Below are 143,585 nucleotides of genomic sequence, written 5' to 3'. Positions count from 1 at the left end.
TGTGTGTGCGTGTGTGCGTGTGTGTGTGTGTGTGTGTGTGTGTGTGTGAGTGCGTGCGCGTGCGCGTGTGCCTGCGTGTGTTTGTGTGTGTGAATGCCTCCCCTTTGGTTCGGAGTTTGGAGTTTGCTTCACAAACTGCATGCTTCACACAGGCCAAACACACTATTTTCCCCCAGAGGTTTACTTTGGATAGTTACATAGCTCCAAGTGCAAACGCTATTTGCTACTGGACCACATCTGTTCACTCCATAATAACACCACCATCTCTACCACCCTACTATCCAACAACATATATCCTCAGCTACGGACTATCGCCCACTGTTTTCCGCAACCCAGCTTCTCTACTCTCCCATCTCCGACAACATACATACATCGTCAGTTCTGGACTGCTGTCCTCTCTTTTCCACAACCCCCTGTTCTACGCTCCCTACAACCCCGAGCAACACACTGTACCACATAAGATACAGACTGTTGCCCACTCTTTTCCACAACCCACCTTCTCTACTCTCCCAACAATCCCCAGTAACAAACTATACATCGACACATACAGACTGTCACCCACTCTTTTCCACAACCCTTCTCTGCTTTAGTACTATCTTCAGCAACACACCTGTATCTACATCGTCACACTATTGCCCACTCTTTTCGACAATACACGTCCTCTCCTCTCCCTACGACCCCTGGCAACAGTGTACAACGAAAGATCCTGACTGTTGTGCACACTTTTCCTCAACCTACCTTCCCTACTCTCCAAATATCACCAGGAACATACAGTACATCGTCACTTCCAGACACTCACCCACTCTTTTTCACAACCCACCTACCCCACCATCCAAATGCAGAGCACACATCATTGACACTCATATTCAAACCTTTGGGCAATTCAGAGTCTTCAATGAACTGAACATGCATATTTTTGGAATGCGGAGTGATGGAAGCCGGAGTGGACCTCCAAAGCTGGAGTACTCAGAGAAAACCAGGGCAAGCACAGGGAAAACAGTGAAACTACGCAGAAAGAGGAGTCTGAGGCGGGTCCACTCTGCTGTGTAGAAAAAATATAAATTTCATCTAATTTATGTTTTGAGCTGGCCCATCTGTTTGATGCTGATGATGTCATGGCATGTGTGTTCAGGTTCTGGGTTATGCCGACTATGCCTTCACCTCCATCTTCACCGTCGAAATCCTGTTCAAGGTAAAGAAAGAGTGATGCCGTGTGCAGGTTTGTTTGTCCTGCACGCTCACTGCCTGTCTTTCCGCCAGATGACGGTCCACGGAGCGTTCCTGCACCAGGGCTCTTTCTGCAGGAACTGGTTCAACTTGTTAGATCTCCTCGTAGTCAGCGTGTCACTCGTCTCCTTCTTCCTACAGTCAGTACCTACTCTTGTTTGTCGATGAGATGTACAGTGAACCCTCGGTGATTTGCAAATTTCCACTTGCAAACTCATCTTCTCATGAATTTGCATGTAGGAATAACAAAATATATTTGCTGAAAAATACACCAGTTGGCACCTATCTGTGTATTTCTATGCTCTTTTTGTTATGCCCTAAAATGGTACCCAAATGCCCTGCTGCTTCTAAGGCACCATGTTATTGGAGGAATATCTAGCATTGCCCACCAGCATATAGTTGGCCAATCACACAGCGAATAGCAGCGGGATGGAAGATTCTAGTAGAGGTCGGACAGGTGGGCGAGGCTGCACCGGAGAAAGCCAGGTGGTAAACTTCTCAAGATGATGCAAAGAAAGGTCCAGATGGCTATTGGCTGATGTGGATGTTAACAATTGATCAACTGCCAACGACCAGATGTTTAACATAAGGTACAGTAAGTGCCCAACTAAAGATAAAGAGTCCTTTGTGATACAGTGTTAAGGACCAAGTCCTGCTGTGAATAGCGAAAATTCACAAGCTTGACTAAATGAAGCTCCTCCCCACACTTCAACATAGTTCCTTGGCACCAAGATGCCACAAGATGGCACCAAATGCATATTTTTAAATGACACGGGGCTTTGGCCTGAACACTGGAACACTGAACGTGAGTTTTCAGCAAATAACGGAGGGTAGGTTCCCAAAACAATCAGTGAATAGGCGAATCTGTGAATGTTGAATATGCGGGGGAAACAATGTATATTACAAGGTACTTTTATTGTAAATTCTTCAATATGCGTAACACATACAGAGGATTGAAATTACGGTACTCAAGGGCCTGCCGTGCTACAAAAGACAGAACAAATAATATCAATATAAAAGCTAAATAAACTTTTGTATATACAGTATAAATAGTATTAATTGAATGTGCAAATATCAAAGGTCAGGTGACGTGTGCAACATAGACAAGGTCAGAGAACCAAGGCAAAAAAGACATTTATAAATTAGATGACAAAACCTCAATGCTGCTAAAGTGACTGGTGCGACCCTGAGTCTGGTGTGAGAGTGTGTGTGTGCGTGTGTGCGTGTGTGTGTGTGTGTGCATCTACATGTTTGCGGGGCATCAGAGCTCAGGTAGGCAGAGGACAGAAGAGGTAGAGGTCGCAGAGCGGCCAGAGAGTTCAGATTCCTGACAGCATGATGAACAAAACTGTCTTTGAGTCGGCTAGTCCTGGACCGCAGACTCCGCAGTCTCCTGCCTGATGGCAGCAGACTGAAGAGGCTGTATGACGGATGGGTGGCGTCCCCCGCGATGCGGAGGGCTTTGCGGGTGAGGCAGGTGCTGTAAATGTCCTGCAGGGAGGGAAGAGAGGTTGCGATGATCTTCTCAGCTGCCCTCACTATGTGATGGAGAGTCTTGCGGCAGGATGCGTTGCAGGGTCCGCACCACACAGTGATGCCATTGGTCAAGATGCTCTCTATGGTCCCTCTGATGGGGGTCGGGGATCTGGCTCTTCACAGCTTGCATAGGAAGCTTGTTTGCAACAAACAGCAGTTCAGATTAACCACGCTTTTTGGAGTCCTTGGAAGGGGTGCTGGAGAGTGCTCCCGCTGGGGACTCCATCGTTCTGCTCGGGGACCTGGAAGGGCGCGATTGGGAGGAACGGCCCCCCCCTGATCAGAACCCGAGTGGTGTTTTGTTATTGGACTTCTGTGCTCACTATTGATTGTCCATAACGAACACCATGTTCAAGCATAAAGGTGTCCACACGTGCACTTGGCACCAGGACACCTGAGGTTGCCGTTCGATAATCGACCCAAACGTATTGTGAGGGTCCGCCGGGAATGTCTGGCAGAATCCCCTGTCAGAAGGAGTTTCAACTCCCATCTCCGGCAGGGGACATTGAGTCCGAGTGGACCATGCTCCGCGCCTCTATTGCCGAGGCGGCCGACAGGAGCTGTGGCCGTAAGGTCGTCGGTGCCTGTCGTGGCGGCAATCCCCGAACCCGTTGGTGGACACCAGCGGTGAGGCATGCCGTCAAGCTGAAGAAGGAGTTCAATCGAGCCTTTTTGGCCTGTGGAACTCCTGAGGCAGCTGATGGGTACCGGATGGCCAAGCGGAATGCAGCTTTGGTGTTTGCTGAGGCAAAAACTCGGGCGTCTCCTATGTCTCTCAGCTTGCCTGGGAATGCCTCAGGATCCCCTCGGAAGAGCTGGAGGAAGTTGCTGTGGAGAGGGAAGTCCAGGCTTCCCTGCTAAAGCTACTGCCCCCACGACCCGACCACGGATAAGCGGAAGAAGATGGATGGATGGATGGATGGATGAAAAACAACATCAGAAGTAGCAGATATACCTATCTGAGGAGATGTTAGTTCCAACTACAGGGGGATCACACTCCTCAGCTTCCCTGGTAAGGTCTATTCAGGGGTGCTGGAGAGGAGGGTCCGTCGGGAAGTCAAATCTCAGATTCAGGAGGAGCAGTGTGGTTTTTGTCCTGGCCGTGGAATAGTGGACCAGCTGTACAAAGGTTCATAACCTTTATGGACAGAATTTCTAGGCACAGCCGAGGCGTAGAGGGGATCCGGTTTGGTGGCCTCAGTATTGCATTTCTGCTTTTTACAGATGATGAGGTTCTGTTGGCTTCATCAAGCCGTGATCTCCAACTCTCACTGGAGCAGTTCGCACCCGAGTGTGAATCGGCTGGGATGAGAATCAGCACCTTCAAATCTGAGACCATGGTCCTCATTCGGAAAAGGGGGGCGTGCCCTCTCCAGGTCGGGGATGAGATCCTGCCCCAAGTGGAGGCGTTCAAGTATCTTGGGGTCTTGTTCACGAGTGAGGGAAGAATGGAACGGGAGAACGACATGCGGATCGGTGCAGCGTCTGCAGTGATGCGTACTTTGTATCGGTCCGTTGTGGTAAAGAAGGGGCGAAGCCGAAAGGCGAAGCTCTCAATTTACCAGTCGATCTATGTCCCTACCCTCATCTATGGTCACGAACTGTGGGTCGTAACTGAAAGAACAAGATCCCGGATACAAGCGGCCGAAATGAGTTTCCTCCGCAGGGTGTCCGGGCTCTCCCTTAGAGATAGGGTGAGAAACTCGGTCAACCGGGATCTCAGAGTAGAGCCGCTGCTCCTCCACATTGAGAGGAGCCAGATGAGTTTGCTGGGGCATCTGATTCTGATGCCTCCCGGACACCTCCCTGGTGAGGTGTTCCGGGCACATCCAACTAGGACCCGTGGACGACCCAGGACACGCTGGAGAGACTACGTCTTTCGGCTGGCCTGGGAACGCCTCGGGATCCCCCCGGAAGAGCTGGATGAGGTACTGCCCCCGCGAGCCGACCTCGGATAAGCGGTAGAAAATGGATGGATGGATGGATGATTTCCTTACAAGAAACAACAGGAATCTAGGAAATTTCACCTCCACTGTCCAGTATACAGGTATTTATTTCACAGTCACTACTGAATACATTTCAAGCTACTAAATCATTTCAGATGGGGTCGTTCCAAATGAACAAATATCGCCCATAAATAGAATCGGTAACTACGGATCGTGATACCGTTCGAATCTTTGTTAAACCCCTACGATACGTGTATTAAACAAAGGATTGTATCGATGTATCACTGAGTAAAAAAAATAAAATAAATAGCAATGAAGAAATTGTACTTACACGCCGGTGTCCTCCATTTTTGCAAAATCAAATGATCACTAATTTAGCAACACAACCAAATATATGCCTACCTAGGCTAACATTAGAAGTCTATGTGGGTCAGCAAGATTTTTGTCAGTTGAGTCAGCAATTTGGCCAAATTGTTGTGTGTGTATGTCTGTTTGTGTTTGTGTGTGTGTGTGTTTACAGTTCCAGTGCCATCTCGGTGGTAAAGATCCTTAGGGTCCTCCGTGTGCTCAGACCTCTGAGGGCCATAAACAGAGCCAAAGGCCTCAAGGTAAGCAAATGGGTATGTGGGTCAAAATGGCTGCCAGGCACCACCAGATACACCGCGGGAGGTTTGATGATAAATCTTTGTGTGTATGAATTTGTGTGTGTCTCACAGCACGTGGTCCAATGTGTGTTTGTGGCCATCAGGACCATCGGCAACATTATGATCGTCACAACATTGCTCCAGTTCATGTTTGCGTGTATCGGGGTGCAACTCTTCAAGGTGAGGGAAATCTGAGCACATATAAATCTACTCTTAAATGTAATTTCTAATCCAACTCTAACTCCAAATGTGACCCTAACCCCCAACATTAGCGCTAATCCCTAACCAAACCCTAATTTTACTGCGAACCATAATCCCTAATCCAAAAAGAATCCCAAACTCTGGAACCTTCTCTACTACCTTAACCCCTGAACTCTAATCCATGACCCAAATAGTAACCCTAATCCCTAATCAAACCAAACCCCTAACTCTGCTCTAAGCATCAACAACCCTAATTGTAACGCCCAAACACAACCCAAAACCCCAACAGTTAATCTAATCTAAAACCAAAATCAAAAACCTAACTCTACTCCTAACCGTAACCCATGAAAATAACCCTAAACCCAATATTAACCCTAATCCTGATCAAACCCTTACCCCAACCACAACTCCTAACCGTAACACCTCATCTGAATTTAACCCCAAATATTCTGCTAACCACCTACATTTACCCTAGTCCCTGACCTGTCACACTACTCCTATCCGTAATCCCTATTCCAACCCTATTTTTTACCCATACCCTAACACTAAAACCAACCTTTAACCCATAATCCAAGATCCCCAACAATAATCCGAAAACCCAACCAAACCCTTGCCCCCTAAAGGTATCCCTGGCCCCTAAACCAATAATAGAACTCTCACCATAACCCCCAAACATAACTGTACTCCACAATAGTGCAGCTAATCCCTAATCAAATTCTAGACCCTAACCCTACTCCTAACTACAACCGCAAATCCAATTTTAACTGTCACCCCCAAGCATATGTCTGCATGCGTGCGTGCATATGTACTGTATTTATGCACGTTTGTGTTGGTGTTTGTGTATGTATATACAGAACATATATGTAAGTGATAAAAAATAATTTGTTGTGTCATCAGGGTAAATTCTATCGTTGTACCGATGAGGCCAAACACACACCTGAACAGTGCAAGTATGTCAAACATTCACATTTAAAAAAAAAAAATCAAGATGACATCATGTTTATGTATGTGTGTGTGTCCAGAGGGACATTTGTGGTGTACAAAGATGGAGACGTAAACCATCCGATGGTGCGAGAAAGAATTTGGCACAACAGTGACTTCAATTTTGACAATGTGCTCATGGGAATGATGGCACTCTTCACCGTGTCTACTTTTGAGGGCTGGCCCGCGTGAGTACTCTGTCCGTGTGTGTGTGTGTGTTGTAGTAGTGTTTTGATGGCACATTGAAGCTCTGCTGGCCACCCACCAGCCTGCTATACAAGGCCATCGACGCCAACGGGGAGAACTCGGGTCCCATCTACAACTACCGTGTGGAGATCTCCATCTTCTTCATCGTCTACATCATCATCATCGCCTTCTTCATGATGAACATCTTCGTGGGTTTCGTCATCATCACGTTCAGGGAGCAGGGAGAGCAGGAGTATAAGAATTGTGAACTGGACAAGAACCAGGTAAACCATCCCCCAGCCCGTCCCCTAACCGCAACAAAAAGATCACACACTTTTCTACATGTGAGCTTGAGTCCTCCGCTAATGTTGGATGTCGTTCCACAGCGTCAATGCGTCGAGTACGCTCTAAAGGCTCAGCCCCTAAAGCTCTACATCCCCAAGAACCCAGTTCAGTACAAATTCTGGTCCATCATCAACTCCACAGCCTTTGAGTACGTCATGTTTGTGCTCATCCTGCTCAACACCGTCACACTCGCCATCCAGGTAAACACCTGTGGGTGGGAGCTAAGGGAAGGTTGGGCAAAAGGGGGCGGTCGAGGTAAACACCCATGGTTGGAGCTGAGGGAAAGTGCTGCCGAAACGGGGCGGACTAGAGGCGGACTTTTTCTGGATTCCTGCCAGGTCCCGCAGGAGTCCCGCAGGATGGGAGTGAATTTCACCATCAATGATGGGATTGGGCAGGAGGGGTAGAGAACGTCATCGGTAGTGGGCGGGAGCGGGATCTATGACAACAAAGTCAACAGGAATAGACAGGAGTACAAAGCATGATGGCGGGAGTTGACGTGAGTGGAATCCATGATGGGAGTGAAACCATAATGCAGTTATATTTTATTTTATTTTAACTTTAATCAAATCAATATTTGAACATTTCCCTTCAGCATCAAGCTAAACATTACTAAACTAAGGGATGAATATGGCTTTTGTTATTAAACTCATGTTTTATTTCTTGATCATTCCGGTAATTCAATGTATTTATTACTTTGAGTAGGCAGACGTACAGGAAGTCCTCGAGTTACAACGTACTCGACCTACGACGTTTCGACTTTACGGCGCCCATGCCTTGTCCGCCATTTTGTCCCCAGCATCATAGTGTTTCTGCTTAGCTGGTGGATAGTGTTTGTCTGTGTTTGTGTGCCGGGAGTATCGTTGCCTTTTTTCACACTCTTAGCAATAATGGTAAGTACAGCATCTTATTTGTTTATTTTAATGTATTTTAGTTTGTTTATACGAAGTGTTAACCTTTTCTGCTATGGTCACCTGACCGTGGTCGGGAGACGCAGGGGTTAACTCCCTTCTCTCGTTGCACAGCTGAGCTGGGTGACAATAAAGGCACAAAGCACCGATTTGCTGCTTTAATGGCTTTATTAGCTCCTGCACATAGTCTGCACATTCAACGTCAACGGGTCCTCCGCTATTCGCTACTCTTCCCCGGTCGTCGTCACTACACTTGATACTGTACACACTCGCACCGGCGTGCACTCCTTCACAGTCCCGTCTCACTTACACATTGACGCACATGCTCACACACACTGAGCTTGCTGTCACAATCACGTGGGACAATACCCGTAACAGAAGTATTTCGACGTAAATCTCAACTTTAACAGTGAAATCCGACTTACGCGGAAATTCGGGTCACGTCGCCAGCGTAGGAACGGAACTCGTTCGTAAATCAAGGACCTCCTGTACTGCATATTTTATACAGAGGAAGAAAAACGAAGCAGGATTTACTGGGATTAAAGAAGGGGGGGAAAAGGGATGGGAGTAGGAGTCTGTCAAATTTTGGCTCAGGATTGGGATGAATCGCTATGGGAGTGGGATTTTTTTAAAACACTGGGCGGGATTTGGCAGGAATTTTATTTAAGCACTTGGCATTGAGAGGGAGTGGGCTCGATCTCTGTGGGAGTGGTAGGGAGCAGGATTATTATTTTTTTTTTAAACACTCACTCAGGATTGGGAGTCAACATCCACTCCCCATGTCAGCCTCTAGGGTGTACCAGGGAAAATGAGGAAAGGTGGAGCTGAAGTGGGGCAGTCCCGGTACAGTGGGAGGAAAAAGTATGAGAACCTGTATGAGAATTTCTTAAATTTCTGCATGAATTGGTCATTAAATGTCGTGTGATCTTCATCTGAATCACAAGAATAAAGAAACAGAGTCTGGTTAAACTATTGCCAGCCCAAAAAATATGTTTTCGTATTTTTATGAACAACAACGTAAGGATTCATAGGACATGGAGGAAAAAGTAAGCGAACCCTTGGATTTATTAAAGGTCAGATGACAAAGATGTTATGGGGTCAGTTAAAATTCATAGTTGCATTGTTTATATGTTATGTAATACATGTATGTAACTTTCAGCAAATTTTCAACGATAGTTTAGCTAAAAATAAAGTTTTGATGTTGCATATTGAGTCCTCCCCGAACATAACTGAAGCTCAAGACACCGGGGTGTGGTTACTCTATCCACCGCAAGGGCGACCAGAAGTGACGGTGCAATTGACAAACACAGCGCACTACACACTATACGCAATGGCGAGCAACGTGTTGGAATATGTGGAGGAGGGGGATTTCGACATTCAGGAGCACCCAACTGAACTTGGCGTTGTCAAAGCGTACGTTTGAGCCAATCAGACAGTGACGACGATGAGCAGCTAAGTAGCAGCTGTAAAACAGAAAAAGAGAGTGGCCACTGGCTCGATGTGACGGTATGTCAAAAGCATGTCTTCTTATAAACTCATGGCTTTGACAAATTTCAATCAGGGTTCCGAAGTCATCACAGTACAGAATCTGCTCTTATCAAAGAGCAAAATGATATAAGGTTGAATACTGACTCGGGAAAGGTGTCAATTCTGGTCTTGTTGGACCTCAGTGCGGCTTTTGATAAGGTAGATCATAATATACTGCGGAACAGGTTGGAAACGTGGGTCGGACTAAATGGAACAGCCCTTATATGGTTCAGGTCCTACCTGGAGGAAATTAGTTATTTTCTAACCATTGGAAGTGCTCAATCTCATCGAATGGCAATGACCTATGGGGTCCCTCAAGGGTCAGTTCAGCCTGTATATGCTACCCTTGGGTCAAATTCTTCAGAACTTGAATCTTGACTATCATAGCTATGCAAATGACACACACTTATATCTAGCAGTGTCTCCATATGACTACAGTTCAATTGAGGTGTTGTGTCACTGTCTAAAACAGATAAATATCTGGATGAGCCTAAATTGTCTTCAATTAAACCACAACAAAAATGAGATAATTGTTTTTGGCAATAAAGAAAAGAGAATTGCTGTTCGTAAATACCTGGAGTCACTCTCTTTAAAAACGAAAGCCCAAGTCTGAAACCTTGGTGTTCTGATAGATTCCGACCTGACTTTCAACAGTCATATCAAATCAATTACTAAAACTGCCTTCTATCATCTGAAGAACATATCCAGAGTGAAGGCTTGTATGTGTCAAGCATGGTAGGCTTGACATATGCAAGCCTTCACTCTGGAAGCTCATCCATGCTTTTATCTCAAGTAGACTTGACTATTGTAATGGTCTTCTGACTGGACTACATAAAAATGAATGCGAGTTCTGACCAGAACAAAGAGGTCAGAGCATATTACTCCAATTTAAAGTCTTTACACTGGCTTCCAGTCAGCTTTAGAATAGATTTTAAAGTTCTGCTACTGGTCTATAAATCATTAAACGGTTTAAGTCCTGAATACATGAATGAAATGCTCATGGAATATAAACCCAGTAGGGCTCTGAGATCGACACACGCAGGTCAAATAGTGGAGCAGAGAGTCCAAAGCAAACATGGTGACGCAGCATTTAGCTATTATGCTGCTGGAATAAGTTGCCAACAGAAGTGACGTCAGCCCCAAGTGTGCATGTTTTTAAGTCCAGGTTAAAAACTCTTCTTTTTTCCCATGCTTTTTAAAGCATTTCCACTTTTAAATTATATTTCTTGCACTGTTTGCTGTTTTAATTGTATTTTTATTTTATTTATTTATTTGTTTTCCTCTTTATTTTAAATGTTCATAAGCTGTTTTTTCCCCTCTGTTTTTAAATGCTTTTAATCATGTAAAGCACATTGAGTTACCTTGTGTATGAAGTGCGCTATATAAATAAATTTGCTTTGCTTTGAAATAATACCCCCCCAGGGGTGCCCTTATGCGTTATAACACGCCGCACACTAAGTCTTTGCCGTGTGTCTGTTGGCTTGTCATATCGGCAAAAGTACAGACGACGGTACTGAAAAGTACTGTGTGGGTCTTTTTTTCCTACTCCCCAGTGCATAGTAACCATAATAGAGTCCTAGGTATATACACGGAAATGCTCACCTCTTGTCTGCGCCTACGTGGCGGCTACGAGATTTAGTTCTCTTGCTTGCGGTGGAGGTGCCGATGGAAAAATAGTTGGCACCGCAACTGGTTTCAGCCTCTGCCTCTGTATCCAACGCTTTCTGCTAAGTCTTACTCAAAACACGGGACAGTTTGGACTGTTTGCTAGGCACCCATAGCTGAGGACGTTTCTTCGTCTGTCAACTGACTTTGCCTATCCACCGGTCACGTATTCCTTTTTCACTTGGAAAGCCCAAAAAAAAAAACTCTTGCCGCTGCCTGAACCATTTGTACAACCAAATGCCACACAATAATCCATCGCGACATCGTTACATTATACGACAAATATACAACGACGGGAACAACAGCATGGAACAATAGCACACAACGCCGAATGAACCGGATGTTTGGCGTGTGTGACGTCACAGCGCCGGAAGGAGACAAAGACTGGAAGGCGCGGGATGCAAAAAGCAGAAGGCGCATTCTGTATCATATCGATTTAACTGCGGTATATCTGCCATATAACCACTTCCAAATAGCAGATGTGATTTGTAAAGGGGTTCTAGAGTTATCAAGACATTTTTTTTTAATCTTTGTCCTCTGACCATTAACTGGTTGACCCTCCTTTGGCAGCAATAACATCAAACAAACATTTCCGATAGTTGCTGATCAGACATGCGCAACCAGTAGGATCAATTTTGGAGCATTCCTTTTTACTTAAGAATCAGGATCATCTTTATTTGCCAAGTATGTAAAAAACACAAGGAATTTGTCTCCGATAGATGGAGCTGCTCTAGTACGACAACAGACAGTCAATTGACAGAATACTTTTGAGACATAAAGACATTGAAAAAAACAGTCACTCAGCAATAAAAGGTTGCTAGTAATCTGGTCATGCCGGTACAATTTTTTTTTGCAATTGTGCAAAAAAATGCATAGTCCTCTAGCAATTAGAGCAGTTTGAAATGACTAATAGAACAAGAGTCCAACGCAATGACCATTGTGCAAAGGGCGCCGAGACTTCAAGAAATGTATGCAGTTTAAAGTGACTAGTAGTTCATAATCTGGGACAATGTCGATTGTGCAAATGTTGCAGATGCTACTCAGGCACATGGGTGGCCAGTATTCGTCAACAACAGGTATGCAAATAGTGGAGCATGGCGAGACTACGACAGTGAGTGCATGAGTAATGTATAATTGGCCAGCCAGAAAAGTGACAACAAACTCAAGACAAAAAAATGTTGCGTATGTAAATGCAGCATGTTGTGCGTAAATGTAAAGTGTTGTAGTTCAGCGACATTCCTGGGATGTCTGGTGTGAGTAGCTCTCTTGAGGTCTTGAGGGTTGAGGTCAGGACTTTATTTATAATCTCGTATAAAGCTGGAAAAGGTTACAAAAGTATCTCTAAAGGTTTTGAGGTTCATCAGTCTACGATTAGAGAAATTGTCTATACAGTGGGGCCAAAAAGTATTTAGTCAGCCAGCAATTGTGCAAGTTCTCCCGGTTAAAAAGATGAGAGAGGCATGTAATTTTCATCCCAAATATACCTCACCTATGAGAAAAAAAATGAGGGGGGGAAAATCACATTGTCTGATTTTTAAAGAATTTATAAGCAAATTATGGTGGAAAATAAATATTTGGTCAATAACAAAAGTTCATCTCAATACTTTGTTATATACCTTTTGTTGGCAATGACGTCAGAGGTCAAATGTTTTCTGTAAGTCTTCACAAGGTTTTCACACACTGTTGCTGGTATTTTGGCCCATTCCTCCATGCAGATCTCCTCTAGAGCAGTGGTGTTTTGGGGCTGTCACTGGGCAACACAGACTTTCAATTCCCTCAAAAGATTTTCTATGGGGTTGAGATCTGGAGACTGGCTAGGCCACTCCTTCTTTGCCCTGGCGGTGTGTTTGGGATCATTGCCATGCTGAAAGACCCAGCCAAGTTTCATCTTTAATGCCCTTGCTGATGGAAGGAGGTTTTCACTCAAAATCTCACAATACATGGCCCCATTCATTCTTTCCTTTACACGGATCAGTCGTCCTAGTCCCTTTGCAGAAAAACAGCCCCAAGGCATGATGTTTGCACCCCCATGCTTTACAGGAGGTATAGCGTTCCTTGGATGCAACTCAACATTCTTTCTTCTCCAAACACGACAAGTTGAGTTTTTACCAGAAAGTTCTATTTTGGTTTTATCTGACCATATGACATTCTCCCAATCCTCTTCTGGATCATCCAAATGCTCTACAGCAAACTTCAGACAGGCCTGCACATGTACTGGCTTAAGCAGGGGGACACGTCTGGCACTGCAGGATTTGAGTCCCTGGCTACGTAGTGTGTTACTGATGGTAGCCTTTGTTACTTTGGTCCCAGCTCTCTGCAGGTCATTCAGTAGGTTCCCCCGTGTGGTTCTAGGATTTTTCTCACCATTCTTGTGATAATTTTGATCCCACGGGAGTCAAAATGCGTGGAGCCCCAGATCGAGGGAGATTATCAGTGGTCTTTTATGTCTTCCATTTTCTAATAATTTCTCCCACAGTTGATTTCTTCACACCAAGCTGCTTACCTATTGCAGATTCAGTCTTCCCAGCCTGGTGCAGGTCTGCGATTTTGTTTCTGGTCTCCTTTGACAGCTCTTTGGTCTTGGCCATAGTGGAGTTTGGAGTGTGACTGGTTGAGGTTGTGAAAGGGTCTCTTTTATACTGATAACGAGTTCAAACAGGTGCCATTCATACAGGTAACGAGTGGAGGACAGTGGAGGCTCTTAAAGAAGTTACAGGTCTGTGAGAGCCAGAAATCTTGCTTGTTTGTGGGTGACCAAATACTTATGTTCCACCATAATTTGCTAATAAATGCTTTAAAAATCATCCATCCAGTTTCTGAGCTGCTTATCCTATCACAGCTATCGTCGGGCAGGAGGCGGGGTACACCCTGAACTGGTTGCCAGCCAATCGCAGGGCACACGTAAACAATCAACCATTTTTGTGATGTCGGAGGAAACCGGTGTGCCCGGAGAAAACCCACGCAGGCACGGGGAGAACATGCAAACTCCACACAGGCGGGGCCGGGGATTGAACCCCGGGCCTCAGAACTGTGAGGCAGACGCTTTAACCAGTCGTGCACCGTTCCGCCCGCTTTAAAAATCAGACAATGTGGTTTTCTGGATTATTTTTTTTTTGTTCTCATTTTGTCTCTCATAGGTGAGGTATACCTATGATGAAAATTACAGGCCTTTCTCACCTTTTTAAGTGGGAGCATTTGCACAATTGGTGGCTGACTAAATACCTTTTAGCCCCACTGTGACATGGAATAAGTTCACCACTGTTGCTTCTCTTACAAGGAGTGGCCGTCCTGTAAAGATGACTGCAAGAGCCCACCGGTAGCTAAAACCTAGAGTGTCAGCTGAAGACTTACAGAAATTACTGGCACATGCCAACATCTCTGTTGACAAATCTACATAAGTAAAACATTAAACAAGATTGGGGTTCATGGGAGAACACCAGAGAGGAAGCGGGTGCTGTCTAGAAAAAAACCATGCTGCACGTTTGAAGTTTGCTAAAGAGCACTTGGCTGTTCCATCGCACTACTGGCACAATACAATCAATACACAATACGCACAGATGAAACCAAAATTGAATTGTTTGGGAAGAACTCATAACACCATGTGTGGAGGAAAAATGGCACAGCACACTAACATTCACACCAGATATCCCAGGAATCTTGCTGAACTGCAACAGTTTTTGAAGAGGAACGGTCCAAAATTCATCTTGATCGTCTAATCTGCAACTATAGGAAATGTTTGGTTGAGGTTATTGCTGCCAAAGGAGGGCCAACCAATTATTAAATCCAAGAGTTCAGTTGCTTTTTCCCTCCTGTCGTGTGAATGTTATTTTTCAAGGAAATATAAAAACATATTTTTTGTGTGGGATTAGTTTCAGCAGTTAGGCTCCAGCACGCCCGCGACCCTAGTGAGGAGAAGCGGCTCAGAAAATGGATGGATGGATGGATAGTTTCAGCAGACTCTGTTTGTTTGTTTGTTTGATTATTCTTGTGATTTAGATGAAGCTCAGAACACAATTTATGACCATTTTATGCAGAAATGTAAGAAATTATACTATTATACATACTTTTTCTTCCCACTATAAGCTAGAGGAAGGTTGGACCAAAGGGGGGTTGGTCAGGGGAATCTGAGGAAAGTTCGGGTGAAGGCTGGGACGTTTTGTTAAACTGAGGGAAGGTGGAGTTAAAGGGAATGATCCAAGTACGCTGAACGAAGTTTGGGGTGGGAAGATGGGGCTAAAAGGGGGTTGTCCAGATAAACACCTGTGGGTGGAGCTTATGGGCAGTCAAGGTAAGATGAAGGAAGCTGGGGCCGAAGGGAGGCTATCCAGGTAAACTCGAGAACATCGGAGCAAAGAAGGGCGGTCCATGTTCGCTAAGGGACAGTGGGGCGAGAAGGTAGGACCGAAGGCAAGCGGTCCAGGTGTGCTGAGGAAAGATGGAGCCGAACTGGGGAGATCCAGATAAACACTCGCAGGTAGAGCTGAGGGAAGGAAGAGCCGAATGGGGGCGGTCCAGGTAAAGTGAGGGAAGGTGGGGTAAAATAGGGGCGATCCAGTTAAAATGAGGAAAGTTGGGGCTGAAGGATGTTGGTCCAGGTAAACTGAGGGAAGGTGGAGCCTAAGTGGGCGGTCCAGGTATGCTAAGGGAAGGTGCGGCGAGAAGTTGTGCCCGAATGGGGACGGTCCAGGTAAGCTGAGGAAAGATGAGGTCGAAGGGGGGTGGTTTATGTAAACAACCGTGAGTGGACCTGAGGGAAGGTGTGGCCAAAGGGAGGCGGTCTAAGTAAGACAAAGAAAGGTGGGCCCGAAGGGGGGTGGTTCAGAGGAGCTGAGGACACGTGGGGCTGAAGTTGGTTGATGCAGGTAAACACCTGTAGGTGGAACTGAGGGAAGGCAGGGCCAGGGGGATACAAAGGGATGGGGCTTTGTGTGAGAGGTATGTTTGGTGTGTACAGCACTACGAGCAGTCCAAGACCTTCAGCCACATCATGGACATCCTCAATATGGTCTTCACTGGACTCTTCACTGTGGAGATGCTGCTCAAACTGTTAGCCCTCAGACTCAGGGTAAGTCTTCTTCACAGGAAGTGTTTCTATGTTAACCACACTCAGCTGTGCGGGAATCTCGTTAGATGTGCGTCCTGCATCTGAGACGCACAATGGGGGGTGTGGTGGTTGGGCGTGGGGGGCAGTGGTCCGGTACCCTTGCTCCTCCCCTTGGGCCTGGTTGGGGCGCTTCGGTTGGGCTCCGAACCTACCTGGGTCCTGGGTGGTCGGTGGCGTCCCCCTGGTTGGGTCCCCTGCTGGGCGGGCTTGCTGACTCGATTGGGGGGTAGCAGGCTCACCTTTCCTCGATGTGCTGGCTCAGCAACTCCGTACATGTGATATAGTGTTCATTTACTAATAAGTTCGATAGAAACACTATAGACTTTAATTACTTGTGCTAGGATCCCTAACAACACAGGTTAATTTTTAAAAATTAAGCACAGGGAGTATTTCAAACTCGCCAGTTGCAGAGTAAAACTGTTCCAGCGCAAAGGCATACAGAGCCACCATTCTGCAAGGCCATGCAGCTGAACAGGACAGGTTTAGAAAAAAAAAAAAAAAAAAAGATGCGCACAACTAGGACACTTTAGGGAAATTTAACTACCGTATTTTCACGACCATAGGGCGCACCGTATTAAAAGGCGCAGTCTCAGTCACGGCGTCTATTTCTGTATTTAACACATACATAAGGCACACCGTATTATTGGGCGCAGGCATGGTAAAACATACCCGAGCTTAGCATGCATGCACGCGAAAACAATGTTTTTTAAAAGGCAGCGAGAGCAAAACTGAGTTCGATTGTACTTTATTGAAGTATTTAACAAAGTACTCGTTTTTTTTAATCAATCCTCATCCACAAATCCATCAAAGTCCTCATCTTCTGTATCCGAAATGAACAGCTGGGCAAGTTCTCAATCAAACACGCCAGGTTCCCTCTCGTCATTGTCGGAGTCAGTCTCTTTGCCTGTGCGGCTTCTCAGAAATGATGCCGGCTTTTACGAAAGCTCGAACAACAGTGCAAGCAGACAAGTTAACCCAAGCATCCACAATCCATTCACATATTGTGACTTAACTCGCCCGGCGCTGCCTCCTAGTTTTAGTCCAACTGTGTTCGCCGTCATCCATTATCCATCGCTTCCACGCCGCTCGCAACTTCACTTTGAACGCCCTGTTTACACGGCTGTCCAGCGGTTGGAGTTCCTTAGTGTTAAGGACGTAATATAATGTCAATGTTCAATAGATCATGGAACCTTCAATCGTCCTTGCGTGTTGGTTTTCTTTGTCCAAAAAGAGAGGAAAAAATAAGACACCAGAGTGCTGAGTCTCAGGGTGCATTCAATCAACTGTACACCAGAGTGCAGGTTCACTGAATGACACACCTCGTTTATTTGAGCTAACTCCTTTTATACACATCAGAAGGTTTCGTTATGACTGTTCAGCAGGAGGTTTTGATATATCTGTTTAGCAGAAGGTACCTCTGGCCTTGGGTGTTATCAGAAAAGGGGGAGTCATCCTAAAACCATCATTCCTCAGTAATCTAAACTCCTACATATTCTAATGGATAACAAAACTTAATCATGTATTACCCTAGTGTTTTGGAAACGGAACTTAATTGTTAATGGAACATAACTTCATGAGTACAAAATAGAACAATCCAACATTAGTCAAGCCTCCCGGAATGATGGCAAGCTTCCTCACTTGCTGCACATGGCAGAGTTATTGCACTCAGTCGAATGGTGACTTGAGACGCTTCTCCCGGCTGTTCTTTGCTCATTAATCCATTGCTCGAGTACTCGGGCCACCTCGCCTTGTTTCCGCGTTTTGTTTTTTTTCCGCGGAAACTCAGCTTCGTCTTCTTGACTTGGCGAAGCTCGTTTTCCTGCTTCCTCCACTTGCAAACCATGGATTCGTTGATCTTGAATTCTCTCGCGGCTGCAGCTGCAGCTGCTCGATTCCCATGTTCCTCCGCGTAACTAATAGCTTGCAGTTTAAAATGTTCTTCGTAAACATGTCTCTTCGTAGGTGCCATTTTCGGGGGTCCTTAGTCCAACACGGGCCACCTCGCCTTGTTTCCGCGTTCTGTTTTTCTTTTTTTCCGCGGAAACTCAGCTTCGTCTTCTTGACTTGGCGAAGCTCGTTTTCCTGCTTCCTCCACTTGCGAACCATGGATTTGTTGATCTTGAATTGTCTCGCGGTTGCTCGTTTCCCATGTTCCTCCGCATAACTGATAGCTTCCATGATATGTGCATCCCGGGACACACATAGTCTCAAGTATAAAATGATCTATGCCTGTGAAGTATAAAATGATCTATGCCTATGTGTGTGTGTGTGTGTGCGTGCGTGCGCAGCATTACTTTGTGGATGCGTGGAATTCCTTTGATGCTCTCATCGTGGTTGGCAGTGTGGTAGACATCGTAGTGACGGAGTTCAGCGTACGTAAACAAACTAAAATAACAAATGTGAATGTTTGCATATAAGTTGACTGTCACTCACCTGTGTGTGTGTGTGTGTGTGTGTGTGTGTGTGTGTGTGTGTATGTGTGTGTATCAGAGCGGAGAGGACAGCTCTCGAGTGTCCATTACGTTCTTCCGCCTCTTCCGAGTGATGCGATTGGTCAAACTGCTGAGCAAAGGGGAGGGCATCCGAACCCTCCTATGGACCTTCATCAAGTCGCTGCAGGTCCTATTATTATTACAGGCATAGTACTGTGTTCTTACACCAGTAGATACGATTTCTTTTTTCTTTTTTTTTGTTACACAATCAAACACTACTTTGTTAAACAGGTGTTTACTCTGTTATTACACCAATAGATGCTACTTTTTAAACACAAGCACCCCTACTTTGTTTACCGTCTTATTACTATGTTATTACTTAACTTTACAGCAATCTGATCATCTTAATTGAATCGGCCAATAATTTTCATTTCATGCAAATTTTGTGACAGGCTGCAAAGTCTAAATTTGCCGATCCTATCAATAACGTCATTGATCGGCTCCGCGAATTAAGACATTATTTTTCATAGTCTCGTTTACTCCAGGGACGTTCAACGCTGTCATCTTGTATGTTTAAATCCGAAAGCTAGTTTGTTTTTAGAACTGTAATGTGTTTTGTGACTACGTGGCGCAGGAACCTCTGGCTTTGGCTAGCTCACTACCGTGGCTAAACACGGTGCTAATAATCGCCTCCATGGCAACTTTGTTGTCAGGTTATGTCCAATAATGCATAGAAGACAGCAGCGCGGAATGTCCATGGAATAAACAAGATTGTGTCTTCAGCTCCACCAGCGCCGAGGCTCTACATTGTATTTAGCTCCGCTGAAAAGCTAGCCACAGTCGCAGGAATGCCCGAGCGGAACAGCCCACGCGACGAAATCACAGTCAATGATGATGGCATCATTATGTGACTAATCATTGCCTCCATGGCAGCTTTGTCGCAAGATTATTATGTCCAATAATGCGTGGACAACTACTGTGTGTTAATGAGCACTATATTCATCGTTGAAGTTGGGTTAGGAGGACACAAAGCGCACTAAAACACCATGACACTTTACAGCACTGTGTCGTTACTGTCGTAACACCTGTCGGAATATGGCATAGGGACATTGAGACCTGCCATCATGAGTAGGTAACTTCATCCATCCATCCATTTTCTGAGCCGCTTCTCCTCACGAGGGTCGCGGGCGTGCTGGAGCCTATCCCAGCTGTCATCGGGCAGGAGGCGGGGTACACCCTGAACTGGTTGCCAGCCAATCGCAGGGCACATACAAACAAACAACCATTCGCACTCACAGTCATGCCTACGGGCAATTTAGAGTCTCCAATTAATGCATGTTTTTGGGATGTGGGAGGAAACCGGAGTGCCCGGAGAAAACCCACGCAGGCACGGGGAGAACATGCAAACTCCACACAGGCGGGGCCGGGGATTGAACCCGGGAACCCAGAACTGTGAGGCTGACGCTCTAACCAGTCGCCCACCGTGCCGCCTAGGTAACTTCAAATACTATAAATAAAAGTAGTGAATAATTGTTTGTAGATAGATAGGCCTCTTACAACACGCTGTGCTGTGGAGATATAATAAGACTGCTAGTTGAAGCGTAATGCTGAGTGATATTTTTCATCATTTGTTTTTGTTTCTATGCCGCACCTTCAAAATATGTCTTCACATGAAAACCGTCAGTGGCACTAAAAGTTTGGGGATCGCTGCCTTTTTTAATTATTTTATTTTATTTTGTGCATTGTTGAAATTTCAGTGCAATCTAAATATGTTTAACTTGCAATTGGTTTATTATTTGAAGCATTAATATTATTTTGTGCAATTGTAATGTCTTGATTTTAGTGAGGTTAGTACACAGTAATAGCCATGAATTGTACTAATAATTTAGCTATCACCGATCAATGAGTAGTGAGTTAAAATAACCGATCATCAGTAGATAAAGCTCTTTTTACCCAAGTCACCACTAAGTTAAACAGGTTATTACTATATTATTATATGCTATTTTTATCAAACACAAGGCTGTTACATGCTTATTACTATGTTCACCACTGCTTAATTAAAGGGGCTATTTCAACAGTCGATGTGCTTGACTTTCTTTACACAAGATTTCACTAGCTAGTTACACGCATATATGCAGGTCTGTAACTGGTCCCATTTGTCCTCGTAGGCACTCCCGTATGTCGCCCTGCTCATCGCCATGATCTTTTTCATCTACGCAGTCATCGGCATGCAGGTGAGAGTACACTGAGGACATCGCTTCCAGGTTTAGTCTTTCTCATCATCTTGAGAAGTTGACCGCCCTGCTTTCTCTGGTGACATGTCACCCCATTGTCGGACCTATACTGGAATCTTCCATGACGCTGTTGTTTGCTGTCAAGCTGTGCGGCTTTCAGCTGGTGGTGGACGCTCGCTACTCCTACGCTCATGTGGCGCTTTACTACATTAGAAAAAGAACACAAATATATGCAGAGATAGGCACTAATAATTATTTATCAAATAATACAGTACTTTTTGGTAAGCTCTACAGAAAGAAAATTCCAAATGCCATTTTGCAAATGGGTGAGGGCTTTCTGTACAACCTAATGGAGGAATTGAGACATCATGTGACATGTTTGCCTGTGTCTCCATCAGACGTTTGGGAAGGTCGCCATGCAGGATCACACGCAGATCAACAGGAACAACAACTTCCAGACTTTTCCTCAGGCCGTCCTCCTCCTCTTCAGGTCGGGTGTTTATCATCACTTTACTCGGCCTCTTGATTGTGTGTGACTGTGTGTGTGTGTGTGTGTGTGTGTGTGTGTGTGTGTTGCAGGTGTGCGACAGGCGAGGCATGGCAGGAGATCATGCTGGCCAGTCTTCCCGGGAAACGCTGCGATCCTGAGTCCGACTACGAGCCAGGAGAAGAGTTCAGCTGCGGGAGCAACTTTGCCATCGTTTACTTCATCAGCTTTTTCATGTTGTGTGCCTTCCTGGTGCGTATACTATACATCAAATCACCTCTTATTTATTACACAGAATATTAATATGTAATTAGACACGTAATGTGTGTTTTTTTTCCACAACTCACTAATACATAGGTAATCACAGGTGTAATAACTATGTTGTTACTATGTTGTTAGACCTATAGATACTATTTTACCCAAGTTACCACTTTTTATAACGGGTTATTAATATTATGAATATGTTACTGCACCAGTGGATACAACTTTTTTTAATCAAGTCACCACAACTTATGTGTTATACAGCAGATGATACTTTATTACGGTAGTCACCAGTACTTTGTTTAACAGGTTATTACTATATTATTATTACACATGTAGTTGCTATTATACAACACAAAACACCACTACTACCTCGAACTAACTAACAGTTTATTACTATATCATTACACCAGTAGATACTTTTTTTAAACAAAGTGACCACTACATTATTACATGACAATCTTATTACACCAGTAGATGCTACTTTATTACACATCTGCATATATGGATGAATGTGTATGTGTCCACAGATCATAAACTTGTTTGTGGCAGTCATCATGGACAACTTTGACTACCTAACCCGGGACTGGTCGATCCTAGGTCCACATCACCTCGATGAGTTCAAGAGGATCTGGTCAGAATATGATCCAGAGGCCAAGTACGACCACTTAGAGATGCAGACGTATTCATGACAGCATTGAAGTAGAAATAACATGCAACCATATATGTAGCATGTAGTAGGGCTGGGCGATTAATCAAAATTGAATAGTGATTTTGATTTTGGCTTCTCACGATCATAAAAATGTTATAATCAAAGACAAACAATGTGCAGCGGCGCGGGATGTGTATGCAAGTTCCTGCTTTGTAAAAGTACCCTGAACGCACCGTGTTTCGCTTGCAGCAAGCGTGTGACGTATGTTATTCTGCCCTCCCTGAGCGTGCTTTAAGATGTTTATTGAGCCCCCAGTTGGAGTTTACTCTAAAACTAGATGCACAACAAAAACAACAAAATACAACAAAAACAAAACGAAACAACATCAAAAATAATTACACATATTGCATATTTGAATACGAGACACACATCGTTTTAGAAATTGCCAGCTTAATGCTAATAGTCAATGGAAAACCCTATTGACGGGCTAGCTAGAAGTAGCATTAGATCACGGTAGGGATTTACCTTCAAATAACGATATTCACACACAAACACTGTATTAACACATGCAGACAGGTGATATAACAATACTCATGGGCATATATTCTTCCTAATCTGTGAAAAACGACATATATTAAAGTTCTATCGTTACTTTCTTCTTCTATTCTTTTTAGATTAATGTAAGAATGTAGCTCTATGCATGCACTGCACCACACTGCCCGTAAGAGGCCAAGTAAGAGCAGCATATATATATATATATATATATATATATAAATATATATATATAACATGCTCTTTTTTTCCCAACTGTTTGACTTGAACTCAGAATAAACTTTCCCTATTTTAGGTCAATTAGCAATACCAAAATTGTTTCTATTTGCTAAATGCCAGAACAATGAGTGAAGAATTTTTTTAGACAAATATATATTTTATAGTCGGCACGGTGGCCGACTGATCAGATGGTTCATATATTTTAATGGCTAAAAACATTGGCACATTTTTAACCGTGTCTATATTTTTTTTATTCATTATTATTATCATTATTGTTGTTGTTATTTTACCTACCGACTGGTTACCACATCTGCCTCACAGTTCTGGGGACCGGGATTCAAATCCCGGGCCCCGCCTGTGTGGAGTTAGCATGTTCTCCCCGTGCCTGGGTGGGTTTTCTCCGGGCACTCCGGTTTCCTCCCACATCCCAAAAACATGCGTGGTAGGTTGATTGAAGACTCTAAATTGCTCGTGGGTAACCCCGGTCCTCAGAACTGTGAGGCAGACGCTCCAACCAGTCTCCATCGTGCCAAGTTGTATTTAAAGTTTCGAATTCAATGAATAATCGTGTTTTTTAGACAAATATATATTTTATAGACAATACAGTCATGGCTAAAAACATTGGCACATTTTTAAGCATGTCTGTATTTGTTTTATTTTTTTTTTATTATTACTATTATTATTATTATTATTATTATTACTTTACCTTTTGCAAATGTATTTTCTGGTTGTTCATTTAAGTTATGCTTAAAGTTGACTAAATACTAAGTTTCGAAATCAGTGAATAACCGTGTTTACTAATCGTGATGTCAATAATGAAAATAATCGTGATTATTATTTTTTTTCATAATTGGTAGGAGTAGGAGGAGTCATCCATTTCTGTGTTATTGTTGCACAGGGGTCGCATTAAACATTTGGATGTTGTGGCTCTACTTCGAAGGATACAACCTCCTCTTGGCTTTGGAAAACTGTGTCCTCACAGAGTAGCGTGTAAGGTAATTAAAGCTAACATATGTAAAACATAAAGTATTCGGTGGAACACATGAGGCTGAAGCCAAAAGTCACTTCCTGCGTGCATTAAACTTTCCTGCCTCGGTGTTGATGTTGCTGTTGGTAGCGTCTGGTGGCTATGAACATGCCTCTGAATGCAGACGGCATGGTGACATTCAACGCCACCCTCTTTGCGCTGGTCCGCACGGCACTGAAGATCAAGACCGAAGGTATGTCCTCGGGAAACAAATGTTTCAGTCAACATGGCTGTCTTTTGACATGCGGTGCTGTCGCCAGGCAACCCAGATCAGGAGAACGAGGAGCTAAGGGGGATCATCAAGAAGATCTGGAAGAGAATGAAACCAAAACTTCTGGATGAAGTCATTCCACCACATGAAGGTACAAACGTTAGAATTAGCGTTAGCACTACTCTTAGCGGGCTAGTTAGCCTAGATGTTTAAGGTCAACTTTCTAAAAGTCAGATTAGAAATGCTAAACCATGGACCAGTAGTACAGACAAGTATCACGGATCAGTAACATGGTTTAGTACCACAGATTAGTACCATGGACCAGTACCTTGAATCAGACCACGTACCATGCTGAGAACCACAGACCAGTACCATGGATCAGTAACACAGGCCAATAGCACAGACCAGTACCATGGCCCAGTCCCATGGACCAGTAGGCCTACTATGGACAGTACCATGGACCAGTACCATGGATCCCAGCCATGTTTCAGTAACACGGGTGTTGTGGAAAAAATGTCTTGTTCTGATAGAGAATACCGACGCAAATACTTGAAGACAAAGTTACATGTGCAGTTTTTTTATCTTTACAAAGAGGTCAGACAATTAGACATGGAGACATGCAGCATCTTCAAGGTCTGGCCAAAATGGGTTCTCAAAGCTGGAGTTTCATACCTTCCTACATGTAAATAAGATGATCAATACACAAACTACAGACAGACACAGCCAGGTGGTCAAAGAAAGAAAGAAAGCTCTCAAGGGCTGGGGGTTCCTTTCTCTCATGGAAATTCATCCAGTCGGCTTCATGCCTCCACCTTTCGCTGTTGTTCTTGAGCAGATAGACTGGGGTCACTTCTTGTAATTAAACCAACTGTTGCGATTCACTATTAAAGGTAAAAAAAATACTGAAACTAATTCTACAATATCAAATACCAATACTACAGTCAAGTACCGTTAATCAGTACCATGCAACACAGGTCAATACCACAGACCAGTACCACGGACCTGTACCAGTCTCTGTCTCTCTGGTGTTTCCTGCTGCAGAGGAGGAAGTGACAGTTGGGAAGTTCTATGCCACTTTCCTGATCCAAGATTACTTCCGCAAGTTCCGGAAGAGGAAGGAGAGAGGGGGTCTGAGTGTGGAGACTGACGCCACCAACCCGTCAGCCGTACAGGTCTGTCAGCCATACGGTCACTAATCCTACAACGGGTGTGTATTGACGTGCATGTGTTTACAGTTATGTAAAGCAGGTCTCAAGACTCTGCAGGATCTCGGTCCAGAGATGCGTCTGGCCCTCAATGAAGACCTGGAGGAGGAAGAGGAGGAGGAAGAAGAAGAAGAAGAGGAGGACTCCATGAGGGAAGAGGAAGAGGTGGACCTTCTTGTTTTACCACACGCACACACACATATGCACACACTCACTTTCTTCCCACCTCTGCAGATGGACACAGTAGGACCACACAATGACCGGCGGGAATCTATTGTGCCCGTCGGTCCAGGGGGAGTCATGGGTGACAGCGGTGTGGTAAATGGTGGTTTGATCCATCGGGTCGGTTCTCTCTGCAAAATGTCTAATGGCGGCGATTACGATGCTCACATTTCACGGCGAGACAATCTGAGGTCATCTGTTAATCATCATCACCGCCGACCCTCAGTCAGGAATGGGCTTCTAGACAACACCCACAAGAGGCCGTCGCATTACAAATATGGAAGGTAAGAAACTACTAATAACTGTGAAAACTATAAATATGCAATATGGAAAATACATTTAGGGTAAGACAAAAAATATAATAAACATGGGGAAGGATCACAGATGAAGGAATCCCCCTCTCTGACCAGGAGAGGAAGGGGTTAGGAGAGAACAGCAATGGCAGTAAAACAGGCCAAAACCTGGCTAACAGAGAGTAATTGCATACTAGGTGTGGTTTAACCAAATGCGAGAGTGTAAAAATAAGTCTTATGTTGAGATTTAAAAGTTACTACAGAGGTAGCCGCTCAAATTTTCTCATGTAGGACATTTCAGAGTACTGGAGCCCTAATAGAGAATACTCTAGATCATGCCGACTTCTTTTTTTCCTCGGAGTCACCAAATGACCAATATGTTGCGAACGTATGGCACCGATGGAACATAAGGTACCACTAAATCACCAAGATAGGAAGGTGTTAATTAGGGCTTGGGCTCGCTCTCGAAATCCCAATTTGTTATTCGTATGGACAGTAACGAATTACTTTTGAATCAGAATTAAATCCATACTCCTTGTACTATTCCAAAATTGAGATATGTCATACGTACGTTTGTAGCGCAATAAATGAAAAATCCTGTTGAACTGGAAACTGGAAAGAGAGTACACTGGTGCATCCTCACTGGCTGGGAACAGCTACCCCAAGTTAACTAGCTGGCTAACTAGTTAACTATGCTATCTTAGATAAACTTTCTACCATTCATTCTGCCGCAGTCGCCCCCTCCAGCAATTGCTCTTTTCCGGCTTTGGTTGTGGCGCTGTCATGAATATCCGTTCAGCTCCTCGGGCTCAGCTATCAGACACCTAATTTCATAAAGATCATGGTCTCGGTGGAGGGCAATAGACTTCATCGCCGTCCCCACTGCAGCCACTGAGGCCAAATGCGCACATGCGCAGAAACTATGCGCAGTATTTCAAAATGACGTCAGCCTTAAGCACAGGATAAAAATCATGAAATATTTTGTATTGTGGGGACAGCATGGCTCAGGTGGTACCGTGGTCATTCGTCAACCCGAAGGTTGTGAGTTCGATGCTCAGCCATGTCCAAATATCCTTGAGTAAGATACTGAAACCCCAGTTGCTTCTGATGCTGTGACATCAGGCCATCAGGAGGTGAATGAGAAGACAGTGTTAAAACGCTCAGAGTACCTTGAAGGGAGGAAAGCGCTATATAAGTGAAGTCATGATAGCATTTTTTAAGACAATATATTTTCCCGAAAACTATCCCGATAAATGATAATATTTTTGTTTTTTAATGCCTCTGAAATAATGAAAAATAAGGCCTGCCGTTGTTATTTTTTTCCTCATTTATTTTATTGTATTAATTTGCTTATAAATCAGTATTGTTATTATTATTGTTGTTGCTATTATTATGATTTCCTTTCTTATTTCTCTATTAAATCGTAGAATGAAGAGGTGTTAGACAATCCTGGTGTGTATGGAGCCTTCTATTCCGATTATAATCAGTTTAGAATGCCCAAACCGAATGAAAACGCTCCACCTCAATCGGAATAAATAAGCCAAATCCGAATTTCATTCGGTTGCACAGGGGTGGAATATTCCTTTTGTCAAATCGATCAGAACAAAACTTTTGCCATGTGAACCGTCATCCGGAGTAGCAAAAGCCGGGAAAAGCTGTCTGTGCATGCTTCATCTCGACGTAAATGCGCAGTGACTTAATCATTTACGAACATGTAAATATGGCGGCTCCTGATGAAGCAAGCATGCGATGAAGATCTTGATTTTAAACTACTTATGAGTTGTTTTTATCAAGTGTTTTTTTTAACGTATAAAAAAAGTATAGACGACGGACCTCCATCTTGATAAATGATGTGACATTCACGAAGAAGTGATATCACACGGATTGGATCATGTCACATGTAAACAGTTGATCCAGAGAACTTCAATCAGAAAGATTTCAATCGGAATGATGAAAAAGTCTCCATGTAAACCCAGCTACCGTGTGATTGGTCCACTGAACACGAGCCCTTCACCTGTAAATCAAATATACGTTGACGTTTGCGGTAGTCAACTACTGGCTGAATAACGTGTACCACTGAGGTTATACTTAATAAACAGTTAACATTCCAGTGTTTGTGTTAATTGGGGACTAACACACACAACAAGGAGGAGCAAAGCGCTGATTTTTTTAAATGACATAGCAGTGGTGAAGCCAGCTGTTTAGCTCCTTAACTCCCTACCTCATTAGCTTGCAGGCTAGCTTGTTGGCTCGTGAGCTAGCTGGTTGGCTCGCAGCCGGGCTAGCGGCCACAACAAACAGTTAACTTTCCCTTAAGCGTCTCTGTTGTGTGGATCTATGCGCTGCACATATTTGGAGCTAGGCTGTGTAGTATTGGACGGAGCCAACACCGGCAAGAGTATTCCACCAGCATTCCATGAGGCCACTAGTGGCTAATGACACAGCCATCCAACTCTGTCGGCTCACTGTGTGATCCGCACGCCGGCTCACCACAACGACACTTTATCGAAAAACTATAGTGTCCATTTTATTTATCGAATGATAAGTTGATATAGTAATTATCGTGACAGGCCTGACCATATTATTTTTTTAACTAAATGCGGTCTGGCAGGAGCTGCAGCTCTTTTCAGAGTAAAGTGGTATGATATTCTAAGATTAATTCCAAAAAGCCCAAAATTCACTGATCGCTTTTCCATGCCCACTGGAATCCAAATTCCAGTCACCACCGATTCGCGTATAGCCATAATGCTAACATTAATATCGATCTATCCAATTTCCGTAATTATCCTGACTAGGGTCTTGGTCGTGCTGGAGCCTATCCCAGCTGACTGGGCGAGAGGCGGGGTACACCCAGAAAGGGTCGCCAGCCAATTGCAGGGTCACATAGAAACAAACAAACATTTGTGCTCACATTCACACTTACGGGCAATTTAGAGTCTTCAATGCTTCAATGTTTTGGGATGTGGGAGGAAGCCAGAGTACTCAGAGAAAACCCACCAATGGGAAGAACAAGCAAACTCCACACATGCGTAATATTTTATGTGAAAATAACAATTAACAAAATCTTAAACTCACATCTCAGGTGGACTGGGGGCCAGTGCAAATAGGTGTTAATCGACAAACACTGAGCTTATGCTAAAGAACTAAACGTGGAAGGTAAGCTATGAATACTACAAATATGAAAAGTACTTTGATTGACAGGAGGGACTTGAGGTACAGGCACTGGCGGAATGGCGACATGGACATATCTAGAGAGACACGTTACTACACAAGAGAAGACGACACAGCCAGCATCACTTCCACAGAAAGGTACACGCACATTCACACACACACGTACATACACTTTTACATCTGCATGTGTGTGTTTCCAGATATTACCCTGATGATCCTCTGCACGATGATGACCACGCCCCCTACAGTCACTATGGTAACGGCTACAGCGAGGGTAGAAGAGCAACACGGAGGCGTATTCTCCCGGCCACGCCCACAGGTGAGCTACAACCAATTACAACGTGTGTGACATCGTCAAAGACGGCTGATGGTGGATTTGGCCACCAGGTCGAAAGCCCTCGTTCAACATTCAGTGTCTGAGACGTCAGGGCAGCAGTGACGACTTACCCATGCCGGGAACGTACCACCCCAATTCTCCTCCGCGCCGCACCTGCACTCAGGTACACACACACACAAACACACAGACACACTAACATGTACTTGCACAAACACACATGAAAACACACACACACATTTACACACTAACACCCACACATAGGAAAACACAAACCCACATTCGCACATGAACACAAACACGGACACACACTCACTAACAAACTCACACAAATGCACACACATGAAAAAACATATTCGCATACACGAACACTGTAACACATGCATACACAAAAAAAACATACGCACTCACATGTATCTACACACGCAAACACTAATACAAACACACACACTTATACACACGAATACATGCACACAAAAACACACTCACAGTCACACACATAGATAATCATATGGTGGAACCTCGGGTTACAAACTTAATTCGTTCCGTGACCCTGTTCGTAACCCGAAACGTTCTTAAACCGAGGTAAGGTTTCTCATTGAAATTAATGGAAATGCAATCGATCCGTTCTGGCCTCAAAATTAAGGTACACTTACCTTTTTTTTTAGTGTGTGGTTAAAAATAAATGTAGTGTAATACATAAATAAGTGAAAACCCTATTATAAAGAGAGAAAAAAAAAACACAAAATAAACATGATAAAAGTTATTGCTCATTAACTTTAACTGCCTTGCATCCATCCATCCATTTTCTTTTCCACTCACGGGCGTGCTGGAGCCTATCCCAGCTATCATCGGGCAGGAGGCGGGGTACACCCTGTACTGGTTGCCAGCCAATCGCAGGGCACATACAAACAAACAACCATTCGCACTCACATTCATACCTACGGGCAATTTAAGAGTTTTCAATTAACTTAGCATGCATGTTTTTGGGATGTGGGAGGAAACCAGAGTGCCCGGAGAAAACCCACGCAGGCACGGGGAGAAAATGCAAACTCCACACAGGCGGGTCCGGGGATTGAACCCAAAACAGACAACAAGTTTTCAGCTTTCAGCAATGCTTTATGCACGGAGTCAATGATCGTCACGCAGCATGACTAGAAGTACATAGATCCTTACGTTCATCCATTTTAAGAGCCTTAGCAAACTGAAAAGAATTCATAACTAGAGGTAAGTTTTCAAAGAAAATTTTGGACATAACCGGAATTGTTCGTAAACCGGGTCATTCGTAACCCGAGGTTCCAGTGTACTAACGCACATAAAAAAACACACGCACGTACTCGCATATATCTAAACACATGCACAGAAACACTAACGCACACACATACAGTACACAATAACACACAAAAAACAAACACACACACGCACTGTACATCTACACGTACACATTAACACACATTCTGTACATACCCACTAACACACACACAGCAAAGCATGCACAAACAAACATGAGAACACACAAAGACACTCACACATGCACACATGAAACCCACACACATACAAAAACTCCAGTTCCTTTTTGGTGTAGACATACAGCAGTTACGACCATCCTCCGTCATCCGGTCGCTCTTCTGCGGTTTCCTCCACGTCCTGGGCCAATCCTTGTCCTCGCCGCGGTCGCCTCCTGTATGCTCCTCTCATCCTGGTGGAGGAGGAGGGAAGCCCATCGTGGCGGCGAGAAGGAGAAGGAGAACGAGGAACAGGAGGAGGCCGGGAGGACAAGCTGGGGGGAGCAGGAAGAGGTGAGCCGCACCCGGTTCTCTCAGCGCTGACTAACTGCCAGTCACTCATCAGCTGTTGCATTTCCACCAGCAGGTGTCAGCGTGACGGGAGCGGCGCCGAGTCCCGCCTGGTACGGCGCTACGGGAGGTGAGCTGAGACGTCTGAGGCGTAATGAGCCTGTTGTGCCGCCATTTAATCTCTCACTTGTGTCCTGCAGCCCCACCTCCTTACAGAGCGTACACCACTCTCAGAGTTCCTTCTCAGCTCGGTGCTCCGTTTGGCGAGAAACGTGGCTCGGCCGACAGTCTGGTGGAGGCGGTGAGACCAAAGGATGTCAGACATGACTAACTGAAAAACGTCCATCAGACAAGACTAATAAGAGGAAGTTGTACAGATGTGAATAATCGAAAGAAGTTGATCAGGCATGACTAATTGAAAAAACGTTTTTCAGGCATGACTAATGAAAGAAGTCCGTCAGACATGACTAATCAAAAGAAGTTGATTCGACATGACAAATCGAAAGAAGTTGATCAGGCATGACGAATAGAAAGAAGTTGATCAGGCATGACCAAATGAAGAAAGTGCATCAGACATGACTAATTGAAAAAGTTATTCAGACATGACCATTTAGAATAAATTAATCTGGCCTGACTAATCGAAAGAAAATGCTCAAACTTGATTAATCAGAGGAAGCGTCAAGACATGACTACTCAAAATAAGTTGGCATGATTAATCAAAATAAGTTAATCAGACATGACTAATCAAAAGAAGGGCCTTTCTAGTTGCTGGCATGTCCAATATGCTGATGAATTTTTGTCTCTGCAGGTTCTCATCTCTGAAGGTCTCGGCCTTTACGCACGTGATCCCAAATTTGTGGCATTCGCAAAGCGGGAGATCGCGGACGCATGTCACATGACCGTGGACGAGATGGAATCGGCTGCCAGCGACCTGCTGGGGTCCGCGAGCCACGACTTCCTCAACACCACCGGCACAGAACCCGCTGCACTCTACAGCGATGAGGAGCCGATCAGAACGGGCCGAGAGGAGGACGAGCTCGCTGACGAAATGAGCTGCGTGACATCATTTTGATGGACAGGTGTTCACGGCCAATCAGGGACCGTGGAGGCAGGCCGTCGATGGGGCCCCAAAGGAAATAAAAACTCTTTAAAGCTTAAAGTTTTAAACGAAAGATAAAAGACAAATAAAAAAGGAAGTAGTGGAGGAACATCGCATGTCATGCTCAATCTTGTCCAGTGGGTGGTGACAACGCACCTCTGCATGTTTACAAACAAGAACCGCAGAAGAAGAACTTTCAGTTGAATGTTGGGTGCTATCTGTTAGCACTGTCCAACAAGCTGTTTAGCATTTTAGCTGTACAGATACAATAACTTTTACTTATTTATCCTCCTTTTGATAGTTTGGACATTTTAAAGTCTCTCAACAAACACAACACAGTATTTTTTTATTTTGACCAAGCTTAGCAAACACATTATTGTCTGTCTTGGACATCATGATTCCACCGGATGAGTATTAAAATTAGCATGAGCTCAGTGCTAACCGCTAAACACATGAGACGACCAACTGGCTTTCTAGCCGACCTTCACTATACAATTGTCAACTGAGCCACCATTTTTTTGTGAAGAACACTTTTCAACAATTGGTACGTTTGGAAATTCAATCTGATGCTCTTACTGTGCTCTAAGAGTGCAGTGTTCACAGAGGCACAGCACGCTCCATTTTCAATGAATTAACGAACGAGCGTGTTGGCCATTGACAGGGATACGTAAGTACGTCCACCATATTGAATGTGTCAGTTCTGCCTGTAAACATCTTGTCCTGCCTGACGCTCCGGCCGCTCTGTCTTCTCAGTCAGAGCAGCGGGAGGGCGCTCTGCCACTCCCAGAGTGTGGCACTCTGAATACCTGAACGGCACACTCCAACAGTCCTCTGAGTTTCCGAATGTTCCGGAGTGTACAGAGTGCGCTTGGAGTGAATTTCCAAACGTACCCAATGACTTTTCTGACACTGCTAACAGTTAGCTATTAGTTAAGGATTCATGTGTAGAGTACATTACAACAAAAGAAAAGTTTTTTACTTTTTCACGCTTCCCTCTTTGCTATTGCTAGCTGTGCCCCGCCTGATGGATGATATAGTTCTTAACTAATCAGAGGAAGTTGTACAGACATGACTAATTGAAATACGTTGATAAGACATGACTAATCAAAATCAACTGATCGGACATGACTAATTGAAATAAGTTGGTTGGGCATGGCTAATTGAAATCAGTTTGTCAGACTTGAATAATCAAAATAAGTTGATCCGGTATGACTAATTTGAAAAAAAAATCTAGAAAGGACTAATTGAAATGGGTTGATCAGGCATGACTAACTGAAGGAACTCCATCATACATGACTAATTGAAGAAATGTATTCAGGATGTGATGAATCAGAAGTTGTGCAGACATGACTGATCGGAATAAATTGATCAGGCATGACTAATCGAAAGATGATCAGACATAACTAATAATAGAATGTTTTAAAGACATAATTAATCAAAATACGTTGATCAGGCATGACTAATCAAAAGAAGAACTGAAATGAAATGTCTTCATCAGGCTTGATTAACCGAAGGAAGATCATCAGACATGACTTAATCGAAATGACTTTATTAGGCAGGACCAATCAAAGGAAGTCCATCAGACAAGACTAATTGAAAAAGGTTATTCAGACATAACTAACAAGTGGCAGTTCATCAGGCATGACTAGCTGAAAAAAGTAGATCAGGCGTGAGTAGTCAATGGAGCAGGACTAATAGTAAAAGGTGTGGTCATTGGATTTTCTTGGAGAGTATATGCCAAAAAAAAAAAAACTTTTGTACTTTTTCTAGCTAGCTGTGCTGCATCTGACAGATTAGCTACTTCCTGCTAGCGCGTAGTCCCACGCGGAAGCTAATGCCACCTCTGTGGCGACCCCGGGCGTGAATTTTATATAGTTTTTTTTATCTACTGGAAGGTGGATTTTTGTTTTAAACCTCATTTTTGTTGTAAAAATGTTGGGTTTTTGTATTGATGCTGATCATCAGACATCCTCGTGTCTTCTCGTGTTCTTCCTGACTGTCAACCGAAGGGCTCACTCACGGTTTTCCCTCCAAATTTCAGTCACATGACAAAGTCAACCGTGCATACCTCCAATAAAAAATAAAATTAAAAAAATAATGAAAATAAATGTTTGTTTTTCATCACTCACTACTCACACACACACGCAAACACACAGACTGAACATGTCATCGTTGGTCTGGGCGATTAATTCATTTTATCGATTGAGTTTATCCGTCAGGACGATTTTTTTTAATACAATTTTTTTAGAGGTACACTTTTTATAGAGGTAGAACTGCACTAACAACATGGCGGGAAACTGAAAAGAGCACATTTACAAAAGCAGTTAGTTGACAATTTAGCGACTTTACCGACCCCTCTAAAAATTATTTTTCAAAAAAGTGAGCAGTGACTTAATTTCTGCTAAGAAACACAACATGAATCACAAGGGAATCATTTTCACAGTTTCACAGATGTCAGGAATAATGTAAATGGAACATTGTGTGTTTACATAGTTTTTTTGATAAAAGGGACGCTTATTTTCACATCACCTGTAAAGAAAAAAGACAAATTTTCCATTATTTCTGTGGAAGTTGATGTAAGTTTAAAGGCTGGAAAAAAACATTTTCAAAATTGTTTTGGTATTAGGGGAAATAAAGCAAATCGCAGAAGGTGGAAAAAAAATAAAATCTCTACTCGTTTTTTAATAATGTCACTGTCGTTAGCTTTTTCTATAAGCCAAGGGGTAAAAAAACAAAACAAAACTCAAAGGGATTAAAAAAGTATTTTATTTTGAGGCCATATCGCCCAGCATATGTCTTCACATTTTGCTAACAAGCTAGGGACATACATCGCTTGTCCGTCTGCCATCAGTGCAGCCTACATGTGAACCTGTCATATGGTTGCATGACCTGTCAGAATGTTATTGCTCAGTCAAATGCTAACATTAAGGTTAGATGATGTCACATACATTGAAAAAGAATCTGTGTAATTTGCTTCAATGTGTGTGTGTGCGTGTGTGCTGGCAACACAACACGCACTCCGAGGAAGAATGATGCTCAGTACCATAAGGGTAACACTACACACTGAATCGACAATACTGGTCAAATCTAAGGCGCACACAATAATCATGTTACGTTTAACCATTAACAGGATTGATCATGTCAAAGCCAAAAGGTAAGCAGAGCTGCAGTGATAGCCCAGATTCGTATTACCAGCATTAGCTAGTACGTTATAATAATGTTGGGCAGGCAAGTGCACAGACATTTTTGGGGGCAGGTACTCTAAACCAAAAAAGGGCACCCATCCCCAAAATTATCCAATTAAAACTGTAAGTTGTGATTTTTGGTGCCCCTACTGCTGGAATTCCTTCGCTTTGATATGACGTAGGCTGTGCCAAGTCCAACATTCACTGTCCAAAATCGTTCATTCTCTCCCTACTCCATATGTAGTGTTACACTACATAGTGGACTATAGTATACATAGTGAGCTCATTCATAACAACTTTCGGACACTTCTCCTCTGTTAATGACATCACAGCTGTCGCACATTAACAACGTAGGTTGTTGTGGTGGGTTAAAAAATATGCACATTATTAAAATGAGATGATTTTACTGTACATGGCTATAAAAATGCCAACAATCAAAGCTTTGTTGAAAAGTTACATTTATATGAAAAAATCACTCCCTCCATCTGCGACCCATCAAATCCCACCATACTTTCTCTGAAGACGCAATGCCAACTGTCACTGTCTCCCTCTCTCCTAACCCCTCGGGGGTGAATATACACCACCGTAGTGTATAATAGGGCTGTTGAAACCCGTGAGGTAAATAAAACGGGCAATAGAAACTGTCAATAGGTCAATATCCAGCGTACATACAGTATACGTTCTCTAACCACTGCGGTTTTACAGTACCTGTTAACAGAGGTGTGGACTCGAGTCATGAATTTCATGACTTTAGACTTAACAATATTTTAAAAGACTTGCAACTCGACTTGAATAGCAATGACTCGTGACTTCACTTGGACTGAAACCCATTGACTAGAAAAGCCTTGCTACTTTGACAAATCACTGCGAAACCAGCACTGTGTAGCTTCCTCTTTCTATAGCTATATGTCCAACTTACTGTTTTACTATAAGAAAATATGATAAATGACAACATAACACTGAAGGGTTTAATGATTATTAGGTCAGTGTGTCCCACACCATTGTTGCTAATGTGTATTTAGTTCTTATTTTAACAGTTATGCCCTGTGCCCTGATGGGCACGTTCTGGTAGAGGAATTGACCAACAGCAGAGGTGGGTTGTAATGCGCTACATTTACTCCGTAAGTAGCATTTTGGACAAATTGTACTTGTCAAAATAGTTTTAATACTGCATACTGTTTGCTTTTACTCGACTATTTGTTATGAAGAAACGGTACTTTTACTCCGTTGCAATGATCTAAATGCCGCTCGCTACTTTTATTGATCAATTATTGCTTATTTATCAACTATTTTCTGCGCGACCAATCTGGTTAGACTACGACTCCGATTTTCGGATTGGGTGCTGCTTGCTCCAATACAGTTTAAGAGCTAGTGACGTGTGGGTCTAGTTCAGTAAGCTAACGACACAAGGAAGTCACATGACCTCACACGTCTTATATTGGGCTTCCCGGGCATAGGTATTAAAAATAGATGAGGCAGCCTGGCCAATGGCAACGTGGCAACCATGTTGGAAAGGCCGTCGTTACCATAGAAGGCAACGGCGCTACTCATGTTTAAATTTGGATGAAGAAAAACAACAGCTTTCATGTATTAGAGTATTTGTTGCTGTCTGCCCAGTCGTGGATATTTCAGCCCACCCTTTCGGTAAATTGCAGATGTTTTGTTCTTGTTTTGGCTGTACATATTAGCCCTATGTTATCACAAGTAACTGTAAAACATGCATCTCGGGGTACGGGGTACAAATCTCACACACACACACACACACACACAGCAATATCAGAATTTGCACATTCACATTTTATTATTTCTGTTTTATTGATGTTCATGCCCTGATTAATAAACTCAGAAGAATCACCATTTACACCTTACTTGAGTAGTTTTTTCCCCCTGTGTACCTTTTACTCTTACGCAAATAAAATTTGGTAAAGCTTTGTCTTACTTTTATTTGACTCACACTATGTTTGGCTTCACTACCCACCTCTGACCAAAAGTTCATTCTTTCACACACAAGTAATTATTGCAAGAACAACAAAAATCCACATTGCATTGCAGGAATCGCGTGGCTGACATCAGGTATGCTTGTTTTCGTTAGCATTAGCAGCTAGCTAATGACTTGGTCTCACGTCTGCGAAATGCTCCATGTTGATAGTGGAGTTGAACTGAGAAGACGGCAAAACCGTGCAGCCCACGGCATGTCAATCGTCACCGGCCCAGCAGTATGAGGGACGGCTCTCTGCATGAGGCAGATCCCCTCCTAAAACCAGCCCTAAAACCACCAACCCCTAAATTTCTCCATGACAAGAAATATGTGGAAAAATATGTCTGTACATGCCACAGGCATGTTGATAAGACACCTGGGAATTTAAATTTGGGGCGTATATAATATGTTATTTATTTCTATGTTTTTCTTGAAAACAAAACGATAAAATAAGTGGTCTGATTTCCAAAAATGCTGGTGCCCTAATCACCTGCAATTGTGGAATGACACATATTTATTTTTCAAGTGTAAAATAGAAATATCTTTAATAATAAAATAAGAAGAGCGCACAGGAAACACGTCACCCCTCCGTCCTCTTCTTCCCTCCTCCTCCTCCTCCTCCGTCCTTCCAGCATCCTCCCCCTCCTGGTCCATCTGCTGTCGCACTCGTACACATCCAGCATCATGGACGTCGTCAATCAGGTAAAAAAAACTAAAAACAACAACAACAATAAAAATATTTGATTTTGGTGTACCTTTGCATGCTCGTGCACGACGTCCGCCCGTCCGCGCGCTTTTGCGTGTGCGAGATCAACCCTGTTTCGCGCGTCCACGAAGGCGAGCGCGTGCGTTCAACGGGGCCCATTCGGATGGAGACGAGAGGAATTCTTTTGGAGGCGCGTCCGGGCCTACGTTCACGACATATTACGTGACGTCATCGTGTCCTTCGTGTGCGTGAGGAAATGTGTAAAATGGCAGTGGGGGAAGAAGAGGAGGATGGTGATGCTGATGAAGAAGAAGCCCCCCCCCCCCCACCCCCTCCCAATTCGGTTTGTGTCATGTAAGCCTGTCACGATAACAATTTTTAAGACAATATATTGTCACAAAAACTATCACGATAAACGATAACATTGTTTTTTTCTTTTAATGCCTCTGAAATCATCATCAGCAGCGTAAATACAGTATGGCGGCTGTTACGTAGATCTTGCTTTTAACTACTTATTAGTTGTTTTTCTCAAGCAGTTTTTTTTAAATAAACGTATGAAAATGAGCAAGCTGTTTACAGTAGCTCATTAACTCGTTCGCTCACATGCTAGTCATTAGCTTGCGAGCTAGCTCGTTAGCTTGCGAACAAAACAGTTAACTTTCCCTCAAGTGTCTCTGTTGGCTGAATCTAAGCGTTGCACGTGGAGCAAGGCCGTGGAATATTGGACGGAGTCAACACCGGGAAGTCTGTACCGGTCTGCCGGCGTTCCATAAACCCACTAGCGGCTAATGACACAGCCATCCAACTCGCTCACTTTGTTTCTTATTTTATTTTGTGTGTATTTTTAGATTATTTATTGTGTCCGTGACAGGCCTAGTGTCATGTGACGCTCCCCTCGCGTGGTGACATCACCCAATCACGTCCTCAAGCTATTGGCCAGTTGCAGGGTGGCCGCTCGGGGGGTTGTGAGATGTACAACCTATATCTATATCTGGTCTATATCTTTTGACTCATTTGAGCTCGGTAGAGGACATCGTGGCCTTTCCAATGATATCTCATGTGTTTGGATGGGATCAACGGAACTTTGCCTTCTTGCTGTGATAAAATAGAGACTGCAGCAAAACAAATCCCAGGAAAAGAGAAAATTTAAGTCAAATATTGTTAATATATTGTTCTTTTAGCAATGGTAATAATGTATTATCTTATTTATGAATATGTTGTGAATCATAAATTGGAGTTAGCGTTCAGTTCAACTCTTTGTTATGAAAAATAATAACCCTCTAATGAATATCTACTGTAATGGACATGATGATGATTTATTGATGTTAGCTATTAGCTAACTAGTTTGCTATTTCTTTGGTTACATTGAAATGTCTGCCCCAAAACACATTTCTATATTGGGTAATGAACATGTTGAATGTATTTTCTACATAAAGTAATTAATGCAATACATAAATCATATTTTAAAATCGATATTTTTTTCAACCTCATTTTGGCACGATTGTAGGAGGCGTATCTGAGGCATTAGAATTTATGAAAAAAATATTTTTTTACAGAATAGTTGAATGAGATTCAGATCTGCAATTGTCACATGAGGAAAATGCAAACAATGAGCTTGTTACTGCTGGAGGAGAGAGGGAAAGCTCAGAAGAATAAGCAGGAGGCTCATCAGATGAGCTGAAGAAACACATGAACAGGAAAACCTTCGTCCTCTGTGGGCCAAGACCAGCATGTATGATAGTTTTTCAGTAAGTCGGACTCGTTTCCGGTGAGGGTTGGACTCCGCCAAGGCTGCCCTTTGTCACCGATTCTGTTCATAACCTTTATGGACAGAATTTGTAGGCGCAGCCGAGGCGTAGAGAGGGTCTGGTTTGGTGGCCTCAGAATTGCATCTCTGCTTTTTGCAGATGATGTGGTTCTGTTCGCTTCATCAAGCCATGATCTCCAATTCTCACTGCAGCGGTTCGCAGCCGAGTGTGAAGCAGCTGGGATGAGAATCAGCACTTCCAAATCTGAGACCATGCTCCTCAGTCAGAAAAGGGTGGCGTGCCCTCTCCGGGTCGGGGATGAGAACCTGTCGACAGGCGACAGGCGGATCGGTGCAGCGTCTGCAGTGATGCGGACTTTGTATTGGTCTGTTGTAGTAAAGAAGGAGCTAAGCCGAAAGGTGAAGCTCTCGATTTACCGGTCGATCTACAGTCCTACCCTCACCTATGGTCACGAGCTTTGGGTCGTGAACAATATACCAGATACAAGCGGCCGAAATGAGTTTCCTCCGCAGGGTGTCCAGGCTCTCCCTTAGAGATAGGGTGAGAAGCTCGGTCATCCGGGAGGATCTCAGACTAGAGCCGCTGCTCCTCCACATCGAGAGGAGCCAGATGAGGTGGCTGAGGCTGTTTAGGATGCCTCCTGGACACCTCCCCAGTGAGGTGTTCCGGGCACGTCGCACTGGAAAGAGATCCCGGGGACGACCCAGGACACGCTGGAGAGACAACGTCTCTCGGGATCCCCTCGGAAGAGCTGGAGGAATTGGCTGGGGAGGGGGAAGTCTGGGCGTCCCTGCTAAAGCTACTGCCCCTGCGACCCGACCTCGGATAAGCGGTAGAAAATGGATGGATGGATGGATGGTTGTCAATATTTAAGATAGGTCAGATATTGTGTTGATGACCTCATTGATAGTTTGCGTTTTTTTTTGTTTGTTTGTTTTGCCTTCCAACCTGTGCTAACCAGGCCTCCTGGCTGTCAAGAGTACCCAACCATTTGTACAAACTGGAGTCGTATTCATTATTTTTCACAGTACATTGACAACAAAGTATTTGAAGACTTGGCAGATTTCACAAATCGGAGAGACCTACAGATGATGGGCTTAAGAAATGAGGTTCTTCTTTGGCATGTCAATCTATGTGGTCTGCCCTGGCTTTCCTAGAATCAAATATTTTTGGGCCAGCAAAACCAAAGTGTCAATCGTAAGTTTGGAAAATGACAAGGTATGTGTTCTCCCAGGTGAGAAACTCACTGAAGTTTGTCAATAACCTGGATGTAACAGCGGAAACAAAGAAGAAAGACAATCTTTGGCGTGTCGGGCCTCTTCTGGCAACGCTGCCTTAGCCTCCCCAAACCAGGAAAAGTCTGCATCGATGAGCAAATGCTGCTTTTTACGGTCCGCTGTCCATCTGGCAAGCCATACCCTACAGGCTTAAAGCAATGTTAAGAAACTATGGGGCCAGGCACATTGAGGAGATGGTAGACTGCAGCCATGCAGAGGTGCCGAGACCAAGGTTGCAAGGGCAAAACATACATGCGATGTATCAGTTGCAACATGTTCCTTAGCATTACAAAGAGAAACTGCTTCCTGGAGTACCAAAGCTAAGAAATGAATGAACGACAAGAACAATGGGGAAGAGCAGAACAGTTAAGACGAGCTAACACATTCACACCTGCACTACCTAGGCCTCCCTGACTGTTAAGAGGACCGGAACAAATGTAAAGCTCAAGTCAAATTTAATCCTTTTCACAGTACAGTGATGATAGTCTTGGAAGACAAACAGTAGAAGGCCTTGTGTGTCATACAAGGGTAAATGATACAAATTTTGTTCAGTGCTTTAAGAAAAACACAGGCCAAATGTTCAGTTTCTTTTAAAAACATGGCTTGACATAATTTTGTTGTGTTATGGTAAAATAATTACGTTGTCCACTTGAGTGGACATGGTGTAGCATCTAGATGAAACATAATTTTATAAAATTATAAATTATGTGTTGTTGTTTTAGCTCCAAGGAGTGAGGAAATAAAAATAATTGCAACATACTTTTTTTCCTGGGTTCTCAGGAGGTTAAAGCTCCAATTTCTCCAAACTACCGAGAGGACATGTCTTGTCATCATGTTAAAGAGTTTAGCTCAGACTAAGAATAGACGTCGTAGCGAGGACAGTGCAATGACATCCAATAATATCGTGTTATATACATTATCAATAGTTGTGATTGGAAAATGAACTGATCTGTCTATGGATGACTGTAAATTCCTAATAATTTTAATAAGTTATCATAACATGATAACTCATGATGAAAAATATCATTAAATAATTACAGAAAGTGCTATAGCTCCCCCTGGATCAACTGGCAGACGTGCTACCATTTGGTGACTGTTCCCTTCCTAAAGATTTATAATCATCAGATTAAAAGCAAATTTGGTGTCTGTTTACCAAATGTCTTAATGAATAAGAGGCAATATTGACGCCCCCTAAAAATTCTTGTAATTGCCTACAGATGCCGCAAAATGGCGATGAAGCATGACGTTTGTCTAAATGAAACTCCTCAACTCACTTTTACATTGGGCCCTTGTACCAAGATGCCACAAGATGGCAGCAAAGCACTTCTCTTGTCTAAATGAAGCTCCTCAACTCACATCAACATAGTTCTTTGGCACCAAGATACCAAAAAATGGCACCAAAGTTATACATTGTTTTTAGTGAATAACAAAGGATTGATGTTGGTGTCTCCCCCAGCTGGTGGCCCAGGGTCAGTTTAGGGTGCTGAAGGTTCCTCTGGGCTTCATCAAGATCCTGGAGTGGGTCAGTTCACACACACACGCATGCACGCACTCACACGTTGTATGAGCTGAGCTTACACTTTGTTACAATTGCTCACTCCTTCCCCAGTTCTTTGCCATCTTGGCTTTCTCCACATGCGGAAGCTACTCGGGAATGCTGCGCATGTCCGTGGAGTGCAAGAACCGCACGGACAGCGACCTGAGCATCGAGGTGGAGTTCGAATATCCTTTCAGGTCAGGAACTGGATCTTCAGTCCACGTGGAGCTATGATAATTATTAGTGCTAATGTTAAGTCTAATGTTAGTAATAAAATTTGAAATTAATTAATACAATTATTATATTAATAAATTAATACTAATGTTAGTGCTAACAATGCTAACACTAGTGATAACTTTAATGCAAATATGAGTCATTCAACTCGAGGCCCCCCTATCTCTGGTGCTAACATCAATATTAACACTAGTGCTAACTGTCACGTACGTGGTTAGGGCGAAGGCGAGGAACGCAAGGCAAGAACATGGTGGACCCAATTGCAGGGAAGCAGGGAGGGAAGGCAGGAGTGCGGGAGTCTCAAAATAATATTTAATCACAATGATAAAGACAACTGGCAACTATAACATGGCAAAGACATGTGACAACGACAATGAACCGACAAGAACTGAAAGAAACCAGGGAACTAAATACAAACAGATTGACGAGACAACGAGGAACACCTGGACAAGACACGAGTGGCTGGAGAGAGCTGATTGGTCGACACAAAGTAGACGAGAACAGGTGGACACGACAACCTAATGAGCACACGACAAACTTGGAACACAGGAAAACATGGAACAAAACTAAACACAACCCAAACCAAAACACAGACCATGACAGTACCCCCCCCCTAAAGGAACGGATCCCAGACGTTCCCCAAACAACAACCAAAAAGTCACCAACCCAGGGTGGGCGGAAGGGGGCCTGGAGGAGGGTACAGAGTCCACCCCTCAGGTCAGTCTGGTGGCCATCCAGGCCACCCGAGGTGAGGTGCTCGGCTGAGCGGTTCAGGAGGTCGTCCAGGACGCCAAGCACCAGGGTCTTTACAGGGCCATTCAGGCGGATGGTCACGGTGCCGAACCCAATGGTAATGCAGGGGCCAGTCAATAGAGTCGGGTGGCGGCCGCTGTACGAGCGCCGCCGGAGCGGGGTCGAGTGGCGGCCGCTGGACGAGCGCCGCCGGAGCGGGGACGAGCGGCGGCCGCTGTACGAGCGCCGCCGGAGCGGGGACGGGAGCCTGGCGCAGCTGCAGAGGAGCCGGAACGGGAGCCTGGCGCAGCTGCCGAGGAGCCGGAACGGGAGCCTGGCGCAGCTGCCGAGGAGCAGGAACCAGCCACAGCTGCCTAGGAGCAGGAACAGGACCTGCAGTCGCTTCCTCAGCCTGCCGCCATTGAGGTTTGGGAGTAGAGGGTACGGGAGTGGCATAGTGCACAAGGTCTCGGGACGGTGAACTAGGAAAAATGGCTGGTACTGAACATGGTGGCTTGGGGGCAGGTTTGACTAGACGTGACTTAATTGGAGCCATGGAACAACGTGTGGGAACAGGTGAAAAATTAAGTGACTTGTGAACAGGGGAAAAAAATCGAGAGGGCAAAATTTGACCTTAACTTGGGCGGCTCCGTTGGCCACCACGCGGCAATCCTGGGTAGATGGCCAAACGGGTGCCCAAGAAAAGGTCCGAGGGAAAGAATTTGGACTCACTGAGGTTGGAAACGGGGAGACGTGACAAAAACTGACGAGGACGGGATAAACTAGGGAAGGAACCAGAAAAATCTAAATCTGTGTCAGAGTCATAATCAGAAAGGAGGTTAACTAAATCGGGGCCATCTTCACAATCAGAAAAATCAGAATCTAAAGAAACATGGATGTAAAATAGTAGGGCATGGTGAATAACTAGGACAAGTGGGGGGACCCGATGAAAAGGACAGAAAAGACTGAACGATAGGGCTTACTGGAGGAGGGTAGGTATGGATGGCAGGCTGAGGACGGTAGGAGACAGTTTGGTGGTGTCCAGGGTGACGCCATGTTCTTCCCGTTGGGTCCTGTTCTGGTCGGTTCATTCTGTCACGTATGTGGTTAGGGCGAAGGCGAGGAAAGCAAGGCAAGAACATGGTGGACCCAATTGCAGGGAAGCAGGGAGGCAAGGCAGGAGTGCGGGAGTCTCAAAATAATAATATTTAATCACAATGATAAAGACAACTGGCAACTATAACATGGCAAAGACACGTGACAACGACAATGAACCGACAAGAACTGAAAGAAACCAGGGAACTAAATACAAACAGATTGACGAGACAACGAGGAACACCTGGACAAGACACGAGTGGCTGGAGAGAGCTGATTGGTCGACACAAAGTAGACGAGAACAGGTGGACACGACAACCTAATGAGCACACGACAAACTTGGAACACAGGAAAACATGGAACAAAACTAAACACAACCCAAACCAAAACACGGACCTTGACAGCTAACTTTGTTAAGGGTTAGGGTGAATATGTTAATATCAGTGCTAACGGTAATTCTAATATTAGTACTACGTACATTAATGCTAATATTAGTCATAACTTTAATGCTTATATTCGTGCTAACATTAATGCTAACACTACTGATAACTTTAATGCTCATCTTAGTGCTAATGTTAATGTTAATACCAGTGACAACATTAATGTGAATATTAGGAATAGCATCAATCCTAATATTAGTGGTATCAATAATGCTAACACTATTGGTCAGGGTAATATTAGTTTTAATATCAGTGGTAATGTAATGCTAAAATAAGTGCTAAAGTTACTGCTAATACTAGTGCTAATGTTAATGCTAATACTAGTGATAATGTTAATGCTATGTATTAGTGGTAACATTAAAACTAATGTTGATGCTAGCTGTAATGCTAATAATGGTGCTAACATGATTAAGTTTGTAATGTTTGTGTGTGTGTGTGTGTTTGTGCGCACGTGTTTGTGTGTCAGATTGCATCACATGTACTTTGACGCCCCCACCTGTAAGGGTGGCAACATGGAACGTGTCTTCCTGGTGGGCGACTATTCCTCCTCGGCTGAGTTCTTTGTCACCATCGGCGTCTTCTCCTTCCTGTATGCAACGGCGGCGCTCAGCGTCTACATTTTCCTTTTCGACAAGTACAAGGAGAACAACAAGGGCCCACTAGTGGTGAGTGGGTGTATGCATGTTGTCAACGCTCTATCTGCGGTGCCTTCACTATCTGAGGTGCGCATGCGCAACAGGTCGGCCATCTTCGATATCGAGCTACGGCAACGACAGTAAGACAAAAACGACAAACCACATAGGTACAGATGCGATACTTTACGCGAAAAAGTTTGCTCCTAAAGTTGGGTTTGGTTAGAGGAAAATAGCTCCCTCTTGTGGGGAGCAGGTACTGGCGCAAGTCCTCCTTCTCTTGACTCTTCCCCAAAGTCTTCCTAAAAAATAGAAATTAAATACAAACACAACAGGACAGGAAATGCTTTTCTTTCTCCCTGGAGCAATACACTATTGTCCTCATGGGGAAAGAACAGCAAGGTAGTTAAGTAAAATTATAGGGCCCAACCTTATGGTGAAGGTTAAAGCAACATTTTCAGAAAGGTGATCTTATAAGTAGGACGTATAGTTGAGGTTAGGGTAAATAAGTTTGTTATAGTAAGTCTAATCATTTGAAAGTATGGTTAAGATTAGGACAGGTAAGTATGATACGGTAAGTATAATTGGAAGGAAATATGGTTCAGGTTTGGACAGATAAATATAGTGCGGTAAATATAATTAGTGGCCAATATGGTTACGGTTAGGAAAGGTAAGTATGGTGCGGTAAGTATAATTGGTAATTTAAAAAAAAATAAAAAATCTGGTTAGGGTTAGGGCAGGTAAGTACGGTGGGGTAAATACAATTGGTCGGAATTATTGAGAAGTTTCGGGCAGTTACAGTAGGTATAATAAATATAATCAATAAGATAAATGGTTAAGTCAGGGCAGGTAAGTATTTTACGATAAGTATAATCAATTAGGATAAGAGTTGTGGATAGGTACTACCTACGTATTTTGTCCTAGTGTTGTTGCCATGCCTAGTTGCAGGCATGTCTAGTAGTGTCTTGATGCATCTTGCTGAACGTACAGTATGCTTTTACGCTAATATTAGTGCTAACACTAATGTAACACTCGTGATATCTTTAAAGCTAATACTAGTGATAATTAAAATGCTAATATAATGATTAACATTAATGCTAATATAGACACTAATGTTAATGCTAATATTAGTGCTGATGTACAAGATTTTGTTGCAGTAGTCCAGGTGAGTAGTGATTTAGGCATGGGTCTTGGCTAGTCTGGAAATATTTTCAACGTGAAAGCAGGCTGGCTTGGTGATGTGGCTGACATGTGCATGCATGTACATGTGCGTGTTCGTGCTGCCATACAGGACCTTGGCGTGAGCGCCGTGTTCGCCTTCATGTGGCTGGTGAGCTCGGCGGCGTGGGCCAAGGGTTTGTCTGACGTCAAGACGGCTACAGACCCAGACCAAGTCATCACTTTGATTTCTGCCTGTGACGCCGAGGAGAACCGATGCCGGGAAGTCCACGACCCCGTCATGTCTGGACTCAACACGTCTGTGGTGAGCCATGGCTGCTAACAACTGTTAACGACAGTTAATGACCACTAAGGCAGCTAACAGCCACTAACAACAGCTGTTTGTGTGTGTGTGTTGTTTTTAAGCACTTTTTTTAAGTTTAAGACGTCCGTCTGTCTGGTGGATGGCAGATGAGAAGGATGCTAGCAAGACATTATCATTAAGGATGCGTGTATGTGACTTGCGGCAAATCGCTGTGCACTTTGAAGCCTTTCAAGCTGGTTAGCTTAGCTTAATTTATCTTAGCTTGCTAGCCGCTAACAATGATAGCAGAGTTCCCTCGAGGGGAAATTCGGGCGAACAAGAGGAGAACCAGCGACAATGTCAACTAATGGACGCTGTTTCAGGCTCATGTTTGTGCTCCAAGGAGCAGGTTTGCTCATTTATTTATCTCGCTGTGTATTATTAACACTATTATACTAATATACATATATGTGTGTATATATGTATAATACATGAAAATGTTCCTCATGAAAATCTCACAGTTGCTTTGTTTCTCGCCATTAGTATTTAACTGTTCAGAACAGGGATTCTCAAACTTTGGGTCCAGCAAGGGACACCTCACAGTGGAGGCATTTTACCAAGGACCCCCTCAAAAGTCTAACACCAATTAATCATCTCTTATAGGAAAAAAAATGGCACAACAATAAAATCAAAGCTGAGATCATATAAAATAACAAAAAGTTGTTTTTTTGCCCATGGTTTTATTGCGGCGGCACGGTGGAGACTGGTTAGAGCGTCTGCCTCACAGTTCTGAGGACCGGGGTTCTGTGTGGAGTTTGCATGTTCTCCCCGTGCCTGCGTGGGTTTTCTCCGGAAACTCCGGTTTCCTCCCACATCCCAAAAACATGCATGGTAGGTTAATTGACAACTCTAAATTGCCCGTACGTGAATGTGAGTGCGGATTGTTGTTTGTTTGTGCCCTGCGATTGGCTGGCAACCAGGGTGTAGGGTGTACCCCGCCTATTCGTGACGATGTCAACTGCTGACGCCAGCTAATGGGCTAACGACCACTGTGCAGCTCACAACTGCCATTGATGATAACCAACACTAATTACCTATATTGATAAAAAAAACGGCTAACGACAACTCGTTACCTCTAACAACCCCTAACGACAGCTAACAACCATTGATGATCGCTTAAGACTGATAACAAACGTTAATGACTGCTCACAGGCTGATAGAACTCACTAAATACTGCTAACAACTGCTAACTAATGACGGCTATCAACTGCTAATGAGAGGCCGATAGTAAGCACTAACGGCTGCTAACAACATGTAATAACCCCTAGTGAGCCCTAACAACTGCTAACTCCAGCTAATGACTGTTAACGATGGCTAGTGAGCACTAGCAACAGCTCACAGCTGCCAACAACCGCTAACAACGCTAGTGATGAGATTAATTGCTAACAGCTGCTAACAATCGCTAGTGTCCGCTAACAACCACAAGCAACTAGTAATGTCGACTAACAGACACGAGTGACCACTAACGACTGCTAACAACCGCTCATGACCGATAACATTTGGTAACAACGGCTAGCAACGTAGAAGTATAACAACTGTGCGAACACCAGCTCTCTACTGCTAGTGATTGCTGACAACGGTTAACGACCGCTAACAACTGCTATCGATCACTAGTGACTGCTAACGACTACTAACAGCCGCCGCCCTCGTCTGTGTGCAGGCGTTTGGCTTCATCAATCTGGTCCTATGGGTGGGAAACCTTTGGTTCGTCTTCAAGGAGACGGGCATCATCGCCCCCTTCATGAGAGCTCCTCCTGCTCAGGAGAAACCCCCCAGCACCGCCATAGCGCCAGGCGCCTATGAGCAGGACCCCTATGCCAGCAACCAGGGGGGCTACCAGCCTGACTACAACCAGCAGGGTTACAACCAGGTAAGCTACAGATTGCTTGCTACAACCTTCTGTAGAATGTCTACCACTATAACCTTCTTAATGCCCCCTTTCACAACCTTGTAGTGAACTAACTCCTTGATCACCACTGGAACCTAATTTAGAACATTTAGACCACTGATTCTCAAAGTGTGGTACAAGTACCACTAGTGGTAAGCAGGATCCCTCTAGTGGTGTGTGAAAGAATCACTAAATTAAATTCAAATAAAATGCACATTTAAAATGTCAAATACAATAATGTATTACAATGAAGCTTGTAGCAATGCATAAGAGTCTGTTTAAAACATTTAATTCATCCATCCATTTTCCGTACCACTTATCTTTACTAAGGTACATTTAATTCAATAGAGTAAAACATTTTACTTTTCAAGTACAGTATATCTGCGATTGGTTGGCGACCAGTTCAGGGTGTATCCCCGCTTTCGCCCAAAGATATCTGGAATAGGCTCCAGCACAACCACGACTCTATTGAGGATAAGCGTTACGGGAGATGGATGGAAGTACGATACATTTTTAAGTACATATTTATTTTATGTATTTAACATTTATGTACATACATTAGCATTTACTCTTTAAGAACTTTATTCGTCTTCCATTCCGCTTATCCCCACTAGGGTCGGAGGCGTGCTGGAGCCTATTCCAGCTATCTTCGGGCGAGAGGCGGGGTACACCGTGAACTGGTCGGCAGCCAATCACAGGGCACATATAAACAAACAACCATTCGCACTCACATTCACACCTGCAGGCAATTTTGCAGGAGGAAAACTGGAGTACCCAGAGAAACCCATGCAGGTACAGGGTACTCTGGTTTCCTCCCACATCCCAAAAACATGCATGGTAAGTTAATTGAAGACTCCAAATTTCCTATAGGTGTGTATATGAGTGTGAATGATTATGTGCCCTGCGATTGGCTGGCAACCAGTTCAGGGTGTAACCCGCCTCTCGCCCGCAGTTAGTTGGGGTAGGCTGCAGTATACCTGCAACCCTAGTGAGGATAAGCGGTGAAGAAAATTCATGGATGGATAGTTTAGATAGGCCGATATCGATTATTTGTTGTCAAGGCCTTTAACCGATAATTGGAACTGATATTCGTTTTGCAGTAAAAAGAAAAATATTGGCGTCAAAATTTTAAATAATGAAAAGTCCAACACTTGACCTCATTTAAAAGCCTTGACGCACATTTATTAAACAGCTTTTCAAATTTGCAACACGGTAGTTTTTTCACCAAGACAGGATTTGTACATTTATTTATAGACCAAATACAACAGAAGACCTTGTTAATAATTGGCTGGAGAACTGGTCTGTTCATGGTCCATGGTGCCGTTTACAGGAAGCAGAGCAGGGGGCGCCCACTTCCTTCTCCAATCAGATGTGAGCTGACGGGAAGTTGGTGAGTTACACAGGAAGTTGCACGAGATTGTGATCAAATTCCAAATTTTAACTCCAAGGTACATACCACGTTGAATTTAGTGACCCAGTGCTATTTCCTAGTGTTGTGCTCAAGATCACGCAACCTGAGACCAATACTGCGTCCGAAATCGTTTACTCACTCACTACTCCCTACTCCCTATGTAGGGTTGCGCTATATAGTGGACTATATAGTGAGGTAATTTATAACAGCTTTCGGTAACAACACGGCGTTCTGTTAATGACGTCACAGATTTCGCACACTAACAAAGTTGGCTGTTGTTGTTGGTTAAACAAACAAAAAAAAAAGATTGCTGCACATTATTGAAATGAGAGGATTTTGTAAACAAATACGTGTCATATTTTTTTTGTTCTTTGTTCAAAGGTTATTTGAAAAATTCACTCCTTCCATCTGTGACACATCTTGTCCTGCCATTCTTCTACTTCTTCTCTGAAAACTGCGGAAAGTATTCAGACCTCCTTAAATTACTCACTTTGTTATATTGCAGACATTTGCAAAAATCATTTGTTCATTTTTTCCCTCATTAATGTACACACAGCACCCCATATTGACAGAAAAAAACAGAATTGTTTAAATTTTTGCAGATTTATTAAAAAAGAAAAACTGAAATATCACACAGCCATAGTATTCAGACCCTTTGCTGTGACACTCATATATTTAACTCGGGTGCTGTCCATTTCTTCTGATCATCCTTGAGATGGTTCTACACCGTCATTGGAGTCCAGCCGTGTTTGATTATACTGATTTGAATTGATTAGGGAAGCCACACACCTTTCTATATAAAACCTTATAGCTCACAGTGCATGTCAGAGCAAATGAGAATCATGAGGTCAAAGGAACTGCCTGAAGAGCTCAGAGACAGAATTGTGGCAAGACACAGATCTGGCCATGGTTACAAAAACATTTCTGCCGCACTTAAGGTTCCGAAGAGCACAGTGGCCTCCATAATCCTTAAATGGAAGACGAACTGTGAGACTGACGCTCTAACCAGTCGCCCACCGTGCCGCCAAGATAGAAATTGTTGGCCTCATCACCTGTCCAATACAGTCCCATCAGTGAAGCATGGTGGTGGCAGCAGCATGCTGTGGGGGTATTTTTCAGCTGCAGGGACAGGACGACTGGTTGCAATCGAAGGAATGATGAAAGCGGCCAAGTACAGGGATATCCTGGACGAAAACCTTCTCCAGAGTCTTCAGGACCTCAGACTGGGCTGAGGGTTTACCTTGCAACAAATCAATGACCCTAAGCACACAGCTAAAACAACAAAGGAGTGACTTCAGAACAACTCTGTGACTGTTCTTGAATGGCCCAGCTAGAGCCCTGACTTAAACCTAATTGAGCATCTCTGGAGAGACCTGAAAATCCCTGTCCACCAACATTCACCATCCGACCTGACAGAACTGGAGAGGATCTGCAAGTAGGAATAGCAAAGGATCCCCAAATCCAGGTGTGAAAAACCTGTTGCATAATTCCCTAAAAGACTCATGGCTGTATTAGCTCAAAAGGGTGCTTCTACTAAATACTGAGCAAAGGGTCTGAATACATATGGATGTGTGATATTTCAGTTTTTCTTTTTTAATAAATCTGCAAACATTTCAACAGTTCCATTTTTTTCTGTCAATATGGGGTGCTGTGTGTACATTAATGAGGGAAAAAATTAACTTAAATTATTTTAGCAAATGGCTGCAATATAACAAAGAGTGAAAAATTTAAAGGGGTCTGAATACGTCCCCACTGTATAGGAAAGGTCCATTGGGTTGTTTGGTGTCAGGAGACCCTTGGATGGTTGATTTCACCGGTGTAATGCTGCTAGCCTAGACAGGCTAGCAGCTTGTGAGCTAGCAGCTTGCGAGCTAGCAGCTTGCGAGCGATTCCATAAAAAAGTAGAGTAGTGATCCAAGGAGAGGTAAATTCCTGATTAATTAACTGTAGTCAAGTGGAAACTGTGTTACAGTGGAAAGTAACTGGCAAATTACCAGCAAGACCGGTAGACAGCTTCAACTGTTGTTGTGAATTTCAGCTTGTCCCAATATGCACTAATTACATCTTATAAAACCGGTTTATTTCTTTTCCTTCATTTTTATTATTTTTCTATACATTACTGTGATATTTCTCTTTATAAAGAAAAATAGAGGTGTGGACTCGAGTCACCAATTTGATGACTTTAGACTTGAAAAAATGTTGCAAGACTTGCAACTCGACTTGAACTTGGACTTGAACAGCAATGACTCGTGACTTCATTCAGACTGGAGCCCACTGACCTGAAAAGACTTGTGACTTTCCCTCAGAGTATTGAGAAACTGAACACTGCAGCTGTCTCTCAATAGGTCCACATGCTAATGTTTATTTTATTATTGAAATTTCAGAATCATGTAATCATAACAACAATGTTGTTAACATATATCATTCAGTGGGAGTACCCCAATCATCCTGAAGCTCAATCAGCAGTTATTTATAACAACACTCATTATCCTGTTTGGTAGTAGAAGAAGAGGAATTGACCACGAGGTCACTCTTTCAGACACTACCTAAAGTCATGATTTTATTAAAACTGAAACACAGTGCAACTTAAATCTAAAATAAATGTGGCAGTTACATAAGGTACTGGTATCATACACAGAAACGACAATGACAATTATCATGACAATAAGGACATTTTTATTGCAAAAAAAAAAAAGAATTCACATTGCATTGTGGGAATCGATCAGCTTGATGTCACCTATGCTTGTTTTCGTTAGCATTAGCAGCTAGCTTTGTGAGCGATCACTCAAATAGTTACGCGGCGGGCTGGCTGTGCGCTGTGTGGGCCTTAAATTTAAGGCAATGGGCCTGGTCTTGTCCGGTTTCCTCCGTCCTCTTGGACACGCCTCCTCGGTATTTAACCTCTGACTCCCACCTCTTCTACGGCTCTTCTCTCTTTTTTTTCCCTCTGGCTTGCTCTGGGTGACCTCGGTACGGGTCGGCCGTACCACCGCCCCTCCTCCGTTCCTTCTCCGTTGTCCTCCGGCGGCTCCGGCATCACGTGCGCGAACGCCCGCCTAAGCTAAGCCGGCGGCGCTTTCGATCGACGAAGCCGGCCATGCAAGCAACTACCGGCATCCCGTACCGGTCACGCACGCAGCTGAGAGCAGGAGGTGGGCCCGCCACCAGTTCAATCGGCAGGAAAGTTATGGGCACACCCCAAGGGGATAACAAATTTTCTTCTTCCGCCTCTTTTGTTTTATTTTTCTGCATTGTTTTTCTCCAACTAAACCTGCTTCGTTTAACTCCTGAGATGTCCGGAGAAAGACCATCCCCAACTGATCTACGGTCGTGAGTACAGCACAACAAGCGTTGCTAGAATGTACAATATTAGTGCCTACTAATTTTGGGGGAAATTACGAGCTTCACACAAAATCCCAATTTTGCTCTCTCTCTCTCTCGTTCGGACTGAACGCTCACGTTTTCAACTTTAGTCCAGCAACACACGATGTTCTATTTCCCTTTTCGTATGCCTTTCACCATTATTAGTGTTATTTTCTTTCTGTAGTTAGACCCCTTTGTGTGTTTCCCTATAGATCCCTTGTAGATGTCATTAAATATTCTATAAAATTCCACTCCTTGTTGTGTTTTGAGTTTAATAATGAAGCCTCTGTAATCTAGGATTCGTATTTCATAAAATGTAACAACCTTTAGATTATGAGACTGATAAAAGGTTTGTCGTCGCTTTTCCTACATTTTATACATATAAAAGTTGCCGTGGTGGCCTTTACGAGACAAAATTAGCTTGATTTTAAGGTAAATGCATAAATCGGACTAACCCGGAAGTGAACGCAGGTGTTCAACTTCGACGAATTTATTTCTGAAAAAAATTACATTTTACATTTCCAAACGCCAATACTACATTACACATTACATTACATTTCTTTATGACATTCTTTCCCAGGCAGACAAGAATCAAGCTTCAAGGTTCACCATTTTAATGAAAGATGACCAGTTTTTCTTAAAGTTATCCATTTGGTTATTACATTTAGCAGAGATATTTTCCAGCGTTACATACTCTATGACAAGATTTTGCCATTGGTTAATGTTGATAGCTTGTTTATCTTTTTTTTAGCGATTGCGAGAATTACAAGTATTGGTTGAGCGTGTTTATTTGAAAGATCTATACCTTTTAAATCACCCATTTGACAAAGATTAGGATAAATTGGAATCCTACAATTCATAATTGCAGAGCGATTCTGTGTAACTAGTGACCAGAAGCACCGTACAGGCGTATAATGCCAAAGAGCATGAACATAAGTATCTTTTATCCAATTACTTAATTATTCGATAGAATTTTCAGTAGGATACTCGATTACTAATTGCAGCACTACTGGAAGCAAATTCTCATTAGTGACAAGTCTGTTTAATGTAATGAAATAAAGTGACAAAAAGTAAGTCATAGCATAGAATTTTCATAGAATAACTGAAAACGTTCTATCGATCGATTTTGAAGGGGCAAAAACTTAGCCTCCCCTTGATAATCGTCTTTGAAGGTGCAACATTTTTGATCAGCCCTCCAGTTTTCTTATAAAGATTCAGTGCACTTATTTGATCAAATTTGTTTTGATAAATGAGTATGGATTTTAAAATAGATTAAGTATATAAATATTATATATTAAATATGTAAGTATATATATTAATTAAATACATAAATATTATATATATATAAAAATATATCATTACTTTATTGTTAAAATGACTTGAAACTCGAAGTTTTGGACTTGCGACTTGCTTGTCTTGACTGGAGACTTGACTCGGCACTTGCATGTCTCAACTTGGGACTTGACTTGGCACTTGAAGGCAAAGACTTGAGACTAACTTGTGACTTGCCAAGCAATGACTTGGTCCCACCTCTGTTAAAAACACATGACAGAAAATGGTGTTCTTTGTGGAGCTGAATCAGATTGATGGCATTTCATTTCATTCCAAAGGCGATTTGATTGATTTACTATATACCTGTACTTAAATTGAGCTACAAAACAAATTAAACTCATAAGTCAAGGTATCCCTGTACGAATGGATAATATATGTGGACTCAGTAGTCAGTCATTGCACGAGCGAGCATCCTTTCATAGTGATCACACGTCTTTGTTGTTTTCCCTTCACAGGAAGCATCGGAGTGAAGGGAATGCCCACCTGCAGCCTTCCCACAATGCAACACTCCCGAAATGTTTATGAGGGGGTATTCTGGAGCTTTGATTAACAGACTTTAATCAATTGGACATAAAAAAGATGAAAGCTGACACGGATCAAGCTAACAAGGATCAAACAAATGAAAACATTTTGGTTGCGACAAGCATGTTTGTGCAGATAAATATATAGTGCGTACGGAAAGTATTCAGACCCCCTTAATTTTTTCCACTCTTTGTTATATTGCAGCAATTTGCTAAAATCATATAAGTTAATTTTTTTCCACATTAATGTACACACAGCCACCCGATATTGACAGAAAAAAAACGGAATTGTTGAAATTTTTGCAGATTTATTACAAAAGAAAAGCAGAAATATCACACAGCCATAAGTAATCAGACCCTTTGCTCAGTATTTAGTAGAAGCACCCTTTTGAGCTAATATAGCCATGAGTCTTTTTGGGAATGATGCAACAAGTTTTTCACACCTGGATTTGGGGATCCTCTCCCATTCCTCCTTGCAGATCCTCTCCAGTTCTGTCAGGTTGGATGGGGAACGTTGGTGAACAGCCATTTTCAGGTCTCTCCAGAGATGCTCAATTGTGTTTTAAGTCAGGGCTCTGGCTGCGCCATTCAAGAACAGTCATGGACTTGTTCTGAAGCCACTCCTTTGTTATTTTAGATGTGTGCTCAGGGTCATTGTCTTGTTGGAAGGTGTACCTTCGGCCCAGTCTGAGGCTGGAGCCTATCCAAGTTATCAGAGGCGGGGTACAACCTGGCGGGGTACAACCTGAACTGGTCGCCAGCCAATCGCAGGGCACATATAAACAAACAACCATTCACACTCTCATTCACACCTACGGGCAATTTAGTGTATTCAGTTAACCTACCCTGCATGTCTTTGGGATGTGGGAGGAAACCGGAGTACCCGGAGAAAACCCACACAGGCACGGGGAGAACATGCAAACTCCACACAGCCGGGGCCGGGATTCAAACCCTGGTCCTCAGAACTGTGAGGCAGCTGTGCTAACCACTCCTCCGCCGTGTGATATTTCAGTTTTTCTTTTCAACGAAAAAAAAGAATCTGCAAAAATTTCAACAATTCCGTTTTTTTCTGTCAATATGGGGTGCTGTGTGTACATTAATTAGGAAAAAAATGAACTTTTTAGCAAATGACAACAATATAACAGTGAAAAATCTAAGGGGGTCTGAATACTTTCCGTACCCACTGTGTGTGTATGTGTGTGTGTGTGTATATATATATATATATATATATATATATATATATATATATATATATATATATACACACACACACGCATACACACACACATACACTGGAAAAAAAAAAAAATATATATATATATATACACACACACACACATGCATACACACATACACTGGAAAAATATATATATATACACACACACAAACACATATATATAAATATATACAGTTGCAAGAAAAAGTTTGTGAACCCTTTGGAATAACAGATTTCTACATAAATTGGTAATGTGAGCCGATCTTCATCTAAGTCATAACAATAGACACAGTTTTCTTAAACTAATTCCACACAAAAAAATATGTTTTCATATTACACATTAGGCAATGCTTCTTTGAGAATAGCAAACTAAAAACTGGTGCGTCTTTTTTATAGGGTTAGAGCAGCTTTAACCAACACCTACAATCTCCTCACATTGATTGGACTCTAGGTTGGCTGCCTCCTGACTCCGAAAGTTTACATGTTGTGTCCAATAAAAACATGCATAAAATGGAGGTCATTCCAAAGGCTTCACATACTGTTTCTTACAGCTGTATGTAGTGTACATAGTGTCTCTCCCCCAAAAGGGACTGAGCCCTGTTAACGCCTTCCCAAACAGGTATATAATGGCCTATAGACACCACAAGATGGAGGCAAAGCACTTTTTTTCCCTATTAGACAAGGCTACAGCCTGATTAAATGAAGTCCCCCCCCTCATATCAACATAGTTCCTTGGCATCAAGATGCTATAAGATGGCGCCCAAACAATATTTTTAAATTAGACATGACTTTGGCACAAAAGCACAAAAAGAGTTTCAACAAATAATGGAGGATAGGTTTGCAAAGAAAATCAATGAATAGGCGAATTCGCAAATGCCAAACCACGAATATACAGGGACTCACCGTATATCCACATATATTTATATTAGCTAATTCTAATCATCCTGTCTATTTGTTTCTCCGTATTGATATACAGTGAGCATTCCACATTCACACACCTAAACCAGACTGAAACAGGTTTCAAACCTGAAAACGAGCTAGGTGTTTTGAGTCACGTCAGAAACCAAAATCCTTGTTGTAGTTTTTAGTGACTCAGCAGAAATGACAACAGAAACATTTGTTGGGAAGCTATCTTAAGTGACTAGCTTAGCTTCTTGGCTGGTAACCAGCTAGCCAGGCTAATGTTTGACAATAAAAAGAAAAAAATTGGATCAATCCCTCAATCTTGTGATGGACATTTCTGCTGACATTGACTTTTCCCCTTCAGCCAATTGGCAGCCATCCTTGTGGATGTTTGTGTTGTCCAGTAACTGATGGTGTGTGTGCGTGTTTGTGTGTGTGCTCGTGTGTTTGCGTGTGCGCGCATGTGTGAGTGTTACCAGACTCTCTTCTTTTCAGATTTCTTTGTTCCATTCCCTGTTCTCCTCGTGCCAACCATAGACATAGTTACATGGATGCCTCATTGAGCATGTTTGCCCATTGCTGCCATACATCAGGGAGTCCGCCATAAAGGATGTGGCAGATCTGCCCTAGAAACTGTTAAAAGCAAATGGATTGAACTTCAGAAAGCCACAACCTGCAAAATGCACAATTTTTCATAATAATGATACTTGAGAAACAGATCACCAAAAACAATATATGTAACTTGTAACCTGATGATTTTAAATGTTACCCTTTATATAGCTAGGAAATAGGTGCTTTTGTCAAGCTCTAGTCCCATGTGCAGGTCTTTTCCCAAGCAAGAAAGTTTTAGTGCCAAAAGAAGAGTCTAGTCCCAGGAGAAGGTTCAAGTCTTGAGAGGAAGTTCTTGTGTCAAGGGAAGGTACTAGTCCTGAGAAAATGTTCTAGTCCTGAGAGGTATGTAGTCACGAGAGAAGGTTAAAGTCCCCAGGGAAAATTAGTCCTCAGGTAATGTACTAGGTGTGAGACAAGGTTCTAGTCTTTAGAGAAGGTTCTAGTCTCAAGAGTTATCATCCCAAAAGAAGTTTGAAGTCCTCAGAAAACATTTTAGTCATGAGAAGGTTCCAGTTATTAGAGAAGTTACTAGTCCACAGAGGTTGTTGTCCTGAGGGAAGATTCTAGTTCCCAGACAAGGTTCTATTTTAGAGAGAACGTTCTAGTCCCAAGAGAAAGGTTCTGGTCCTAGAAAAGGTTCTCCTCTTGAGAAAAGGTTCCTGTCTAAAGAGAAGGCTCTAGTCCAGAGACAAGGTTTTAGTCTCTGTTTGCATTTAAGTGATTTTGATTGTTTCCATATTTAGTGATTTCTGTCAATTTAACATATTATTATTGCAATTTATCAAGAGAAAATTCGTTATTGATTATTCGTTAATGGCATTAGCCACAAAGTCAGGAATTGTTTTAGTTAAAATGGGCAAATACAATAAAAATTCTTAATCCCATGAGATTAATCCCACTTTTCCATCGACGTGTTATTCAACAATTTAATACGGCCTCCATGTAAATATGTCTATTGTGACACAACGAAGATGATGATAATGATGATGTATGTGTGATTTGTTGCTATGCCACTTGCCCAGCTGTGTTTATCTGCTGTAATGTCTCAATAAACAACAAATAAAGCAATTGTGTTGCGTGACTGTGAGCACACACACACACACACACACTCTCAAAAACAGTTCAACACGTGTTGTCATGGGAACTCAAAATGATGACTCAATTTGAGAGGAGATACTGCCGCACAAAGAAGGTTCTCATTCCAAGAGGTTACTTGTCCCGAGAGAAAGTTTGAAGTCTTGAAAGAAGGTACCCTCCCTTTCACCCTCTCTCTCTACTCCCCCTCTCATCTCTCCTCCTCTCTCCCCCTCTCCCTTTCTGTCATCACTTTACCCTATCCGGACCTCTGTTATTACAACCCCCCTTTTCTCTTTTTTGCTCCCCTTTCTACCCTAGGGTTGGGAATCTTACAACCAGTTCCAATTTATGATGACGACAGGCGGCACGGTGAGCGACTGGTCAGCACATCTGCCTCACAGTTCTGAGGACCGGGGTTCAAATCCCGGTCCCGCCTGTGTGGAGTTTTGATGTTCTCCCCGTGCCTGTGTGGGTTTTCTCCGGGTACTCCGGTTTCCTCCCACATCCCAAAAACATGCATTCATTGAAGACTGTAAATTGCAAAAAAAGTGTGAATGTGAGTGGGAATGGTTGTTTGTTTGTATGTGCCCTGCGATTGGCTGGCGACCAGTTCAGGGTGTACTCCGCCTCTTGCCCGAAGATAGCTGGGATAGGCTCCATCACGCCCGCGACCCTAGTGAGGATAAGCGGAACGGAAGATGAATGAATGAATGCTGACGACAACAAAGCTAGCTCTCAGCCAGCAGACACTTCGGCTGCAAGTCAAGTTACCCCTTTTACGTTTGCTGCTAAGGGAACGAGCTGGAATCAAAAGAGAATGACTGACCAGTGACCAAGTTTGTGTTGAAAGGGTTGCATACTTTCTCTACCGTAGAACCCGATTTTCCGTAGGTGGTAAAGAATGTTTATATATGTCAGTCTGTGGAGGCTATAACTCTAAGCAGATGTACTGTATAAGGCAGGGGTGTCAAACTCATTTTAGTTCACGGGCCACATTTACCCCAATTAGATCTCAAGCGGGCCGGACCAAAATATTTGTGGCTTAGAAGTCCATAAACTGTGCCGCCCATTAATATCGTATTACTTTTATTATTTTATCATTATCAAATTTGGTTGCAAATCATGAGCAGTTTCTCTGTGCCCTGGGACTGGCTGGCAACCAGTTCAGGGTGTACCCCGCCTCCTGCCCGACGATAGCTGGGATAGGCTCCAGCACGCCCGCGACCCCAGTGAGGATAAGCGGTACGGAAAATGGATGGATTTTGATATTGATGCAATCTGATCCATTCGCATCCCTAAAACAAACCTGATTTGTATTAGTGCATTCCCTCACTCATTGAGAATAGATAAGAGAATTCATAAGGATTCAGACTGATAAGCAGTATCGACAATGGAATCAGAATCGCCAAATTCTTATCAAGTCACACCCCTACTCCCCCCTCTCTCATCAATACCACTCCCACTCACACTCTCTCTCCCGCTCTCTCTCTCTCTCTCTCTCTCTCTCATCTCATCTCATCTCATCTCTCCCCTCCCCCTCACAGCCACCTCCTTGTTGTTTGCTGTCCGTGCGGCTTCAGTGGTCAGAATGGCGTCGCTCAGCCTCCTAGTGCTCGGCACTGCGCTGCTCCATGCCACTCAGGTAGGCACCATTGTGTCTTTTCTCAGCTCAAGAGTGACGCTCCACTGGCTGCTTCCAATTTTGTTTTTTTCCACTGCCATTTTGTGGAAGCTGTGTGTGTGCGTGTGTGTGTCTGTCTGTGCTGACGAATATTGCATTACAGCTCATGGTCACCATAGTGACAAGAGGCAGTAGCCCATGGCAACAAGGCCTTACAGTCTCCTGATGCCTAGTGTGTGTGTGTGTGTGTGTGTGTGTGTGTGAAGTGAAAAAAAGGAGCGTGACCATCAGCAATGCACTTTCAGATCTTCATTGAATGAAACAAACCGTCAAACACATGAATCCAAAAGGAAAACACTAGCAAGGAGCATGGAGGAGATGCTGACACGAAACTAACCGCGTGCTATACTGCTAATTGTGTATATTTCTCACAATATCAATCATTGCAGTTGACTGATGGGAAATGGCCTCTGTCAGTGTGCACTTGCAGCTCCTGGAGGAATCAGACGCCAGAACCTGTTTGCCTACGACGACGACCGCAATGAGGTGATGTCACATCCGGCCTACTACCAATCAGATGGATGGAGGGGCCAGAGTTTGGAGCAGGCCCTTCAGCGATTGGTGGAGAGGGGCCAGAGGCAGGACGAGGAGGAGCAGCGGTTAGGTTGTATAGGACATTTCAACGTGACATCACACGTACTTCTCTGATGGCACCACACGTAAACAAAACCCTTCTGTGTCATTCGATCGAGGCAGATCAATTGAGAAAACAGGGCGAATGACGATTTTAGCCTTTTTCTCTTCCAGTTAGTTTGAATATGTGAGGTGTCAGTCGAAAAGTTGAATCAAAAATCGACAGGGCGGAAAATCAGACAGACACCATGCTTATTGAGGGACTGGCTAATTAATAGGGTATAATTGCAACCAACCTCTGCCTTCTGCAAAACAGGTGAACGCACTTCCATCTGGCACGGGCAAATGGCGGAACCCTATAGAAGGAGACTGGGACAAAGCACTTTAAATGTCTACAATGTCTTTTGTTTAACACAAAATGCCACCACGAAGCCACCAAATATGACAATATACATGTTTACATATATCATAACATATATGTATTCATAAATAATATACCTTTATTTCACTTTTGTCCAAAGACATCACCCATAAAGAAAACAAAATGTCCACCAACCTGTTCTCCAGGTTTGGTCACGTAATGTTCCGCATATTGCGGATTGACTTTTCTGTTGCTCGGATTTATGGCACAGACGTGCTCTCTTGGCGGTAAAATGCTTAGCACTCTTTCATATACTGTACTAGCAGACTAGCCATTATGTTTTGCTAAATTACACCAAGACAACCCAACCAGACATTGTATACATGCCGTCAACTAACACAATGATGCAGGTTAGCCTCCCAGTCTGTCCTTTTCAAAGTGGCTACTCTGCCAACAGGGAGTCTTCCAATCTATTTATGACATCCATTCAACGTATCTTCCTTACCCACGCCGGATAAATCAGAATCAGAATCAGAAATGTAAATGTAAATCTTTTAGGAAGGAAATAGACAAAATAACTAAAGCCTTTGGGATATACAGTGTGTGGCGGTGCAACCCCAAACACAACACGTTTTTGTCATCGTTAGAGTTCAAGTCAGCAGTCGTTACTCGCATTCTGTCACCCGGAAGTATCTGGCACCGATTGTTAACAAATACTATGAAATGGTCCATCACCGATGATGCATATTCACGCAGTGTTGACCAATCCAATTAAGTCTGTCACCTTCATGCAGCTTCCGTGACGACTTTGCTCCGCCTCCTCGCCAAGGCCGAGGCTGAGGGATTGGTTGATCCCGGAGATGTGCAGCTGGAGGAGGAGGACTTCCCAGGCCTGGGCCAAGGTCGGGCCCTGAGCATGGGGAGGCCCCCCACGGCCTGGTGGAGCCTCGTGACGCCTCAGCTGCTTCAGGCCCTACTAGACAGGTGATGTGGTTCTCTGTCAAAAATTGACATTTTAATAGCTTGAATCTAAATAGTGGCAGTATTTTGCTATTGCGGTTAGCACGTCCTGACAGTTCTGAGTTTTGGGGTTAAGCATCTGGGTTCCAGCCTTCCTCCCCAATGTCTAGTTTGCATGTCCTCCCCGTGCTTGGGTGTGTTTTAAAAAACAGACCAGTTTAAGAGTCTCTAAAGACCAATCTGACTCTCTAAACTTTTGACGGATAACTCGTAGCGTCTTTACAGACTGGTTTAAGAGTCTTTACAGACTAGTATGACTTTCTAAAGAGCTTTTACTGACTAGTTTAATAGTCTTTAATGACTGGTTGGATTTTCTAAAAAGTCTTGAAAGACTAGTTGGACTTGTAGTTGGACTTTCCAAAGGTTCTTTACAGACCAGTTGGACTTTCGAAAGCGTTTTTCCAGACTTGTTGGACCCTTTAAAGAGTCTTTATGGACTAGTTTAATAGTTTTGCAGACTAGTTGGACTTTCTAGAGTTTCACCATCCAATGTCTGAACCGCTTCTCCTCACTAGGCTATCGGGCGTGCTGGCGTTTATCCCCGGCTGACTTTAGGCGAGGTACACCCTGAACTGGTCGCCAGCCAATCGCAGGACACATATAAAAACACACAATCATTCACGCTCACATTCAGACCTACAAACCATTTAGAGTCTTCAATTAACCTATCATGCATGTTTATGGAATGTGGGAGGGATAAGGAGTACCCGGAGAAAACTCTTGCAGGCATGGGGAGAATATGCAAACTCCACACAGGCGAGGCCGCATTTGAACCCGAGACCTCAGAACTGTGAGGGGGACGTGCTAACCAGTCAGCTCCCTCACTAGTTTAAGAGTCCTCACAGAAAATTCACTTTCTAAAGACTACAGAATCAAATAGTACAGACTAGTTTAAGAGGGGCTTGTCTGCTGCTTAACAACAATTGTTGGTCACACCGCGCACGGCACAACAGCAAGGGTCCGACGAGGTCACGAATCATAAACACATGCTGCAGCTTGCGGGCACAATCTATACCGGTACTGCGGCCAGCGGCCGGGACAGTCGGCTTGGCATGCACGGCTTTGTTAACACAAGGCTCAGAGGGCCATGAGAACAGTGAAACCATGTAAATGTTTAATCACCAAATCATATTATTACCATTACACAACAAATTGATGGATAACTAGTTTTGAAATCAGAAAAAAAGGGTAATAGTTTGTTCAAGTATTGTTTAAGTTCCTGTAGGAGAATGGTTTGGTAACAGAAAAATGCAATATCTCAACATTGTTGTTTATTATCATGACAATTTTGAATTTTTGTACAGATTTTAGCAAAAATCACGGAAGTTGACGAGCATGATTTGCCTACGCGGGCCACATAAAATGATGTGGCGGGCCGCATCTTGCCCCCGGGCCTAGAGTTTGACACCTATGGTCTAGTCTGACTTTCTAAGACTTGTTGAAAAGTCTTTACAGACTAGTTGGAATTTCTTCTTTACAGACTTGTTAAAGAGGATTTACAGACTAGTTTAGGAGTCTTTACAGACGACTTGGACTTCCTGGAGTGTCTTTTCAAAGTAATAGGACTTTGTAAAGCGTCTTTATGGACTAGTTTGAGTTTTTTCAGACAGGTTAGACTTTATACAGAGTCATTACAGACTACTTTCAGAGTCTAGTCTTTCATTTTGTTATTATTTTGTGTGATTGGCAGGATGGAACCGCAGGCAGGTGGATCCCCGCCGGCGAGGATGATACTTGAGCGATTCCAGGGCGATGATTACGACTACGGTGATGACAACGATGTGAGGTAAGCGCACGTTTGTGAGTGAAATGCGAGCCAGACGACTCTCTCATCATGGTGTCCCACCTCCTCAGACGTCTGCTTGCTAGGATCCTGCCAATCATCAGCCCTGAATATGCTCCCTCTGGACGCGCAAGACGGGATGTGTCCGTCACGGAACCTGCGACAACCGCCTACAGGAGAAGCCGCCGTTCCCTTGGCGACGACACCTTGCCGTCGCGCAGCAATGAGCCGCTGCTCAGGGTGAAGAGGCTGGGCGAGGAAGAGCAGGAAGGGCAGCAGCTTCACACGATGGCAAACACCAACGTGCGACAACATGGCGGCCGACGCCGGAGAGCCGCCCTAAACCATGTGCTGCTTCACCAGATTGCCAACTACATGAGGAAGTAGAAGGCAAAGAAAGGAAATGGAGGAAGAAAGTGGTGTTGTCTTAAGAAGAATCATCTTTATTGTTGTGAATACATGCATATTCATGAAATGTGTCCTCATCACAGGGTCAACTTTTATTACAACTGAGTTAAAATCCCCAAGTAAGGCCCGGTTATCGGTATGTGTGTAACCCACTTTAGCCGTTAACAAGGTCAGCTGAGGGAAAATGACTTTTTTTTGACACCCCATGAAACAGAATCATTGCTGAGGATCCTCTTTAGAGATATCTGACAAGAGTGCCTTTGCTGAGTTGGCTCAGAAAAAAAATAAAACATCTCAAATTGGACCCGATTATTGGTATAGGTAAACCGTGCTTTAAACATTAGTAAGATCAGAGGTGTGAAATGACTCCTAAAACACTCAACACCACACAATAATCACTTGGAATCATCTTTAGAGACATCTGCCAATAAGGGCATTTGCCGACTTTGATCGGAAGGGGGTAAAAATGCTCAAATTAGGCCTGAAAATTGGTATGTGTCTACCCCTCTTTAGCCATTGACAAGCTCAGGGGTGAAAAATGTAATCTTAACACACCCCACAAGACAGGATAATCGCTTAACATCATTTTAAGACACATTGGACAAATAGGCCTTTGCTATCTTTGACCAGAAGTAGGTAAACACAGTAACAGTAATAGACAGCACGGTCTATTGGTATCCTGTATGTGTACCCCAATTTAGCCATTAACAAGATTGGGGAGGAAGAATGACTCTTACTAGAACGCCACACAACATTATTCACTCAGGATAATCTCTTAGCGACATCCGATGATCGGGCCTTCTGCCGGTTGATGGTTTCAACTTGGTGGCAGGATTGTAACAACTTGTTCACAGCTGCCACACCTAAAGTTGTCATGTTATTTGTGTTGTTTTCTTGGGGGGTCAGGTTCAAAGTGGTGCCACGAGAACGTCTTTCGGAGCTCTGTGTTGTGTTTGTGCACTCCAGCTAATCCCAGCTTGTCATGTGACCACAAGTTTGCATGCCTACATGGCACAAAGTAATCAAAAGTAATAATAAAGTTCAAAACTTTAACCGTGTGTCAACTTCAGTCAACTGAACACGTGCACAAATACTAATACAGTCAACCTTTGCTACTGCCAGGGGTCAGGCACCAATCCCCAACACGTGGTGACGGTTTGTGATGTGCGTTATGTGCGGCCACACAGGTCGGCATTTCTGGGCAAGTGCCATTGCCAAAATTTCAAATCATGGATGTTCCTCGTCATTTTTTTTAAATAATTGCCTACATTAATAGTTTAAAAAGTAATATTTAAGAAAGCAAAGTAATATTTAAGAAAGCAATCTTGTCTTTGTGGATTTTATAAAAAAAAAAGAAGAAATCTTTGCAGAGACTAAAATGTACAAATTGTCACAAGTTGTCACCCTTCACTGAGGAGAAAAAAAAATCACTTCAGTTATATAGGAGAGAGAGGAATTCACATAACATTCTCACACAACAGCTCAAACTTATCTTCATGGGAATGAGTGCATGGGGAGGAGGAGAAAGGAAGAGGAATCTGGGAAGTAGTCAAAACAGTCTAGAGCACATTTTCAAGGACACGCAGGTGTACTGTACTGTCCAAGAGTTATGGAACAATAAGACACGCAAATGTTTAATCAAACTAGTTAGGGCTTCATAAGTCATTTTCTAATTCAAATGTAAATTTCTAATTCAATACAAATTACAAATACACGTTACGTATGGAGACGTTTGGCCGTCTGAACATTTTCCAATCAACAATTGACTGATTAACACTTCTATGCGTCAAGAGACTTGTAAACGTTCATGAAATCTTTTGTGTATGCGGAATTTAAAAGTTGTCAAGCAAATATATCCGCTCAGTCAGACCAGGTGGATGGATTTGGGATACATTTGTCCATATAACTTCATATTAAAGGCAATTCCAGGGTGCCACTGTTGTACAGAAGCTTTGCTGCTTAGCTTTGCTTGGCATCAGCTGGCCCAAACTTGCATATACGGCGATAACAAGTTTTTCTAAGCCAATATTATATGGAAGTGAATGGGACTTCTGCCACTCAATGTAATGCACATGCGCCAAGATTACGTCACGGTGACGTTTCGCGAATGCTCCCATAGTTGGGTACTATTTCGAATGAGAATTGATCCAATGTTAACATGCTAACAGTTGGTATGCTAACATACAACAATAACAAAAAAATGAGGGTCACACTTGGTACGGATGAAAAAACTTTATTTGTTGGAAATAGGAAAAGCTTTAGCTAACTGTTAGTTTATCTGGTAACTTCATTGCAGTGGTTGTCATTTTTGTTGGGAATGACTTAATGGACACAAAATTGATGCTTATCACACAGCACAACACAAGAAAATGGCTCATGACTACCTTTTAGGGCATCCCGCAATCGGGCATTTGCTTATTTTGATCATATGGGTTGACCAAGGGGAGGTGGGGAATGCTCAAATTTGTCCCGATGAGCCATATGTGTGTACCGCACTTGACTGAGGCTAACGACGTTAAGTGAAGGAGCTCGCCTTCCATTAAGGTTGGGAAAGGAAATGAGCTAACGATGCTAACAGCTAAACACGTGACGTGGTTGTTCAACACAAGAAGCTGATAAAAAAAAAAAAAACAACAGCTCCATCTTCTATACTGCGTAGATTTGTCTTCATGATATCATGATGATGTCACAGTGATGATGATATCATTGTTTTGCGTTGAGGAGGAAGACGAGTCACATGATGTCTACGCTGACATCAGCAATCCTGTAGTCACTGCACACGCAAACACACACACACACACACAAAGTCAGGTTGTCTCTTCCTGCCTGTCGCCATGTGCCCTCCTCACCCACCTTCCTTGCCGAGTGGCGGTAGGAGGGCATCTTGTCTGTTAGCCAGCACAAACGCAAGCGTGGCCAAGATGGCGGCATCCAAAACGCCCAGGATGGCCAGGATAAAGGCCCAGTGGACCGAGCAGTTCCCAGATGAGAAGCTGCCCACCTGGGTGTGAGACACATAAACGCGTGCCGCTGTCAACCGTTGCCACGTCTCCATCGCGTTGGGCCGAGTTGTGAGTCACTCACCGAGTCGCCGCACAGGACTCTCATCTCCGGACTCTCCCACGAGTCGGGGAACAGCAGGCACGCCAATGCTAAGCAGAACCCTGAAAGATAGCAGATATGGGAGTAAGTCACATGACTCGACGCCAGAGCCAACGAGGAAGCCCCGCCCCGTCCACCTGCTGTGAGCTGCAGCCAGGCGCAGATCTTGTAGACGGTGGCGGCGCTGCAGAATCGGAACAGGCAGAGACAGACTACGCTGGTCCACACCGCCCACAGGGACACGCCCACCAAGACCGCCACCGACTGGAAGGACGGCAGAGGGGACAGGCTGGACAGACGGCCGCGGCAATCTGGAATGGGTCGGTCTGACTCCAGACACACCTGATGTGACGTGGGAGGACGCATAGAAGAGGACGCGGTTGTGGACGTGGACAGTGTGGTTGAAATATTAAGGACATCCGTCCATCCATTTTTCGATAGCGCTTGTCCTTAATTGGGACGGGGGTGAGCTGGAGCCTCTCCCAGCTGACGTTGAGTGAGAGGCGGGGATGTCAGTGAACATACAGACAAAAAATTGACAGGTGGCTTGCAAATAGCAAGGCACAAAGACAAACAATGGGCTGGTGGCCAATAAATGTCAGGGTACATATAGGCTAGGATGCACATACAAATGTTGGTCTGGTTCTCAAAAGGAGCACCAGAGGTTGTTGCCTGGTTCTCATTTTTTTCTTGACCCGACCGACCTCACTGGATGAACTTGACGTAGTTATGTGTGTAAAATGTTAAAGATTAATTGATTTACACAACAGGTCACTGATGGTGTAGTGGTACACTCGCCTGACTTTGGTGCGGGCACCGTGGGGTCAGTTCCTACTCAGTGACGGTGTGAATGTGAGTGCGAATAGTTGTCCGTGTCTATATGTGCCCTGCGACTGACTGGCGACCAGTTCAGGGTGTAGTCCGCCTTTCGCCCGAAGTCAGCTGGGATAGGCTCCAGTGCCCCGTGACCCTAACCACGATGAGCAGTGTTGAAAATGGATGGATGATTTGCACGAGACTTCCATTATTTGAAAATCCATCAATTTCTGGCCAGCTTCTTGTTACTAAGTCCATATGGGTCAAGGTTTTATGTGTGACCATTTTGTTGAATCAGAGTTTTCAAACTGTCCTCTTAATTTTTTTCTTCTAAAGAAAAAAAACATGTTTATTTTAATAATGGAATAATGTGTTCTTTTTTTCGATTAATCGTATTGATCCCTTTATTCAAAAAGAGAACATTATTTCAAATTGACAATGCAGAAAATGCACAAATATAAATTGATGATGACTCAGTTACTCAAATGGTCTGTAACATGTCAGAAAATAGGGAAAAATGTTGATTACTGTTTGTAGATAATCAGTCTGCTTTCACGGCGGACTACACAAATCTGAGAATGTTTACTGTTGAGAGGCTGAAATTCTAAGGACTTGGCCAATTTCATGTTAATGTCACTAAACGATGAATCGAATATCAAAATAGATTAATTTGATAATCGATTAGTGGATTCATCAATTAATCGTTGCACCTCAAATAATTATGCTAATTAGTTGTAGTTCATTAAGTCCAAAGTTCAATTAGACAATTTGGCACTCCAAACATGCACAGAAAAAAATAAGAGCAGAGAATGAACAAGCACTCTATCAATTGTTAAAATACGTAGCAAGGATTAAGGAAAATATATAGCACAGACCAAAGCAACAATCAATCGTGTCATCATTATTCTGGTGGTTAGTAAAATGGCAAAACTTGCTCATCTCTATTGTTATTAAAGATGATGCACATTTTAGAGTAGCAATACTGTTAACAGGGTATGTATGTAGCATCATAACTGGAGAGTGATAATGTATACGATCTAAGGTGTGGCCATTATCCCCAAGGGGGCAGTTTGTTATTTTGTGTCTTGTACCTTCAAAAATGCACTACTGTTTGAAAATTGTTCTTACATTTTTCTATATTTATTTTATTTGCCTTATTTGCTTAGTATGCGTATATCATGTTGGGCTTACTATTGTAAATATTGACAGTGAGGAGTGTTGTTAACAAAAGGCGTCAATAAAATGTTGAAGTACTGTCTAGCTTCTTTAGTTTTCAGTACAGATGCGTTGAAACTGGCTATTTAAACAAGTTTAAACGCAATCCAGTTCAGTGAAAAAGTATCGTCCCCCTTCTCAAATTCTAATATGTTTGCATAGTTTCCCCACTTTAATGTTTAGAATGATCAAACAAATAAATATCAGACAAATATAACCCAAGTGAACTCAAAATGCTGTTGTTAAATGGTGACTTCATTTATTAAGGGAACAAAAACTATCCAGTTACCTGGCCCTGGGTGAAAAAGTAATTATCCCCCTTGTTAAAACATGAATTCATTGTGACTAATCACAACTTTTGCTGAACAGCAGGATAACAATCCAAAAAACACGAGCAAGTCAAAAAGGACAAATGAAGGTTTTGGAGTGGCCGAGTCAAAGTCCAGAATTGAATCTGATTGAAATGCAGTGGCCGGCACGGTGGACGACTGGTTAGCACATCTGCCTCACAGTTCTGGGGACCGGGATTCAAATCCAGGGCCCCGACTGTGTGGAGTTAGCATGTTCTCCCCGTGCCTGGGTGGGCTTTCTCTGGGCCACTCCAGTTTCCTCCCACATCCCAAAAACGTGCATGGTAGCTTAATTGGAAACTCTAAATTGCCCGTAGGGATGAATGTGAGCGTGAATGATTGTTTCTTTCTATGTGCCCTGCGATTGGCTGGTGCCCGGTTCAGGATGTACTCCGCCTCCCGACCGAAGATAGCTGGGATAGGCTCCAGCAGCCCGCGACCCGCGTGAGGAGAAGCGGTGAAGAAAAGCGGTGATAGATGGATGGAATGCAGTGGCATGACCTGAAAAAGGCCGTTCATGCTTGAAAGCTCTCCATTTTTGCTAAATTGAAACAATTCTGCAAAGAAGAGTGGGCCAAAATATCTCTACAGAGATAAACGTCTTTGCCAGTTATAGAAAATGGCCCAACCAGTTATTAGGTTTTTAGGGGACCGTTACTTTTTCACACAGGGCCAAGTTTTTTTTCCTTAATAAATGAAATAACCATTTAAAAACAGCATTTTAAGTTCACTTGGGTTATATTTGTCTGATATTTACCTTTGTTTGATGATCTTAAACATTAAAGTGGGGAAACTGCAAAAATCTAAGAATTTGAGAAGTGGGGCAATTCATTTCACGGCACTATATAAACAAATTGTGACAATAATCGAGATAAGATGATATGCCAAAAATTAATCATGATCTTTTTTTATTTTGCCAGCTCACCCACCCGTAGAAAAATGGGTGAGCCAGCCGTTGTTTATTACGTCACAGACCGTGGGCCAGTCACGTAAACGGATATTATAACCGACATAGATCAAATAAAAACAAATGAATCAACTGTAACTCACCATTGGACCATTACGATGACTAGTTGTTGTGAGCGGCGCAACAGCTTGTTTGAAGCTGAAAAGCGAGCCATCACTCGGCGCTGATATTTTTCCGCAATCAATTTGATATGATATGTGGATGTCAGTGAGTGTCGGTGAGCGTAGATTAGCCAGATGCGTCCCGCACTGTTAGCACGAGGGCCGTCACTGGGCCATCGGAGGAGTAAAATGAATCCAAACGTGCAGTATGATGCTTCACCTTCATGGGGCGCTAGACTTTAAACAGCCTCCGGAGTGCTTAAGTCCACAGGAGAATGCGTGCATGGCTACATTTGACAGAGAACACCCACATTTCAGGGTTGGTCCACCCAGGGTGCGTAGCTGGCACAAGGGTGCGTCAATGACAGAGAATGTGCGCAGCCAGAAAGTCTTTTATGAGTTACGCACACAGCACAATATGGCTCTTACAGCGTGGGACCGCACAATCAGCTGATTTGGCACAGTTCTCTCGGACAGCAGTCTCCAATCTTTTTTGCATCACAGACCAGTTTCACGTAAAGACGTCCTTGGAGCCTCTCCGCGCTCATGCCTCATTTGCTCAATGCTACTTCTGTTTGACCCAGTTTTGTATTCGCTTTGTCCATATTTGGCTAAGACCGCCAACTTTCCTCTGATTGGTTGCCCCCGTGTAGAAGACCCACCTGTGAGATCACACGTGCTTGTTATGTTGACAGCGCTGCCTCGGGAGCAGAGAGGTAGGCGGAGATTTTCGCTAGTGACGTAGATAAGCTCGATTGCAGGGCTCTCAGCAGAAAAACGTCTCGAACTCAGTAATGCGTGGACGATATTAATTCATATTTCACATTTAACTGAGGCCACTATTGAGACAATATGACTCCCAAATACTAGAAATGTTGGTCTGGTAAAATATGGGACCTTTAACATGATTTCAAAATCTTCATAACTTTGATTTCTGAATGTATTGGGAACGCAGCGCATTCTTTCCCAAATCAAAAATATTCGTAATCACCTCAAATAATCCCAGGGTGCCGCTGGGTGACGCCGGCCCCGTCCCCGGGTGGTGGATGTCAGCGGTTCCGATCCACGACGGCTGCACCAGGATGACTACCTGGATGACGGCGAAGCACAACGTGCACACAGCCCACAGGACGCCCACTGCACGGGCGCTACGAACAAACTCGGTCTGGTACAGACGGGACAGGTCGCTCAGGCCAGGCGCCGCCGCTGCTGCCATGACTGCATGCACTGGAGAAGGTAGTAAAAAAGAAATCACAGAACACGTGAAAATGTATTGCCCCCTTCTCAAAGATGTTTGCATAGTTTATCCACTTTAATGTTTAAGATCAGACAAAGATAACCTGAGTAAACGTAAAATGTTTTTAAAAGGGGGATTTTATTTGTTAACAAAAAAAAACATTCAGAACTATCTGGCCCTGTGGGAAAAAGGAATGGTCCCCTTTATTAAATCATGAATTAACTGTGGTTAATCACATTGTTTGGTTCATTGTCACTGACCACACCCAAGCCTGATTACATCCAGACCTGTTCAGTCAAGAAATTACTCATATGGTAAATAGAACCTGTTTTACAAAATGAAGTTGGCCAAAAAATATTTTTTTAAAAAAAGGGTTACAAAACCACTTCTAAAGATTTAGGATTCCAGTGAAACATGGTGAGAGCCATTACCCACAAATAAAGGAAACACAGAACAGTGGACCGCCAACAAAGAGTACCCAAGAGAAGAGCAGAAGGCCACAGAGGAACTCAGGACAACTTCTAACGAACTGCATGCCTCCCTTGCCTCAGTTAAGGTCAGTGGCTCGTCTTACTAAATGCTCATCTTACTTTTGCAAAAAAATAAAAAGATTCCCAAGACTCAAGAGGTGTATGTTTCGTCACACCTAACGTAAATGTAACGCAACATTTCAGAAAAAGAACATCATACCAACAGTCAAACGAGGTGGTAGTGTGGTGGTCTGGGGCTGCTTTGCTCCTAAGGACCTGGAAGACTGTGATTAAAGGAACCATGCATTCTGCTCTTTATCAGAGTATCCTGAAGGAGAATGTTCGGCTATCAGTTTGTGACCTCAAGATGAAGCGCACTTGGGTTTTGCAGCAGAAGAACGATCTAAAGCACACCAACAAGTCAACTTCTGAATAGCTTAAAAAGAGCTCAATGGTTTTGGAGTGGCTGGGCTGGCTCAAAATCTGTTGGAATCCAATTGAAATGCAGTGGCATGACCTTAAAAAGCCCGGTCATGCTCGAAAACTCTCCAGTGTTGCTGACTTCAAACAATTCTGCAAGGAAGAGTGGGCCAAAATATCTCCACAAATGTGAAAGATTCATTGCCAGATATAGAAAACCTTTGATTTCAATTGTTGCTGGTAAGGATGGCCCAACCAGTTATTAGGTTTAGGGGGCCATTAATTTTTCACACAGGGACAGGTAGCTTTGGATATCCCCCCCCCACTACATACAATTTAATTTAATTTCACCAATTAAAAACTGCATTTTATGTTTACCTGGGTTATCTATGTCTGATATTTAATTTTTTTGTCCCAACCAGTTAGGAAACAGGTACGAGTGTGGCCAGAAGGGCCCCTTGAGGCACTTAAAGACTGTTTTCCCACCACAGACTGAACCATCTTCAAACAGGCTGCCACCTACAACTCCAACACAGACCTTCAGGAGTACACAGAGACTGTTATTGCCTACATCAGCAAGTGCATGGATGATGTCACCACGACTAAGTCCATCACTTTCCGTGCCAATGAGAAGCCATGGCTGTCGGGGGAGGTCTACAGACTACTGAAGGTTCGCGGCTTGAGGACAGCCAGGGCCAATCTGTCCCATGGCATCAGGGAGACCAAGAGGGAGTACTCCAGGAAGATCGCCCACCGCTTCAGCGACAGCAGTGCGATATGGAGTCTCTGGCAAGGTATTCAGACCATTACGGACTAAAAACCCTCACCACAGAACTGCGGCAGCTCCACTTCCCTGCTAAATAAGCTGAATGACCTCTCTGCTCACTTTGAGGCACACAACAGCACCCCTGCACACAAGACCCCACCCCCTCCTGGTGACCAAGTGCTGACACTGACCCGGGACAGCGTGAAAAGATCTCTCGATAGGGTCAACACACGAAAAGCCCTAGGCCCAGACAACATACCTGGTCGTGTTCTGAGGGACTGTGCAGCTGAACTCACAGATGTCTTCACGGATATCTTCAACACCTCCTTGAGTCAGGGTGTTGTCCCCACGTGTTTCAAAGCCACCACAATCATCCCGGTCCTGAAGAAGTTGTGTCTCTCTTGCCTTAATGACTACCGTCCAGTAGCGCTCACTCCCATCCTGATGAAGTGTTTCGAGAGGCTAGTCTTGCACCACATCAAGTCCTCCCTCCCGCCCTTCTTGGACCCCTTCCAGTTTGCATATCGGTCCAACCGGTCAACCGATGACGCAGTCTCCACCGCCCTCCACTCTACCGTCACACACCTGGACTCTAAGGACTCATATGTCAGAATGCTGTTAATAGACTTCAGCTCAGCATTCAATACTATCATCCCTAAACAACTGATCTACAAACTGGACCAGCTGGGGCTCAACACTTCGATTTGCAAGTGGCTGCTGGACTTTTTGACAGGCAGTACGGTTTGGCAGCAACACATCCAACACCATCACTCTGAACATGGGGGGGGGGGCTCAAGGTTGTGTGTTGAGCCCCATCCTCTTCACCCTGCTGACCTATGACTGCACACCGACATACAGCTCCAACCTCTTCATCAAATTTGCAAACGACACAACTGTGGTGGGTCTGATCAGCAACGGGGACGAGACCGACTACAGGAGTGAGGTGAGCCGCCCGGCCGGGTGGTGCATGAACAACAATCTCTCCCTGAACTTGAAAAAAACCAAGGAGGTTGTTGTGGACTTCAGGAGAGCGCATTCCCAGCATGCTCCCCTGAACATCAACGGTGCTGCGGTGGAGAGGGTGCGCAGCACCGAGTTCCTGGGATTGCACATCACCGAGGACCTCTCCTGGACCAGCAACACTTCATCACTGGCCAAGAAAGCTCTCCAGTGTCTCTACTTCCGGCGTAAGCTGAGAAGAGCCAGAGCCCCGACCTCCATCATGTGCTCGTTCTAAAAGAGGGACCATAGAGAGCATCTTGACCAACTGCATCAGTGTGTGGTACGGAGCCTGCAGCGCATCCTGCCGCAAGACACTCCGCCGCATAGTGAGGGCAGCTGAGAAGATCATCGGAACATCTCTTCCCTCCCTGCAGGACATTTACAGCACCCGCCTCACCCGCAAAGCCCTCCGCATAGCGGGGGATGCCACCCATCGGTCACACAGCCTCTTCAGTCTGCTGCCATCAGGCAGGAGACTGCGGGCCAGGACTAGCCGACTCAAAGACAGTTTTATTCATCAGGCTGTCTGAACTCTCTGCCCGCTCTGCCACCTCTACCTCTTCTGTCCTCTGCCCACCTGAACTCTAACTCTGACACCCTTCAAACATGTAGATGCACACACTCTCACACACACACGCACTTACACCAGACTCAGGGTCGCACCAGCCACTTTAGCAGCATTGGGGTTTTGTCATCTCATTTATAAATGTCTTATTTGCCTTGGTTCTCTGACCTTGACTATGTTGCTCACGTCGCCTGACCTTTGATATTTGCACATTCAATTCATACTTTTATACTGTATATACTATAGTTTATTTAGCTTTTATATTCATGTTATTATTTGTAGCACCGTGGGCCCTTGAGTACCGTAATTTCAATCCTCTGTATGTGTTACGTATATATTGAAGAATTGACAATAAAAGTACCTTTTAAACCTTGTTTGATGATGAAATTAAAGTGAACGTCCATCCATCCATCCATTTTCTGAACCGCTTCTCCTCACTAGGGTCGCGGGCGTGCTGGAGCCTATCCCAGCTGTCATCGGGCAGGAGGCGGGGTACACCCTGACCTGGTTGCCAGCCAATCGCAGGGCACATAGAAACAAACAACCATTCGCACTCACAGTCATGCCTACGGGTAATTTAGAGTCTCCAATTAATGCATGTTTTTGGGATGTGGGAGGAAACCGGAGTGCCCGGAGAAAACCCACGCAGGCACGGGGAGAACATGCAAACTCCACACAGGCGGGGACGGGGATTGAACCCCGCACCTCAGAACTGTGAGGCTGACACTCTAACCAGTCAGCCACCGTGCCGCCTTAAAGTGAACGTAAACTATGCAAAAAAATTATTTAAGAGGGGGCAAATACTTTTTCACGGCACTGTACGTACATATTTCGTATCATTTCTCACTTATTTATTTTCCTTCTCTTCCAGAACAGTTTGGATTCATCAGGGGGTGGGGGTGGTAAGACAAACAATCGACTGGTCGCCAGCCTGTGTCACACTCAGGGCACATATAGACATTAAATGGACTGGTCACCACCCAATGGTTGACCCCAGGCAATGTCAGGGCACATACAGACAAGCAAGCATCCACACTCGCATCGACAAGTTCCAATGACGCTAACGTGTTAACGGTTTTTTTTTTGTATTTTTTTTTTGGGACGTGGGGAAGAAAACCCACGCAAGCGCGGGCATAACACGCCAACTCCACAGCTCTCGATGAGCTCAGATTCGAACCTCGAAGCTCACGATTGTGAGGCAGCCGTGCAAACCACCAATTCGCCTTGCTGGCCCTCATGACAAAAATTAAGATGACATCTCTTCAACGCGCTTAACGTGGGAATGCTCTTGCCAGATTTTCCACGCGCGTGACATTTATGTGCGGAAATCAGCATCGCCAGTCTCGAGTCACGTTATCTCCACTTTCGCCACCGTCAATCATTTTTGCAAGGAAAAGAGGAAGCAAAGAAAACCAACCTGCAGCAGCTTCGCATGCACGCACGCACGCGGACCGAGTGACGAGGACGAAGGCGCTTGCCCGCCGTGTCCAAGAGCGCGCGTACCCGCCAGCCCGTGCACCCACGTTGACGTTCCAAAACAGCGACGCCCGCTGGCAGAACAAGGAACTCCAACGACGCCGTGCGATTCATTTAATATTTTAATAATAAATTAATTCATCTTCGTTGCGTTCTTTATTCAAAATAATACATTAACAATCTTTATTAAATGGCACATTTGTTTAAACGAATACTTCGCAAACGGATTTTTACACACATGGGCCAGCTCATTGATGAGAAAATAATTCAACTTTAGGTTTAATGGCACGGTGGACGACTGGTTAGCACATCTGCCTCACAGTTCTGAGGACCGGGGTTCAAATCCCTTTGCATGTTCTCACCGTGCCTGCGTGGGTTTTCTCCGGGTACTCCGGTTTCCTCGACATCCAAAAACATGCATGGTAGGTTGATTGAGGACTCAAAATTGTCCGTAGGTGTGAATGTGAGTGCGAATGGCTGTTTATTTATATGTGCCCTGCGATTGGCTGGTGAGCACTTTATGATGTACTCCGCCTCTCACCCAGATTCAGCTGGGATGGGCGTCAGCACACCCACGACCCTCGTGAGGAGAAGCGGTACAGAAAATGGACGGATGGACAGATGTAAGTTTAATGTAGTATGAAATCATAACTCGTAATTGTAACAATGATCATTAATCAGCCCATCCATCCATCCATCCATTTTCTTTACCGCTTATCCTCACTAGGGTCGCGGGCTGCTGGAGCCTATCCTAGCTATCTTCGGGCGGGTGGCGGGGTACACCCTGAACTGGTCGCCAGCCAATCGCAGGGCACATATTTAATAAAATGAATTATAATTTTTTTTTTTTACTATAATCGTTACAAGAAATAAATTCTCCAATTATTTAATGAAATAAAGGAATACATAATAAATAAATACATTGTCTTCCTGTTCTCTTCTACTGGCGACTAGTTAATTTGTGACCCTAATGAGGATAACCTGGATGCTCTACGCGGAATCATGACCACTTTCTTTGATTGCCAAACACACATTGTCTGGAAAAAGGACATTTGACTTTAAAAACAGGACTTTTTAAAAATGTTTGTACAGAAACATTATTGCACAACAAACAGGCCTCCGCATATTGCCATGGCAACCTCAACATCTTATTAAAGTCGACAGTTCCCACTGGGTAAAAGGCATATATAGAGTGAGCCCCCGCTGTGTAGCGGTTCATCTTTTGCGCCCCCCATCATATCGTGGATTATTTTTTTAAATGGTACACAGGCAAGTCACCGAAGACTACTGGAAGAGCTGCAGTATAATTTAGAGCAAGAGGCAGAGAACGTCCCCTACTAAGCTCCAGTAACAGTCGTTCCCTCAGAGCAAAGAGAATACATGCCAATGATTCATGCTGTATGCTCTGCTTATGTGTTGCTGCTCCGTGTGTTTTTAAGCAGCAATTGTTTGAAGGTTTAGAATCACCACATCATCTATTTTAATTTACATTAACCCATCTATGGCATTTTGGATTATATATTAGCATTAAGATAGTGACTGTTCATTAGAAGAAATTATATGGTTTTGGTTGAACATTTTGCTGTTTAAACATACAATGTGTAATTCTCTTTTTACAGTCAACTTTAACTGGGAGTGACAAATTAACAGCCTCTTGGAGAGCAAGTCTTCTCTTCGTTTCCTCAAAATGATGTTATCTTGCATTTCTTTACAGCGAGAGTGAGAACAGGTACACACTTTTTAAGTATTTAAAAGTATGTTTAAACAATTTTAAGGGTGTTTAAAGTATTTGGGAGGAGTAAAACCACAAAAGAATTATAGGGTCGCTCTATATTGCTTTTTTTCCACCTATCGCGGGTGGGTCTGGAACGTATCCACCGCAATCAACGAGGGGTCACTGTAGTAATGATGAAAATGTATAAAAAGTCTGAGCACTCTTCATGATCATCTTGTCATCCTTGTCCTCCTCCTAACTCCAGGGTGGGATTTCCTCTCCAAACTTGGCGCTGTGGGCTGCGTTCTTTGCCTCAAACACGGCCTGCACGCACCAATGAGGTCACAGTTATTGTATCTAGCCCTACTTATGTACAAGGCTAATAACAATAAACTCCCAGAAACCATTAAAAATCCGGAATTTGGAATTAAAGCAATAGCAAAACATAAACCAGTAAAAAGAACGTTTAAAAATATGCAGCACACAGTATGTGGGTATAGGGAGATGTTGTCAACTATTAATTTCTTAGTTTTTATGCATGTTCAAACTAAACGGTCAATCAATCAGTAAAGTAGGCGGTGGTGGGACGTCACCTGGTTGTGTACGTAGGCCTCACACGCGTAGCACCACACAGAGAGATCGCAGAAGCTCAGCACCATGGGATGATGGGACGTCGCGCCATGTGTCAACATGTGCTCGTTGACATAGCGGCCACACCCCACCTGATGCCGTGGACCAAAATAGTTTATTTTAAAAATAAAATTTTTCTCATTTATACGTTTTCATCCATCCATTTTCTGAACCGCTTATCCTCACTAGGGTTGCGGGTGTGCTGGAGCCTATTCCAGCTTACTCTGGGCGAGAGGCAGGGTATATATATAAACAAACAACAATTCGCACCACATTCACACCTACGGGCAATTTAGAGTCTTCAATGAACCTACCATGCATGTTTTTGGGGTGTGGGAGGAAACCGGAGTACCCGGAGAAAAAACACGCAGGCATGGGGAGAACATGCAAACTCAACACAGGCTGGCCGGATTTGAACCCGGGTCTTCAGAACCTTGAGGCAGACGTCCTATGCAGTCACCCACCGTGCCACCATTTATAAATTTTATTATTTATAATTATTGAAATAACAATTAATCAACCAATTTATTTTTAAAGTTGCAAAATAGTTCAATTTGATACAATAATTTTTTTACATTTTGTTATCTATTTTTATTATCCATCTATTCGTCTGTCCATCCATCCATCACATCTAATTAAGTCAGGCGTTAACTTCAGAAAGGTCCAAAATCATAACTGAGTGATTGTTCCGATGTCATTAAATATTTATTTAGTCTCTCTATCTGTCTGTTCATCTGTCCATCTATCCATCTACTCAGCTATCCATCTAGGTAGATGTCACCTTGTAGCAGGTGAGGCAGATCCAGTTCTCCACCTCCGAGCCACAGTCGTGACAGGGCAGGAAGACATCGATACCGGATGGGGGCAGGGGCTTGACGGCTTCCAGGTGAGGACACCAGGAAAGAGGGTCCACCACGTACATGGGGGCCTGAGGAACCGCCCCGCACACACACACACACGCACACACACACACAGACACACACAAATAAGGTCATCTCTTTAGGAAATTCCAGAGCAGTAATAAAGTCATGACTCACCATCTGAACTCCACATGTCAGTTCCAGTGTTTCTTCAGGCTTGGACCAACCACACGCTCCTGCCGGCTCCGGCTCATCTCCGAGATCAACGACTGCTTGTGCAGCGACAATGACAACCTGAGCGTGATAACGAGATACAACTTCGGCAGTAAGAAAGGAAGGGCAACATCAACTCCATCAAGTTGACGTGAAAATGCATTTGTCCCCTTCTCTAAGTCTTTTTTGTTTTTTGTTGTTGCAGTTTTCCCATGTTAATGTTTAAGATAATTAAACAAATGTTAATTCAAACAACACTAACCCAAGTAAACATAAATGCAATTTTTATTTACAGAGTATTTATGAAAAAAACAAAACTATTCAAAGCTACCTGGCCATGAGTGAAAAAGTAATTGCCCCTAAACCTAATAAGCACCCTTAGCAGCAACAACTGAAATCAAGCACTCTCTATAACTGGCAGTGAGTCTTTCACATCTCTGTGGAGATATTTTGGCGCACTTTTGCTTGCAGAATTGTTTGAATTCACCAACGCTGGAGGGTTTTGGAGCATGAACGGCCTTTTTAATGTTATGCCACAGCATTTCAATTGGATTCCTTTGATTAGGCCACAATTTCCTTTTTAAAGCCATTCAAAAGTTGACTTGCTGGTGTGTTTTGGGTAATTGTCCTGCTGCAGAACCCATGCGCGCTTTATCCTGTGGTCATGAACTGATGGCTGAAAATTCTCCTACAAGATTTTCTGGTAAAGAGCAGAATTCATGGTTCCATCAATCACAGCAAATTGTCCAGGTCCTGAAGGAGAAAAGCACCCCCAGACCATCAAACAAACACCACATTTGACTGTTAGTATGATAATCTTTTTCTGAAATGCAGTGTTACAGTTACACCAGATGTAACAAAACACCTTCCAAAAAGTTCAACTTTTAACTAGAATATTCTCCCAAAATTCTTATAATAATTCAGATGATTTTTTTTTTCTTTCCTAAAATGAGACAACCGTTTGCTCTTTTTGGTCAGCAGTGGTTTTCATCTTGGAACTCTGCCATGCATGACATTTTCGCCCAGTCTCTGCCTTATTGTTGAGTCAATGAACACTGACCTAAACTGGGGAAAGGGAGGCCTGCAGTTCTTTTGATGTTGTCCTGGGTTCCTTTGTGACCTTCCTGTATGAGTTGTTGCTTTACTCTTGGGGTAATATTTGTAGACTGGCGACTGCTTGGAAGGTTCACCAATTTTCCATGTTTTGTCCATTTGTGAATGGTCTCTTACCGTGGTTCCCAGGAGTTCTAAGACTAATAGAATTAGCATACATTGAATTTCTTTGGACCGTGGCATTTTGTTGCAGCTTTTTGAGATCTTTTGACCAATTTAATTTTGACCAACAGGTTAAGTGATTTCTTGATTGAACAGGCCTGGAGGTAATCAGGCTTGTGTGTGGTCAGTCAAAATTAACTCAGCTTTCCAAAAAATGTGATGAGCCACAGTTGATTCATATATTTAATAAAGGAGCCAAATACCTTTTCACACAGGGCAAGGTAGTTTTGAATATTTTTTTTTTTTTCTGAATGAATAACATGCTCAAGACTGTAGAGATGATCGTGGACTTCAGGAGGGATCCTTCGCCACAGCTGCCCCTCACACCATTCAATTGCCCTGTGTCAACCGCCGAGAGAGACCAACATCAACTTCATCCAGCACAGTCTGGTTTGGTGCTGCCACAAAAAAGGACAAACTCTGACTGCAACGGACAATCAAAACTGCTGAAAAAATTGTCAGTACCCCACTATCTACCCTTGAGGATTTGCACGCTGCCAGGACTAAGACAAAACCATGCAAAATCCTCTTGGACCCTCCACATCCTGGTCACTACCTCTTCCAGCCCCTTCCTTCAGGAAGGCGCTATCGAACAATGCAAACTAAAACTAGCAGACATTCCAACAGCTTCTTCCGTCTTTCCATTAACTTCTTAAACAGTTAATTTACAATTCCACTGTAACATGCTGCCAACTGTGTCTTGAGACTTTTGTCACATCTCTGTCGGGCCAATTATACATTATTCGTGCACTCACTGTAGTAGTCTCGCCACTCTGCACTACTTGCATATCTGTTGTTGACCAATACTCCTGTGCTTGAGAAGTCTCTGCGCCATTTGCACAATGGTCACGGTACCAGACTACTGTTCTATAAGTTATTTCAAACTGCTTTAAATTGCGAGAGGACTCTGCATCATTTGCACAATTGTTAAAAAAAAAAAAAAAGTATCGGTATTACCACATTACTGGTAACCTTTTATTTCTCAGTGACTGTGTTTTTATGTTTTTATGTCTCAAAAGTATTCTCTGTCAATTGACTGTCTGTTGTCGGACAACAACGGCGGTTGGAGTTCCCTAGTCAAGCCTCCTGGAATGATGGCAAGCTCCGAGTTATTGTCCTCAGTCGAAAGGTGACTGTAGAGACGCTTCTCCCGGCTGTTCTTTGATCATTAATCCATTGCTCGAGTTGGTCTTCCAAATCGGGCCACCTTGCCTTGTTTCCGCGGAAACTCAGCTTCGTCTTCTTGACTTGGCGAAGCTCGTTTTCCTGCTTCCTCCACTTACCATGGATTTGTTGATCTTGAATTCCCTCGCGGCTGCTCGATTCCGGTGTTCCTCCGCGTAACTGATAGCTTGCAGTTTTAACTAATTAGATAATTGCAGCCGCATTTCCTAATTAATGCAAGATGTGCTAGTGGATTAACTCTTGTCGCCGACGTGTGCTTCGTGGTTCCGCTGGGGCCACAACCAGGACCACGACCCGCAGCACCTCAATGTGAAAATACAAAAAAACTGCAACATATACGACAATGGCTGATCTGATGAGCAAAAATGTTGTTGAAACATAAGAGTAGCAATAGAGGATGTCCGCTCCAGAGGTGGGTAGAGTAGCCAAATATTGTACTCAAGTAAGAATACTGTTACTTCACAATAATGTGACTCAAGTAAAAGTAAAAAGTAGGCCATCAAAAAATTACTTTAGTAAGAGTAAAAAGTACACAGTGAAATAATTACTCAAGTACTGAGTAAATAGTGAGTAACTTCAGATTTTTTTTAACCACACCATGAACATCAATAAAAAAAAATTGCAAAATAAAATGTGAATGTGCAAATTCTGATGTTGCTGTGCCTGTGTCTGTGTGTGTCTGCAGGGGTCAAAACTACAACAACACCTGCAAATGACTGCACAGTGTTTTTTAAAGTTATAAGTGAGCTGAAATATCCACGTTTGGGCAGACACGAGTAGCGCGCCAGTCTTCTTGGTAACGATAACCTTCCCAACATGGCCGCCACGAAGGCACAACGATCAGCGCGGCTGGTTTATCTAGTGTTAATACCTATGCTTGGGAAACCCAATAGAAAACGTTGTGTGGTCATATGACTTTCTTGTGTCGTTTGATTGGTGAACTCGACTTAAACGTCACACTTAAATTAGATTGGCGCAAACAGCGTCTGACGCGGAAGTCAAAGTCGTAGTGTCGCACACAAAATAGTTGATAAATCAGCAATAACTGATCAATAAAAGTAGCGAGCGACATTTAGATCATTGTAACGGAGTAAAAGTACCGTTGCTTCTTCACAGCAGAAGCGGCGTAAGTGTTTTTTTCTGGTCTCGTCAACTCCTGTGACTTATCCAAGCAGGTCCCGAGCACACAGGCGGAACCTCAGGCCAATGCGCTTCCATATTAGTCCACCGCGGAATAATATTCAGAAATTACATGTGTGTGTGTGGATGGTGGATGTGTGTAATGGCTCTAGCTGCCAGTGTTCAAGGAGTACGAAACAGCCTATGATGTCAGCGACAGTGTTGGCGACCCTACCCCCCCAGGAAAAACTCATCGGATCTATACGATTCACGTAAATGGCCTATTTTGAGTTCGAAACGGCGAATTTCGCCGAAAGGCGACTGATTTGCATGTATGTTTTAAACAAAGTGGGGAAAATGCAAAAAACAAAAAAAAACAAAAAAACAAAAAAAAGAATTTGAGAAAGGGCCAAATTCTTTTTCACGACACTGTATATGCACCTAGAGCAGAGGTGGGCAAATCCAGCCTGGGGGCGCTCTGTTCTTTAATCCAGCTCACCAAGTATTTACATTATTAAGAGTCCTGTAATATTTGTTGCACTAATTTAATATGTTTCCATAAAATTTTATTAAAATGTATCTGTTCATGTATGTATGTATTTATTTTTAGTCATTACTCTCATCAGAAATTGGTTGATTAATTTAGTAAGAAATTAAAAATGAGTAAAATTGTCAATTTTTAGGTACACAATCAGTTAATTATAATTAAATCATAAATAATAAAATAAACTGCATATATTATGATTTCATTTATTTCAAAATATATGTGTATGTGCTTATCCAGCCATCCATCCATTTTCTGAGCCGCTTCTCCTCACTAGGGTCGCGGGCGTGCTGGAGCCTATCCCAGCTGTCATCGGGCAGGAGGCGGGGTACACCCTGAACTGGTTGCCAGCCAATCGCAGGGCACATACAAACAAACAACCATTCGCACTCACAGTCATGCCTACGGGCAATTTAGAGTCTCCAATTAATGCATGTTTTTGGGATGTGGGAGGAAACCGGAGTGCCCGGAGAAAACCACCGCAGGCACGGGGAGAACATGCAAACTCCACACAGGCGGGGACGGGGATTGAACCCCGCACCTCAGAACTGTGAGGCTGACGCTCTAACCAGTCGTCCACCGTGCCGCCTGTATGTGCTTATTTTCATTAAAATATTTTTTTTCAATTGTTAATTACATAACTGGTTGATTAATTACAAATTTAAAACTTTTTAAAAATAATTTTACCAAAATTAAAAAAGATTTTTTTTATTAAATACAGTGGCACCTCGATTGAATAGACTAATAGGGGGAGGGTTTCTACGTTAAAGCCGTTTGTCTGTTAATTTGAAGTACTTTTTTTCATGGCCTGAAAACACCCAGTAATGTAAAAAAATATTGTAAATAAATGTAAAAATCCTTGAAAATGTTCGAGAAGTTTTAAAGTTGAACTAAATTTACCTGTAAACTAGAGGCTGACACAGGAGTGGATTTTGACTCCCAATTCCTCCCAATCCCGAGTAAGTGTTTAAAAAAGAAACCCTGCTCACTCCTACTCCCAAACAGCTCGATCCCACTCCCTCCTAATCCCAAATTTAAAAAAATCCCACCAAATCCCGAGTGTTTAAGAAAATCCCGCCCAATCCCAAGTGTTTGAAAAAAATCCCATGCAATCCCAAATGTTTGAAAAAAATCCCACTCCCACAGAGATTGATCCTAATCTCGAGCTACGATTTTACAGAATCACATTCGCATGCCCCCCTGCCCCCCCTTTAAAATTATTATTTTTTTTTTTATATACTCCCAATCAATCTGCTCCGTAATAAACATTGAATTACTGGAATGATCGAGAAACAAAATATAATTTACTCACAAAAGATGTATTAGTGCCTTTGTTTAGCAATGTTTAGCTCGATGCTGAGAGGAAATGTTCAGATATCGATTTGATTAAAAATAAAATAGGGCGGCACAGTGGAGCTGCGTGCCAACGGCGACACTAAGGTCATGTCCAGGCATTGCCTTTGACTAGAACATAGCCCCTGTCAACATGGCCACGACGGCACATCGGTTAGCCGGATCTCGTCTTCATATCTGTGACAACAGCAGCACATCCTGGAAATGTGGGAACTCGTCTCTGCCTGTTGATTGCGCCAGTAAACATCAGTAGGCAATTCTGGAACTAATAAGGCGTTTTGAGTTCCAACAGGACACAAATTTCTGTCCGTCAAATCTGAAGTCCGTTGTTTCCAGGTCCGTTAAATCGAGGTTCCACTGTACTTGGTTAATTCATTTAGATTCAATGATTCAATACTGAATTACTTAGAATATCCATCCATCAATTTTCTGAGCCGCTTATCCTTACAGGGTCACGGGAGTACCGGAGCCTATCCCAGCTATCTTTGGGCAGGAGGCGGGGTACACCCTGAACTGGTTGCCAGCCAATCGGAGGGCACACATAAACAAACAACCATTTGCACTCACATTCACACCTATGGGGAATTTAGAGTCTTCAATCAACCTACCACGCATGTTTTTGGGGTTTTGGGATTTTCCGGAGTGGCCGGAGAAAACCCACGCAGGCACCGGGAGAACATGCAAACTCCACACAGGAGGGGCCGGGGATTGAAACCCAGTCCTCAGAACTGTGAGGCAGACGCTCTAACCAGTCTTCCACCGTGCCGCCTTACTTAGAATAAATGTAAATAATAAAATTTTAAAAGTGAGCATGAATTATTATTTTGGGTTTTATGAGCTGGAAGCCCATAAGAAACCCTTAAGATTGACTGTTGACCAGTCTACGGTGTACATTGCCTCTCGTCCAAAGTTAGCTGGGATAGGTTCCAGCTCGCCTGTGACCCTACTTAGGTTAAGTGGGATAAAAAAAAAAAAAAAAAATAAAAATAAAAAAAAAAAAAAGGATGGAGGGCTTTTCGATTTCACATACGCATTTTTTCAAATTTCTTTTTTTTTTTTAACCTTATCTACGATTGACATGGCCCATTGTCCTGCTTTAAAAATCAAATGTGGCCCATGTTTGTCCACCCCAGACCTAGGGCGACAAATTACCCACAATGTCATGCTGGCTGCTTGTTGTCATGGCAACATTAATCTGAAGACAGTCGTAGCCCGTGAAGCCAAGAACTCACTGGAGGCTGCGAGCTCTCTGGTGATTGGGTCTGCTCAGGTGTAACTTCACTTGACCTTGCCCTCGATTGGCTCTTCTCTGATGTCACTTCACCTGACGCCGCTTCCACTTCGGGGCAGTGTGTGCTTTGACTGATGTCCAAACTGGCCAATCCCTGAGTGAGCTGATCCAAACTGTGGTCCGCCTGATTGGCCCATACAACAAAAACAATGTCAACACTTACAGTACCACTATCTGCATATATATGATGGGTGTTTTAGTGCTTGTGGTATTACTGCTGTGCGCTCCATTCCCATAGTGGGCAGTGTCGGTTTGTCTGGACCACTCTGTCTTGACCTCCTGCCTTTCCCTTTGCCACTGCCTCTCCGATGAGCGCCTGGGGAATTTACGGCTGCTCGCACGGCCTCTGGGACTAAGATCAAAAGCAAAGTTAAACAAAGGCTCGGGACCCTTTGTGCGCAAAACAGACACATGGCCAGCTCATTTGGCCACATTTGATTTTGAAAACAAGACACATGGGCCAGCTCATTTCTAGACGATGTATACAAAAATTAAAAAATAATACAATTGTTTATTTTAAAAATATTGATTTCATCATTTACAATAGTTATTAATCAGTCATATTAGGAGATAAAAAATTATAAATACATTTTAATGAACCAACTACATAACAACCACCCCCACACCGAGGTTCTCAGACAATCACTTTGACACAGCGACCGAAGCACTATCATGTTACAGCTCAAAGGTAAGCAGAGCTGCAGTTAACAACATTATTACTGATCTTCATGACTATTGTGAGTGATTATAAAGTTCTATTCTATTCTATTCAATTCACTTCTGATAGCAATGTTATAATAATGTTAGGCAAAGTTCTGGATGTGGGAGAGTGGGGTATTTCTGTTTGACCATGTGTCCATGCGCCACAAAAAAGCTTTTATTGTCTCATGTACTTGCTTGTTTTCTGAACTCAAGGCTCTGCTGCCTAGTCTATCCAATATTCTAGTAAAATCAAGCAGTATAGCTCTATGTAAACCAAGGTTGGAGACACACTAGCAACACATGCAGGACTCCCATACTCACTTTTTATCCTCAGCGACTTCCAGTAGGGGGCGTGGTAGCGGATGACCTCATTGATGGCTGCCACTGCGGCGTGGTGAGGTGGGAGGAGGGGCATCGCCAGGAAAGGAGGGGGGTCGCCAAGCAACACGCTTGTGCACATCGCCATGGAGTCGGAGATGGACGTCAAGTTGTAACCACCCTGTGAAGTGGCACGGCAGGTCGCTTGTAATAGTGTTTGCCAGTTATCATTAGGGCCGAGCGATTAATCGATTTTATCGATTAATTCACATTTGTCAGGACCATTATTATTATTATTTTAATTTATATTGTGTATATGTGAGAAGTCCTCTTAAAACATTCTGGTAGACTGTCGCGGTGACCTTGGATTTAAGAAAGCAGAGTTTAAAAACACCTGCACAGGACATTCCACCCCAAATCATGACTGACTGTGGATATTTCAAGCAGCTTGGGTTCTGTTTTTCACCCGTCTTCCGCCAAACCCTGGGACCTTGATTCCCGAATGAAAGGCACACTTTACTTTCTTCGTAAAAGAGGACCATGGACCCCTGGCCAACAGTCCAGTCCTACTTCTCCTTGGCCCAGTTGAGATGCTTCCTACGTGGGCTCAGGCTCAGAAGTAGCTTGACCCGAGGAACCCGACAGTTGTAGTCCATCTCCCGGTTGCGTATGAATGTGGTGGTTTTTGAAGCTGTGAATCCCGCCACATTCCACTCTGATAATCCGCTGAAGCCCACGGTCATCTCTTTTGCTGGTGCATCTTCTCCTGCTACATTTTGTCCTTCCACTAAACTTTCCATTGATATGCTTGAACACAGCACTCTGTGAACAGCCAGCATCATCAGCTATGAACGTTTGTGGCTTACCCATCCTATGGAGAGTATCAATGATGGTCTTCTGGCCAGTTGTCAATTCTGCAGACATCCCAATATTGAACCCAACTGAGAAATTTTAACCAAACTGAAGCAATTTAATGACAGCTGGGGAAACCTGTGCAGTTGCTTTGAGTTTAGTCGATGATTAGTGTGTGACACTACGTTTAAAACATTTATGGCCTGCTAAATTTCGGGTGATTTATTCACAGTATTCAAATTTTTTTAATTCCTGATTTCATGGGTTTTATGAGCTGGAAGACCAAATTATGTAAAATAAACAACTAAATACTTGAAATTGTTTAAGTTGTGGGCCCTGACTCTATCATCTGTGTAAGTTTAACTTTGTGAGTGGAATTATAGAAATAAACTTTTCCATGATATTCAAATTTTTTTGGAAAGGGTCTGTACACACACACACATATATATATATATATATATATGGATCATGTTAACAAACGCTTTGACAAAAGGGACAGTCTAGGATCTGGAAAGAAAAAAAAAATTCATTTCTAATATTTCTGCAGAAGTTGACGCAACTAAGTAAGTAACTTGTTTTTGTCATGTGATTTTTTTCTTTAAGGGAAGGGGAAAGCTCAATTAATTGGTAAATCTGATTTTTTTTTTTTTTTTTTGAGGCCATATTGCCCAGCCTAGTTGGAATCACCACTCACCTCCAGTACGAGTAAGACCCGTCCACAAGCCAATGACATCAGCATGTGGGTGAGGTGGGCATAGCCCTCTGGGGTCACGCGGTATCCGCCCAGAGGATCTCCCCGCGCCGCATCAAATCCCGCTGACACCAACACCAGACTTGGATTAAACTGTGAGGCAAGGCAAGTTTATTTATATAACATAATTTATACCCATGCAAGTCTATAGTGCTTTACAAAGGCAATGGGAAACTGTTTAAAAACAGGAGGAAATTAAAAGATGAAAATCAAAATTTTCTCCCATGAAAGCGGGTTAAAGGATAAAACTAAACAGCAAAATGACAGAACACATAATTATCAAGGTAAAATCACAAAATCTATGGACGATAGTGAGAAATAATATTTTTCATTCATGTAAATGCAGCAGTGAATAATACAATTTTCAGGCCAGTATCAAAAGTTTCAGTAGATCTCAGGTGTTCGGAAAGTTTGCTCTGCAGTTGAAGAGCAAAGAAACAAAATGTTGCTGGTGGCACAAAATATGCTTAAATAGTGTACAATGTAATAAAAAATATGTAAGATTGATGGTACAAAATAATGTACCTGAATTGTTGATCGGAAACATGTTCAGAAAACCATTAATACAAGTGGCTAGAGATGTTACTACAAATGTCCCCTAGATCAGGGGTGTCAAACTCATTTTTGTCAAGGGCCACATCGTAGTTAAGACTTCCCTCGGAGGGCTGCTACGACAGTGAACCCATATAAATGAAAGATTACCTCATATACTGTAATTACATACAGTATACGGAACACATCGATGAATAACCAGTTTTGAAATCAGAAGCCTATAAAAAGATGTTTTTCAACATTTCTTTTCAAATGGGGATTGGTAACAGAAAATGCTTGCAAATATTTCAATGGTTATTACACCAGAACACAATGAGCAAGTTTGATTTGCTTTCGCGGGCCACATAAAATTATGTGGCGGGCCGGATCTGGCACCCGGGCCACCAGTTTGACACCTGTACCCTAGCTGGTACCAGAAATAAGTTACTACTAAAGTCAACCGGAGGGACCATCGAGATGGGTCATGTACAACCAGAATTTGTCCATAAGATGCACCCAAAGTAGAGGTTAAAAGGTCATGGAAATGTTTTCTACATAGAAAAGCCAATACAGTCTTACACTCATTTGCTTGCTCAATGCATATTAGCAAACATACAGTGGGTACGGAATGTATTCAGACACCCTTAAATTTTTCACTCTTGGTTATATTGCAGCCAATTGCTAAAATCATTTAAGTTCATTTTTCCCCTCATTAATGTACACACAGCACCCCATATTGACAGAAAAAAATTGAACTGTTGAAATGTTTGCAGATTTATTAAAAAAGAAAAGCTGATAAATCACACAGCCATAAGTATTCAGTCCCTTTGCTCAGTATTTAGTAGAAGCACCCTTTTGAGCTAATATAGCCATGAGTCTTTTTGGGAATGATGCAACAAGTTTTTCACACCTGGATTTGGGGATCCTCTGCCATTCCTCCTTGCAGATCCTCTCCAGTTCTGTCAGGTTGGATGGTGAACATTGGTGGACAGCCATTTTCAGGTCTCTCCAGAGATGCTCAATTGGGTTTAAGTCAGGGCTCTGGCTGGGCCATTCGAGAACACTCACGGAGTTGTTCTGATGACACTCCTTCGTTATTTTAGCTGTGCTTAGGGTCACTGTCTTGTTGGAAGGTGAACCTTCAGCCCAGTCTGATGCCCTGAGCACTCTGGAGAACTTTTTCATCCAGGATATCCCTGTACTTGGCCGCATTCATCTTTTCTTCGATTGCAACCAGTCGTCCTGTCCCTGCAGCTGAAAAACACCCCGACAGGATGATGCTGCAACCACCATGCTTCACTACTGGGACTGTATTGGACAGGTGCTGATGAAGTGCCTGGTTTCACCATACATACCACTTAGAATTAAGGCCAAAAAGTTCTATATTGGTCTCATCGGACCAGATAATCTAATTTCTCACTATCTTGGAGTCCTACAGGTGTTTTTTAGCAAACTCCATGCCAGCTTTCATGTGTCTTGCACTGAGGAGGTTTCCCTCGGGCCACTCTGCCATAAAGCCCCGACTGGTGGAGGGCTGCAGTGATGGTTGACTTTCAAGAACTTTCTCCCATCTCCCAGCTGCATCTCTGGAGCTAAGCCACAGTGATCTTTAGGTTCTTCTTTACCTCTCTCACCAAGTCTCTTCTCCCCGATTGCTCAGTTTGGCCCGATGGCCAGCTCTAGAAAGGGTTCTGGTCGTCCCAAACGTCTTCCATTTAAGGATTATGGAGGCCACTGTGCTCTTAGGAACCTTAAGTGCAGCAGAATTGTTTTTGTAACCTTGGCCAGATCTGTGCATTGCCACAATTCTGTCTCTAAGCTCTTCAGGCAGTTCCTTTGACCTCATGGTTCTCATTTGCTCTGACATGCACTGTGAGCTGTAAGGTCTTATATAGACAGGTGTGTGGCTTTCCTAATCAAGTCCAATCAGTATAATAAAACACAGCTGGACACCAATGAAGGTGTAGAACCATCTCAAGGATGATCAGAAGAAATGGACAGCACCCGAGTTAAATATATGAGTGTCACATCAAAGGGTCTGAATACTTATGGCTGTGTGATATTTCAGTTTTTCTTTTTTAATAAATCTGCAAAAATGTAAACATTTCCGTTTTTTTTCTGTCAATATGACTGTGTGTACATTAATGAGGGAAAAAATTATTTTAGCAAATGGCTGCAATATAACATCCATCCATCCATTTTCTGAGCCGCTTCTCCTCACGCGGGTCGCGGGCGTGCTGGAGCCTATCCCAGCTATCATCGGGCAGGAGGCGGGGTACACCCTGAACTGGTCGCCAGCCAATCGCAGGGCACATACAAACAAACATTCGCACTCACATTCACACCTACGAGCAATTTAGAGTTGTCAATTACCCTACCATGCATGTTTTTGGGATGTGGGAGGAAACCGGAGTGCCCGGCGAAAACCCACGCAAGCACAGGGAGAACATGCAAACTCTACACAGGCGGGGCCGGGGATTGAACCCCAATCCTCAGAACTGTGAGGCAGACGCTCTAACCAGTCGTCCACCATGCCGCCTTGCAATATAACAAAAGAGTGAAAAATTTAAGGGGTCTGAATACTTTCCGTACCCACTGTATTTAACCTGTAACAGCTGAATACATGTAATTTGGTAACTAACTGTTAGAAATCCACAATCATTTGTGCCCACACTGTGATATGTGAGATAGTTGATGAAGTATTAGGACCTTTCGTTGCATAAGTGGGAGTTGCAATGGAATGTTATTTACTTCATACACTGTGTGGTTGTAATTATGTTTGATGATGTAATAAGGAATGATTTGTGTATACATCAATGACGAGAAGTTTAAGCCCACTTGGGGAAAGTACCATTGCGTTATCTGTCTCTGGGTGTTGCTTTCATTACCAAAATGGGAATGAACCAAAGGTTTTTAAGCATTGTTAACATTATCTTATAGGGACATGAGAGTGACCAGACCACCCCCACAACCCCAGATGGCTCTGTAGTGCTTTCATATGCCAGAGTAAAGCCAGGAGGGTTGACTTAAGGCGTGGGTTAGGGATGGTGTGGCTGTCCTCAATATAAGCCAAAAAACGGTGATTTTAGTGCTCTTGTTCTCCCGTAGGTCAGCAACCTAGGTCTAACAGCTTAGTCTCATATCTATCTTTGTGTAAAATGCAGGATGATTAGAGAGGCAGCTTATGAAAAGACAATTTTAAAAGTCTTTGACAGAGAATAGGCGAGAACAAAATAGCAAGGACCGAGGGACTGAGCCTTTGACCTCTCTCTTCTAAACCAACACCTATTCTCAACAGAAATTTTGAAGAAGCTTGTTTGAGGAATGCTCGAACGGATCAATCGATTTTCCTTCTTTTTTCTTTTGAATTGAATTTTATTTTTATCATGCTTTGGATTTTTACATAAGCGGCTGTGAGAACCTAGGCGAATCCCTCTCGACACCGCTTAAGCAAGCTGCCGTCGCCAGTTACGGTCCACTGTGTAATACGCTGGGACAACGGGGAGCTTTAACCCTTTAAACAGAGAGCTAGTCAGGACTCCCTTAGTGCCTAAGGTGCAGGGGAGCCTGGGGTAAGCGAGAGCTGACACAGTATCTGTGAAGCAGAGGAAATATAGAGCAAGGTGAATATGAGATGTCATAATCAAAATTTGTTTTTCAACCTTTGCAAGGATTTGATGTTCGTCGCTTTTTTCTTTTGTTATAATTAACAATTCAACCATCATCTGTTTTTACTTATTTAGATAGTGTTGAAGTACTGTGAGAGAGCGAACTATAAATGTTAAATCATTTTCTTAATTACTTCTCTATCCTTGCGACTTTTGTACACAAGTTTATAGATTTTCATATTGTCCTTATTTTCTTTATACCATACAACTTGGTGTGTGTCTGTTTTGATATGACGACTAGAGCATAGAAGCGCAAAATGTATAACCTGTTCATTTTTTTAAAATAAATAAAAAGCTTGATTAAAAAAAACCTGTTCAGTAGTCCACTCTCCTGAAAATGAGTCTGAGTCTCTTTTGGACAGTCGAACCTTTGTGTTGTGAACCAAAATAGGAATACAAGAATACAGAATACGATTGCAAATCTTTTTCAACCTATCTTTCACTGAATATACTACAAAGACAAGATATTTAATGGACAAACTGATTAATACATTTTTTTTTGTTGCAAATATTCTCTCACTTTGAATTTGATGCCTGCAACAGGTTTCCAAAAAGCTGGGACAGGGACGATAAAGACTGGGAAAGTTTAGGGAATGCTAAAAAAAAACCCTGTTGGAACAATCCACAGGTGATCAGGTTAATTGAAAACAGGTGAGTGTCATGATTGGGTATAAAAGGAGCTTCCCTGAAAGGCTCAGTTGTTTACAAGCAAGGATGTAATGAGGCGCATCACTTTGTGAAAAACTGTGTGAGTAAATAGTCCAACAGTTTAAGAATGTTTCTCAATGTACAACTACACGGAAAGTCATCTATGATCTTTCATCATCGATGGTCCATAATATCATCAAGAGTTTCAGAGATTCTAGAGGAACCTCTGCACGTCAGCGACAAGGCCGAAAACCAACATTGAATGCCGTGACCTTCAATCCCTCAGGCGGCCCTGCGTTAAAAACCGGCATCATTGTTTAAAAGATATTCCCAGGTGGGCTCAGGAACACTTCAGAAAACCATTGTCATTTAAACACTGTTTTGGCCACATCTACAAATGAAAGTTAAAACTCGACTGTGCAAAGCAAAAGCCGTACATCTGCCGAAGTTTGGCAGTAAACCACAGCTTGTTGTCATTGAATGTGAGAAATATCTTGGTTGGTACTCACACGTGTTCACAGAAGCTGATGTAGGATGTAATTGTGTCTCTATATTCATTCAAGCTGCCAGTTGAAGCTTCAGAGACACTCCAATCTGTGCAGTCGAAACAGTCTTGAAGTGCCATCTTTGCTTCTCTGGTCCACTTCACTGTTTTCACCACAGGCTTTGCACATTTAAGTTTGTGCCTGTATGTTGGTCTTAAGTGAATTAAACAGTTCAAAAAGCAGCATCTGTGATGGTATGGGGTGTGTTTGTGCCCATTGCATGGGTAAGTTGCTGTTAAGGAACCATTAATGCTGAAAGGTACATACAGGTTTTGGAACAACTTATGCTGCCATGCCAGCAACGTCTTTTCAGGGCTGTCCCTTCTTATTTCAGCACGACATTGCCAAGCCATTTTCTGCACATGTTACAACAGCGTGGCTTCATAGTAAAAGAGTACGAGTACTATACTGTCCTGCCAGCAGTCCAGACCTGTCTCCCATTGAAAACGTGGCGCATTATGAAGCGCAAAAAAGGACAATGGAGATCCCGGACTGTTAAGGAATATTAACAGTCCATTATATAACTACTAGTATATAAGTTATATATCAAACAAGAATGGCAAAGAATTCCACCTAAAAAGATTCAACAATTGGTGTTCTCAGTTCCCAAACACTTATTGAGTGTTGTTAAAAGGAAAGGTGATGCAACACACTGCTAAACATGCCCTGTCCCATCTTTTTTGGAAGTGTTGCAGGCATCAAAATCAAAATGAGTGAATATTTCCAAAAAGCAAAGATTATCAGTTTGAACATTAAATCTCTTGTCTTTGTAGTGTATTCAATTGAAAAGGTTGAAAAGGATTTGCCAATCATTGTATTGTGTTTTTAGTTACATTTTACACAGTGGCCCAAACTTCATTGGAGTTTTTTTTTTTTTTTTTTACATTGGGGCTCGTACATAAGTGTGTGTGTGCTTTATTATTTATGACTTAAGTACAAGTTTTATAACCAGCATACAGTGGACTCAGCATACTCAGGCTTTGGTACCAGCAGATTAACCTAATTGCAGATTTGTTTTGCGTGTGAAAGATTTCAAATTTTAAAAAAAATTCTAAATTCTAATTTCTAAAAATCTTTCAAATTTGAAATTCAAATGTTCATATTTTACAAGGAATAAAATGTACATCGTGTCCAGTACTATTGTGCATTATTGTATGTTTAAGAGATTAAAAGGTGTTTAAAAGTATACAGTAGAAAGTGTTCATAAGAGTATGGTAGAGGTTAGTAAGAGTGTGGGGAAGATTAAAAAGAGTCTAGAGGGGCTCATACAGCTTTAAAATAGGTATAAAAAAAAAAAAGTAAAAATGCGGTCGCTATTAGCAGGTTTCACCGATTGCGGGGCTGGTCCAGAACCTAACCCCTGCGATAAACGAGATTACTGTATATTCACCTCAGTGGCAATCGGCATGACGACGTGGTGAAAGGCGGCAAGATAGTCGGCGTCTCCCATCCGCCCGCCGCTCCACGCCACGTTGACGTTGAAGCCCGTCCCCTGAGCCACGCCCACCCGGTCCGGGGAAGCGTCCTCCGAGGACGGGAAGAAGGTCCCGTTGTCATAGCGATGGAGGGAGATGTACAGGACGCTGCAGACAGGAAACCACATCAACAGTGACCTGACTAATCACATGACATACGACATCATACCTGTTTTTTTTTTTTTTTTCCTTTGTTTTTAAAAACCTGTCCTGTTAAGCTGCATGTCCTTGTAGAATGGTTGATCTGTATGCCTTTTGTGGTGGAACAGTTTTGCTGTGCAACAGGGGAGTTTGAAATAGTCCCTCTGCTTATTTTTAAATTATTCTGATGTTAATTGAAAATGGAGCCAGACACAAAAGAGTTTTAGGGGACAGACAAGGGGACAAGGGGAAAAAGGGTGCGAATCACAGCAGAACAATAGTGAGACTGCCTGGATCAGAGGTGTCAAACTCATTTTTGTCACGGGCCACATCACAGTTATGGTTCCACTCGGAGGGCTGTTATGGCTGCAAACCCATATGAATGTATGATTGCCTCATATTACATATACACAAATTAATGGATAATTACTTTTGAAATCAAGCCAGTAAAAACTGTTCAACTACAGTATGAATCAATTTTATTTTAAAAGTGGGCTTGGTAACAAAAAATGCTTGTAATATCGCAATATTTTTAAAAGCGAAACCAATTTGGAATTTGGTATTTTAGCAAGAAACACAAAGTCGATGCACACTCTCGCGGGCCACATAAAATGACATGGCGGGCCGGATCTGGCCCCCAGTCCACCAGTTTGACACCTGTGGTCTAGATATTTGAGCACAAGCATACCTATTGTCGTCTTCAAACATGTGCTGTGTGCCGTTGCCGTGGTGAACATCCCAGTCCAGGATTAAGACTCGTACAGGTGCATGCTGGGAGGTCTTCTGAGCATAGCGAGCGGCGAGTGCCGCCGTGTTGAAGAAACAAAAACCGCACGCAGAGTCTCTCTCAGCATGATGACCCGGGGGGCGCACGATGGCCACGCCACTTCGAACCTGCGCGCGCACACACACACACACGTCATGTCATATCCATGTCATAAAGGATCATTAGCAAACCTCTTTTAAGGTGTTGTCACAGAGAATTTAGCTGAGCGATCCAAATTAAAAACTAGTTCTCTTTGAGACTTTGGAAATAGAAGCTTCAGGACACAAAGCAGTGAAACACAAGTCCTGACTCTCAGGACAATGACCAGGACAGACTAAAGCTACAGAAAAAAGAAACCGAGTCTTGAATCAAAGATTAGCTCCCTTGGCAAGCAGAATGAGGTAATTGTTATGTGCTTATAAAAAGAAAGAAAGAAAGCTTGTAGATATGTTGCTAAATAAATCAATGTAAATCATTCGGAAACTTATGACCGAAACCTTGACTCTGGTAGAAAAATGGCCACGTTAGTCTTAGTCACATTTTTGACGCACAGTTATGAGGTTCTGGGTTCAAATCTACGATAAGGCTTTCTTGTGTGGAGTTTGCGTGGTCTTTCCCTCCCCAGACCCAAAATCTAATTGTTTTTGGTTGTCCTTTCAAGCAACATTGAATGTGTTTGAATTGATACCTTGTAGTCCAGAACCTACGTGAGACCGATCCTCAGCCGGATTTTGGCCCACCAGACTACAGTGCTGATGTATGGGGGTGGTTTGAAGTTCTGCTTGTTATGGGTACCTGTCCAGTCAGGATGTGGTCCACAGCATTGAAGCAGCTTCCAGCAGCCAGCAGGGCTGACTGGTAACTCTGATTGTTGATGTAGATGGAGTTGAACTCTTGTCCCAATTTGTGCAGATCTCTGCTCTTCATCGTACTGGTGGACTTCATCTGCTGGATGTGGTCCACGCTAAATAAACAAGCACACGCGCACACACAAAGTAATTTTTTTTTCACCATTCAGGGTGGACGCTTTCAAAGCAGAGAGATGGATCTGCCTCAGTGTTAAAAGTTCTGGACTTGAACCTTTCTATCTGAAGTTTGTTTGTCTATACAGTGACGTTTCTTATTTTATTGTTTTTGCATAGTTTGCCTTAATGTTTAAGATCAACAAATAAATGTACATATCAGACAGAGATAACCCAAGTAAAAATACAATTCAGTTTTTAAATGGCGACCCTAGTGAGGATATGCGGTATGGAAAACAGATGGATAGATTTTATTTATTTAGTAAAAAAAATATTCAAAGCCACCTGGCCTGGTGAGAAAAAAAAAAGTCTCCCCCCCCCCCTCTCTGTTAAATTATGAATTTCCTGTGGTGGCCAGTGAAAATTAACTCATGTTTCCAAACACACAGTTAATTCACTATTTAACAGAGCAGTAGCTTTGAAGTTTTGTAGTTTTTTCCCGAATAAATAAAATCACTGTTTAGAAAATGCATTTTATGTTTACTTCGGTCATCTTTGTTTGACATTTACATTTGTTTGACGATCTTAAACATCAAAGTTGGGAAACTGCAAAAAATTAAGAATTTGAGAAGTGGGCGAATACTTTTTCCCAGCAATGTATGTACCCAGCCATTGATTAGCGACCAGTTAATTGTTTGTCTATATGTGCCATGACATAGACTGGCATCCAATCGACTGTTTGTCTTTCAAACATGCAAACACCAAAGGCATGAAAAAGGTGACACAAAAAAACATTGTGTGCAGAGAATATATTTTTTTATTTTAACAAAGTACAATAATAAAAAATCCCCCTCTTTAAACACTCTCATTCTGGAAAAGAATTTACTAAAATCATTCTTTGTTTCACTACATTTTTCACTATTACCAACTTCAAAGGCTAATCCCAAATGCATCCTCCAGGAAAACATTAAGTACAATATTGTTCTGTTTTTATTGTCCATTTCTGAATTTGAAGTTAGTTCATTCTGTGTTGTGACATAATCCCTAAGATGGGTCCGTCGCTTAATACATTCAACATTAACATCCGTAAACTAATTAGATAATTGTAGGCGCGTTTTCTAATTAATACAAGATGTACTAGCGGATGAACTCTTGTCGCCGATGTTACGTGTGCTTCGCGGTTCCGATGGGAACACAACCAGGGCCACGACCCACAGCACCTCAATGTGAAAATTCAAAAGACCAGTGCAACAAATACGACAATGGCTGCTCTGATGAGAAAAAATGTTGCTTAAACGTAACAGTAAAAATAGAGGATGTCCGCTCCAGAGGTAGTTAGAGTAGCCAAACATTGTACTCAAGTAAGAGTACTGTTACTTGACAATAATGTGACTCACGTAAAAGTAAAAGTAGTCCTCCAAAAAATTACCTGAGTAAGAATAAAAAGTACACAGTGAAATAATTACTCAATAAGTACTGAGTAAATAGTATATATATATATATATATATATATACTGAGTAAATAGTATATATATATATATATATATATACTTATTGAGTAATTATTTCACTTTTTTCATATATATATATATATATATATATATACATACATATATATAAATTGATATATTTATATATATCTCAAATCATTCTCTCATTATTCTGGCATTTAGAAAATGGAAATAATTTTTAAAATCCTAATTGACCTAAAACAGGAAAAATGTTGTCTGATTTCATGTCAGACAGTCAGGAATAAAAAGCATGTCTTTTTATACAGACATATGCCATGCCATTGACTGGCTTTTGAGTCTAGTGTTTGTCTATATGTGCCCAGCCATTGACTACCGATCAGTCCGTTGTTTGCATGTGTCCCAGTGACATGGACTGGCAACCAGTCCAATGTTTGTCTATACCTCCCGACAATGACTGAGGTCCAAACCATTTGTCTTTATGTCCCCTGACACTAATATCCATCCATCCATCCATCCATTTTCTACCACTTACCCGAGGTCGGTGCACGGGGGCAGTAGCTTTAGCAGGGACGCCCAGACTTCCCTCTCCCCAGCCATTTCATCCAGCTCTTCCGGTGGGATCCCAAGGCGTTCACAGGCCAGCCGAGAGACATAGTCTCTCCAGCGTGTCCTGGGTCATCCCCTCACCAGGGAGGCGTCTGGGAGGCATCGAATGAGATGCCCCAGCCACCTCATCTGGCTCCTCTCAATGTGGAGGAGCAGCGACTCTACTCTGAGCCCCTCCCGGCTGACCGAGCTTCTCACCCTATCTCGAAGGGATAGCCCGGACACCCTGCGGAGGAAACTCATTTCGGCCGCTTGTATCCGGGATCTTGTTCTTTCGGTCACGACCCACAGCTCGTGATCATAGGTGAAGGTAGGAACGTAGATCGACCGGTAAATTGAGAGCTTCGCCTTTCGGCTTAGCTCCTTCTTTACCACAACGGACCGATACAAAGTCCGCATCACTGCAGACACTGCACCGATCCGCCTGTCAATCTCTCGTTCCATTCTTCCCTCACTCGTGAACAAGACCCCAAGATACTTGATCTCCTCCACTTGGGGCAGGATCTCATCCCCGACCGTGCTGGAGTCTATCCCAGCTGTCTTCGAGCAAGAGGCGCGGTACACCCTGAACTGGTCGCCAGCCCATTACAGATTGGAGAAATCACTAATGCTTAATTCTTATATTGGCTTATATGAATAGTAATGATTAACTTTGGCCTAGTTAGACGAGGTCATGAGCAACCATTGTAGTATGACTGGTACGAAACATGTTCAGCTCATAGGTGACTGCTGCCTTGTCTCTATGGTAATAGCCATCTTTGTATATGAGGAAAGATGTCACTTGTGAAGATATATTCAGTGGGTAAGAAAAGTTTTTAGACCCTCTTAAATTTTTCACTCTTTGTTATATTGCAGCCATTTATTTGTTAAAATAATTTCAGTAATTTTTTTCCTCAGTAATGTACGCACAGCACCCCATATTGATAGAAAATAATTATAATTGTTGAAATTTTTGCTGGTTTATTAAAAAAGAAAAACTGAAATATCACACAGCCATAAGTATTCAGACTCTTTGCTGTGACACTCATATATTTAACTCGGGTCCATTTCTTCTGATCCTTGAAATGGTTCTACACCTTCATTGGAATCCAGCTGTGTTTGATTTTACTGATTGGACTTGATTAGGAAAGCCACACACCTGTCTATATAAGACCTTACAGCTCACAGTGCATGTCACAGCAAATGAGAATCATGAGGTCAAAGGAACTGCCTATGAGCTCAGAGACAGAATTGGGAGATGGGAGAAAGTTCGAGAAAGTCAACCATCACCGCAGCCCTCCACCAGTCGGGGCTTTATGGCAGAGTGGCCCGATGGAAGCCTCTCCTCAGTGGAAGACGCATGAAAGCCCGCATGGAGTTTGCTAAAAAAAAACACCTGAAGGACTCCTAGATGGTGAGAAATAAATTGTTGGCCTTAATTCTAAGTGGCATGTGTGGAGAAAACCAGGCACTGGTCATCATCTGTCCAATACAGTCCCAACAGTGAAGCATGGTGGTGGCGGCACCATCATGCTGTGGGTGTGTTTTTCAGCTGCAGGAACAGGGAGACTAGTTGCAATCAAAGAAAAGATGAATGAGGGCAAGTCCAGGGATATCCTGGACGAAAACCTTCACCAGAGTACTCAGGACCTCAGACTGGGCCGAAGGTTCACCTTGCAACAAGACAATGACCCTACGCACACAGCTAAAAATACCGAAGGAGTGGCTTCAGAGCAACACTGTGACTGATTTTGAATGGCCCAGCCAGAGCCCTGACTTAAACCCAATTGAGCATTTCTGGAAAGACCTGAAAATGGCTGCCTATCAACGTTCACCATCCAACCTGACGGAACTGGAGAGACTCTGCAAGGAGGAATGGGAGAGGATCCCTAAATCCAGGTGTGAAAAACTTGTTGCATCATTCCCAAAAAGACTCATGGCTGTATTTGCTCAAAATACTGAGCAAAGGGTCTGAATACGGCTATGGCTGTGTGATATATCAGTCTTTTTTTTAAATAAATCTGCAAAAATTTCAACAATAATTTTTTTTTCTGTCAATATGGGGTGCTGTATGTACATTAATGTGGAAAAAATGAACTTAAATGATCTTAGCAAATGGCTGCAATATAAAAAAGAGTGAGTCTGAATACTTTCCGTACACACTTTAATTGTGCTTTGCGTAAACAACCGTGTCATGTGTGATAATTTTTCACAACAACACTGGCTGGCATTGTTTGTCTTTATGCCCTGATATTGACTGGCGGCCAGTCCATTGTTTGTATGTGCCCAGCAATTAGCTGTCTAAGTTAAAGCATTAACCGATGATTAATCACAAAAAACTATCGCTTTGATCATGTATTAAAACTCAAGATGAATCACACTATTTCTTTTGACCACACACCCTCCTTTACCTTAACCGCGGATGGATATCTGAAATGCGGTGCAGGTTGCTATAAGGTCAGTTATCAGGTCAATGCTTACACCAGTGCAGAGATAAGTGATGAGACTCCGATTGGTGTGCTCGGCGGCAAATTTTGCTTCAAAGGTCACCCCGATGGCACTTGAAAAAAAATAAAGGTCATTTGCATGTAGTGTCATGCTGAACTCTCTTTTCATCGAAGCACAAGTTTAAAATAGCATCTCAAAGCAAAATGTGGTACTATGTGTATATTTGGTATCTGAATAATCGCGATTAATCAAAATTCAAGTGTGACTACTCTTGATTTAAAAAAAAAAAAAGATTGACAGCCCTACCAGTAATTAACGACAGACCAGTCATTTTTTTTTGTCTACGCTCCATACCGCTTGGTAAAAGTCAGCTGGGATAGGTAGAACCATGACACTGAACAGGAAAAGCAATAAAGAAAAAGGATGGCAGGAAAACTGGAAAAGAGGACTGTCGCCATGGTGAACAGCCACAGCGCAGACAATTGGTTTTGTCCCCCCGTCAGATTTCAGGCCTAACAACATGGATGCTGTCACATACGTGTGACACATGGCGAGCTCTTCCTCAGTTGCGAAGCGAGCCGGGATGCGGTGGCAACGTTCCACCAGTCCGAGGTCCTGATGCCTGGAGAAGATTTTGAAGATTCTTTGTGGCTGTTCAGGATGATGCCTGCAGACAAAATGTAGCATAGTGGGCCAAGTCAGTTATCCAATCCAGTGCATGACACCCAACCACCCACGCCCACCCGCCGACCTGTCCCACAGGTTGAGATGCTCCATCATTCTCTCGTCGTACACCAGGCCTGTTGTAGTCACAGCGGGAATCTGGGGGCTCTCCTTATTGGTTGTGTCTCTGAGGACACGTCCTTCAGCAAGCCCATCACCCTCTACAGGAGACACAATGGTGTGCAAAAATGAAGACACATGAGCTCGAAATACAATAATCATTTGTTTAGTGATTCCAGAGATTCCAAATGATACATCCATCCATCCATTTTCTGTACCGCTTATCCTCACAAGGGTCGAGGGTCTGCTGGAGACAAACAGCCACCACATTCACACCTACGCCTATCACACCTATAAATATATATATATATATATATATATATATATATATATATATCCATCCATCCATCCATCCATTTTCTGAGCCACTTCTCCTCACTAGGGTCGCTCGCGGGCGTGCTGGAGCCTATCCCAGCTATCATCGGGCAGGAGGCGGGGTACACCCTGAACTGGTTGCCAGCCAATCGCAGGGCACATACAAACAAAACAACCATTCGCACTTACATTCACACCTACGGGCAATTTAGAGTCTCCAATTAATGCATGTTTTTGGGATGTGGGACGAAACCGGAGTGCCCGGAGAAAACCCACGCAGGCACGGGGAGAACATGCAAACTCCACACAGGCGGGGCCGGGGATTGAACCCCGCTCCTCAGAACTGTGAGGCTGACGCTCTAACCAGTCGGCCACCGTGCTCTCTCTCTCTCTCTCTCTCTCTCTCTCTCTCTCTCTTCTCTCTCTCTCTCTCTCTCTCTCTCTCTCTCTCTCTCTCTCTCTCTCTCTCTCTCTCTCTCTCTCTCTATATATATACACACACACACACACACACACAGCGGCTGAAATATTTAACGTCACCATTTTTCTCATTAAATATATTTTCAGTGCTATTGACATGAAAATTTAACCAGATGTTGGGAACAACCCAAGTAATCCATATATACAAAGGAAGTAGAACAAATAAGCTCAGAAATTAAGTATATTGGTAATAATGTAATATATAATGTTTCAGCCTGCCACGGTAGCAAATTTTCTAGGATATATTTACCACAAAACTATCACGATAAAGAATAGTTTCATTGATGTTTTGTTATGCCACTGATATAATGATATTTGATCATAATAAATCAAGGACATCCTTTTAAAGAACAATTAACTTTTAATTCTAAAGAATATTGAACACTGGCCTTGTAATGTAGAACAATAAATATCTTAGATAAATAAAAAATATAAATAAACCAGACCCAGGCTCTCTTAACAAGAAATGCACTTAAACAAATATTAAACATTTGTCACATAGGTATAGTCATTAACCCACTAAAGAGGCCCCAAAAATGACTTAAAGCCTGCCAAATTTGAATGAATTAAAAAAAACAATTTATGTACTTGAAAGCAATTGGACTTTGTCATTGTTTTTAAATCAGATGTCATACATTTTAATGTCACTTATTTTAAATTATCACTTTTTTTTTTTTTTTAGATTATTTGTATTTATTACATGAATGTTGTGTTACGTACTGTGTAACTGTATACTTTCTGCTGGCTCTTGGCTTTTACAACCCCAATTCCAATGAAGTTGGGATGTTTCTGAACAATATGAGCAACTGTAGTCACAGGAACATCAAGCTGCTTGCAGATGTTCGTATAGCCTTTATCTTTAACATGCTTGTATATAATTTCCTTTCTATCCTCTTGAGACAACTCTCTCTTTCACTTCCTCTGGTCCATGTTTAGTGTGGTACACAGCATGTCACCAAGGAGCACAGTGATTACATGTCACCCTTTAAATAGGCCGAGTGACTGGTTCCAAGTTTGAGGACACAGCTTGTTTGAACATGTCCCTGTGGTCAAATTATTTTCACTTTTCTAGGAGTCCCATAACTTTTTTCCAGACCTGTTTCATGAGTATGTTTTTTAAAATAATTCTGTTCAACCACAATCACAGGACTCATGAATCAACATTGGAGGAAGGTTCAATGATTGTGTGTGTGTTTACCCAGCACTTGCAGTGAGGTCCAGTATGGATACAGAGCTGAGACTGTCTCAGAGATGGACTTCAAGGCACTGAAACACAGAGACAAATGACTTTTTTAAAATCCGGGCTCAGTTGGCGCACACGTTAGCTAAAGGTCTACGGTCTCAAAATTAGCTAAAGGTCTACGGTCTCAAAATGTCATCATGAGTTATGTGATTTGAGTTTCTCGTTAGCTTAAAGGAGAAATTATTAATCTTTTCAACAATTTAAAATACCTCACAGGTGTCTTAATAACATGTATGTGGCATGCTTTCGTCAAAATATCCCAAAGATGAAGAATTATATAAATGTTTTTACAGCATATTTCTTGCCATGGTGAAACTGGCTCATTTTACCTGCCCCACATACTGCTCGGCCAATGCTGAACCAGAGTTTCATAGATTGACAACTACAGACCCAAAAAATTAGAATATCATGGAAAAGTTTATTCATTTCCATAATTCCATTCAAAATGTTAAACTTTCATAGATTATAGATTCAGGGCCCATAATTTCAAGTGTTTGTTTATTTTTACATAATTTGGGCTTCCACCTCATAAAATCAGGAATTAAAAAAATTAGAATACTGTGAAGAAATCAGCCGAAATTTTGCAGGCCATAAATGTTTTAAACTGAGTGTCACACACTCATCATCTACTAAACTCAAAGCACCTGCACAGGTTTCCCCAGGTGTCATTAAATTGCTTGAGTTTGTTTCAATTTCCTCAGTTGGGTTCAATATGGGGAAGACTGCAAACTTTTGACAACTGGCCAGAAGACCATCATTGATACCCTTCATAGGATGGGTAAGCCACAAAAGTTCAGAGCTAAGGAGGCTGGATGTTGACAGAGTGCTGTGTCCAAGCATATCAATGGAAAGTCTAGTGGAAGGACAAAATGTGGCAGGAGAAGATGCACCAGCAAAAGAGATGACCGTGGACTTCAGCGGATTATCAAACAGAGACAATTCAAGAATCTAGCAGAGATCCAGAAAGAGTGGAATGAGGCGGGAGTCACAGCTTCAAAAACCACCACATTCAGACGCATCTGGGAGATGGGCTACAACTGTCAGGTTCCTCGGGTCAAGCCATTTCTGAGCCTGAGCCAACGTAGGAAGCGACTCAACTGGGCCAAGGTGAAGAAGGACTGGACTGTGTGCCAGTGGTCCAAGGTCCTCTTTTCTGATGAAAGTGTGCCTTTCATTCGTGAATCAAGGTCCAAGGGTTTGGAGGTTGACGGGTGTAGAACAGAACACTAGCTGCTTGAGGTCCAGTGTGAAATGTCTGCAGTCAGTCATTATTTGGGGTACAATGTCCAGTGCAGGTGTTGGTAAACTCTCCTTTCTTAAATCCAAGCTCACCGCAACAGTCTACCTGAATGTTTTAGAGGACTTGATGATTCGTTATGCTGAGGATCTGTAAAAAGATCCAGATTTCATCTTCCAGCAGGACCTGCTCACTGCCCAGACTGCCAGAAGCACCAAAACCTGGTTTGATGCCCATGCCATCACATTGCTTGACTGGCCAGCCAACTCGCCAGATCTAAACCAAATTGAGAATCTATGGGGCATTATCAAGAAGAAAATGAGGGCCACCAGACCCAAAAACAAAGAAGAACTGACGGCAAGCATCAAGGAAATATGGGCTTCCATAACTCCTAGGCAGTGCCACAGGCTGATTGCCTTAACGCCACGGCGCATAAAGGCAGTAATTAAAGCAAAAGGATTCCCAACCAAGTATTGAAGATTAACATATCGTTTTGAAAGTACCATATTTTGATTGATTTAATGTCACCCTAATTTCTTAATTTTTTTTCTACAAAAACTGAGAAGTAAATGGTGATTTCTTCACAGTATTCTACTTTTTTAAATTGTTTTATGAGCTGGAAGCCCAAATTATGTAAAAATAAACAAATAAACAAGACCCTCAATTTACCGGTCGATCTACGTTCCTACCCTCACCTATGGTCACGAGCTGTGGGTCGTGACCGAAAGAACAAGATCCCGGATACAAGCGGCCGAAATTAGTTTCCTCCGCAGGGTGTCCGGGCTCTCCCTTAGAGATAGGGTGAGAAGCTCGGTCATCCGGGAGGATCTCAAAGTAGAGTCGCTGCTCCTCCACATCGAGAGGAGCCAGATGAGGTGGCTGGGGCATCTGATTCGGATGCCTTCCGGAGGCCTCCCTGGTGAGGTGTTCCGGCCATGTCCCACCGGGAGGAGACCCTGGGGACGACCCAGGACACGCTGGAGAGACTACGTCCTTCGGCTGGCCTGGGAACGCCTCGGGATCCCCCCCCGGAAGAGCTGGATGAAGTGGCTGGGGAGAGGGAAGTCTGGGCGTCCCTGCTAAAGCTATTGCCCCCACGACCCGACCAGGATAAGCGGTAGAAAATGGATGGATGGATAAACAAATAAACACTTTAAACCTTTCCATGATATTAAACATTTTTGGAAAGGGTTGGTAGTAAGCTGGATCTGTGTACCCGCCCCCGCCCCCCCAAAAAAACAACAACAAATTATCCCCCTCTCTCACAGATGCATATTCAGAAATAAACAGGAAATTAAAAATTTACTTGTTTCACACTTGATGGGTGGGCAGGCACTCCAGTCAACTATTTTTTATACAAACATTTGAAATTTCAAATGTCCATAATAAGGCACCTTTAAAGGAGTCAGAAAATAATTTTAACAATGCCTTTATATAGTACCATAATTTCTCGTGTTTAATGCACATTTTCCCCCTGAAAAACTTAGAAATAGATTTTATTTTTTATTTTAATATAAATTAAGCAATCTGGAAGACAGAAGAGTACAATAAGGTAAAAATAAATAATAATAATAATAATAATTCTTTACGCAGAAAAACTTATTTACACCGTTCAAGTCCATGTTGATGATTAAAATAAAATTTGCCTCATTTCTTTTTTCTTTTTGTTTTGGCCTTCAACTTGAGTCAGGCCCATCTCCACCTGCAACTGATGCCTGCTTCAAGCTGTACCACATGAATACCATTCCCCTCTTTAATCACTCTCATTCTGGAAAAGAATTGACTAAAATCATTGTCTGTTTCACTTCATTTTTCACTATTACCAACTTCAAAGGCTAATCCCAAATGCATCCTCCAGGAAAATATTAAGTACAGCCTATGACGTCAGCGACAGTGACCCCCCCCCCCCCCCAGAATCATGACGTCACACAGCATCTCCAAATGTCTAAAGTTAAAAAATGGATGTTATACCGGTGCGACACTTATCTTCTTTTTCCCTACATATCGGATAAATTACTGCTTTTTACCGCAATGTGGTCTCCAGTTGGCTGAGGTTTCACTCGGAACTCATTACTTTTTGGATCGCTACTCTGCGTTGCTAAGGGAGCCAGCTACCGAGCCAGCTAGCTCCTGCCCCTAACGCCTGTAACTGCTAGTTGCTAGCACCAATTATATTAACCAATAACTTCATTCATCCAACACCAACTCCGAGGGAGCACTCGACAATGCCGCTCTGCCCCTAGTCAGTCCCTTGTACTTGCCCATTCAACGCAGGACTCATGGCAACCAATTTTAAGAAATCTGAATTATGTCTGCGCATGGACACAGAGCACATTAATTGAAAAACCTAATAAAATACGGATAATGAGCATGGATAGCAGCAAATTGATGGTGCACATTATACATAGGTTGAAGGGTTTTTCTTATTTTTGGGGTCGACTTATGGGGTGCGTATTACACGAGATTGTATTATACATGAGATATTACAATAACAGAAGATTCAAGCTTTAGCTTTGTGCTAACTCTACCAAGTCCTTGGCAATGGTAATTTCTTTTTAAGTTCTCAAATTGATTATGGGAATTCTCCTTTACAACACACAATGTTAGACAGGGAAGACTAACAAAAATTGTTACGCATAAATCATCAGTACCACAGTGTGTGTGTGTGTGTGTGTCAAATTGTTACGCATAAATCATCAGTACCACAGTGTGTGTGTGTGTGTGTGTGTCACAGATACCAGTCAGAAGGAGCAGTGGATGGAGTCATTGGGGCACAGGCTTCCCCGAGGAGCGCTCGAACACAAGCAGTAGAACACTCTGCTGTTGACTGCAGGTTATAACCTCCCTAAACATACACAAAAACACATCTGTAGGTGTATGTACAGCTAAGATCAAAATAATAAACCCTTTTATGAAATCAAATAAAACCCTTCCACTTTCTCCAATGATGACCATAACCTCAAGTGTTTAAACACGGTTTGTTTGCATTCACAAGAACAAACAACATCTGCATGAGGCCAAATTAAAAGGATTAGGCTTGGCTAATCATGTGGACGTTGACTAAATGTTTATAAATGCAGGCACTTTACAAAAAGGCATGATTACATATTTTAATGTTTTTTTTACCTCGAGAGCCAAAATGAGTCGACCTTCTGCCAAAGACATCAGCATGTGTGTCAGTGTCTGGAAACACTCAGGAATGACGCACATCTGGCCCTGAAAACAAATAAACATAGAGATGTCGCTTTGTGACAAATGTGAAGAGGAAATACACAGTAGTAGGATTAATACAAATATGGAAATAATGGTATACTATAAAAATGAAGTATCAATTTAAAAAAGTAATAGAAGTGCTATAAAAGAAGTCATCTTAGTTTTATTTACTGTATTTGTTAGGGGAAGTAATATAGTAGAACAGTATACAGTAGCATTAGAAATATTAGTGGTGCTAGTATTGCAAAAGTATATAGTAGTAGTAGTGCAAGTACCATAAGAAGTATGTATAGTCGTATCAGCGGTAAAGTAGAATTCCAGTCTGTAGTCTAGCAGTATTAGTGGAAGTCGTATATACTGGAAGTAGTATCAGTGACATACAGTATATAATAGCATTAGTTGTAATTATATTAGTGGAAGTAGGACTGTATAGTAGAAGTACATTATACAGTAGAATCAGTGGAAGTGGAAGTAGTATTTGTGGAAGGAGCTCGAGTAAAAGTATATAATAGTATTAATGGAAGTAACACTACTTGTTCTACTTCTAGTGCTGCGGTAGTACTTTGTAAAACAATACAACTAGTACAGCACAGAACGATAAGAGTATACAGTGTAACACATTGCCTGTTGCATTGTGTTACAGCCAGAGCTTATGATAAATTGGACCATGTTACATGGAGTGCAACATGTGTGGCCATGGTTACCATGTCCCACACACAACACTCAAATGACAGCCAGGTAGTGATGTCATCATCGCACTACTGTTCTCAAATCTGCCCTGTATTACCTTGGGATCCCCCAGTGCAGCGTCAAAACCAGCTGAGACCAAAACAAGCTCCGGCTGAAACTTCACACATGTGCACACACACGCACAAGCACAAAGACACACACACAAACCACGGGAAATAATGTTTTAATTTGAAAGTGTGACGTCAAAGTTTATCTGTACAGGAAGCAGTATTACCTCATAGGCGACAGGCAGCAGCAATTGCTGGAAAGCACACATGTAGTCCGCGTCGCTTTTTCCTGCCTGAACAAGAAGACAACAGAGCTGAAAGCAAACTCTCATTATGAGAGGGAGAGCGGGTGCTACATGCAGTGATTCCCAACCACTGTGCACATTAGTGTGTTGTGAGAGTTCCATCTGGTGTGCTGCGGGAAATTATCCAATGACACTTAATTGGTCAATTAAATAATTGGAAAATTATTATTCATTGACTAAAAATAATGTATCTTTGTTAATCTATCATAGCTATGTATGACAGGGAGAACAATTAAGTGTTCTTCCACTAGATGGCAGAAGGTATAGTTAACCCGTGTATCCACTTGTCACTGTTCATACAACAAAATAATAGCTTGTTTAGCAGGCCCAGATTTCACACCGAGTAACTACATTTGTGAGTAAATTGAGAACATTTCATCTTTTTTAAAAGTCTACAGTGGTACATGGACTTAGGAGTGGCCCACCTTATTACAGACATGCAAACACCAAAGGCTTTAAAAAGGTGACAAAAAAATCTGATCTGGCTGATCTGATGAGCAAAAATCTTGTTCAAACATAAGAGTTGCAATAGAGGATGTCCGCTCCAGAGGTGGGTAGAGTAGCCAAATATTGCACTCAAGTAAGAGTACTGTTACTTGACAATAATGTGACTCACATAAAAAGTAGTCCTCCAAAAAATACTTGAGTAAGAGTAAAAAGTACACAGTGAAATAATTACTCAAGTACTGAGTAAATAGCACAAAATATATATTAAAAAATTTTTTTTTTTGAAATTTACTGCATGGTGTTTTTTCAAGTTATAAGTGAGCTGAAATATCCATGTTTGGGCAGACAGTGCCAGACAAATACTACAATACATGAAAGCTGTTGTTTTTGTTTGTCTAAATGTAAACAAGATTAGCACGCCGTTGCCTTTATGGTAACGAGGACCTTCCCAACATGGCCGCCACGTAGGCACGGCGATCAGCCGGGCTGGCTTATCTAGTGTTATACCTATGCCTGGGAAGCCCAACAGAAGATGATGTGCGAGATCATGTGACTTTCTTTTGTCGTTTGATTGGTGAACTAGACTTAAACGTCAGTAGCGCTTAAATTAGATAGGCGCAAACAGCGCCCAATGCGGAAGTCGTAGTCTCGCGCACGACATAGTTGATAAATAAGCAATAATTGATCAATAAAAGTAGCGAGCGACATTTAGATCATTGTAACGGAGTAAAAGTACCGTTACCGCTAGCACAAAACAGCCTATGGTGACAGCGACGGCAATTCCACCCCCCTGCCCCGGGAAAAAACTCATCGCATCAATAACGATTCACGTAAATGGTCTATTTTGAGTTCAAAATGGTGAATTTCGCCGAAAGGCGACTGATATGCATGTATGTTATTAGCTACTGTAATGCCCTTACATGTGGGCAAGGAGAGCCACAGTATCCAATCCACTTTCAGCCATGTATTGCATAGGACAGTCAAACACACAAATACAAAATGAGAGCACTCGCAAGGAGCTGTCGACTCAATTATTGATGTCAACACATGCCAACATACGGAACGTACCATAATTACACACTTTATAATAATTTATTGTCACAAATATATATATGTTTTTATCATTTTCTTTTTAGACTGTAGTGATAATCACAGAAGTAAACTACAATACTAGTTATACACTATATACAGTATATTAAACTGCACTATATACAATTTGTGACATTTGTTTGGTGGTAGGCGGCACGGTGGCCGACTGGTTAGAGCGTCAGCCTCACAGTTCTGAGGACCCGGGTTCAATCCCCGTCCCCGCCTGTGTGGAGTTTGCATGTTCTCCCCGTGCCTGCGTGGGTTTTCTCCGGGCACTCCGGTTTCCTCCCACATCCCAAAAACATGCATTAATTGGAGACTCTAAATTGCCCGTAGGCATGACTGTGAGTGCGAATGGTTGTTTGTTTCTATGTGCTCTGCGATTGGCTGGCAACCAGTTCAGGGTGTACCCTGCCTCCTGCCCGATGACAGCTGGGATAGGCTCCAGCACGCCCGCGACCCTAGTGAGGAGAAGTGGCTCAGAAAATGGATGGATGTTTGGTGGTATGCCGTGAGATTTTTCTAATGTAAAATATGTGCCTTGCTCAGCAAAGGCAGGAAAATACTGAACAAGAGAATAACAGACTCGACTGACCGTGGTCCAGGCCAAGTTGATGTTCTGCCCTTCGGCGGGGGCGCAGCCCACAAAAGTATTGTCTGACTCAGGCAGGTGAGGCCAGAACGCACAGTGCTCGAACCTGTGCACACTCATGTATAACACACTGACACAAGCACGCACATTTAAACAGTTAGACACAACAAGACTTTTGTTATTTTGTCACACTTCATGTTTTTAAAAATGGGTAGATGTCACCTTGGGTCTTCCTGGAAAACATACTGGACACCTTGACCATGATGAACATCCCAGTCCACGATCAACACCCTGACACACACGCATACAAGGACGCACGCACACTTGCTCAGTCAGATTCTTCAATGTGTCCAAATATTTTCACCTTGTATCTAAATATTCTCACTTTCTAAAACATTTAGAGAGAGGACATTGTACATTTAATAAATGTCCTTACACTGGGCCTCATTCACTAATAAACGCGTAGAAATGTTCACTCTGGGCACAAGTTGAGCACATACACAAAATCAGTGAGATTCATGACACGTGCGTAACGGCCAATTTTCTTTTTACTAATCAGAATTCATTCTCCAATCTGCATAAACCGAAGCCTTATTTTCGTATAAAAGGTTTGACGCATCTCAGCCAATGCACAAATGTTGAAAGTTGTGAGACATGGCCCCAAAACGTTCATAACTTTCATAAACTTTATCCTGTTTTTAAAAGGCTCGTATCATCGGAAAACTTGCTTAACACAGAAACCGACAATATATAATAATCCGAAATTAAATTCGAGAATGCTGCACACAAAACAGGCATAAAGGCATTTAGCCCAATCTTCTCGCACAGAAGACAAACCTTTTGACTTGGTGCTTGTTCTGAGCGTAACGAGCTGCAATGGCCACGTTGTTGAAAATACAAAAACCGTTGGCCTCGTTTGACTGAGCGTGATGTCCTGGAGGCCTGACACAAACACACGCACCCGTTATCATTGGTTATTGACGGATGCCTGATGACATCATCACAGCCTTCTGATCATACCTGATGACAGCAAAGCCGTTCCTCAGCTCAGACGTCAACACCTGGTCTACCAGCTGGAGCACAGAACCCACCGCCAATATGGACACTTGGAAGGTTGCCTGTAAAACACGCGCATAACAGATAGTACTAGTAGTGTAGTGTATGCGCGTTTCTGCGTGTGCTCTCACTGGATGGATATAAATGGAATCATATTTGTCAGAGAAGAACTAGTACTAGGAGTGTGTGTGCTTTTGTGCGTGTGCTCTTACAGGATGGATATAAATGGAATCGTATTTGTCAGAGAGAAGACGTAGTTCTGTCTCGGACATTTTCTGAGTGGACTTAATCAGATCGATGTAGTGTTTTCTGTAGGGAGGACATGCACACACAGCTGATCAGAGAATATGTCAAACATGATGATGGTTTCATGTTTGGGGAAACTCACGTGTGCACGAGAAGCAGCTCTTCATCAGTGGCTGCTCTGGGCTGAAATGCACACACGTACATAGAAACACACTTGATTTTCCTGCTGCTGCATGAAGTCAAATGGTCGAACAGTCAAAACAGCGCTCTCACCTGTACTCGAACGCAGCGAGACAACAGCTCCTGTCTTTCCAGCTCCTCCATGATGGATGTCACTCTGTCTGGACTTTCTGCATGACTGAACACCGAGGCCAAACCTTAACAAGGGTCATGTGACATGCATGTATCCATACACAGTCATGTGACATACTGTACATGTGTGCAGGCAGGCAGGCAGTCAGTCAGTCATGTGGTATACAGTTTGTGTTAAAATGTTGAGCTGAGTCCACTTTGTTCACAATTTGTCCCAAATATCTACAATGTGTATCGAAGTATCCTCACTTTGTGTATCACTTCATGTCTAAATGTTTGCAATTAGTGTCCAAATATCCTCAAATGTGTCAGAATCTTGAGTCCACATTTTCACAATTTGTCCCAAATATCTACAATGTGTATCGAAGTCTCCTCACTTTGTGTATCACTTCATGTCTAAATGTTTGCAATTTGTGTTCAAATATCCTCAAATGTGTCAGAATCTTCTCACTGGCATGATTTAGTCTTGTGACATGTATGCAGTCATGTGTAGAGGTGTGTAGCCATAGCCATAAATTGTACTCGTACTGTTACTGAATGTGACTGAAGTGAAAGTAAAATGTAGTCCTCCAAATAATTTGAGTAAGCAGTAAAAGAAGAGTAACTGATGAGTAATGCTAGATTATTTTTAAATAATGCATTATTACACTTATACAGCGCTTTTCTAGGCGCTCAAAGACACTTTACAATTTCATTCACTCCATAGTCACACCTAGTAGTGATAAGCTACTTCCCGTTCTGCGTCTACTGTAATATTGGGATCTCGTTTGATGTACGTCCGACATCCTGGACGCGCAAATTTTTTATTACCGTGACAAGGTATAATGCAGCCATAACTGTACATACAGTGTGATTTTTGCTCAGTGTAGTCACTGTGTGACGTATGGCCAATTTGATTATCTGTAAGTAGAAAGTAGGTGGAAAAACATGGCAAATGAGACCAGAGAGGAATAAGAGTAAATCATGTACCCAAACAGAGGGAGGGTTTTGTTAAAGGGAGATTTAAAAAAATAATAATTCTCAAGGTTTCTTCATTTTAGTTTGAACAAATTGAACACTTCCAAAACTACTAGTAGTACAAATAATATTTTTCTAGTCAGATGGGCTAAGCTCACAAATGCAGAGCTATGAGCCTAATATATTAATGTGTCACAAAATGCTAGCTGCTTAAATGAAGATGCACAAAGGCTTTTAAAGCATTACCTTTTACGTACAATGTGAATTGAAGAAATAACAACTCTTGGTTATATAAAGAAGGAAACCAATTAGTCATAAGTTATTAAGTGGAAGGTCTTATTTTCTGGTTTGTATTCAAAATCCCTCATTAACCAAGCAAAAGTAGTTTCTCCAAATCTATTGTTTGATAGAATTTTCAGTAAGATACTCGAGTACTAAAATATTTGTTAGCTGCAGCCTTACATTCATCTCCCCCATTATATTGTCTTATTGTTTGTCTTGTTTCATAAAATCCTTGCTTCGGGTCCCTGTGCAATTAAGCTGCAAAAAAATTTTTTCCTTAAAATTAGAAAGTTGCTCCTTAAATGAAGAAATGATGAGCAAAACTGCTCCTCAAAGAAACATTTTGAGCCTTGTGTGTGTGTTGCTGAAGTGCTTCACCGAATCATTATCCATTAAAAGTACGAGTCCGGTCTTGGTGGTAGCCAATCAGAAGAATAGTAGGGTGGATTATCGTTTCATAAATACAAAGGACACGAGACTTTTTTTCCAGACTCAAAATTTTCAGCGACCCGCTGGCTGAACGGCTTTGGCTCCGTAGATGCAGACAACTGTGACATTTTAGGGAAAGTTAACTTATTTTGTTCGCTAGCCTGCGTGCTAACTAGCCAGAGTGCTACGGAGCTAAAAAGCTCACTGTAGCTTGCTCGATTGTTGTGACATCATATAAAACAGAGGTCACTCAGTCACGGTCCTGTCCAGACCCCGAAACAGTCCCAAATGGACCCAAACCTAAGCCAAAAAGGAAAGTTCCAAGACATATGGGGTGTGGCGCAACATATTTCAGGCTTTACGGTAGTTAAAAGCTATAATCTGGGACTTTCATGATCGTTTTTGTTGCAGAGAAAAGTCTCTTGACGCTGCAGGAGGTCAAAGGGAGCGTTATGACCCTCAACAGACTGTTCATATTTGGAAAAATGTCCGACAGGCAGCTGTCCAGTATTTCCATCAATGTGGGAAAGTTGTCCCAATCCGTTTTCCTTCTGATGTGCTGAGTGAACACAGCGTGTTTAGCATCAGCTATCTCAATCCCATACAAGTCACACGAAGCCTTTAAAATGTCTTTGTCGCCAAAACTGGCAGATCCAGGTGCAAAGGAGGCCGAGGCTCTCATTATTCCGTATGTGTCCTCTTTAAATCGCCGGTTTAACTCTGATAGCTGCCTTCCAGGACCCTGTTCCACAGAACCTTTAAATCCGTTACTTTTGATTGTCGACGTTTTACCCAATGTTGTGGTGACAATGGAAGTTGAAACTTTGAGGGCAGCTTGCACTCACGAGAGGCAGCCACATCCCAGTTAGTTATCTTGTGTTTTTTCATTAATTCTTCGGTCGTCTGCCTTTTCAAAGTCGCAATCTGAATCATCCCGGAAGGTCGCATAGGTAGCTTTCAGCGTTTCTATTGGGGATATGCAGTCTGTTACACAGTATGTGGGAGCTCTGTAGCCCCTTTGTGGCAATATCGCTGTTTTCAAAGAGTTTGCAAAATACAAGGAGCATGAAAACAAACTTTTTCGTTTGCATTTGTTGCAATAGTTGTTCTGCTTCCATTTTCGTTTTGTCCACTCATTTCTCCACATTTCTTTTGGATCTCTTGTATATTTGATTGACAATGTCAAAAAAGGTGCTGACATGGCCGGATTCCTTAGCTGCACTGCACAACTCCCAAGTTGAGGCAATGAGAGTTACAATGTACATAAATGGGTTTCGGGAAACTCTCTCTCAGGACAACTTAAACTCCCGCCCTGCACCCCGACATAACATATGCTCCATCAAAACAGAACCTGACACAGAGAGAAGTATCCAGTTCAAGTGGATGAAGGACCTCCAGGATCTTCTCTGATAGTCCCTTGGCAGACAAATCCGCGGCCTTGACAAAGCCCACCGCCCGCTCTTTGATCACTCCTTCATGAATGAATCTTGACACAACCAGCAACAAACTCCCGTTTTGCCAGATCTTTATACTCATCTGCAAGTATTGCAAAATACTGGCTCATCAATGTGGCATTTTGTGGCAGTTCCTTCAGGTGGCTTTCAATTTCTGATGCATATTTAGACACAAACTTAAAAACCTCCAAAAATGTACCCCTTATTTCCATTATTTTTCAAGATTATCCTAATATTTTTAATTAATAAAAATAAATATACACGTATTTGAACATGTTTTGTCAGTGTTCATTACACTACTTTTACTGATGTTTTAGATTTTTGTCGTATCGTTTCAGTACCGGTATCGAGGTATTTTAGGCAAGTAGTGTTCAAGTCAGAATTTTGGTATTGTTACAACACTACTGGACATAGTCATGTCAGATGAGCTTACTTGGAGTCCCACAGGTTCTGATGAAGAGTGAAGGTCTCCGAATAGACCAAACCTGTCCCACTGGCAGACGACCTTCTGGACAGGTCCTATGCACACGCGCACAGACACACGCAGACACACACACACGCAGACACACACACATGCAGACACACACACACACACACACACACACACACTACCTAAATTGAATAACAATGTGCGGCCCATCGCCTACTCTTGTCCACAGGGTACAAAAGCTTTTTCTGTGATTGTAATTGGTTCCACTCACCAGCTTCTGCAGTTGGACCTGCAGCTCCTCGTCTCGCTCCTTGTGGCTCCTCGACATTCTCCCTTTCTTCTTCGCCTCCTGCAGGCTGCTGCCTTTCTTCCTCTGTTCGTCTCCTTGAACCTTGCCTCCCTGCACGCACACGCACATTTGCACAAATGCCTGTTGTGATAACAGAGCTAACAATAAAAACTTTTACGAGATGAGTTACTAACAAACCCTCAATTTATGATTGACTGTCAAGTTAATGTCATGTCAAGTTAATTTGTCACCCATATTTTTCAAACTCTAACAAACACAGCATAAAAATGTTCACGTGAGCTACCTGAGGGGACAGACGAGGAGATCTCCTAACTGGCTTTCGTCCACATGATGATGCCGATGATGGAGGACGATCTGCTTCAGACGACATCTCACACCCCACTGAAAACAACATACCTCATTAGTAAACACACACAAATATATACAGTACATACACACAACTAGAATTTGCTCATCGAATAGACTGAACAGCTACACTCAAACAAAGCAACACTGACTGATGGATCAACTTGTTATTATGAGTACAGTATTGTACTATGAGTGGAGTAATTTCCCTCACGGGATAACATTTCTAGCTGCAGTCACATTATTGTAATTCCCTCATACAGTATGTGGTCAACGATGACACAGTCGCTGATCCCTATCAGTCGCTTTAACCCCACAAGCGCTAATAGAATACACATTCATACAAGAGCTGCTATCGGCTACAACTCACGCCCAAAGCACTCCACACTCGACTCCCTGACTTGCGCCAACATTTAAGTTTGATGTTCCTTTTGTCTTACATCTTTGCTGATGTCACAACTGCTAACCACAAGGCCCCACCCTTAACGGCCCAAACTCAGAGCAGGAGATATTACATTTTATGCCATGACATACACACATGGACAAAATTGTTCTGTTAATGAAGGAAAAGTCCACAGTGGTCACATAAATAACTTGAATCTCCCAAAATAATAATACGTAAATAATTGAATGAGAATTAACCAATGAAAATCCAGCATTGCTTTTGAATTGTGGTGCAACAGAATTATTTTTAAAAAAACCTCATAAAACAGGCCTGGACAAAAACGATGGTGCCCTTAACTGAATACTTTGTTGCACAACCTTCTGAGGCAATCAAATGATTTTTCTAACTTTCAATGAGACTTCTGCACCTCTCAGAAGGTATTTTGGCCCACTCTTCATGACCAAACCACTTCAGTTGTCTCAGATTAGAAGGGTGTTTTCTCAAAACAGCATGTTTCAGCTCCTTCCAAAGATTTTCAATAGGATTTACCAGTAGATCAGGGCTCATAGAAGGCCCGGAGAAAACCCACGTAGGCACGTGGAGAACATGCAAACTCCACACAGGCGGGGCCGTGATTTGAACCCCGGTCCTCAGAACTGTGATGCAGATGTGCTAGCCAGTCCTCCATCGTGCCGCCTCACTTGAGACAATTGGACTAAAATAAATTCACTGCTTTGAACCACTCTCTTAATAGTATAGTTTGATTATGTATCCTGTATTATATTGTCTTGTAGATGTATTTTACTGCTTTTTTACATCATGGCCAGGGGACTACAGATGAAAACTAGCCTTCTGGCTAATTCTGGCTTTTTTAACCATGTGTACTTCATGTGTTTTATGAAATTGCATTGTCCCCTTTCAAAAATAAACTGATAAACACTGAACACACTGAAAAAGAGCTTAGAGCGGCACAGTGAACGACTGATTAGCACATCTGCCTCACAGTTCTGAGGTCCCGGGCTCAAATCTGGCCTTCCTGTGTGGAGTTTGCATGTTCTCCCCGTGCCTGCGTGGTTTTTCTCCGGGTACTCCAGTTTCCTCCCACATTCCAAAAACATGCATGGTAGGTTGACTGAAGACTCTAAATTGTCTGTAGGTGTGAATCTGAGTGCAAATGATTGTTTGTTTATATGTGCCCTGCGATTGTCTGCCGGCTAGTTCAGGGTGCCCCCCCCTCCCAGAAGTGAGATAGGTGCCAGCACACCCACGAGTCGTCCCTTGTGAGGATAAGCGGTTAAAGAGGAAGGATAGATGCTAAAAGAGTTCCATTTGTTGGCTAAACTGTAAACTAAAAGCTAAACTGTATTGCATTAAAGGGAAGCGTAACAAAGCTTCTTTCATGCTTGTCATGTGTCTCACTGTTTACATATCCTAGTTGTCTGTCATTGTGTTTTTCGGTAGATAAATTTTCCAAAGTGACTATTACTGTAATGTGATGTCTTATAATAGGTGCCTACACATTAGGAGGGCAAATATTATTATTTTTTTAACAAGTTATAGAATAGCCTTTATTGTCATTGCACTAGTGTGCAATGAAAATTGATGTGCTCCATCGGAGCTACCGTGCACAAACAAGATCCACAACAAAAAACAGACTATAAACAGCAGAAAAGTGGAAGAGCCTGTATTCTATAAAAATATGCTGAAAACACACATTTACACATTTGCCCAGTCTTTCACAACAGTGCATTGTTAAATAAGGACAATGTAAAAGTGAACAGTTGATATAAAAGGTTAAAAATGACTGGACATTTTAAATAAGGTGCTGAGATTTTTTTTTCTGAGGGAATTGGAACAGGCCGACATGGTTGACGACTGGTAAGCACGTCTGCCTCACAGTTCTGAGGACCGGGGTTCAAATCCCAGCCCTGCCTGTGTGGAGTTTGCATGTTCTCCCCGTGCCTGCGTGGGTTTTCTCCGGGTACTCTGGTTTCCTCCCACATCCCCCAAAAAACATGCGTGGTAGGTTGATTGAAGACTCAAAATTGGCCGCGAGTGCGAATGTGAGTGCGAATGGTTGTTTGTTTATATGTGCCCTGCGATTGGCTGGCAACCAGTTCAGGGTGTACCCCGCCTCTCGCCCGAACTTAGCTGGGCTAGGCTCCACCACGCCCGCGACCCTAGTGAGGATAAGCGGTAAAGAAAATGGACGGATGGATGGATGGAATTGGAGCAGGGTGGGTGGGGGGAGGGTTATCAATGTGTGGTGTGTGAGCCTTAATCCATGATTGTTTGCAGTTGTTATGGCCCACGGGAAACAACTGTTTGTCAGCCTTCTGGTACAGGACTCAACTGACCTGTAGCGTTTGCCAAAAGGCAACAGATCAAATACAAGGTAGCCAGAGTGTGTGTGTGTGTGTAAAATCAAATTATATCAACATCTAATTCATTTATATAGCGCTATTCATACATTAATCCGTGGCTTTTACCGACACTCTTGAGTAAACTGACCTCATAACCTTTTGAAAGGTAACGTGGAAGTAAAATGCTTGTGAAACAGGGATATTGACTGTATTGTTATTGTCGATGGCAATCTGCGGCAAATGGGTGACGATGAACAACTGTTTTGTTTTTATAAAATTGTTGGTCCATGTGGTGTCTGGCAGCAATTGACACAACATCAAAGATGTGTTTTGCTTTATGTAAGCTATGAAGCCAACAAGCCATGTATAAAATTTTACGTAACGATGGTAGTCCCATGCGGTCTAACCACATATGAGCTCGAACACACACCTCCACCGTCCTCACAGATTGACAGCTGAGTCCACTAGGCTAAAAACTCCGGGCTGCAAGTCTACCGGCCAGCACACTTTATAGGCATCGAGGGCGCAAATTCATGCTTAATCCCAGTAGTACTTGTCGCCGTTATGGAGTATTTCAATGTGCATGTACCACTATAGAAATTTTGTAATAATATTTTTTTCCTCCACGGCTTGTTTGTTCAAAATGATAGTGATGTACTACATAAATAACGCTTTAATCTCTCCAAAAAGCCTCCATTTGGCGAGTGATTCTGACACATATGAAGGGGTTTTGAATGAGCTACAGACATGCCCACCCAGTTCGACATTGCTGTGACGTTTGAAGCCTCTTTCACAGTGATCACGTGATTTCCTGCATGTTTGAACCAAGTGTCGAGACATTGCTTTGCCACCCTTCTGCTTCATTTGGTCGAATCAGATTCGAGCAGTCTGGCCAAGCATAACATCCCTCAATTTGCATTACATTTTTATTTATTATTACTTATGTCAGATTAAATTAATTTTTGTGACCACTCTGGGTTTCTCTTTCGTTAACAGAAGCAAGGTTCGCACAGCCCGTTCGCGAATATTGCCCACGTTCAAAATTGCCCACGAATCAAAATTGCCTGCATCAAAACTCAAAAGCCCTTCCTGATAAAAGTGAAAGTCAGCACGTTCATTCTACCGTGTGTGAACGGTGTTAATGGTTTAGTTTTTCCCACGCTTCGTAAAATGCTTCAATCCGCCGTCCAGCCGCTGCTGGCTAAGTAGTCAGGCTCATGGGTTTTCCCAGCTGCGGGGAGCAGCGCATCGAGGAAGACAAGACCCGATGCCGCTTGGTGCCAAATTGAAACATGTACATTTATTACCACGACGTGCGTTTGAAGTGTCGGTAGTCAATGAGTCCTGCAATTCACATTAGTTCTCGCAGCTAGCAAGCTGCCTTCTTCATAAATGCATGAGCCAATAATCTCACTTTGGTTGTCATCCTGATCGGCGGCGGCTGCCTGGCCCGAATCAGGGCGTAACTAGCTAGTCATTTGGGGGCCCTTGGTAAACATAGTCACCTTTTCTCTCTATACTACTCTGAAAACTGACAGCAATGCCGCAACTAACAAGACCATCATTATACAGTATTACATTTTTACAAGTGATGTTAAATCAATGAGTCAATATTTTACTGTGATGGAAGGATTTTCTTTTTACAATTCAATAGTAAAATAACGATTTGTTCTTCATAACAATTCATCATAAGATTTAGGCTTGGCCTACAGTAAAGAGTTGTTTATTTGTTGGCTGTATCCAATGTTGTGTTGGTCAAACTATAGAATAATTGTTTTCTTGTGTTTAGTGAATAATGCTGACGATAAACTTCCTCCCGAAAAATTGCCTGCTAAATCACACGTGTAATATTAGTTTAAAAGAAAAAAGCAAAAAAACTCACAATAAAGAGTATTTACTCATTGATGACTAGGTAGTTTTAATTGGGCTCACATCGTTAAAGCTTTTTGGTTTAGTTCCCAGTGATGAGGACTGGCTAAGTGTGGCTAAAGGTTTAGCCACATAACACACGTGATGTTGTGGCCAACTACCCACAAGTGTGGCTAGGGGAGGTTTCATGACCCAGTCCCAACCCCACAGTGGGTACCAACAATTTTGTCCACGTGTGTAGCTATAACATACGCAAGTAATACTAACTTATGGGTTTCATAACATTCCCATGAACTTGTTTGGGAATTGGACATTTGGGAAAGCAAATTGAATGCACCTTTGCCTGAAACTGCAATACGTAGGTATGTTACTAAATACAGAAAACCCGCCACCATTTTCTTTCAACTTCGCAGTGCCGGATTTCTGGCGATCGCGATTTCTCATTGTTTAGGCGCTAGGTAATCCTTGTTCTTTTCTGATGACCTTGTTGGGAAATACTTTTACCACCTAGTTTTTGAAATGTTTAATTCAGATGAGATTTTTTGTGGTTGTGACCAGTGGCGTTGCTAGGTCTATTTTGGGGCTGAAGCCCCCCTCAAAGTTGTTAAGCCCACCAAAAATAATTTGGTTGTATTTGGGAGACTTTACACCGATCTGATCGGCCTGATCGGTATCGGCCGTCCATCCATCCATTTTCTGAGCCGCTTCTCCTCACTAGGGTCGCGGGTGTACTGGAGCCTATCCCAGCTATCATCGGGCAGGAGGCGGGGTACACCCTGAAATGGTTGCCAGCCAATCGCAGGGCACATACAAACAAACAACCATTCGCACTCACATTCACACCTACGGGCAAGTTAGAGTCATCAATTAACCGACCATGCATGTTTTTGGGATTTGGGAGGAAACCGGAGTGCCCGGAGAACACCCACGCAGGCACGGGGAGAACATGCAAACTCCACACAGGCGGGGCTGGGGATTTAACCCAAGTCCTCAGAACTGTAAGGCAGACGCTCTAACCAGTCGTCCACCGTGCCGCCCGGTATCGGCCGATAATTCGCAATTTATGCTGATCGGCTGATCACTTTTAATGTCATAATTCGCCGATCCGATCAATGATTGATCGGCTCCGCAAAAGACATTTAATCTGCGTCGCCATCGTATACAGTATATTTGAATTCAAAAGCTAGTTTATTTTTAGCCTTGTCGAATGTCTTTTGACGTGGTACTGTAAATATCTGACAACCAATATCGATCCATCCATCCATTTTCTGTACTGCACAAGGGTCGCGGGCGTGCTGGAGCCTATCCCAGCCATCTTCGGGCGAGAGGCGGGGTACACCAACTGGTCGCCAGCCAATCGCAGGGCACATATAAACAAACAACCATTCACGCACACATTCACACCTACGGGCAATTTAGAGTCTTCAATGAACCTACCATGCATGTTTTAAGGATTTGGGAGGAAACAGGAGTACCCGGAGAAAACCCACGAAGGCACAGGGAGAACATGCAAACTCCACAAAGGCGGATATGAACCCTGGTCCTCAGAAGTGTGAGGCAGATGCGCTAACCAGTCGTCCACCGTGCCACCTGACAACCAATAGGTATTAAAAAAAAAAACATGTCGGCGGACAACACGTCTGAGACAGACATGTATTGCGTGGCTCAGACGACAAGACAAATTTGGACTTTCACGATTGCACTATGTCAGACTACTGCAATAAAATCTTGTATTCCGATACCACATCCCGTCTTTTACGATCACCGGGCTCACTGGCAAGCAGGCAACAAAACGTTATGTAGCCTCGCAGACTAGTCCTAGCACTAACAGTTGTGCGTAAACATGCTGGCGTTCTGTTGAGTCATGCTCTAAAGTGTTGGTGTGTGTGAAGTAATTTAATTACAATAAAGTAATTCAACTACGGTACGTTAGCTCCCATTATTTCTATCATGTTGTAATGTTGGTTTGACCTGACTGATTAGAATACATGACCTGACTCGAGCAGTCATTTCCAACCTTTATGGAGCTAAGGCACATATTTTACAACAAACAAAAAGTAGATACACAGTAATTACAGTATATACTTCCTGCCATCTAATAGAAGAGCACTTATTTGTTCTGTCTGTTACTATGCTTCACTGGCAAAAATAGAGGAACAAAGATACATCATTCCTTGTAAATTAATAATTTTTTGCGCAGTTAAGTAAAATGCTATCATTGAGTCCTTTCGTGCGCACGGCACACCTAATTTGTTGCCACAAATTAGTATTTTGTGGCTATAATTGATCATTTTGTACACACGTTATTGCTAAATTGTAGAAACAATTTAACAACCCCCCAAATTGTGCCCCCCCCCCTATAATGAGATTCAATATTAATATCAAGATTATTATTTATTTTATTTCATTTATTTATTTTGTTTTAGCAACAACGACCAGTAGGCAGGTAATTGGTTAGTCGCCGCTATTAAGTGCCGAATGTAAACATGTAGACCTTCATACAAGCATTCACTTCAATTTACCTTAAAAAAAAATTCAACAAAATGAACGGACTTACAGGAAATTCTTTGCGTTTTGTTTTTGCTCCAGAGCGCCTACGCAACGTCGCACAAGGAAGACGTCACAACACAGCTGCCTTGCCTCGCCCCGTGGCGTCATAAACTTACGCCCTCGTACCCAGAAAACAAGCCAGCGGATATGGCTCCTCCAGCTACCTCTAAAATTAATGTTAATTCTCATGGTGAAGTGGATTTGAAGGTGCTACAGTATGAACGGTTCATTGACGAAGTACTGAAGAAAGATTTACAGTAAGAGACGGATCGCTGTGACTAATCCATATCATTACTTGGACTCGTCTTGTAGTTGTACTGTGGAGACTGACGCCCTCATACTGCACGTTGCATCACAGCTAAGATTACTGTATCTGACAGCAACACGTTTCCCTGGCGCCTTTATAAATACGATGACGGAAAGCCTGCCAGCATATTTGGATGTGTCTTTCTGTCGTAGACCGTTAACTGCCTTGTCCAAACGATGGGAGAGTGGCATTTAGGTGTACTGTCCCCTTTGATGGGCACATTATGCATTTATTTATGCACTTCCACCATGTTAACATCACCCCCCCCCCCAAAAAAAAACAAAAACAAAAAAACTGCAGCTAACGCTAATCAGTGCGTCTCCCACTACACACACTAAAATCGAATCATCACCGAGATCCTACTGCATTTTCGCATGCATTTTATCACCAAGCTGCCAAAATAAACGGCAATCAGCATGCCGAATGACATGGCCAAACACAAAACCTCTCTTCTGAACATCTATCACTTAGTCAAACATTATTTTAGGATATTGTCAGAAGCTAATGCTGGTAACATTGTTATGTGCTAACACTGCAGCTCTGCTTACCTGTTGGCTTTGACATGATAGTGATTCGGCGGCCGTGTCAAAATGTTTCTATCCCTCTGGAACTTAGAGCCTAGCTTAGATATCATTGGCTGTGAAACTTGATGTGGGGGTGGAAATTGTTATTTAGCACATTTAATTATTTAACATTCAGAAATACAATGGTTCTCAAACGTTTAACACTATGTAGGAGCACCCTCTGTTTAACACCCATTTTATGTTGTTTTCCAGGAGAGTGATGGAGCAACGAGATTCTGTTTATGAGCAAATATCTCATTACTTGCAGCTGAAAAACACCTTGCAGGCTCTGCAGGTACACACACACACACACACACACACACACACACACACACACACACACACACACGCACACACATAAACATCACAGGTGACATGCACGTGTGTTGTGTGTGTGCATACAGGAGACAGACTCTCACCGCCTCAAGGCAGACGTTGACCTGGGCTGTAACTTTTACGTTCAGGCTGAAGTGTAAGCTCACACTTTCCAACATTCTAATAATAATAATGCTGCATTTAGTATCAATCAATCAATAAATCAAGCATTTATTTGTATAGCACCAACACAAAGTGCTACACATGGCAAATGATAAAAAGACACACATACAACCTTCCCACCCATCCACCTGCAGTCTCTGAGTCCCTACGATACTGAACACTCATGAGTAAAAGTAGTCACAGTAAAAAAGATAATTAAATCCAAGAGGTGGGACCAAGTCATTGCTGAGCAAGTCATAAGTCAGTCTCAAGTCTGTGCCCTCAATCCCGAGTCAAGTCCCAAGTCGAGACAGGCAAGTCTCGAGTCAAGTCGCAAGTCCTACACTTTTAGTTTCGAGTTCTTTCAAGTAATTTTACCGAAAAAAACTAAAAATATTTTAATATCCATTCATCCATTTTCTGAGCCGCTTCTCCTCACTAGGGTCGCGGGTGTACTTGAGCCTATCCCAACTATCCCCCCATGCCTGACGGAAGACCTCAAGTTTAGTTGCATGCCATTTGCACTCAAGCTTCCAACATGTTTGTTTTAGTTCTCTGGTTTCATCTGTGAACCAAGGAGTAAATATCTTAGTCCGCGTTTTAGGTCTTAATGGCACTACAGTGTCAAGAGTGTTACACAGAGCCACATTAAAATAATGTTGTGAGATTATCAGTAGGACCCACCTAAGAAGGAAATGAGGCAATGACTGAGTGTAATAGTTCAGTGAGTGCAGTAGTAGTTGAAGAACTACAACCCCAATTGCAATGAAGTTGGGATGTTGTGTTAAACAAATAAAAACAGAATACAATAACATGCAAATCATGGTCAACCTATATTTAATTGAATACACTACAAAGACAATATATTTAATGTTTATACTGATACACTTGATTGTTTTTAGCAAATAATCATTAACTTAGAATTTTATGCCTGCAACACGTTCCAAAAAAGCTGGGACAGGTGGCAAAAAAGACTGAGAAAGTTCAGGAATGCTCATCAAACACCAGTTTGGAACCTCCCACAGGTGATCAGGCTAATTGGGAACAGGTGGGTGCCATGATTGGGTATAAAAGGAGCTTCCCTGAATTGTTCAGTCATTCACAAGCAAAGATGGGGCGAGGTTCACCTCTTTGTGAACAAGTGCGTGAGAAAATAGTCGAACAGTTTAAGGACAATGTTCCTCAACGTACAATTGCAAGGAATTTAGGGATTTCATCATCTACTGTCCATAATATCAAAAGGTTCAGAGAATCTGGAGAAATGACTGCATGTAAGCGGCAAGGCCAAAAACCAACATTGAATGCCCGTGCCCTTCGATCCCTCAGGTGGCACTTCATCAAAAACAATCATGTGTAAAGGATATCACCACATGGGCTCAGAAACACTTGAGAAAATCAATGTCAGTAAATACAGTTCGGCACTACATCCGTAAGTGCAACTTGAAACTCTACTATGCAAAGCAAACGCACGCTGGCTTCTCTGAGCCCGAGCTCATCTAAGATGGACTGATGCAAAGTGGAAAAGTGTTCTGTGGTCCGACGAGTCCACATTTCAAATTGTTTTTGGAAATTGTGGACGTCGTGTCCTCCGGGCCAAAGAGGAAAAGAACCATCCGGACTGTTATGGACGCAAAGTTCAAAAGCCAGCATCTGTGATGGTATGGGGCTGTGTTAGTGCCAATGCCATGGGTAACTTACACATCTGTGAAGGCACCATTAATGCTGAAAGGTAGATACAGGTTTTGGAGAAACATATGCTGCCATCCAAGCAACATCTTTTTCATGGACGCCCCTGGTTATTTCAGCAAGACAATGCCAAACCATATTCTGCACGTGTTACAACAGCGTGGCCTTGTAGTAAAAGAGTTCAGGGACTAAATTGAATAATTTGGATTTTTTCATTAAAAAACATCATTAATGAGTTAAAGGTGTCCGGTGTGTACATGTGTGGTGGTAAAGAATTGGGTGGTTGGAAAATTTTGTGGAGTGAGAAAATTGTCTGTTGCTAGCATTTACAGTGGAATCTCTACAGGCGCTTGCTTTAAGTATATGTGGGGGCGGTAAAGTTAAATTAAAGTTTTCTGGGGTTCACAGATTACCGTTAGATAAACAGCGTCACGAATTCTTGATCTATGGGTGATATCTTGACAAAAGCATGTCATAGACATGTAATAAGACACTTTAAAACTCTTAAATTGTGAAACAAATACTTATGCCCTCTTTAGAGCTGCTCTCCATCATGACCTCCCTGCCTTTGTGTCGCTACATAAGTACTGTACAAATCAACGGCTTACTTCAAACAAATTGGTAGTACTCGCTCTAATTTTCTTATACTCAGTACTAATGACCGATTGTCCTCGTCCCCATAGGGAGGACTCATCCAGGATATTTGTGTTGGTGGGCTTTGGCTTCTTTGTGGAGATGGACCACGCTGAAGCTCTGAGCTTCATCGACAAGAAGACTGGTCAACTAACAGCGTCAGTGAAGAATCACGCAACTTAACAGGAAATAAGATACAGGAAGTTTAGTTGACAAAAAAATCCAGTTTGACTTTTAATTAACATTTTGCAAGGTGGTAGCATCGTGTTGGCTAGCATTATCCATTGTTCCCAATGTGAGATGCTACCCATGCTAATTGTGTGTGTGTGTGTGTTAGGTTCACAGATCAGCTCACCAAAGACTGTGCCAAAATTAAAGCAAATATCCGCCTGGTGCTGGAGGTCAGTTTCATCATCATGACACACATAAAAACAACATGAATAGCTTTTTTTCAGACCAAGTCAAGTCTGTCTTGCTTGACTACTTGTACATGGCGTATGGAGTATTTGTATACTTTTTTTATTTCTATGCCGGAATGGTTTTGATGTGCAGCAGTTGAGTTTTATGTACTCCCTCTGTTGTGACTTTCCCTCTGTTGTGACTTTCCACTGATACATACACACACACAAAGTTAAACGTAAATATATATTAAAATATGTTTATTTTGTTCGTAAAATGACTCAAGTGTAGGACTTGGAACTTGACTCAGGACTTTCCTGTCTCGACTTGGGACTTGAGGGCAAAGACTTTGAGACTTGTGACTTGCAAAGCAATGACTTTTTCCTACCTCTGCTGTATACTGTACTGTATTTTTTAATTGAACCACAAAAACATTGTGCAATTGTCAAGTTAGAAGCGGATGACCACTAAGAGAGGAAACAGGCGGGAATTAAGGAGGGAGTGGATGTTTACAGAGGCTGTTGGCAACGATCGATCGCCCATGAATCATGATGATCACTAGGTCCCCGACTAGTAGTAATGTAACGGGTTGTGCCGAGTCTTCAAGGCGTGTGTTGAGTAATGAAGGGGGCGTGTCCCGCGTATTGAAGCTTACTTCATTTGGGGGAGGGGCCGGAAATGACGACATCCGAAGCTTGGCAGTACCATATGACCACTTCAGGAAGTGGTTTAGATTTTGGCGCGATGTGTGACACTTTGACACAGCAATATTGACCCCGTCAAGCAGCTCCGTGAAAATTAGGTTTTACGCCATTCTCCAAAGTTGACAAACACATAACAGAATCTGCCATACTGGTACTTCTCAATAAATTATAATAGTGTCAAAAGCTTAATTTAGTTAAGTAATTCAATTCAAAAAGTGAAACTCGTATTGTAGAGATGCACCACACACACTGAAATATGATGATATCAGGATTTTTTTTTATTCATGTATAATTTTAATGATTATAGCTTACAGCAAATGACAACTCCATATTCACCATCTCCAGAAACTAGAACATAACGTAACAAACTATTATGAAACAATGGAATTTATTTTTAATGTAGAATTTAGGTAGGAATTTGCCCTCTGAAAAGTATTTTCTCAAGTGTTTAATGACTCTATATGTATGAGTACTGAAATCAGTTCGGTTTTCTACCATATTCTATTTTTTTATTTTTTTTAGATGTGCCTGTATCTAATTACTATCGTTTTGGAAACTGTTACGCACACAGAATTAAGTTAAAAAAATGTATTATTTCATGTCGACACAATATTTGGTCAAACTTTTTTTTTGTCATTCATAGTCATTTCCAAGTGCCACAACAACCACCATATTGCAATGCATCACACATTATGTGACCTAAGATACAGTTGCCTGTGATTATATACTTGGCCAGCAGGTGGTTTCGTGTGCACATGAAGCATCAAGAAATGGACCATTACTCGAACCAATGGCCAAAGTGTTACTATGCTTCATGAAGCTTCATCTTGCCATCACTACCAACTAGCAATCATTGTCCCTGTACCGTGTTAGTGTGGTTCTCAGTGGAGCGCATTAAAATTAGAGGACATCTAAGGGTAGTGGGGATAAGGCCAAAGGTTACGGGACAGTGTTAAACTTTGGCTACTGTGTTGTTGTCTTTCAGGGTCTACGAGAACTTCAGGGCCTGGCAGAGTTTCCAGAATGTAGCAGAAGAGAAGTCTTCTAGACTTTTCCTTTCTTTGGATGCCTCGTGAGGAGGGGCATGGTCCAGTAGCACACGGTCAGCAGGATAAACCTGAACATTTTGTGGTTGTTCTTCTGTGGTGACCAGATTTTGTGGATGGTCATGTATGTGGACGTGCGCAAGCAGATAGATGTCCTGCTATGTCCATGTCTATGGATTGAATCTGTGGATTGAGTGTAACTTGATGAAGGAGGTTTTGCTCTGACATTCAAAGACAGATAGTTGCCATGTCAACGCAATGCTCAATCAATGCAGCATCATAACGGACCGGAGAAACAATTGTTCAAATAAAGTCCTCGCAGGAACACATCAGCAGCTTGCTCACGTTGTGTACATTTTATTTCTAACTCGGCATAAAACCAACACACTGTGTGGCATTTTGGTGTTCATTTCATTTAAGTTAGTTGGATTATTTAAATATATTTTCTTTTAATGTAAATCAAAAGACAAAGCTAGAAAGTATTTTTTTCTCAAAATGACTACATATTTCATTTGTATAGAACCTGGGATATGACATCTGTTTTATTTCTTGTGCACAAGTTATAGCACGTACGACACAAAACTTACGAGATACCTTGATGCACTTTATTTAGTAAGAAACAGTAGACTCTATTTGCTCTGGTAGGCCACGAAAAGTGATTCAGTGGGCCAGATCTGGCATCCGTCCTTGAGTTTTGAGACGTGATGTACTGTAAAGTAATAATTTTTTGACCAATTAAGTGGCTCTCAGCACAGTAACAGTGGGAAGTAAAGTGCAAATACTTTTGTTTCTGTGCCTAAAGGGCCTATCTAATAATAATAATAAATAGTCCTTAATATTGAATTATTCCATAGTTCTGGACTTATAAATGGTGTCTGAAGAAATAATTTCAGGCTTGTTTTCTGATATAATAGTTGATTTTCAGCCAGATTTTGACCTGTCCACCTTTTTTGACAAGTCAGCCTGTCACAGGATGACTCCTCCTTAAACTACTACGAACTCTGGTGTTGTTTTTTCCGATATTAGCTGGGATAGGGTCCAGCAGCCCGCGACCCTAGACCATAATTGTGTCAACTATCAAAGTGGGAGCATCAATACACAATTCAACACACATTTTTAGCACAATTATTAGAGTTGACGCTGAACCACCGAGGGAGGGTTTTAGTCATCATCTTCTGTTCTTCTGCCGAGTTACGCAAGTGGGTGACCCTTAACGGTCATCTGTCGTAGAAGGTGAAGGAAGTGGATAAGTCGGGACCATAGGAGGCGCTGGGACCTTGCAGTGTGATGCGTGAACCCATGTAGCTCTTTCAGTAACTTCCACTGCAGTGTGGGTCACAAGGAGGACTTGGAAAGGCCCCAGCCAGCGTCTCCATCTTCTCTGCCAGAGGTTTTTAATCAGCACAAAATCACCGGGTTTGATGTCATGCTGCGGTCCGTCGCCCAGCCTTAGGAATGCTGATTGGACTTGTTTCCTTAAATTGATTCGTCGATAATGTGCAATACCTGCCCATCGGCAGATCTGGCTTTAGTAGACCCGAATGGATCCGGTCCAATGGAGTGCCTGCAAAAACAATCTCAAAAAAGGATAGGGGGCACACACATCCTCATATATAACTAATGTAATTGACTTCTCAGTATTTATTTGCGGGTGGTAGCTATCATGTGTTCTGAGGTCAAATTGAAATCTGTGAGAAAGCTGTTGTCAGAAAAGTTTTTGAAGAATTGTAATAAAATTGTTAAAATATTTTTTGTCAATTGTGCTCACACCACTTTCTTAAATTCTTACTTTAACATGTCTCCCATATCTAGACAGTATTTTGTAAGTGCATCGATAGTTATTTCAGTATATACATTATCTGTATAGTGTCAATATGGTCAAACCCAATATCCATTATCAACTTTATACTACCAGTATTATTTGTATATTATTATTATCTTTGACACTGATAATCAAAACATTACTAAATGTAAATACCTAAAAAGTGCTATAGACGCATCACGAAAATTTGGGTGGAGTAAAATCTCCAGCTACGTACTTTTCCTTTCCCCCAAAAACCTGCGTCTGTCAACACAAGGTCATGTAAATAACAAGTGAAGGGTTTTGGGTAGTTTGGAACTCGAAGGACTTTCTTCCGTTTGATAAAATCTGCCTTAGCATTTTTTGTCCAATGACACAGTCAGTTATGCATAATTTCTGATCCAGGACCGGCAATAAATTGTCATGCCCAAATGTAACATCTGTACCGTTATTACAACCCCAATTCCAATGAAGTTGGGACGTTGTGTTAAATATAAATAAAAACAATACAATGATTTGAAAATCATGTTCAACCTATATTTAATTGAATACACAACAAAGACAATATATTTAATGTTCAAACTGATAAACTTTATTGTTTTTTAGAAAATAATCATTAACTTAAAATTTTATGGCTGCAACATGTTCCAAAAAAGCTGGGACAGGTGGCAAAAAAGACTGAGAAAGTTGAGGAATACTCATCAAACACCTGTTTGGAACATCACACAGGTGAACAGGCTAATTGGGAACAGGTGGGTGACATGATTGGGTATAAAAGGAGCTTCCCTGAATTGCTCAGTCATTCACAAGCAAAGATGGGGCGAGGTTCACCTCTTTGTGAACAAGTGCGTGAGAAAATAGTCGAACAGTTTAAGGACAATGTTCCTCAACGTACAATTGCAAGGAATTTAGGGATTTCATGATCTACGGTCCACAATATCATTAAAAGGTCCAGAGAATCTGGAGAAATCACTGCATGTAACCGGCAAGGCCGAGAACCAACATTGAATGCCCGTGACCTTCGATCCCTCAGGCGGCACTGCATCAAAAACCGACATCAATGTGTAAACGATATCACCACATGGGCTCAGGAACACTTCAGAAAACCAATGTCAGTAAATACGGTTTGGCGCTCCATCCGTAAGTGCAACTTGAAACTCTACTATGCAAAGCAAAAGCCATTTATCAACAACACCCAGAAACGCCGCCGGCTTCTCTGGGCCCGAGCGCATCTAAAATGGACTGATGCAAAGTGGAAAAGTGTTCTGCGGTCCGACGGGTCCACATTTCAAATTGCTTTTGGAAATTATGGATGTCGTGTCCTCCGGGCCAAAGATGAAAAGAACCACCCGGACTGCTATGGAAGCAAAGTTCAAAAGCCAGCATCTGCGATGGTTTGGGGCTGTGTTAGTGCCAATGGCATGGGTAACTTACACATCTGTGAAGGCACCATTAATGCTGAAAGGTACATATAGGTTTTGGAGAAACATATGCTGCCATCCAAGCAACGTCTTTTACATGGACACCCCTGCTCATTTCTGCAACACAATGCCAAAACACATTCTGCATGTGTTACAACAGTGTGGCTTTGTAGAAAAAGAGTGCCGGTACTAGACTGGCCAGACCTGTCTCCCATTGAAAATGTGTGCCGCATTATGAAGCGTAAAATATGACAACGGAGACCCCGGACTGTTGAACAGCTGAAGCTGTACATCAAGCAAGAATGGGAAAGAATTCCACCCACAAAGCTTCAACAATTAGTGTCCTCAGTTCCCAAACGTTTATTGAATGTTGTTAAAAGAAAAGGTGATGTAACAGTGGTAAACATGACCCTGTCCCAGCTTTTTTGGAACGTGTTGCAGCCATAAAATTTTAAGTTAATGATTATTTGCTAAAAAACAATCAAGTTGATCAGTTTGAACATTAAATATCTTGTCTTTGTAGTGTATTCAATTAAATATAGGTTGAAGATGATTTTCAAATCATTGTATTCTGTTTTTATTTATGTTTAACACAATGTCCCAACTTCATTTGAATTGGGGTTGTAGATTTTTCGTCTGACGTTTTGGGGTTGGAAATTTAGAAATGTAATTTTTCAGACGACAAATGGATAAAATATATCTTTCCTGACTGTATGCCCGTATCAGCTAAGAATTTCAGTAAGGCCCCTGTGTTCCTTTTTCAACCTATAGTCTACGAAGTCTTGTAATTTGTAATATGTATACCGCATGTGGCCTCCTGGATGAGTCATTGCTGTTCTCTTGGGGTAATCTTTGTAGGCCGGTCACTCCTGGGAAGGTTCACCACTATTCCATGTTTTCTCCATGTGAAGATAATGGCTCTCCCTATGGCTCGCTGGAATCCTAAAGCTTTAGAAATGGCTTTTGTAACTGACTGATAGATGTCAATTACTTTATTATGGAATTTCTTTGGATTGTGTCATTTTGTTGCAGCTTTTTTGTCTGACTTAATTTTGTCGGGACAGATTCTGTTTTAAGTGATATCTTGATTGAACAGGTCTGGAGGCAATCAGGCTTGGGTGTGATCAGTAAAAATTTACCAAAAATTGTGATTAGCCACAATTCGTGATTTAACAAGAGGGGTAATTTCTTTTTCACACAGGGCCAGGTAACTTTGAATAGTTTTGTTTTTTTTCCTTAATAAATGAAATTACTATTTTAAAACTGCATTTTAAGTTCACGTGGGTTATATTTGTCTGATATTTACATTTGTTTGATCTTAAACTTTAAAGTGGGTAAACTATGCAAAAATATAAGAATCTGAGAAGGGGGCCAATACTTTTTCACGGCACTGTAACTCACATTAAAAATTTATTTATTTTTTTTTTTTTACTGTTGTCCTTTCAGAATCTTTTCTTTTCTTTTACTAAAGTAAAAGGAGTTCAATTAGTACTTGTACCAGGGTCTTTTTTCCCTCTCCATACGTATCTGTACTTATACTTAAGTACAGAGTGTGAGTACTTTTGCCACCTCTGCACACTAATGTGCAGTGGGGCCTAGTGCTTGGAAATGACTGAGCAGGAGTGTGTAAACTACGGCCAATCTATTTTTTGGCGGCCCTTGGCCTTGTACTACTTATTTTGTACACTGGGCAAGGCAGGTGAAGAGAAGAAGAAATTTGTTCTCTCTCACTTCCTTTTTTCCCACCAATCTCACATCATTCGGTAAGACGTGTCTTGAAAGCGCAATTGTTTGATAAACTTTCTGCTATGTGTCAAGGTCAGCTTAGTACAGCTTGTTCTTGTTTTGGTTTTGAATGTGGACATGTGCTGCAGATCTATAGTGGGCTTCAGGACCGCTGGCCACACAAAAATGTTTGATTTTATGCTTTATCACCTGTTTTTTTTTTTAACAAATATATACTAAACAGTTTTCCAAATCATTACATACACTGATGGCCATATTGCTTTTAGCGTGGTAAATATACATTAAAGGTAAAGTGGCCCTTGTATCCTTTGATATTTTTTTTGTATACGGCCCTTGGAAGAAAATGTTTAGATGCCCCTGTCGGATCATAAGAGAAAGTGGGAAGAGCAGCATGAGTTATCCACTGAGAAGCGGTGTTTACTCAACAACACTTTTACACTGAAAGTAAAAAACGGAAACGCGAACGTCTTAAGTCACGTGACTTGACGCAGGTAAAAAGTTGTGAGGAGGAGGTGTCCGTCCAAACCGGAAGAGGGAAAAACCAAAAACAGATGAGCGATTCACTTTTCCTTTGTTGGTTGCGTTTCAGTCGTGAAGAAGCACAGGACGTTTTTACAAACTACTTTTTGACACTTCGGGGGAGAGTTTTGGCGGCTCTCGGGGGTGAACTCTGGGGCCGCAGCCCCCGCAGTGGAGCGGCTTCGGTGGGCTGACGCACACGAGAGGCGGGGGACTCGGAGAGCTGTCAACGGAGCTAATGCTAACGATGTTAGTTCGATAGGTTAACACACACGCACAAAACACCACTGCAGGGAAATCGAATTTTGCTTTCCTTAAAAAAAAAAACCACTTAACTCGCGTTTGAAGAGGCATCACGAGATTCCACCGGGGAGGATGAGATTTGGAAGTCTGGCTAGCTTAGCATAGCATAGCATTTCTTTAGTAACACGCACAAAAAAAAAAACTCGATCGACGTCCACGTAAAAATGCTGACGTAAACATAACACAACACTTGGACGTCCGTTAGGTACACTGATAAGTGCGTAGACGCGCTATTTTATTATTACGGGAGGGCGAGTCGGCGTTTCTCGCGGCTCCTGTTTTCAATTTATTTGTTTTATTTTTTTCAAGTTTTGCCTTTTTGCGTGTTACCATGGACGCTGCGCAGCCCGCCAGCGGCGCCTCGGAGCTGTTACATAACAGCCGCAAGTCCGCCGACATGCTGCCGCGCTGACAGCCGCAAACACGGACACGCGTACACGCACACAAACATACCCCTTAGCATACAAACAGCGAGTGGAGAGGCGTGCAAGAAGAGGAACGACATAAATACAACATGGAGGAGCTGTGAGACAGCTTGCACAAGTAAACAACAACGGCAATTTGAGCAAGATGGATTCAAACCCGCTTATCAACGGTAAGGCGTGTGTGTGTGTGTGTGTGTGTGTGTGTGTGTGACAGAGCGCAACACGTTGTCTATTTCATTGGGATGCAAAGTGTGGTGCACTCAAAACTTCGTGTATCGCATTTTGTGTGCGTGTGTGTGATGGTAACAAAGCATGATCGGATGGCAGGATTCTTCCAAAGCAAGAAAGCTCTGAACTTCCATCCTTGCCCGGTTGTTGCCGTGGTAACCACTGCTTCCAAGTTGTGCCTACCAGATTATTGTACTTCTATGACAAGGTACTACTACATAGTATTAGTGTGACAAAGTATTACCACATATGACAAGTTTGACAAGGTACTACTATATAATACCCCTACACCAAGGCAATGCTTTGTTATTGGGAATCCCACCTGGTTCTTGGCAGGACATGCCTTGCTGCAGGACACGCACCACTGCAATATGATTGGTTGCTGGATCGCGGTAGGCCACGCCCTACTGCTTTCAGAAAAGAAGTACGATGTGACTTCAGTGTGGCAAAGTTATGAATCATCCAAACCTAGACCCTAGCACTAACCATAGCAAACATTATTGTTTTTGTTTTTATTTTGCACTAATGTGATAGATTGGTTATCTCATCTACATCTGCGTAGCCTGTCTTCCTGCGATGTATGAGCTAAATATATCGCAGTGGGCCCTGTCCTGCCAAGAATGGCACGCTACTTCCACAAGTCAACTTGGAGTGGCAATAAACAGCTTGAAGCTTCTTTTTTGAAGAATTGCTCACTATTTGCCAAAGTGCTACTAATGCAGAGTGAATTAAGTAGGCTTTGCACGATCAGGATTTTTTTTTGCATAACGTGTTGTCTGTCTCACACCGCCGACATGTTTTTTTAAAAATAACTATTGGTGGTCAGATATTTACAGTACTACGTCAAAAGACACACGACAAGGCTAAAAATAAACTGGATTCAAATATACTGTACACGATGGAGACGCGGAGTAAATGTCTTTTGATCGTATCGGCGAATTATGACATTTAAGCCAATCAGCATGAAATGCTAATTATTGTCCGAAACCGATCAGGCCGATCAGATCGGTGTAAAGTCTAGAGTTAAGTTCACTGCCACCATACAGCGCTCTTATCTCAAGTATGCACTCCCAAGTCAAAGCAAAAGAAAAACATTGGACAGACGACGGCTCGTAGCGCGAAGCTCATAATTTGAATGCGGGAGTTATTTATACATTTATACACACTGAACATGCATTATTCTCCTCATTTCCGCCACTTTGATGTGCTCCTCCCACCTTGGTCCTCTTAAGGGAGCGCTCAGATGACTGTGCTCCCGGCTGGTTCTTTTGACATTTTTATTATTATTTTTTTTCTTCCTAGCTCTTCTCCACTTCCAGCCCGCCGGCCCGCTAGACTCACAGGTGGCGACGGTGCGATGTGAGCGGCCACAACACCCCCCCCCCCCCCCCCCCCCTTTCCCGGCTGGCCCTTTGCTCACCATTCTCAAAGCTGGTTAGCTCTCGAGACGCGATCTGTGGCTTGAAGTACATTTCCCAGGTCGAGCAAATGGGCGACGCAGTGAATTTTCGTGTGCTCACACCACTCGCATAGCGTCAATCGCGTCATACGTGTCGCCTGTCGCAGATTCACGCCTATTCAAGCGTTTGTTTTGACTTTATACGTAATCACTTTGCGTGAATGGTATGTGCCCAATGTGAATGCAGCATTAGTCGGGTCATTCGTATCTCAAGACACCACTCTACAAATATTACATCACATAGTACTACTCGTGCATATGGCAGCACGTTCTCTGTGTAGGAGAACGTGCTGTCAGCTTTACAGGTTCCACATATACTATGCAGGCATAGGGTGTTTTGGTTAAGGTGTGACATATCATAGTATTGGGGGGAATTTGGTCACTTTGGTATACAGCAGCACTATAAACAAGAGCTTTAAAAATGCCATTTCAGCTTTTACAGATGCCATCCCACTGTGTAGGCACTGTGGGTTGTCCCTTGTTAACACATGGTACTGTCACATCACAATAAAGGTAAATGGTGGGAAAAAAGGAGGCATCTATCTTAGGAAATCTGCAGGTTCTGGTTGGGTTGTGGAGCACGAAAATGGAGAACAAGCAGTGGTGCCAGAACCCGATGGTCCACTAGAAGCTGATTTGGAGTCTGATTAATTTTGCCACAGCGTTTACCACGCACACAACAACTGGAGTGCCTTTGAGCAGAGCAGCTGGGCTCTGTGTCTCCATAGTTACTGGTCGCCATGGTGATTTGTTTCCAAAAATGATTGATGAGATTGTTGCATAACCACTCAGCCAATGACAAGGCTACTCGTATGCATGTGTGAGGAAGGAAGCTCTGTGTGTGTGCACATGTGGATGTGGTATTATTGCTGATTTGTCATCAACCAGTCTTGTGAGCCATCCCTGTTGGATTTCTGTCCCTCAGCCATGGATCCGTCCATCACGCTCTGGCAGTTTTTGCTCCATCTACTGGACGACCAGCGACAGCGTCACTTGATCTCATGGACTGGAGAGGATGGCGAATTCAAGCTGCTTGATGCTGAAGAAGTGGCGCGACTGTGGGGCCTGCGCAAGAACAAACACAACATGAACTATGACAAACTCAGCCGCGCACTCAGATACTACTATGACAAGGTATTAGCGCATACTACTCTACCAAGTGTTCTCACTCTACTCAAACTATGACTTCAGTATGAAGATACCAATACTACACACAGTATTAAATACTAATACTACAAGAAGATATTATATCATAGCAGTACTACCACAAGTTAATGGGACGCAGAACCATATATATATATATATATACACACACACACACACACACATATATATATATATATATATATATATATATATACACACACACACACACACACACACACACACACACACACACACACACACACATATATATATATATATATATACTACTACGACAATATACTTCCACATAGCACTGCTACCCAAAGGCAAAAATAATAACTAATAACAATAAGGATGGGGAATGAATCGTGTTGTGAATAGATAATATAGAATAGATCAAATGCATGTCCAGTCATCCTTTGCCATTTCGGCGGTCACTTTTCTCAGTCTCACTGTTTTGCAGATTTTTAAATCATACAAATCAAATTTTATATTGCAGATTTTTTTCTATATCACACAATTTTGTGGTGCTAATTTTTCTGCGGGACGTTGTGAGCCGGTGGGGAGAATACTTTGAAGACTTCCTCAATTCCACCGACACGCATTCCCAGGAGGAAGCAGAGTCTGGGTTCTCTGAGGCGTGCTCGCCTATCTCTGGGGTTGAGGTCACCAAGGTGGTTAAAAAGCTCCTCGGTGGCAGGGCCTCGGGGGTGGATGAGATTCGCCCGGAGTTCCTAAACGCTCTGCATGTTGTGGGGCTGTCCTGGTTGACAAGCCTCTGCAACATCGCGTGCACATCAGGGACAGTGCCTCTGGATTGGTGGTGGTCCCCCTTTTTAAGAAAGGGGACCAGAGTGTGTGTTCAAACTACAGGGGGATTACACTCCTCAGCCTCCCTGGTAAGGTCTATTCAGGGGTGCTGGAGCGGAGGGTCCGTCGGGAAGTTGAATCTCAGATTCCGGAGGAGCAGTGTGGTTTTCGTCCTGGCCGTGGAACAGTGGACCAGCTCTTCACCCTCGGCAGGGTCCTCGAGG

General features: G+C 42.8%; 7 protein-coding genes and 1 long non-coding RNA gene across 22 annotated transcripts in view; 5 read left to right on the top strand and 3 right to left on the bottom strand.

Annotated features, from left to right (window-relative positions):
- Positions 1-32,478, top strand: part of cacna1fb (calcium channel, voltage-dependent, L type, alpha 1F subunit) — a 79,727-nt gene extending 47,249 nt beyond the window's left edge. Inside the window, exons 23-50 of one of the 2 annotated variants that reach the window (XM_061788675.1) lie at positions 1,133-1,192; positions 1,261-1,367; positions 5,230-5,317; positions 5,426-5,533; positions 6,452-6,504; positions 6,577-6,723; positions 6,804-7,005; positions 7,108-7,266; positions 16,124-16,234; positions 18,562-18,645; positions 18,764-18,892; positions 20,874-20,939; positions 21,338-21,429; positions 21,519-21,678; positions 22,218-22,345; positions 24,009-24,105; positions 24,228-24,330; positions 24,398-24,499; positions 25,390-25,520; positions 25,584-25,718; positions 25,788-26,059; positions 29,270-29,377; positions 29,440-29,558; positions 29,627-29,739; positions 31,159-31,372; positions 31,446-31,499; positions 31,570-31,670; positions 32,178-32,478. In XM_061788675.1, the coding sequence (XP_061644659.1) occupies positions 1,133-1,192; positions 1,261-1,367; positions 5,230-5,317; positions 5,426-5,533; positions 6,452-6,504; positions 6,577-6,723; positions 6,804-7,005; positions 7,108-7,266; positions 16,124-16,234; positions 18,562-18,645; positions 18,764-18,892; positions 20,874-20,939; positions 21,338-21,429; positions 21,519-21,678; positions 22,218-22,345; positions 24,009-24,105; positions 24,228-24,330; positions 24,398-24,499; positions 25,390-25,520; positions 25,584-25,718; positions 25,788-26,059; positions 29,270-29,377; positions 29,440-29,558; positions 29,627-29,739; positions 31,159-31,372; positions 31,446-31,499; positions 31,570-31,670; positions 32,178-32,441 (3,507 nt within the window). In that variant the 3' untranslated portion in view covers positions 32,442-32,478. Of the gene's footprint in view, positions 1-1,132; positions 1,193-1,260; positions 1,368-5,229; positions 5,318-5,425; positions 5,534-6,451; positions 6,505-6,576; positions 6,724-6,803; positions 7,006-7,107; positions 7,267-16,123; positions 16,235-18,561; positions 18,646-18,763; positions 18,893-20,873; positions 20,940-21,337; positions 21,430-21,518; positions 21,679-22,217; positions 22,346-24,008; positions 24,106-24,227; positions 24,331-24,397; positions 24,500-25,389; positions 25,521-25,583; positions 25,719-25,787; positions 26,060-29,269; positions 29,378-29,439; positions 29,559-29,626; positions 29,740-31,158; positions 31,373-31,442; positions 31,500-31,569; positions 31,671-32,177 lie in introns of both variants that reach the window. The other variant, XM_061788668.1, reaches the window with a different exon arrangement.
- Positions 23,313-25,906, bottom strand: LOC133485348 (uncharacterized). The gene is made up of 3 exons (XR_009790668.1): positions 25,769-25,906; positions 25,351-25,652; positions 23,313-24,446 (listed from the first exon to the last, which is right to left on the bottom strand). It is a non-coding gene; the product is annotated as an uncharacterized LOC133485348 (long non-coding RNA).
- Positions 32,479-38,185: 5,707 nt separating the features above from the next.
- LOC133485305 (synaptophysin-like) lies at positions 38,186-59,889 on the top strand. Of its 2 annotated transcripts, XM_061788799.1 has the most exons (8): positions 38,186-38,333; positions 42,840-42,905; positions 42,993-43,117; positions 45,888-46,086; positions 47,345-47,536; positions 49,236-49,445; positions 50,794-50,853; positions 56,025-59,889. In XM_061788799.1, exons 1-7 carry the CDS (start codon positions 38,316-38,318, stop codon positions 50,836-50,838), a joined length of 855 nt encoding a protein of 284 aa, XP_061644783.1. In that variant the 5' UTR covers positions 38,186-38,315; the 3' UTR covers positions 50,839-50,853; positions 56,025-59,889. The 2 variants fall into 2 exon arrangements, with proteins under 2 accessions (XP_061644783.1, XP_061644792.1); XM_061788808.1 differs by lacking the exon at positions 50,794-50,853.
- Positions 59,890-61,387: 1,498 nt separating this feature from the next.
- On the top strand, positions 61,388-66,777 carry pcsk1nl (proprotein convertase subtilisin/kexin type 1 inhibitor, like). Its single transcript, XM_061788790.1, has 5 exons — positions 61,388-61,540; positions 61,997-62,183; positions 63,308-63,497; positions 65,224-65,319; positions 65,388-66,777. The coding sequence occupies exons 1-5, from the start codon at positions 61,487-61,489 to the stop codon at positions 65,701-65,703; spliced, it is 843 nt and encodes a 280-aa protein (XP_061644774.1). The 5' UTR covers positions 61,388-61,486; the 3' UTR covers positions 65,704-66,777.
- A 1,164-nt stretch (positions 66,778-67,941) lies between these two features.
- Positions 67,942-78,956, bottom strand: lhfpl4b (LHFPL tetraspan subfamily member 4b). Of its 4 annotated transcripts, none has more exons than XM_061788817.1 (6): positions 78,153-78,956; positions 73,267-73,502; positions 68,964-69,168; positions 68,809-68,888; positions 68,578-68,725; positions 67,942-68,497 (listed from the first exon to the last, which is right to left on the bottom strand). In XM_061788817.1, the coding sequence occupies exons 2-6, from the start codon at positions 73,489-73,491 to the stop codon at positions 68,469-68,471; spliced, it is 687 nt and encodes a 228-aa protein (XP_061644801.1). In that variant the 5' UTR covers positions 73,492-73,502; positions 78,153-78,956; the 3' UTR covers positions 67,942-68,468. The 4 variants fall into 4 exon arrangements, with proteins under 4 accessions (XP_061644801.1, XP_061644794.1, XP_061644821.1 ...); XM_061788810.1 differs by lacking the exon at positions 78,153-78,956 and adding an exon at positions 77,097-77,154; XM_061788837.1 differs by lacking the exon at positions 78,153-78,956 and adding an exon at positions 77,097-77,154 and having other exon boundaries at positions 68,964-69,090.
- A 125-nt stretch (positions 78,957-79,081) lies between these two features.
- hdac6 (histone deacetylase 6) lies at positions 79,082-127,784 on the bottom strand. 3 transcript variants are annotated; one of them, XM_061788685.1, is made up of 29 exons: positions 127,696-127,784; positions 120,460-120,557; positions 120,138-120,266; positions 119,870-119,955; positions 116,276-116,360; positions 116,145-116,185; positions 115,969-116,065; positions 115,721-115,818; positions 115,538-115,642; positions 114,923-114,991; positions 114,704-114,830; positions 112,495-112,560; positions 112,318-112,377; positions 111,444-111,533; positions 111,056-111,162; positions 107,036-107,103; positions 105,011-105,143; positions 104,798-104,926; positions 99,588-99,756; positions 98,715-98,920; positions 97,801-97,993; positions 90,962-91,111; positions 89,419-89,596; positions 88,611-88,747; positions 88,337-88,519; positions 81,593-81,709; positions 81,337-81,483; positions 80,519-80,647; positions 79,082-80,249 (listed from the first exon to the last, which is right to left on the bottom strand). In XM_061788685.1, exons 2-29 carry the CDS (start codon positions 120,544-120,546, stop codon positions 80,181-80,183), a joined length of 3,255 nt encoding a protein of 1,084 aa, XP_061644669.1. In that variant the 5' UTR covers positions 120,547-120,557; positions 127,696-127,784; the 3' UTR covers positions 79,082-80,180. The 3 variants fall into 3 exon arrangements, with proteins under 3 accessions (XP_061644669.1, XP_061644677.1, XP_061644685.1); XM_061788693.1 differs by lacking the exon at positions 127,696-127,784 and adding an exon at positions 120,892-120,910; XM_061788701.1 differs by lacking the exon at positions 127,696-127,784 and adding an exon at positions 120,783-120,801.
- uxt (ubiquitously-expressed, prefoldin-like chaperone) lies at positions 127,774-133,838 on the top strand. The gene is made up of 6 exons (XM_061788878.1): positions 127,774-127,945; positions 128,772-128,853; positions 128,963-129,030; positions 131,405-131,512; positions 131,692-131,755; positions 133,443-133,838. The coding sequence occupies exons 1-6, from the start codon at positions 127,836-127,838 to the stop codon at positions 133,503-133,505; spliced, it is 495 nt and encodes a 164-aa protein (XP_061644862.1). The 5' UTR covers positions 127,774-127,835; the 3' UTR covers positions 133,506-133,838.
- Positions 133,839-138,867: 5,029 nt separating this feature from the next.
- elk1 (ETS transcription factor ELK1) overlaps positions 138,868-143,585 on the top strand; it is a 48,264-nt gene continuing 43,546 nt past the window's right edge. For 2 of the 8 annotated variants that reach the window (XM_061788731.1, XM_061788739.1), the window contains exons 1-2: positions 138,886-139,888; positions 142,331-142,539. In XM_061788731.1, the coding sequence (XP_061644715.1) occupies positions 139,864-139,888; positions 142,331-142,539 (234 nt within the window). In that variant the 5' untranslated portion in view covers positions 138,886-139,863. Of the gene's footprint in view, positions 139,889-142,330; positions 142,540-143,585 lie in introns of all 8 variants that reach the window. The other 6 variants (XM_061788756.1, XM_061788748.1, XM_061788778.1 and 3 more) reach the window with 5 other exon arrangements.

Source organism: Phyllopteryx taeniolatus, chromosome 1, assembly GCF_024500385.1.
Source record: "Phyllopteryx taeniolatus isolate TA_2022b chromosome 1, UOR_Ptae_1.2, whole genome shotgun sequence".
Taxonomy (NCBI): domain Eukaryota; kingdom Metazoa; phylum Chordata; class Actinopteri; order Syngnathiformes; family Syngnathidae; genus Phyllopteryx; species Phyllopteryx taeniolatus.
The sequence above is the reverse complement of the archived record's forward strand: the minus strand, read 5'-3'. Positions and strand labels throughout refer to the sequence as shown.

Bases quoted from the DNA above. Each gene is read 5' to 3' on its own strand.
- hdac6 (XM_061788685.1), bottom strand. From the start codon at position 120,546: ATGTCGTCTGAAGCAGATCGTCCTCCATCATCGGCATCATCATGTGGA. The intron at 116,361-119,869 runs GTAAGCTCATCT...CTCGGTGTTCAG, and splicing joins CAGAACCTGTGGGACTCCAA to TCATGCAGAAAGTCCAGACA. The intron at 115,643-115,720 runs GTATGATCAGAA...TGTTTGTGTCAG, and splicing joins AACGGCTTTGCTGTCATCAG to GCCTCCAGGACATCACGCTC.
- LOC133485305 (XM_061788799.1), top strand. The intron at 42,906-42,992 runs GTCAGTTCACAC...CTCCTTCCCCAG, and splicing joins TCATCAAGATCCTGGAGTGG to TTCTTTGCCATCTTGGCTTT. The intron at 46,087-47,344 runs GTGAGTGGGTGT...GCTGCCATACAG, and splicing joins ACAACAAGGGCCCACTAGTG to GACCTTGGCGTGAGCGCCGT.
- uxt (XM_061788878.1), top strand. From the start codon at position 127,836: ATGGCTCCTCCAGCTACCTCTAAAATTAATGTTAATTCTCATGGTGAA. The intron at 129,031-131,404 runs GTAAGCTCACAC...TCGTCCCCATAG, and splicing joins TTTTACGTTCAGGCTGAAGT to GGAGGACTCATCCAGGATAT. The intron at 131,513-131,691 runs GTCAGTGAAGAA...TGTGTGTGTTAG, and splicing joins AAGACTGGTCAACTAACAGC to GTTCACAGATCAGCTCACCA.
- lhfpl4b (XM_061788810.1), bottom strand. From the start codon at position 77,151: ATGGATGGATGGATGGACGTTCACTTTAATTTCATCATCAAACAAGGT. The intron at 73,503-77,096 runs GTACTTTTATTG...TACCTTCTCCAG, and splicing joins CATCAAACAAGGTTTAAAAG to TGCATGCAGTCATGGCAGCA. The intron at 68,726-68,808 runs GTGAGTGACTCA...TCTCACACCCAG, and splicing joins GAGTCCTGTGCGGCGACTCG to GTGGGCAGCTTCTCATCTGG.
- pcsk1nl (XM_061788790.1), top strand. From the start codon at position 61,487: ATGGCGTCGCTCAGCCTCCTAGTGCTCGGCACTGCGCTGCTCCATGCC. The intron at 62,184-63,307 runs GTTGTATAGGAC...ACCTTCATGCAG, and splicing joins CGAGGAGGAGCAGCGGTTAG to CTTCCGTGACGACTTTGCTC. The intron at 65,320-65,387 runs GTAAGCGCACGT...CCACCTCCTCAG, and splicing joins GGTGATGACAACGATGTGAG to ACGTCTGCTTGCTAGGATCC.